This window comes from Crassostrea angulata, chromosome 9 (assembly GCF_025612915.1).
Source record: "Crassostrea angulata isolate pt1a10 chromosome 9, ASM2561291v2, whole genome shotgun sequence".
Classification (NCBI taxonomy): Eukaryota; Metazoa; Mollusca; class Bivalvia; order Ostreida; family Ostreidae; genus Magallana; species Magallana angulata.
In genome coordinates this window covers 11,391,968-11,510,999 of record NC_069119.1, presented here as the reverse complement: position 1 = coordinate 11,510,999, position 119,032 = coordinate 11,391,968, and the positions used below count along the sequence as shown (strand labels likewise).

At 34.4% G+C, this 119,032-nt stretch overlaps 3 protein-coding genes across 17 annotated transcripts; 1 reads left to right on the top strand and 2 right to left on the bottom strand.

Moving 5' to 3' along the window:
• Window positions 1-1,434: 1,434 nt before the first annotated feature.
• LOC128162419 (dynein heavy chain domain-containing protein 1-like) lies at window positions 1,435-67,889 on the top strand. Of its 11 annotated transcripts, none has more exons than XM_052825617.1 (91): window positions 1,435-1,523; window positions 1,686-1,759; window positions 2,241-2,342; window positions 2,678-2,827; window positions 3,155-3,324; window positions 3,740-3,850; window positions 4,126-4,173; window positions 4,381-4,464; window positions 4,673-4,762; window positions 5,212-5,292; window positions 5,453-5,613; window positions 5,951-6,137; window positions 6,624-6,835; window positions 7,332-7,482; window positions 7,785-7,959; window positions 8,063-8,281; window positions 8,706-8,828; window positions 9,059-9,193; window positions 10,819-10,884; window positions 11,743-11,844; window positions 12,408-12,605; window positions 12,949-13,119; window positions 13,419-13,662; window positions 14,521-14,559; window positions 15,985-16,145; window positions 16,616-16,750; window positions 16,982-17,077; window positions 17,332-17,463; window positions 17,696-17,924; window positions 18,281-18,454; window positions 18,850-19,066; window positions 19,411-19,565; window positions 22,182-22,391; window positions 22,783-23,039; window positions 23,155-23,287; window positions 24,754-24,866; window positions 27,402-27,521; window positions 27,815-27,953; window positions 29,256-29,455; window positions 30,010-30,147; window positions 30,263-30,374; window positions 30,582-30,871; window positions 31,592-31,792; window positions 32,865-32,900; window positions 34,711-34,908; window positions 35,181-35,451; window positions 35,875-36,040; window positions 36,567-36,802; window positions 37,750-37,924; window positions 38,313-38,502; window positions 38,848-38,946; window positions 39,305-39,527; window positions 39,787-39,918; window positions 40,211-40,389; window positions 40,660-40,846; window positions 41,165-41,353; window positions 41,653-41,768; window positions 41,856-42,141; window positions 42,474-42,614; window positions 42,810-42,875; window positions 43,902-43,934; window positions 44,414-44,542; window positions 47,169-47,320; window positions 48,536-48,629; window positions 48,950-49,092; window positions 49,619-49,714; window positions 49,966-50,004; window positions 50,580-50,751; window positions 51,016-51,183; window positions 51,319-51,476; window positions 51,714-51,923; window positions 52,528-52,698; window positions 52,970-53,065; window positions 53,459-53,533; window positions 54,441-54,586; window positions 54,897-55,290; window positions 55,826-56,769; window positions 57,162-57,355; window positions 57,694-57,879; window positions 58,173-58,357; window positions 58,687-58,999; window positions 60,034-60,281; window positions 60,528-60,728; window positions 61,083-61,251; window positions 61,481-61,695; window positions 63,633-63,816; window positions 64,135-64,259; window positions 64,719-65,012; window positions 65,388-65,557; window positions 65,915-66,467; window positions 66,779-67,889. In XM_052825617.1, exons 1-91 carry the CDS (start codon window positions 1,448-1,450, stop codon window positions 67,124-67,126), a joined length of 15,876 nt encoding a protein of 5,291 aa, XP_052681577.1. In that variant the 5' UTR covers window positions 1,435-1,447; the 3' UTR covers window positions 67,127-67,889. The 11 variants fall into 11 exon arrangements, with proteins under 11 accessions (XP_052681577.1, XP_052681578.1, XP_052681579.1 ...); XM_052825618.1 differs by having other exon boundaries at window positions 6,621-6,835; window positions 40,660-40,831; XM_052825619.1 differs by having other exon boundaries at window positions 6,621-6,835; window positions 44,435-44,542.
• Window positions 67,890-69,372: 1,483 nt separating this feature from the next.
• On the bottom strand, window positions 69,373-105,689 carry LOC128162971 (protein boule-like). Of its 5 annotated transcripts, none has more exons than XM_052826418.1 (13): window positions 105,549-105,689; window positions 104,898-105,020; window positions 104,621-104,712; window positions 99,492-99,549; window positions 86,349-86,423; window positions 86,030-86,051; window positions 83,257-83,286; window positions 81,297-81,421; window positions 81,122-81,193; window positions 76,321-76,383; window positions 75,471-75,524; window positions 74,759-74,914; window positions 69,373-72,099 (listed from the first exon to the last, which is right to left on the bottom strand). In XM_052826418.1, exons 1-13 carry the CDS (start codon window positions 105,549-105,551, stop codon window positions 71,521-71,523), a joined length of 1,452 nt encoding a protein of 483 aa, XP_052682378.1. In that variant the 5' UTR covers window positions 105,552-105,689; the 3' UTR covers window positions 69,373-71,520. The 5 variants fall into 5 exon arrangements, with proteins under 5 accessions (XP_052682378.1, XP_052682379.1, XP_052682381.1 ...); XM_052826419.1 differs by having other exon boundaries at window positions 81,297-81,403; XM_052826421.1 differs by lacking the exon at window positions 76,321-76,383.
• A 4,960-nt stretch (window positions 105,690-110,649) lies between these two features.
• Window positions 110,650-116,802, bottom strand: LOC128163184 (peptidoglycan recognition protein-like). Its single transcript, XM_052826712.1, has 6 exons — window positions 116,729-116,802; window positions 114,559-114,754; window positions 113,173-113,218; window positions 111,708-111,971; window positions 111,214-111,327; window positions 110,650-110,971 (listed from the first exon to the last, which is right to left on the bottom strand). Exons 2-6 carry the CDS (start codon window positions 114,751-114,753, stop codon window positions 110,763-110,765), a joined length of 828 nt encoding a protein of 275 aa, XP_052682672.1. The 5' UTR covers window position 114,754; window positions 116,729-116,802; the 3' UTR covers window positions 110,650-110,762.
• Window positions 116,803-119,032: the final 2,230 nt, after the last annotated feature.

The following is a 119,032-nucleotide window of genomic DNA, read 5'->3' as shown; positions in this document are numbered from 1 at the left end:
TACTATGTAATATGTGCTACATGTGCTTATGATATTACCAAAGCTCAAGTATTAAACTGCCATAACACCGTTCTATGATGTCTGCATCAAAATGTGAGTGGACAATAATGTTGGTGATTCAAGATGTTGTATGATAATTTTTAATATTTACATCATAAGGTAACATATGTTATGTGGAATGTTCATGCTGCCTATCAGTAATGATTTTTCTCTTGTTTATTTAGCCGTCCAGGATGGGTGTACCTCCATGAAGTCCTCAGTTTGGTGGAACATTACAAATCCCTGCTCAATCAACTAGATATTAAGTTAGAGGTATTATGAACTGTGTGCTCTATATCCAGTCCGTATATATTTGATAATCAATGTCATTAGGATTTAATCTTCAAGGCATGGGAAGCTTTATTCCTAATTGGTACGTGAATATAAAGTATAAAACTACAGAAGATAAGCTGGAAGTTTATAAACCTTTGTTTCTAAACTTATGATCTATGTATTGTGGTATTTTTGTATATATAATAATCATCTTAATATGTTGCAATCATTCTTTTTTTCTACAGATGAATCATTACTTAGAAAGAACTCTTCACACTGTTGAACTCCAAAAGGAAAAGTTGTTTGACCTTCAGTTAATAGAGTCACTTGGAAAAGTCTTCCCTGATGTAAGTTTTTAATTTAAAGGAATATATTGCTTGTGTTTGCATTTCTGACCCTCCGTATACAGTCTTAAATATATTACCATTAACTTTATAAGAATATAATAACCATGAGGTCAAGGACAAAAGTAAATTACTTCTATAAAGTTCAAGGTCATTCACCAAGTTCAAGGTCATTTGATAGTCTAAGATTGGTTTTTATACAGTGTTGCTAAATTTAGGTTAACACGTAAGATTTGCTTAATATATACATGTCTTCATTTAACTCAGCTACTTGATGCAGTCTTTATAATAATTAAAACATGCTGACAAAATCTTTGACCATTTTACAGGAAGTTCAGAGGTTAAGGATGTCAGGGGCATTTCCAGCCAGAAACTATTGTGTGACCCCTGCAGGACACTCCATAAAATCGGTCACTTTCTGCCCTCCCTCCCCAAAGAAATCCCTCCAGTCTCCCCGCAAAAATACTCTTCCCGACGGAACCAATCCATACAAGACACATGTACCGGTGAGATTTCATTTTGCAATTGTAAAATTCGTCAAATCTGATTTGATCTGTTTCTATTATTTACATGATCTGAACAATTAAGACTGAGATGAAGTGCTATAAGATTAGTTGAAATTTAATTTTATATATATTTTTTTTAAATGTACATTTAGCTGAAAATTGGAAATCTACAAAACAAGCAAATTGAACTCTTACGTTGTGATCAATTATTGAATGAAAATTCGTTGTGGATTAAGGGAGAGATTTATTGTTGTTGTTGTTTTAACACAGCACGATGACAGACATATGTCTCTACATAAACCGCTGACCCTCGGTGACCTTCAGAAATCAATAGCTAACGTGGCATCGGAACTTGCAGCAAGTATGTACTTCTCTTCTCCTATGAAAATTTTCAGTTTGCATTACATAATAATATTATGATTTCATAAAAATTGGAACATATTTATGTGGTTGTTTGATGAAATAAACCCACATTAATTTTATTCTGTGACTTTGAAAAATTGGTCAATGTTTGTGTGTGTAGGTGAATCAATATGGACCCAGAAATCAGACGGAGGGAAAGTGGCCCTGGCTCTGCACACCGATCTTCCACAAGAGGTATCTACATCCTTCAGTCATAAGTATATTGCTCTATTTAACTGTAAATAAATTCTGCAGTTTTATTTCAGTTGCTGAAATGAACTGTGAAATAAAGTATTGATATTTTCATTTTTTTCTATTGAATTTTTTAGCAGCAAATACCGTATATCTGGTTTTTTTCGCGTGTCACAAAATTTGCGAAAAATGGGAAAAATATGTAGCATTTTTTTTATTTCCGTTAGTCATTTTTTGTGATTTTAAAAGTGTCCTACAGAAAATGATACAGAATATAATTTCTGCGTATTCAATATTTTGCGATTTAAAAGAGTTTGACGTGAAAAAAGCAAAAAATTAGATCATTGCGAAAATTACCAGATATACGGTATGGCAACATACCGAATAAAATTGCATACTGCTGAAAAATCCATAATTGATATGATACAATATGGGGGGTGATGAAGGCTATATGGCTGTTATTGGTGTTGATTCTACATTCCAGCTAAAACACACACCCTCACCCCCAGCCTCTCAACAAGTGACCCCTCGGTCATCAATCAGCTCACTACCTCCAAAGAAAGAGAGGAAGACCCCCAGGATACAGGTTAGTGTCCGATTTAATCAAGCACAGTTAAAAATAATTGTGTACAGTTACATACGTAAGATTTTGATTCATTTTGAATCTGCCCAGACATTTTTGTGTTTTATAAACACTTGATTCGAAGTATAGCCTTGTTGTAAATTGAGCTATATTGACAATGAGGGCCAATGTTTGGCAAAATAAAACAAGTACAAGCTAGGGTATACAGTTCCTTATTTTTATTTAGAGTCAGGGGTAGAAAGTAAAGTAGCTAAACTGTTCAAACCAGTTTATTGCAAATTAACCACATGTTGCATTGTATTTTCAAAATTAATAAAATCTGTTGAAATGGTTTCCAGGAAGAGCCAGTGCTGAAGTTGACAGGTCGTGAGGCTGTGGAATATTTTGCCAAATGCCACCACATTGGTAAAATCCAGTCCATCTACTTCAACATCGCTGAGACAAGACATTTCCGACCTTATGACCTCATATCTGTGCACAAAAATAAAGTAAGATATTTGATAGCAAAGTGATACGAATATGTCAAGTATTTATTGTGTTGAAAGTTGGGATTTATTTTATTTAGATTAATGGTGAGTTTAGAATATAGAAAAGTTATTTGCCCGTCGACTTTGGAAATTTAAAAAAAAAAAAATTTAACCCTCTTATTCTTCAACTAAAGTTCAATAAATGTGTATTTGATATTCACTATTGACAAATGTTTTGTTAATGACTTCCCTTAGTCATGCAATACCTTATACTAGTTAGTATGGCATTCATGTCATAATGACACAACTGGTTTTCTGTTTCCAATTTTTTATGATATTTAATTCCAGGCTAATCCGGAGCATTATGTGTTTTCTACATTCGGAGTACTCCATGTGTTTCCGGATCGTCCAGCAGAGAGCCAGAGTTTATCCGAGTGGCAGAGAGAGGCCGTTCTTTGGAAGGCTGTGTCCTCAATCCCATTCTTCAAAAATTTCCTTGTCAGGAAACTGTTTTACAGGTCAGTAGCTAAAAGTCCTCATTTTGGCAATTGTTTTAACTCCAGCTACTGGTATTATTATTTACCAATGAAGTTGTAACTCTGCCTTTACAAAATATAAGGTATTGTTAAACATATCAAAACAAACATGTTTTAGGAGGAAGTAGAATTACCAAAAACTGTCCAATTTAATCATTGTCCAGATGATTGTAATTGAAGATTACATTCAGAATGGACAGTGAAAATGACATGTTTCCAAGTCTTAGACAGGTTTTGCTAAAAACTTGTTTAATATAAGTTATAGTCAGTAAATATTCAGTGAAAAGTTTCTGTCCTAGTAATATAAAATCCATTTGTACACATGAATTTCCTGATGGCAAATAATCCAAATGTCTGTCCTAGTTAAGTAATGACCCATTGTATACATTAATTCCAGATGGCGATACAACAAGCTTCATCTGGATTTCTCCAGAAGACATGAGGAACTCGGATGCAACTTACTCCAGGCTGTTCCTATCTTTGGTGCAGCTCTTCTGCAAGTTTCCAGGTAAGAACAAAGAGCATTTAGAAGTCTTGGCTAGTATGGGGTTCAGTTTTAATGAACCAAATGAATTCACCAACATATCCATTTAGTACTGAATTGGAGATATTGATATGATATCATTCGATCGTTTTGAAACTATTATTGTCACAGTTATGATAATTACGGTTTGATTATTGTGTTTGTTGAAGTTTTCTTTGCTGTTATTTTGTTACAGCTCTATAGTAAATAATGATATATACTTTATGATACATTATATACATTAACACTGTATGTTGCAGACTCCTAAAAGAACTGATCACCGTCAAGTTCCTGCCATTTGAAACAGAGTAAGTTTGCATAAATTGAATAAAAATTTCTTTTTGTCTTTATTTAACAGACATGTATATATTTTAATATAATAGCATAAAAAACTCCTCAGAAAACATCATCTAGTATTCTGATATGAATGTTGAAGTATCATGTCTCTATGTAAACATGTGTATTGTTGAAGTTTTGTAATTATTTGTCTAAATGTATAATTTTTTTGCCTTCAGTAAAACATACCAGTTATTGGATTTTGAAAACAGTGCAAACTATAAAAACATTCAAGCAGAAAAAATTCTGGATCGTTTCTTTGGGTAAGGACATGCAAGGCTTCCTACAATTTTTCAGTTTTGTTGGAAAAAATTAAAAGCATTTTACCATCCAAATATTGCTTTGTTTAATTATTGTTACATTTTATATGCAAATTGTGTATCATTAGAAATTTTTAGGTGAGAATAAGCTTTTAGTATGTGCTGTATTTGTGAAGCCATTAATAACTGATTAAGACTTGACTTTCGGTAGGTTCTGTAAGATGGTGGTGGAGGTGACTGCTGAGGAATCCTTCAAGAAACTCCGCCATTGTGAAGAGCAGGTCAAGAAGAAGACAGTGTTGTAAGTCAAAGAAAGTTCCACTGGTGACTACATTTAATACAGTTGTATAGAAATTAGTTTCATTTTTCATTTTCTAAGATACTGTGGAGTCATTACATGTAAAATTCGTGGTGGCTCAATTTTCAAGGTATTTGCATGTGGGTAAGCCCTCCCCCACAAATTTACATCTCAGACAAAAACAAATTTGGAAAGTGTTTGTTTTTTTTACTGAAACTGAAAACCAACCCATCAATGAGATTTACGTCCCAATGACTGAGTAGAAGAAAACCCACAATCCATGAAAATATTGACACCCCCCCCCCCCAATTTAAATGATTCCACAGTATGCACAAGCAGCAAATAGACTGCATGGCTTACCAAGGGAAGAAATATGGATTACTGGAAAGTATCAAATTTTATTTTTGTACAATAAGAATTAACTAAGAGCCATTTTCCCTATATCATTACAGTTCTAAAGACTCTTTGCACCTCCAAAAGCTGAAGAAGGAAACCAGGGAATATAATTTGAGGAAAGCCAAGAGCGAAACAGGGTAACTAAACTAATGATTTTTTAAGAGAAAACAGGAGAGGAATGTGTTGCCCAAAAATTTATTAAATCTTGATATTTTCAATAAAGTTTACAATAAATCATATATGGCATTAATGCGTTTTCAGGAAATTATTTCATGTAACTTTCTTTGAAATTTTCAGTCGCCTTGGTAACTTTGTGAAGCTAGTCGATCAGCTGATTGTGGAACACATGTTTCATGTGTCTAAGACACAGGTCATCACCTTTGTTGAGAGTGTGCTTAGCAACCAGAAAGACTCCAGAGAGGGCCTGTTCCGAGCAAATCTTGTCTTTACCAAACAAGGTACTGGTTAGATTAACTGTAAATGAATCAATATTTTTTTTTAGTAGAGTCAATGTATGTTTATTTTATTTCAACAGACAGAGTGTATTTGTCTCAATGTTTGATTATCCATCATTCTTTACATTACATACGGTAGTCAATGTAAGACCTTCTTTTTAAGTTAAATTGCCATTCCTTCTAACTCTACCCCTATCCATTATACTGTAGATTGTAAATTGTTTCCTTTACAATGTTCATCTGTAATTCAATACATACTTTATGGGTATTTTCTCAAAATTTAGCAGTGAACAAAGAGAGCATGAACAATTCAGAGAATGGGGATTTTTTCTATTTTTAGAAGTCCTGGGTATTTTCCCAAGCAAAGAGAGGTTTACCAATGTTTTGATGAGCACACTGAAAGGAATTCCCACAGTGCTTTGCTCCAAGGCTATTCCAATGGACGGGTCTGGGTCTGACCATGATAGTGAGGATACAGAGACCTCACCCCCCAAATCTGAGGCCGCAAAATCCACTGCTGAACTCAGGTAAGTTTTGCTGAGTTGCTAAAAAGATTTAATGTTCATAGCAACATATTGAGCTGAAACGCCCAGCACTCAAGGAGCTGAAAGAGAGGAATTGATTAAAATCCAGTTATTCTTTGAACCAATTTATATATTTTGATGTAGTACAATAAATGACGATGACAAACATTTAAGTGATTTCTGTAGAATGCCAGCTGCAATTTCTCTTTTATCAATTTTTTATTCACAAGATTATAACGTAACAGTCAAACTTTGATATCTCGAACTAGTTGGGACTGTTTTAAAACTTCGAGATATCCGAGCATTTGATATATTAATGGCAAAATACTAAAAAGTAAGTGGATTGGACTTACAAATCACTTTCATTATCAAATGTGATCAAGCCATCAATGTTTGAGATATCCAAGTTCAACTGTACTTTAATAAAATTTTTACTCTAAGTGCAGGATTTATCTTGAAGTTCCTTTTCCTTTTCTTTGTTTCTAGTAGCAATCTCACTGGGCGCAGGAAGAGTACAGCGGCCACCAACCCGAGCTCATCCAAACAGGATCAGCTGACCCCCCTGGGGGAGGTGGACAAGCCCTTCAGTTCAGTGGAGGTCACTGAGACAGAGCAGGGAGAGGAGGAGTCACAGGCTGGGGGTGTGAGCCGATCGCTGGCCGGGGAGGAGATGATCCCAGTACCTGATATATTCAGACAAGGTCAGAAAACTAATAGAAAATATGGTTAGTAGATAGATCGAGCAAAAAATTTTTCCGATCAACAAATACTTTAGATTTTTCATTGTTAGGATGGGAATTAATATTTTGGTAAATTTTGGTAAACTCCTGGTGGAAATTAATAAGCTTTTATTCCAGTGCCAGACATACTTAGACAAAGATAGCACCGTAATACAATTTAGTTGGGTTGTTACTGTATATAGTTACATGTAAAGGATCTTTAAATCTTTTGTAGCTCAGCTGAATTTTTGTTGCTGATTTCATATTTAAATTCCATCTTGGAGCACTCAAAGATTTTTTTCATAATATCTAATATAAGAATAGAAAAATGTACTGTAGATTCCTTATTTTATGCGAGTATTGTAATTAATTCCGGGATATTAATTCCTTGCTTTTAATTAGGAATCTACATTATATACGTGTATGCAAAGTAATGGTAAGATCAGATGACAAGTTATTTTTGTTCTTTCTTTTGTAGCCACAGCTACAAAGGATGAGGATGAGCTGGGAATTGCGACCCCTGACCTCGTGATCCAGGGTGACGACCCCCTGGTGGTTTATGGGGAGGGATTCATGGGACAGTACAGTCCCCTCTCTCGGGCCAACCTGGAGGAGAAACTTAAAATGGAGTATGTATCAAAACATTTCTCATAAGGTCCAAACTTCTCTATCATGCATTTACTTTTCTTGAATTGGACTAACTGTTGAATTGTTACTTTTTACATCATTTATTAATGTAGCTGTACCAAGTTTAAATTTTTAGAAGGAAACTTAGATTGTTGCAATATCTATTTGTTTTTCTCAAACATTGCACACAAGGGTTATGCATTATTCATTTGTAATGAACAAATTTTTGGCTCGCCATGAAAAATAAAATTTAAAGGTCAGCGATAAATTTCATTTCTGACATTTTTTGGAATTTTCTTTATAGCTCTGTGTACAAAAATGCCCTGAATGAGGTAGAAAAGATCTTGAATACTGCCCTGGATGAGATTGACACTTACTGTGATATGAACAATTGGCTGGTAGATATATTTAAATTCTGTTTGAAATGGACCAGTGACTCCCCAAAGGAATACAGAGGAGCACCAGCTTTTACCATTGAGGTGTGTTGGTTTTATCAAATAGCAACTTGTATTCTCTCACTCTCTCTCTCACAATCTCTCAATTATATTTATAATTCTCTTTATAATATTTTATATTTAATAGCAAAGATTGATTGAAGTTAGACAGTGGCAAGAGAAAGTGCGAAACTTTGACAAGAACTTCATCACAGATAACGGTATTTTCTTTGTGGATTGTTCCAACATCCACGACTATCTCATTCCACGCCTGTCTCAAATCATTCACGAAGTTCTCAAGTTTGTCTCCGATGAGGCTCGCAAGCTTGCCACCGAGTTCTGTGATGAAATGAAGGAAGTCCTTGAGGTATGATTGTCATGTGATTAAATGGCATAATTATATAAAATATCATTGGTCAGTGTATGATATAACATCCTAAGAGTCAAATACAGTGCCAGCTAGAAAGCAAACAAAAAGTTTATATAATATTTTTTATTTTGTTCAAATTCTCAACAGGTGAAATATTTATCATAAATTCAATAGATCCAATTTCAAAACCATTGTTATATAGATCAATGTGCCATGCATTTATTTTCTGGAAATCAAGCATGTACTGCTCTTTGTGATGGTAAAAATTTATGCTACACAGTTTATCAATCTAGGCCTTTTCTTGGCATTTTGTTCCACCATCTTGAACAAGGATTGATATCAAAATGTACATGTCTTAAAAGACTTGTGAAGAAATATCTTTTTCTTGCTCTTCATTAAATTTCTATTGAATGTGTTGCAGAATCTGAGAAAGAAGGACTCCAGTATGGCCGGCTTCGCTATTTTTGCCAAGAACTACACAACATATAAGAAGAATGGTCCCCAGTATCAACAGAGGGTGTCCTACATCAAGTCTCTGTATGAGGTACACAATTTGACCTGTTTAATATTCTCCCATTCAGAAATGGAACACTTCACAGTCATGTACTCTTGTAGGCTTAGAAATGGAACACTCTATCTGTTCGACATGATTTTACTCTTGTAGGCAGATATATGTGCATATAAATTTGATTCATAGGGTTATTGATAATGTAAGGGTGATTTTTATGTTGTATCAGTGACTTTGCAATGTATTCTTTATTTTTTTTTGTACAGACGTCCGAGGAGGAGAAATTTGACGAGGACGTGCAGGCGGCCTGGGAAGCATATCTCCTGCAGTTACAGGACGCATCGGAGTTTGTTAACACCCAGACCCCGCTAATGACTCAGAAACTGGAGGACAAATATCAGGTACATAGCAGATATCAGGGTTACTTCAGATATCAAATATCAAGATATCTAGTAAATGTGATAGGCTCAAAATATATTCAGAATTTGTCCATACCAGACCTATTAAACCCTCTCTACAAAGTATCATCATAGTAAGACAATACTCAAACCCTTCTTATGATAAAAAAAAACTGGAAAACAAGTGTTAAGTATATTTACCACAGAAATTAATTATCTGATATCCTGAAGATATCTGTTGGATAATTTTATGAATGTGAGGCTTAAATTAAGCTATAAAATTAAGCTTTAAAAAGTACATGACTCATTAATCAATGTAATATACCATTACAAATTTAAAAGATCCCATATGTATCCTCTATAAATGATACGGTTCTAAAAATGTATTACATTTTGATACTCTTTCAGCAGCATCCTTTAATATAAATTTTTTTCATGATGGATATTAACTTGAAATTTGATTCTTACAAATGCATTATCTACATGTATTTTGTCCTTATACTCCCATCTCCTTCCTTTATCCTTTTCATGATTAATATTCTCTCTGCTGCAAATTATGAAACTCGGCCATGTAATCCTCTGCTTTATTTTCATATGATATTTATATTCTAGTATATATAACCTTGCACAACTCTAAAGCCCACCATGTGTTGTTATGTTTTTTATCATCAGGGAGAAAAATGCTGACTATTTATACTGTAATTCTGATTTTGTCATCTTAAAAGAATGGTAATATAATCACTTAATTGTTGTAAACTTATAAGGATAAATTTTGAATAATTATGTAACTGAATATGGGCATGATATTCATTGTCACATGACACAAAGAAAACTGCTTTCACCAGTTGATTTTTAACGACACTTTATACTGTATAATTACCTTGTGAATTTAAGCATGTCACATACTCTAGTGTAAAAAAAACAAAACATTATTTTAAAAACCTGTGTTTTCCAACTATGATGTCACTCAGTTACATTAAAGTTAAGAGTTACTTCCTTTATAATATTAAGTTGACTATAATTTTAACTTTATCTTTCAACCTTTATTTTTAACTTAAGACATGCAAAATTGGTGTTTTGGTAAATATTTTACATGTTTTTAGTAAAAAAAAAAAAAAAAATCTGAAAATATTTTTCCTTCCAACTTTTGAAGTGTTTTTACAGTAGACATTCTCTGGATAGAAAATCCTATCTTCTGGTTAAGGTTTAGCATTAAATGTTTGGTAATCTTTCCATTCCTTTGTTTCTGGACCTTTGATTAGTTTACCCTATGTAGTATTGAAAACATTCATTTCATATGATCCCTTACAAATTAAGATTAATAAGTGATTTCACTGAAGTATTTTCTAAATCTCCTTATAGCTTAGTGCACTGGTGCTTTATCGATATATATCATTCTGACTCTTTTTAAATATATTGAATGCAAATGTTCAATGTTGAAACTATTGCAATTCTTTAGTGTTTATGCAAAAATTTATAGCTACAAAATGTGTAGCCTTATTTGTATACATGTATTTAAGTTACATTGTATTACATTATATATAATTGTCACTAATTAATTTTGAGAATTTTTGTTATTTTTTGGTACACATGCACTTACTATCTTAGCCTCTCTTTCACTCTCACAGCGTATGGCGAAAGCCAAAACCTTCAAGCAGAAATTAGATGCACTTAAAAACCCCAGCCTCTATATGGTACACCCTGTGTGCTGTGTGCTCTGTGTGGGTGCTGTGTGCAATATGTGTGCTGGTGTGGCACGGTGCTGTGTGCATGCAAATGTGTTGGCATCTTTTTTGTTGGTGATAGTGTGTATTTGGTGGTCAAAAGAATGATTAATTCATACATCTGGTGTTGTTTTTTAATTAAAGTTAGTTATTATAAAAATAATTATTAATATACATGTATATAGGATCATATAAATATAGTTAAATTTTGTGGGAAATTGTCATATGTATTCAGGACAATGAATTTTGAGACTAATATTTCTTAAAGTAGATATTAAATGTATGGCAGTTTTATCGTCATACTAATTTATACTATACATGTTTTAAAATTAGCATCCTAAAAATTTAAAGCATCAAATTATTTATCTTTTAAAATCAACTGATTAGTTTAATCATAAAACAGTGAATTTGGACTTTTCCTTATATGTGGATTAAATTTTGTTGAAATTGTATAATATATAATGAACAATAAGATTATCATAGTAAAATATGATATTACTAATAAATTAAGTTATATGTTTACAGTATTCAATATATGATATAATATATATTCCAAGTTTACCCAATAAATGTATGATTTTCTGTTTGAATGTGTACTTATATGTAGCTACACAACAAGTACCCAATAACATAATTATGTTGATTTTCAAATTACTAACAAGTGCTTTTTTTCTTGCTAACATGTCATAACATCCTATAATAGTTTATTTTTATTTTCTATTTTCACTTCTGTTTACAAGCAAGTAAAAGTAAGACATGTATATCATAGATAATTAATAACTCTTTGATTAATAATAATCAGTAACTCAATGACCTAACTTTGAACAGAAACTTGAGAAGGAGGCGCTGGAATTGGCTGAGATGGCCACCACCAAACAGTTTCTGGACCCCACCCAGAACCCCACCAAGATACTCATCGAGATGCGCAGGGTGAGATATTTTACTGTAAAAGTTGTCATTTACGCCTGTAGTTAAGTACGCGTTCTCTATAGTCAAATAATATGCATGGGTATTAAATATGCAGAAACGTGAGTTACTTCTCTGCATGATAATAGGATTTTTTTTACCATACGCGTGGGGGTATTTTGTGCGGTTTTCAGTTTACAGCATAACTAGTGTAAATTTCCCCAACACATAAATTACCACTTTAATACCAGTAAAACAGTCCTTATCAATGCAATCTATCTAATTTCTCTGCTAATCTTTTTTTTCTGTAAGCAAAAAATCTTGCCATTTATATTTTTTGTGTGTGGCCACACCTAGAGCTGAAAAAAAAAATGCATTAAGCCTTGTCAAATTGTTTTTTTTTTCCATTTTAAATATAGAAGCTTGAAATAAATTTTATAAATATTTATTATAAATATAAGTATAAAATTGACCTCCCACTGAACATTTTACACATGCTGTCTCAGATTTTAAGTTGAACTCTCGCACTGTTTTAAAACTCCAGTTAAACTTTGAAAATAAATTTGTTTTTCTTACGATGGTTTTAGATCAGAGACCGATTTTACGAGGTGGAGCATGGACTTCAAGATGCCAGCAAGTGGAGAGATGCGATATGTGGAGAGCCCTATGATCTCGAGTTTCTGAGCGAGATAAGCACAAAAATGGACGTCAGACAAGAACTGTGGAAATACGTAGAGGTCTCCATGCATGCCATCAAGGATTGTAAAGGGATGCTGTTTAAAAAGGTATGAGCTCACATTTCAGCAAGAGCCAGGCACAAACTGTTCCAAATATAGGTTTGGAACACTGTGGCCAGCTTTGAGAATTATTCTATACATTGATGATCATATTTCTTAAAATCATATCCAGAGAGCTAGACAATTTCATTTATTTATACATAAAAAAGATTCATTCTATTGGTAAATGTGTTTCAAAAATAACACTGACAATCTTTATATTTTGCAACTGAATTTTACATACAAACTTCAGTAAAGGGGCAATTTTCACTTGCTTTGGAGTGCATCAAACAAAGTTATATTTCTTGTCAACCTGAATGTGTGATTGACTTATATTTTTGTTTTGTATTAGATGAATATTCGTAAGGTTCTAGAGAAAGTGATTGAGTGGCAAGCAGCGGCCGGTCAGCTTAAGCCATACCTACCCCCCGGAGACCAGGTCCTCAGCTACTGGTTCACATGTCTTGGTGAATTCAAGAAAGACCTGCCCATTCTCCACAAACTAGCCAATGATGCTCTCAAGGTAAGGAAAAACCATAAGCTTTAATGATCTACACGATTGTATAATATATTTTGTGTAATGGTACAAGTTGGATTTGTGCCAGTGGGAACAGTAATTTCATATTAAGGATACAGCAACACTTGAACAAAAATCTATTAATTACTCAGAGATAGATGTTTTTTTCACAAATGATATCATTCTGTGTTAAAGATGCTAGATATTTTTTTTAACAAGAAATTCATCACAAAACATATTTTTGAAACATTAGTTTGGACTTTGTGCCATTACCTAATTTCAACATAACATTGACCCACTTACAGGAACGTCACTGGAAAGCCATCTTCGTTGGAATGAATGAACCCTTTGACCCCAACCGAGAGTTCACAGTGTCTGACCTTTTGGCCTATGACCTTGAACAGCACAGCGAGCTGATCCATCAAGTCTATCTCGGCGCCATTGCCGAGTACGATCTCGAACTCCGCATCAATCAGATCAGCAAGTTCTGGGAGGAGCAGGAGTTTAAGCTGGCCAAGCATATACCAGACAGTGTCATCACCAGTAAAGGTGAGATTGATGCAAGTTTCCTCCCCTATTCCCCACTTCCTCCCCCCTTTGCAAAGCAGGATTACTGTAATTATCCCCCCTTTCCCTCCCTTTGCAAGGGAAGATAATGCAACTCCAAAACAATGCAGATTTTTTTTTCTAAAAGCATGTATCTTGTAGTATGAAATTACAATGTGTATTTATGTAGATTCTTCAACAGTAAATTACTGTAGATATTCATTAACAGAAATAGTATATATATATTTGGAATACTAGAGGACTTTTATATTCTAGTGTAGACATACAGAAATATGCTTGCATTGATTGAGTCTGCAAATGTATATTTAATATGTAAATATTCTATTACAGTACTGTTGTTTCATCATTATTCATTGAACACCAGTTTTTTATGAACTGTTATGTATGATTAGCTGATCAATCTTTAAAAGGGCAGTTTGTATTATCAAAGCAATTTTCTACAAGCTTACATATCCTCGAAACTGTTTAATTTGCCAAATCCATGAAAAATTGATATCCTTGAATATTGATGAAACCATATTATCAATTAGAAGGAATTTTATCCTGTTCTAATACATGGAAACTTGAACTAATATGTACTAGCTCAAAGCTTTAAAGATGAACTTATTTAGTTGCATATTCAGATCATCTTAGCTACCTAGCAATTTTTATACCTTTAATAGAATTCCTTTTAGAGTAAGCCTTTATAACCATGCATGTATTTTTTACCTGGACTAGAGATTTAACAGTCTATACTTTAAATCAGCAGATAATAATGTTACAGTAATGTTTCTCTGTAATGCTATATATAACATCCTTTGTGAGTTTTTCTCTCTCCTTTAATCCTGTTGTTTCATGCAGAACAAGTCGAGAAGCATGTGCTTCAGGAAGCTGAGAATGGTAATCACTCATGTGTGACAGTGTCATTCAAGTGTGTCCACCCCTTCCTAACCTGTATTCAAGTTGTTTTCAACCAATTTTTCTACCCTACTTGCTTGAATTCACAGAGTGTGCTCTTAATAACAAAACAAACAATTCTAATGTTATTCCCCTCTTTGAAAAAACAAATGCTTGATTTAAAGATGAACAGAATGTCACTGTTGTGGGCCTGATTGTCTTTGATGTAGTAATTTTAATTAATGTGATATGTTGCATCTGCTTTCCTATCGACGTCAGCATTGTTGATTAAGGGATCTGTATTGTCTTGTCCATTTTTTAATCTTTATTAATCTCCTGAATACAAAGAGCTATCTATTGATACATCAAAAACATTAGAAACTAAAGTTTGGAGAAAAAATAGAATATGGACTCAACAGTTTTCAGAGCTGTTAGATTTTATTTTTCTTACACCATAATTGCATAAATTGAAGCATTCAGAGTAATTAAAGTTTCTTACCTACAAATGGAGATAACTGTCAAAAATTCTTTTGATAATTTCTATTGAATTAAAAAACTATGAACGACTGTATGCTGATGCGTTGTTAATTTCCTTAAGTATTAAGTAGAATGCTGTCAAAGAAATTTAACTGCCATCACTGTTCTCTAGTCTATAACCTCTTTCTGTCAATATTTTATTAATTATAAACTCTCTTGAACAGAAGTCGATGAAAATTTAATTTGAATTTCAGACATGCTTTTTGATGAGGAAACATATGAGCTTTCAGAGGAAGATCTGTTCTTTGATAACAATAGTTTTTGTAAGCTAACATAATGTTGAGTGAAGATTATTTTTTTCAATTCATCTTTGTTTTCTGTGGTTAATTCTTTTTTTTCCATTCAATCCTTATATTTTCAATTTTAGTTTTTTCTATTTACTCTTTGTAATATTCTCTCTTGCCATATACGGTGTAGTACATGTAGTATTTTTTCTGTATATTTCTTTTATGAGTGCTTCTGAAATTGAATTCATCTTTAAATTGTAGTATCTTTATTTTGTTGTTATTTACTAAATTTGAAAATGATTCACTGTTTAGTTGCCTACTAGTTTGATACAATATTACTAATCCATTGTTTCAAACATTAAGATGATGCCCATAACTTAAATCACACTAAAGCAAAAGTATTTATGAGTAATGTTTAGTTTTGCTGCATCTTATCAAATTCTGCCACAAATATAAAAAAAAGGGGGAAATCTGAAACCATTAAGGAAAATTGGAGTTTTCCTGTTTTCAAAAATAGCAGTAAAGGAAAAAAAGAAACTTGCCTCATGGAATATGTTTTGTTATGGCCAAAGAAACTAAATATTGAATTCTTTATGTAAAAGTTGATAAATTTTTACTTGGCTGTTTATAAGATGAATAATTTTCAATGATCGAATATTTTTAGATCCCCCAAGGAAGCCGACAAGTCCGCGTCGCCGCACGAAGCTAGAGAAGTACCGCCAGGAGCGGGCAGCTGCACAGACCGGGTCACTTCAGGGATTGGACGTCACCCAAGACGACTTCTTTATACTGATAGAAGTCGACGAGCTTAAGTACCAACTAGAGGTAACTAAGTACAGGTTCTTTTTATCATTATTCTTTGCACTCATAGAATAGTACGTGTAAGAAGCCGAATACCATCTAAAGGTAATTAAATGCAGGCCCTGTTGCTATTGTTTTCTTCATCTTCATAGAAGTTGATGAACTGAAGTATCAAGTAGAGGGATACTTGATCAGTCTCTATTGCTTTGAGTTTTTTTTTTTTTAATTTTTGGAAAGGGGGGGGGGGGGTCAGTCTTGAATATGCTTCTGACTAGGGGAAAACATATTAAACTGTTGACTTAATAATGAGTAAATATTTATTATTCTTATTTACCTATGAGAAAAATTATAAAAATCTTTTGAAGTCTGTGTAAGTATATTGTATGCTATGCATATAGTAGGCTATTTTTAATTTCTTTATATTTATTCACTTTAGTGTCCTGAAAAAGAGTTTTCTTGACATATTTGATGTTTTTTATTTAATTTTTATACAGGATGCTCGAATTGGAATCAGATCAATGTTGCAGTCTCCATATCTTGGTGATATGAGACAGGAAGTGGAATTCTGGGATAGTGCTCTTCAGCAAGTGGAGGAAATAACAGAGCTGTGGTTTCAGTGTCAGAAAAAGGTACATATTTATTAAGTCTACAATCGTTTGTAATTAAAATGGAAAAGGGTGAAAGAGGGGTTGATATCTGAAAGCATGTTAAAAAAGGAATATTGAAGGTTAATTGAAATATGAAATTTTTAAATAAAGTGCATATGATAAGATGATGAGCATAATCTCTAGCTGCTACTCTACTCTAACTGCTGCAGTAATGACATTGAAAATCATAACATTTTGTATTCATGATTGCAGTGGCTGTACTTGCTGAAAATCTTTGAAAGACCAGAACTGTATAAAAAATTTAATGGACCCGCTTTTAAATTTGAAAATGTGCACACAAAATTTAAGGTAAGTCAACAGTATAATAATCTTCTTCATGTTAATGTATTGCTATAAATCTGATAATCAGGGATATAATTTTTCCAAGAAAATGTAGATTTTCATGGATTTGAAAGTCAAAATGGTCGGTGAGATCAGTGTAAAATTCTAGTTCCTCCTTTTTTGAACTCTATGAATTAGTTCCTACACTATTTTGCTTTAAGGACATTCAGTACTTTGATTTTTGTTGACATTTGTGACCTTCAGTACTTTGATTATTGCAGGACTGGATGAGAGTGGTGTCCAATAACTCCAAAGTCATGACTGTAGTGGGCAGAAAGAGGGGAGAGAAAGGATTCCGTCTGCTGCAGGGGGACTACCTCATCAATATGTTTCTTGAACTGAATCAAAAACAGGTCTCCAACTCATACAAATTGATTTCTCTCTCTCTCTCTCTCTCTCTCTCTCTCTCTCTCTCTCTCTCTCTCTCTCTCACCTCTCTCTCTCTCTCTTTTAAGAGATCATTATTGAATTATTGAATTTTAACGCCATTTTTTAAATATCAATATACAATGTACTTTTGAGATAACTTTTATTTGTATTGTACACATTCTTTTTTTATGTAATTTTTATGTATATATCTTACAGGAGGAGATTCTTAAATACCTACGAGTCCTTTTGGAGAATTCACGCATGGAATTCCCTCGCCTTTATTTCCTCAGTGATGAAGATCTTGTTGAACTTTTGGGAATTTCCCGCAATCCCAAGGCTCTTCTTCCATTCGCTAAGATGTGTTTCCCTGGAATTGAAACCTTGAACTTTGCCCTCCCCGATGGGATTTCCAGCATGAACACTGCCCTAGATTTTGCCTTGAATGGTATGGGTGCTAGTTGTATTTGCAATTCATTTACCAGTAATACTCTGTAAGATTTCCAAATTGATGGTCAGGGGATACATTGTGTTTGTTTTGTCTGTTTGTCTGAACTCAAGGGGTGCTAAGTCCAGAAAAGTGGTTATTGGAAGAACAATTTTAATAGATGTTTTCTTAAAATTTAGAGGCAAATGTTTGTGAACCCTCCTTCAGTCCATCTGATAGAACTCTCTATAGAAAAAAACAATGCGAAATACTTATACCTTATAATTTCAGTTTTTGTTTTGTCAAGTGAATGTTTTATATCTTGTATTGTTTGAAAAAAAACCCACTTTTCCTATAAATCACATCCTTTATATCAGCTGACAAGCTTCAGGTGACCGCCCTGAAAGGCGTCCTGGGGGAGGAGATAGACCTGGTGGTCAGGGTCCAGGCGTTCCCTAAAGCCTCCAAATGGCTGAGGACTCTGGAGAACGTGATGAAGAACACACTGGCTATGATACTACAGGCCTGTGTACAGACCCGCGTGGAGGAAGGTAAATGCACAAAACTAGTAAAAATAAGTCAAACCAGATGTGTACAGTACATGTAATGCTCACAAATGTTATATAGTCACAGTACAGAGTTTTATTAAGGGCATCAAATCTGCTTGTTAACTTAAACTCACAATATGTTATGAGAAATTGTCAGAGTAAATGTGTTCTAAAAATATCAGTATATCATTTATTTAAAATTCTGTATGCCCCTTTTTCAATCAGTTAATCTTGCTATAGGAAGATAAGGGATCAGTTTATTCAAATTTTTTGTAAAGCCTTTAAGAATAAAGATTTTTTCAGATTCAGCTTATTTCTAGTTAAAAAACATACACATAAATGTATACTTTGCCCTATATATCCTAAAGCAAAATTTAATGTGACACCGATTTTTTAAGGATCTCGTCAACCAATCCACATCCTGGAGGAACTCTCCAAGCTGGATCAGGACCAGAGCTCCCAGCCGGAACTTACCAAGAAGATCCAGCACTCGTTCCGACACTGGCTGCTCCGGTTCCCGGTGCAGTGTGTGATTGTCACAGAGGCAATACTGTGGGAGCGCAGTGTTAACAAAGCACTGGAGCGTGGAACTCTGGACGACATCAAAGCTATCAGGTCAGCTAAGTCAAAGGTCATAACCTTATTATAGCAACACAGCCATCAGGTTACATACATGTAGGTCAGAGGTTATGATCTTGTGACGAATTTAAAGCTACCAGGTTAGCTTGGTGAAAGAACATGACCTTGTGACAATATCAAGGCTATCATGCCAGCTAGGTCAAAGGTCATGACCTTGTTAGGTTGAGATATTGAAGCGGACTACTTTTAGGCTTAAATGTAGATGACTGTTAATTTAATACACTATCGTGATAAGAAAAGCATTCTAATGGGTGTTTAATAACATTCTTTTCCATGTTATCATGAACAGATATTTGACTTTTGATTTTTTTGATTTATAGATGTAATTTGGAGTCTAGACTTGGTCAGTATACAGATGTACTGAGAAAAAGTTACAGCTTCAATGGGAAAATCCCACCCAGCACAAAGAAACGGCTCCACACATTGCTGTGTGGCCTGATCAACCAGTGCTGTCACCAAAGAGATGTACTTGGAGGTAAGGTCATAGGGTCAAGGTAATCTGCTGGAATTTGGAACACAAGTGTGGATTTATTAAACTTTTTTGTACATATGTAATTTTGCTGAATGCCATAGAAACAGTGAATACATTTTAATACAAAATTTTCAAAAATTAAAAATGTATATCGAAAATAATAGGAATTAAATCATTCTTCTTTCCCATTGTTGAATCAAAGCAATAATTTTGGGAATTTGAATGTCATAATTTAAATCTGGAATTTTTTCTAAGTCCACTGAAAAATGAATACCTAATAGTACAAATTCAGTGTCCCCCCAATCTAGTTTCCATCTAGAATGATGGAAAACTTCAGAAGAGAATTTTTTTGATCCAAACCATACAATTTTAGTTTTTGAGCTATTAACTTGCAGACCAGAAATTTTTGAGAATAATTCTAAAGTTTCAAGAGCATTAAACAAGGATGAAGCTGAACCATCAAGGATAAGTGACGTATCATCAGCATATTGGGAAATTTTGTGTTCCCTATCATAGACAAAAATACCTCTTATATCCTTATTTTGTTTTATAAGTATAGCTAAGATTTCTGCACAGAGAATAAAAAGATATGGGGCTACGGGATCACCCTGACGACAACCTCTCTGTATTTCAAACTGCTGCGATAGAAAGCCGCTTTGAAGAATTGAAGCTTTAAAATTTGTATTTAAAATTTTTACCCATTTTATAATATTGTTTCCAAATCCAAAAAAGTGCAGCACCTTATAAAGAAAAGACCATGATACCGAGTCAAAAGCCTTTTCAAAATCAATAAGCATAAGTAAACCAGGCAAATTATTAATTTCTGTGTAAGACATTAGATCATATATAAATCTAGTGTTTTCTCCAATATATCTGCCCTGTATGAAACCTGTTTGTGTATTTGAAATAAGTAGGTCTAAGGTGGATTTTATTCTATAACTGATGCATCCAGATATTAGCTTGTATAAAACATTAAGTAAAGTAATAGGTCTCCAGTTTTTTAAAAATTGCCTGGGTTTATCCCCTTTTGGCAGACATGATATGATTCCTAGTCTCTGGAAGAATTACAGTACTTAAGAGTCTTATTGTACCTAAATTAAACCATTTACTCATTTCCCTACCGAATCCTAAGAAAGATACAATTACATTTTTGAATAATGAGTTTTTTAGATTTGTTTGGAAATCCAAGTGTGACAAAGTCAAACGTTCAATTGTGACCCAAAACTTTTGCACTGGAGGTTTGAAAATGTTAAATTTTAAAATTTTTATAATTTCGCTTAAATGTTCTTGGATCAAAAGAGTGGTGCAAGGGGGACAATCATGGATGAGCATTTTTAAAGCTATCTTTGGTGACATAGGGGTTGGTTTTTTAGAGTTTGGTGATAATTTTATTAAAAAACTTATAGAACAATGCAATAATATATTTTGGAGAGATGTCTTTGATGCTTGGCTTAATGTTATGAACGTACACTCTAACCAAATTTCTGATTCTAACAATAATATAATATTTTCTCCAATATGGCATAACTCAAACATCAAAGTAGAGAAGAAGTCTATGTTTTATAAAGAATGGTACAAAAAAGGTGTAAAAATTGTTAAAGACTTTTTACATGATGATGGGTCATTTTTATCAAAATCTGAAATTGAAAAAAGATTTCATTTGAACAAAGTATGTTTTATGCAATATAACAGCATAATTAGTGCTGTTCGAAAGTTTGTTAAAGACTCAAATTTTTCAAAGGAGAACTATGTCAATTTTGTTGGTCCTTTTCTACCCTTTTACTGTGTTGAATTACTTTTGTACAAGAAATGCACTAAACCTATTTATAATTTAATCAATACAAATGTCCAATGTATTATTCCAAACTCAATCATTCGATGGAATTCAAAAATTGTCATGAGAGGCTACTCCGAACTAATTTTACAGGATATTTTCAAAGTATGTTTCAAAGTTACAACAGATACTACTGTACAGTGGCTACAATATAGAACTCTACATAGAATTCTTCCTGTAAAATCGTATCTAAAAAAGATAAAAATAGTTGATAATGATATATGTTCTTTTTGTAATAATGAAGTTGAAACTATTGAACATGTATTCACATCTTGTTCCTTTGCTTTAGATTTATGGAGTAGTTTAAGTATGCACATATATCATGCTGTTTCAAAAAGAGTTGGCTTTAATGAGTATAACATATTATTTGGAGAGACTCCTCCTTCTAATTCTAACTTAGTCATCAACTTTTTGATCCTGTATACTAAACAATATATTTTTCAATGTCTGTACAACAAAAAAGTTCCAATATTTGCAGGTCTACTATGTCACTTAAACTTTAGATATGAAATAGAAAAATGTGTTGCTATAAGAAACTCTTCTTATGATAAACATAATGATAGATGGTTTGAATGGAAAAATCTTTTTCTTAATATTTAACTTCAAGAGCTTTATTCATTTCAGTTTATGCAAAATTGTATCAACTTGAATAGTTTTCAAAAATTATGAGATCATGACTTGTATGTATGTGTGTATGAATGTGTTATATGTACAGTGTATTATAAAATGAAAAACTGCAAATAAAAAAAAAAAAAAAAAAAAAAAGGAATTAAATCATTTTTCAGCCATGCTGGAGAACTCTGCGGTGTCTGATGGGGGGTTTGAATGGCTCAGGGTGCTGCGTTATCACATGGACATACAGAATGTACTGAGAGCCAAGACAGAAGCAGTCGAGGTCAAAGGTCAGTCTCAGTCTGTCCAATCCGTCAGGTCAAGGACACAGCAGAAGAGACTGTCCTTAATTGGAAACAAGCTTCGCATAGAACCCACAATAGGTAAGGCATAAGGGTTCAACATTAAATGCAAAGTTACTCAAGGAACTACTTTTCTTTGGAGTTATTTTTTTTTTTACAAATATATGACTGTTGATAAAAAAAATCTGGAAAATTGGCTTTAATTTGTATGATAAATTAATATCAAAATTAACTTGCACATGAATGCAAACAGACATAAATGGTTTATCATGTTATCAAGTCAATTAATGATGGAGATATCTCACAAATATTTCTTTATGATCCAATTTCACATCAGTGCTTGATTTGCAAAACAATGAAGTAGTATACTAATGTATTTTTCAGATATGCGAATATCATGTCAGTATATCTAGGAAATTTGCTAAATGTTGAGAACATAAAAATTTTATTGATTTTCTTTCTTCGTTTACAGAGGAGCCACCAAGACTAACAAGAACTAAAACGACTGTGTCGACGGACTACCAGTTTAGTGCCTGTTACTTGACGCAGCTGGGGACTAGTTTTAGCTACGACTATGAGTATAACGGCCCGCATTGTCGACTTGTCCTGACCCCCCTCACAGAGAGGGCCTTCTTGTCCCTGACCCAGGCCATCAAAAACTTCCACTGCGGGACATTAGTGGGACCCGCAGGGGTCGGCAAATCGGAAACCATCAAGGAACTGGCAAAGGTAATGGTTATATTGACAGTGTATGAAATATATCCAGCTCATATAAATGCAAACTTACTAGTGTATGAATATCAGCATCATTTTCAATTGGTGTTAACCCTTGACCTATTTTCAGATGTTTGGGAGGAACCTGTTCACAGTTAACTGTAACGAGGATGTGACGGTCGGGGTGATGATGCAGTACATGATGGGGATGGTCCAATCAGGGAGCTGGACACTGTTTGACAACACCAACAGACTGACCAAAGGTACGCAGCACCGTTCTTTTTATTTACTGATTACCAAAAAATACTTGACCCTGTTTTATTCTTGCCCACCATCATGACCATTGTCACTGAGCGAATTTTAAACTTGACAAACTTTAATTTACTTTAATTAGGGTCTTCCGTTTCCAACGGAAGACCCTCTTGTTTTTCTTCGGTTTCTTTTTATTATTATTTTATTTTTTATTTTTTTTCTGACTCCTTCTTGGCTTTATATCTCAAAAAGTTTTTATCCGATTTCCATGAAATTTTCAGAGCTTTTGTAAAGTTACCGTGCCTAAAGGATGTTAAAGTTTCAGCATTTACGTCACTTCCGTTCAAATTTGGCGGCCATTTTTAAATTTAAAAAAAGTGATTTTGTCCGGAAAAAAACTCCGTAAACTTTAAAGATATCGCTTTGAAATTTTTACTGATGATAGATGTATCAATTCTATAATGTACTGGGGGGTTTAAAATTTTGTTCATCAATTTTGCTCAAAACCGGAAGCAGTTCCAATTTTTGGAAATTTTCAATTTTTTGAACAAAATAAGACAATACAACATTCTTATAGAACTTGCCATGGTGAATTCAAATCTGAAATCCGTTTGAAAATCGGACAATGCATTACAGAGATATCGGGGTCTAAAAATTGATTTTTCCGGAAATTTTGTTTCCGCGTCCTTGGTTTAAAAAATAGTGTAATGTTCAAAGTAAAATTAACTCGTACCAAAAAAAATCGTTAAGTCGTACTTGAACACAGTCGGATTTTTTTTGTTAAGTCGTTCTTGAAATCGGAAAGGTGTTTGTTAAGTCGTACTTAAAATCATTCGGATTTTGTTCAGGAATAATTTGATTTTTTCATCTTTTTGTTTGAGTTACTCTTGTTATTGGTTTAAGAGCTCAGCTTCTTACAGGAACTTCCATCTTTACTTCCGACAATAACGGAAGACCCACTCGTTGCTTTGCAACGAGCTTTGCTCTAGTTTATGTATTATTATTTTTTCTGTTGGAAGAGGAGATCTGGATAAGAACACTCGTTCTCTCAGCATTTGCATGCCAGAGGAAAATTAAGAACATAAATCATATTTTAAATAATTAATTTTGCAGCTTCCATTTTAAGTTCTTTCTTTGTTCTATACACTTGTCAATGAATGTATAATATTTTGACGGTTTTTCTAAATCTAAATTATGATTAAAAGACATACAATAAAAGCAAATGAACTGTGTATGGCAAAACAACAGAATAGACTTTCTATATTAACTTTAAATGAACAAATGATAGTCATCCATACCAGAAGGAATTATTTCTCCTATGAGAGGGTCATTGAGAACCTTCTGTAATAAATGAAGGCATTAGCTGCATGAAAGTTTTCATTTACAATACCAGCACTGTTTATTTTTACCAATACCAAAATTGTTTTTGATTATGAATGTGAATATGATATACTGAATTCCATGTTTTTATTTTTAGGTCTAATGTCAGTTACCGCCCAGCATCTTGATTATCTGAAAACAGCTCTAAAGACACTGGAAGTTTCCAGTGAGAACCAGTACAAAATCAGGGGTCAGCCTCGTTTTGATAAGGTCAGTTGAGAGGTCAAAAGGTCATACTGTTTGATTGTTCAATGTTATCAGCAGTTGCGTGCTTTGAATATTAACTAAGTTTACATTTTTAATGACTTGTTTATTTCCCAATTGACTAAATTAATATTAACACTAGTCTAGCTTTTTTTAACTTGAAGCTTTTAGCTCAAATCAAATTACTATATTATTTATTTTGGATTTTAACTGTTCTTGAGTTTAATAATTTCCATCCTTATTTATAATTGTTTCATATATTCAACATTTTCACCCATGGGTAAATTATTAATGAAAATTATTTTTTTTTCACCAATACATGTATCATCAATCACTAATACACTTTTAAAAACTTGATGTTTAATTGCATAAATAATTAACTGTAATAAAATTATTATTTAAGGAAAACACCTTAAATAAAGTGTTACATATACATCAAAATTTTTTTTTATGAATTTAAATCTTAGTATTTAACAAAATAATTGTTTCCAAATAACTTTTATTCTTAATATTCAAATAGAAAAACTTTTTCAGTGCATACAATAGAATTCAAAAAAGAAAGAGGAAGAAAATATACTTTTTGTGAAAAAATATCTTTTCCCTTTTTTTTCCAAAAATTTCCTGAAAATAGTTTTTCCAAAGTTTTCAAAATATTTTATCCAAAAAAATTGATTATAAATTAACAGTGTTGTTTTGAATATTAACCTTGCTGTTGAACATCATTTTCAGATATTTTCTATGGTAGGTTTTACCAATAACTGCTAGAGTAGCTTCTGTAGTTACAATTCCATATGTTTGGGAAGACACCCTTTATATCTCAGTTGATTCAGACAGCTACATGTACTATATAGGTTGATGGGCTTAAACGTTTTCACCATGAATTGATTGAAGTAGTGAAAAGAGAGATCATTATGTTTATCAACTTGAAAAAGAAATAATTGGAGGTCATTTTACAGTCATTAGATCATATTTTATAACTTCTTTGGCTCAACATTTAAAAAAGTATTAAGAAAAATATTTGTGATTGTTTGAGTTTTGTTTGGGATGCACCTTTCAGTGATGCAATCAAAATTTTTACAAACTGTCATTATGATTAAAGATATCTTGCAAAACTGAACAACAATTAAACATGACATTTTTTTTTTCTGAAACAGATGTGACCTCTGAGGTCAAAATCCATGTGGATACTATAATTTTTACTAAAACTGTAAGATGTACGTCTGATAAATAGACACATCATTAGCTATGGCACTTTGCTATTGGAGAATTTAGAGAACTGAAATTAATTAAAGTAAAATGAGAATGAATTGCTGTATTCTGTACGTAGTAAACACTTAAAACAGATGAGCATATTGCACAACATTGACCATTGCACTTGTATATGAGAGAGAGAGAGAGAGAGAAACTGCCACGGACATGTTATCGGCAAGAAAAATTATTTGTTCAAAGAAGATGTGGACAGAGAGAGAAAGAAAGATTGTTTACATTTCTTGCTATCACGAAGCTGTTTGGCATTTGCTCTTGCTTGCGGTTTTTGCTGATTTAGCTCTGTCGGCGTACAAAGACATCTGTGTGCTGTGGCTGTTACACATCACTATCCAACACAATGCTTCTTTAATCTAAAAACTGGACAATATCATTATGAACAATATTTTAAACTGTATTTGTATCACTATATATACCATGTTTTGTGTTGACAATTTAAATGCTAGCTTTTATAATTTCAGTTTATGTATTGGTTCATTCCAAAAGTTAGACAATATAAATTTCTTAAGTTAGTTAATTAAACCTTCTGTATATTTCAAATTGTTTTAGTATATATCAGGTAATTGCAATGGTTATAAACAATATCATTCTTTGTTTACAGCATGTATGTCAATATACTGTACAGTAAAATTTAGGAAACTCTTAACAGTGATCTCAAATTAGTTTCAGGGAGCTTAAGATTCTAATTCTAGAGATAAATTTGGCAAATAAAGTAATTAAATGTTTTATCAATCAAGTATGTCATGTATATAGGAATTTCAATTTGATGCTAGTTTACTTCTCTGCATGCATTTATGTCTGAACAAAATATGCAACATTTCTGCTAAATTATCTGTAGAGTAAGTTAAATTCATGTAAAAATAACCTCAGTTAAAACATCTTCTTTTCCACATTGGAAATATACTGAAATTAGATCAAGAAAAACCATTAAATTTCCATTCACAATATTCATTTTTTGTTTAAATTTCAGCGTATTAATCTTATTTGAAACAAAAACTTTAAAATTCAATATTTGACAAAAGTAGACACATTTCTTTTACTTTAGTTATTATTTTATTAATTAAAGTATCAATATTAATTGTTGTCAAACCCAGCAAAAAAAAAGATCTCTCAAAAATTCTGTTTTTCATATCTAAAACCATGCAATCATAATTCCCTTCAATGTATTCCTGCAAAGGAGCCGTAAATTAAGAATTTGACCCTGACAGAGACATAAGCATAATGGCTGATTGTTTTGTAATTATATGATAGATCTTATCTTTTTGAAATTCACAGAAGATGGGTCTGGGTGACAAGGTCATTCGGCGGAACTCTCTGACCACCCTCCACCCGATGCCCACCCAGGACCCACAGCCCGGGCTTGAGAGACAGAAGACTGTCCCGCACGGCTTCAATGTATGTCACAACTCTTTCCCAGTTATTTTCTATAGAGATATGCTCTTTGGACTTATTGTGTAGAAGAAAATTCATATTTGTTGCCCCTTCTGTGAAAGCTAGAGATTGATTGATGATTATTATTTCTCTACCAAGTAAATTTTTCCCCAATTTAAAATTTGTATATGTTATTGACTATACTTATGATCATAATTCGTCATCTGAAATTCAAGGAGACACTTTTTGGGAAAAGGATCGAAGGAAGTATAATTGAGCACAATTTTTACCTGATTTTTCATTGGTGAATTTTACAGGAGAAGGGCCTGGTGACCTATTTTGAGGACACCTGGGTGTCGGAAAAGGACAGACGTCGACGTCACTCCATTGAGAAAGAAATTGAGATCAAGGAATCCGAGTTCTACAAAAACAACAAACCACCGCCATTGTTCTATGGTAAGCATCATATAATACTTAGAAATCAATTATTTAATTGTTACAGTAGTTCCTGTAAGTCTTGTGAAAAAAAGTATTTAAATATAAGAGGTGAGATATAGATTTTAAAGATTCATTTTTTCAATGAGATATAATGATGTACAAATTTCGCGTTTAATTAAGCGATGGTATTGATATTGCAAAGTGAGATATAGGTAATTGATTTTCATATTTGATTCTATGAATATCATTACCATAATAATCAAGATTTGATATGAATGTAATGATTTACATGTTCGAATCAGTAGTCTTTTAATTATTTTAATAACAAGGATTGTTAAAAATATAATCTAGCTTTTGTTTGCCCTCCATTGACTTAATTGTACTAAAAACAGATGATACTTTGGGTAAGTAAACCAAGGGTTGTGTGAATTAATATTTGGTATGAGATACAATTAAGTATGTTCAATTGTTAATTGTTAATTAATGGCACCTCAATTGTCTTTGACCCACTTGAATCATTAAATTTTTTCCCTGACCTCACTGAACTTTTTTAATTCAAATGTGGAATGAAGATCCTTGACATTGGAAGTCTTTGACCTTGACCTCTCAAAATAAATGTCCTTAACCTCACTTTATGTTATTTAACCCCTCCCATCAACCCCATTGATTTCTGAATTATTTACTATTCAGCCCACTTTAATTGACATTGGTTTCGTGTTTTTAAATTTTACTAAATTACACCATTTAGAGATGGAATCCGATTCTATGATGAAATTAAGATTAATATTTTATTTATCATATGGCTTGCTAAATATCTTTGAGAGGGATTTTTTTTAACCAGTGGTATTTTGGTATACACTTATATAATTGGTATATATGAATTGGTCAGTGTAATGTATTAGAGTGGAATATTTTTTTGGCACTTGTTTGAAATCATGGGTACAAGGGTTTGTAACATACATGGATTTGTTCACATTTTCACAATTCATCTGCATATTATTATATACTTCATGGTGTGAATTTGGGCATTTATTTTTGTTTGCAATGGACAAAATATATAATACTTGGTATCAATATAATATTGAACAATATGCCACCTATATTGAAAAGTAACTTTTTATATGAGTATCGTTATCGCAAACTACTGCAAGTAAACATCACTGCAAATATGTTTGAATTTGCAAGCTGTTTTGACATTGATGAGTTGTGAAGTGTAGCTGCTTTGCAGTATCGCCCCAAATCCCTACTAGTGTTAATCTACAATGGTCATTCAGTATTTGCAAGGTTTTTAGAAATTCATCAGTCCCACTAATTTTACAGAACATGTAAAACTGAAAGGCGGGAGGAAATCTGCCACGCCTGATTACAGCAAGCTGCTGAACGACACGATCTATGTGCACAGAATTCTGGGAAATATCATGTTTAACGGCAAGCTGATCCAGGCCAGCACAAACTTTGGCTGTTTCATGACACTCGGTACAGGCAGTGGATCTAGTTCCCACATACCAGAATCATTCAAGGTATCAAACTGTCAAAATCTGATTACAGCAAAATGGATACAAAATTTGAAACACTTTTAAAATAAGGTATAATTTTAGAATATGATATCATGAGATTATGGCAAAATGGATTCTAAAAATTTGATATGAAACACTTTTAAAGTAAAGTCGTTTAGAATATGAGGTAATGTGATTTGTAAACAATTGTATGGTTTCTTATAATAAACTTACGAGGCATGCACAGCAGAGAGGATGCTAGCGAGTTCTTGTCAAAATCTCTATGCCTACAACACAAATTTTGGTGTTCTTTCATGAGCACCTGCTGAACACGTCTCATGATTCATGTACATAACAATCTCATAAACAGATTTTTAAAATAAAATGCTATTGTTATCTTGATATCTATGTGTACAAGTTTTAAAATCAAAATACTTTCAAATTGATGGAATCCCATCATATCTGTAACATATGTATTGAAATGTGAAATACAAATGAATGTTTTTAAAAATTGTTCTCTGCTAAAATGTTTATGATTACTTTAATTGTTTTAATCATTTAATTTACAACTTTCATAGTTACTGATGAGACCCTGTGCCATGATTGTCCCTGATTATAAATTCATCCTGGAGATGTTTTTATGTTACCATGGATACAAAGACGCTGGCCTCTGGGCAAGAAAATTGACTTTCCTGTTTGAGCAGCTTAGACTACAGGTATAGTATTAAAAGATAGCCAGCTTCTCTCTCCTTTCTCTCTCTCTCCCTCTCTCTCTCTCTCTCTCTCTCTCTCTCTCCAACATAAGTTTCATCTTAATTAATGCCTTTACAGCTCCCTAGAAGAGACACATACCAGTTGGGTCTGAAGGACATTAAGTTGATGATAGACATAGCGGCTGCTAAGCTCAGAGATCAGAGGTTTGCCCTTGACATCATTGCAGAAAGTAAGTCTCTCTAAGTGCATACCAGCTTGGGTTTCATTTTTTTAAATTTGGTTTATTATTGTATTTGCATGGCTTGCTCTCTTTTAAATAATTTGATTGAATTTACATGTTTTTTTCATTACCTCAAACCAAAAATTTAATTATGTGTAAAATGCAAATATTTTATAATTATTTACATTGCATTCAAATGAACTGTGATTACTTTAGATAACAAAGGAGAAGGGCGAGTCCAGTCACCCAGATCTCCCAAGGAAGTCCCCTCCCTGGACCCCCGAGTGTGGGAGGAGCATACCCTGGTATTCGCCCTGAGGGGCGTGGTCAGACAGGGGATGGAGAACGTGGAGGACATCAGCGTGTTTGACAACACCCTCAGGGACGTATTCCCCAGCACTGCCAGAAAGACCATCGAGCATGGCTACGACACACAGTTGAAGGAAGCCGTTCAGGATCAGCTGAGGGAAGACAACATGAAGGACACGCCTGAGATTGTTGAAAAGGTCAGAGTTCATGTGTGTTCATCATGAATATGGTCAATTCAAGTCAAAGTTTATGAACTTCAAGGGTTTTTTTTTCTAACTTCTAAATAATATGTAGGGTGATTTGTTTCATTCCAACTACAGTACCGATCAGACCCAACCTAACACCAGAGTAAACCCTAACTAAACCCTGGGTTTACTTTTTGGGTTTAATTGGGGTTTACTCGGGGTTTACTTTTTGAAAATTTGGGTCCACTCGAGGATTACTCTGGGTTTACTCGCGGGTTTACTTTGAAATTGCTTTTGATGTCAACTGTATGCACTGAAGTGTGAAGCAGACTAGTATTTTATCTTACCATCCTACTGCCTGTAATTCCTACCCTTTGTATATTCCGAATACACAGTTAGTGTCTGCTTTCAGGGGTATACTTCTGACTGGGTTTACTCTCTGTGTCCACTCTGGGTTTACTTTGGGTCTACTCTGGGTCCACTCTAGTAAACCCAAAGTAAACCCAGAGTAAACCCAGAAAGTAAACCCAGGGTTTAGTTGGGGTTTACTTTCTGTTAGGTTGGGTCTGATCGGTACTGTAAATGTTCAGTATTGTTTTAAGATGGTATTCTATGATTTAATTGAAAAGCTACCAATCTATTAGGAGGATAATCTGGTTTGCAGAACGAATTTTAGAATTTTTTTGATAAATAAATGCACAGCAATTGATATTGAAAAAACATGTAATGTAGGTGATGCAACTGAATGCAGCTCTGCAGTTGAAGAAAGCGGTGATTCTGATTGGTCCAGCAGGGTGTGGGAAGACCACCTGTAGTCGGACGCTGGCCAGAGCGACCAATCGGCTCAACTTCCTGCTGTTTGCTCCTGACCACTCCAAGGACGAGCTCACAACCAACCGAGATCTCATTTATTACGCCAAAAACAAGCTGAAGGTAAATCCATAAGAAAAATCAAGAGTTATTGGGGGGAGTATATTAAACCGTTTTTTAATTTTATGTTGTTAATTGACTTATAGTACTGTTTTTTCTTCTTGTTAAATTTTCATCAGGAATATATGCCATAGATCTGATACATGTAAAACTCTTTTTTTTTCAAAAACTTATAATGTTTAAAAATTTAAATTCTTCATGATAATATATTTCTCTGTGTAGTTCTTGCTCCGGGATCATGAAACTGTCTTAAATTTAAGTTAGAATTTTGTCTTAAATCTAAGATTTAGACTTAGTTAAGATTGCTTACTTAAGTGGATCACAAAACGATCTAAGAAAAAACTTAGCTAAGATTTGTCTTAGCTAAACTCCATAGTAACTCGCGCGATTTTTCGACAGAATTTGTTAAAAGTGGAACTCTTCTTCTTTTGAAGATTCCTATCGGCTGCATCGTAAACATTATCATATATCACAAAGTTTAAAAAATTATATTTAAAAGATGCTTCACACAAATATTAGCATAGTTTCTTACTGGATAACATATCAGTCATTATACAGACGTGTTTACACACTTTCACTTTAACAAAGGGAAATAACTTCAATAGCAAGTGCACAAAGGGGAAAAACCTAGACTATAAATAGAAAACCCGAGGACGAGGGAGCAACCTTCTTTGCTGATCATTTCTTCTTAAAAATCCAACGAGTGTCGCCATTTTGAACTTACATAGTAAGAATCTATAAACTTAAGTCTGCCTAATAGCAGTCTTAAGATTTAAGACAATATTTCATACTTAACCCTAAGTCATTTTTTTGTGATCCACTTTAAGAACAATCTTAAAATTTAAGTGCAAATTCATTGACTTAAGTCTGACTTAAAATTTAAGACAGTTTCATGATCCCGGAGCCTTGTTTGTTTAGTTGCATATATAGCTTTAGTCAGTTGATAACACTTTTTGCACAAGAAGAAAAGTTCTTCTAATGTTAGCTAGATAATGTCACATATATTTTCTTCTTCTCAACTATAATGTTATTAATGTACCAAATTTGATCATCATTGAACTCTTAATTTCACTAGGATATGGAAAATGAACCAGAATTGGCAGATGATGTAGTAAGTGTTTTGATTGGTCAATCCCATATCATGTGACCTAGTGTACAAAAGGGATTGGTTGGATTTGATAGCTGTGCTTTATGACCTAATTTTGTGTGCATTTGTCTCTAGATTTTATGTTGTATTGTGCTAATCCTTATCACACGCTGAGTGCTCTACTTTTCTAACATAATTTTCCATATGTTCAAAACATATCGATTTTAATATCCAGGCTGTTCTGATATGAAATCAACCCAGTAAGCATGTCTGCACTCTCATCTCTTTTATAATAAGAAAAATCCTTTACCTAAAATAATCCTGTGGATTGCATGTTGATGGCAATTAATAAGTTTTACCCCCATCTTTTCACCCTCTCACCCTTCGTTTCAGTTGTGTGTTGACGAACAGCCCCCACTTATTTCTTCTTCTGAGTCTAAGACTCTAAGTTATTTTGATGTACCATAGAACTTCTAAACAACATCTTGATGGCGTGATTCGTAGAATAATTAACAACTATTCATCCTTGTGATAAGTAAGGATACTTGGAGATCATTCAAGTAATTATAATTATTCTGTAATGAAAACACATGTACCTGATAATGCAATACCTATCATACATGAAATGAACACACAAAATAAGGGCTTTAATTATCAATTTATACATGCAGACGTAAAATGTAAACTGTATTTTATGTATCATTATAGTAATACATGTATATAGCTTAATTCTTGGTTCAGTTCAGACTATTTTGCCGAGTTATATGATATTATAATCATGATGGTATACCAGCTGCAATTTTATATTTTGCTGCAACTACCTTGCTAAACTGTATTTGATTAAAATGCTGCTTCCATTCAAGTTTAATTGTAGAATATTTGTACTGTCCATTATTTATAATACATTATTTATAAGATCAGCGGACTTGAAAATGAAAAAAAAAGTTTATAATGTGTTTTGGGTCAAAGTGATTGTTGCTCCAACTGAAATTTGAAACATCACATGTAACAATTGCTTAATATGGTCTGCTAGATTGATATATTGCTAAGGGAAACCTCTTTAGGTTATGGGGTGAAGGTGGCCTACCATTATTTATGAGTTAATTATCAAGGCTGGATTACGAAAAGCATAATTAGCTTTGTCTGGCACTTATATGTTATGGTTAAGGGAAGCATATTTTTTTGTGCAATGTAGACTTTGATTTTATAAAGCCTTTAGGTTTCTTTTTGTTTTATACTTGCATTTTATGTGTTTGTTTAGCAGCTGGCTTGAAAATGATTTCTTCATACATGGAATTATTACAAGATGTAAAAAAAATTATTTAGTTAATGTTACAATAAAAATGGACTGGTTTATCTTTTACCCTGAAACAGTATGTACGGTACACATATGAAGTTTATAATAATAATTTGATCAGAGCTGGTGTATTTTAATTGCATTTTGAATAGCTGAATTTTTTGCTTGCTCAGCTGTAAAGAATGCTAATAATGGTTCAGTAGTTTATAAATTTGATGGACTATATGTTTAGAATGTGTGAGCTGACAAGTAGAAAACATTTTTTATTTCACATAGAATCTTGAGTTGTTAAAGCAAACCTTTTTTTCCATATTTGAAGTAGAGTTCTATAAATACATTTTGTATGATTGTGTACTTTGACATAGTTGCAGGTTCTAAATGCAGAGATGTTTGTGTACAAAATAGAAACTTAAGAAGAAATAAATTCACATGCTTACCTCACTGTTGCAGCAATGATTGAAAAAGGGAATAAGTACTGAATATAAACGATACAAAAATATTGAAATGAATACACGGTGCTCTTTATTTTTTGTGTAGTTTTTGGCGGCCATTGACCCCTCAGCTAAAACAGAGATGTCTCAGGCGGGAAAAAAGATGAAGCGCATCACAACAATTCTGGGGAAAGTCTCAGAAGCCCTTAACGAGATGCAGCACACGCCAAAGCCACAGGAGTACGCAGAACACCCTAAAATCAATGTGGTGACCCTCAATCCCACCGCACTGACACCACAAGAGGTTGGTGGTACCAATTTTCTTTTTTCTCGTACTATGGAGGGGTCTGACATGGCAATATTTAGGTTATTTTTCAAAGCATAGAGTGGTTTGGGGTATTTGATGTTTACATAATATCAATTTTGATGAACAAAAATTGAAATAATTTAGTTACCAGTAATCTAAAGTTTTTTTTCCAAAGATAGGTTGGTGGTGCTTATAATTTTTTTCTAGGAAATGTGGATTCTAAATGACAATAAAATTTGAATAAACAAAGTGCTTTACATTAATTTTAGTTTCTGGGTTCCTATGACAATGGATTATGGAAAGGAGGCTTGTTTCCCAAGATCCTCCAGGACTCAGGTTTCCTGTCTGAGGCTGTCTGTAATTACATTGCCGGTCAGAAAGACCGCAAGGCTCGCGGGGGACAGGAGCTTCCCTCAGTACTACTGCGATGGATTGTGTTGGACGGGGTCATGCATCCTGTGTGGACAGAGAGTCTGAACACACTGTTTGATGAGGAACTGAAGCTGTCACTGGCCAACAGTCAACACATCAGTCTTAGTGGTGAGCTCTTTTTTGCACTTTCATTTACACACAATTACTAAAGATTATGTTTATTTAAAGAACTAATAACAAATACCCATCTGAAGTACATGTAATGGAAAAAAAAATATCTGTCAATATATTAGTATAAAATCATTAACAACTGTGTTTGCTCATAAATTTTTGTGGTTAGCATTGGGTACCCATCTCCTTAGTATTTACATCCTTAACAAATTATGAAATGCAAATCATGTGTAATATTGATATGATTGAATACAGAAAATACCAACCACACAAATCTGTTAAAAATAAAAAGAAAGTTTGAATACACAAATTTTAAGTAAATGATTTTTAAAGGGGCATAACTCTTATCATTTTCAACAATTTTTCCTTGTTATGTGAAGTTTTATTTTGAATTCACGCTTTTTTAACTTTTACATGTAGATACCACTGCTATGATGTTTGAGACCAGTTACATAGGAAACCTCTCCCCAGCCACAATCTCCCGCTGCAGTATCCTGAACTTTGCCCCTGACACTGTGCCCTGGATGAACCTGTATGAGTGCTGGGCCAAGGACGCTAAAACTCGCTGGATCATCAACTCAGCAGTGTATGTCTGTTAATTGATATCATAAATAAAAAGAATATTATTTGATGCAGTGAAGAAGAAATAACAATACTTTAAATTCCGCATTTTATGCAAGCTTAATTTCACGATCCTGCTGTTTTGTATCATAACGTGAGAATAAAAATTTGCAAATGCGGAAGTTTCATCCTAATCTCTTATAATTTTCAACTGTCAGAAAATAAAAACGAAATTTTAAAATATGAGAGGGGGGTGCTTCTCGCAATTTTACGCTGATATTAATTCCTCACGTTCAATTATAATAAGAATCTACAGTAGAGCATTGAAAACCAATTCCTAAAGTAAAGAAAAGAGCATGGGTTATATGTTTTCACTGAAGGAAAATTTCAAGCAACATGCATATCAATAAAATCATGACAATACATTGAATGACATATTTATCACAGAAGTAAGATCTTTGATAAACTAGTGGCATACCTGTTTTTCATTGACATGCGCTTTATATGGTACTTTTATTTTGTTTACCCGGTATTAATAATGTCTATCACAGAATGAAGATCTTTGATGAGCTGGTGGCTGATGTGTTTCCCCCAACCCTCAAGTTCCTGAAGTCTGACTGCTGCCCGGCCCTCCTGACAGATGTAGGTCATAACACAGCGTCAGCCAATGAGGTGGCCCCAGGGATACAGGAAGTAGGGACCTTCCTAAAGATTCTGACCGTGCTGCTGGACCGACTGTATCTGAGGGAGGAGTTTGAGAGGAGACAGAAGACAATGGACCTAGAAGGTAGGTCTGAGAATCCAGAGACCTAGACGGTAGGTCTATGGAATTTACAGAGTATTTAGAGTCATTAATATTTGTGTTGGCCTAAATTTGATTTATTTAGGGGTACTGCTTATCTAGGAATTACCATCCTCAATTAATACTGTATACAGGGTTATTTTCACCCAAATGTTTTTTTTTGCTCTTCTTCACTTGCAAATGGTTTTGCCTGTCTTGAATTCGCCCAAACACAGGTGTGTTTAAAGAGAAATGATTTAAGACATTGGAATTCTTCGCCCAGTCTTAAATTTGCCCACTGACAAGGCAAAGGAGTGAAAATAAAATGGGGGCAAATATTTCCCAGTAGTAATGAAATTTGATCTACTGTATAGATTCTACCTTCGACATACCGTGTGGATTCATGAAATTGGGTAACAACAAAACTGTAAAAGTAAGGCGGTCTACTAAAATTTACCCCCATGAATATTTAGTGTTTTCACAATAATGAAATGAATTCAACTTCAAGGATATTTAAGTGTTAAAGCTGTGATAAGTCTAAGGAAAGACTATGGATCAGCCAAGTGGATGAGAGAATCTGGTTAATTAGATTTTTGTGTCATTGATCACTTGTTATTTGACTGCAGGACTACCCTTATATATGCAGTAATTTTTGCGATAATCTATTTTTGCTTTTTCGTGATAATTTGATCTTTTTTGAATCACAAATTATTGAATATGCAGAAATTATATTCTGCATCATTCTCTATAAAAAGCTTTTAAATTGCAAAAAATGACTAATGCAAATTAAAAATGCTTCACATTTTCCCTATTTTTGCAAATTTTGTGACATGCCAAAAAAAACCTGGATATACGGTATATCATTTTATCATTTAGGTTTTCAAAACATGTAAACTATCTTGATTTGTCATGATACTTGAAAATTTTTTGTTAAATCCTATTTTCCCTTACAGATACAGGGATGGAGTCCCCACGTAAGACCCCCAGCAGTGGCCCCTCCCGACAGAGTGTCAGTAGAATGACCAGTAGCTCCCACCTAGAGCTGGTCTTCCCCAACTACACCGAGAACATGAAGGGCATGTTTGCCTATGCCTTTGTGTGGAGCTTTGGAGCCCACTTACATGAGAGGTTTGTTATTGTCACAAGTTGTCCCCCTTTAACTCTGCTCATTTAAATCTGTTGATATCCACATTAATGTTTTGCCAGTAATGTCAAGCTGTAGAAAAAAAAGAGGATATATGGTATATTGAATTTATATTAAAAAGAGGTTCAGTTAATTGTATGCCTTTATTATAATCATCAATATTTTGAAATTCAAATGCATTGTATTCCGTAAGTTTTGATTATAAAGGTAAACAAGTTTTTTGAAAAAAATATTTTTTACTGTTCCTTGTACAGGTGTTTGTAAATATATATCTCTTTAATATAGTTTATACAATTTCTCATTACAGCTGTGAAAATTTGTGGAGAAATTCTTTTTGAAATATTTATTCATAAACATTTCCAAATTTTGTAGATACAAAGATAAGTTCAGCAAGTTTGCCAATGATGTCCTCTACCGAGCCAGACATCCAATCAAGATACCTCTCGGAGCCTCCGTGTTTGACTATGTCCTTGATGAGAGCTCCGGGACCTTCATCCGCTGGTCCGACAAATCACAGGAGCGGATGAAGATCTTGGCAGGTGGATTCACTATTACTCCAGAGGTAAGGGATATGATTCCAATTGTACTGAGGGATATTGTGAACATGACTTTTTTTGTTGAAAAACTATTTTGAGAATAATTAGTGCAACAGACATTATATCTTCTCACTGATAGCTAGACTTTTATCTTTTATGAAAATCAAGGACATATTCCTGTTTTTGTGCAATGAATTTGATACATCATTAGACCTAGAGTACACAATTTCTCAGACATGTCAGATTTATTGATGAAAAAATGTATGTGACTTTGCTGGAAAAATAGATCTTATTGCTAAATGAATTTCCTGTGCCTCAATATTTCATGTCCTTTGTTCATATTTTTAGCACATATTTATCTGTTTTGCAAGGTGGAGAAGTACACACACATGATAGAGTTGATGCTGGCAGCCCACCAACCTGTGTTAATTACAGGCATGCCTGGGGTCGGGAAAACCTCCCTTCTACAGGTAAAACGATGGGAAAAAGAGAGAAAAGTTGAATTGATTCATAAAAAATAACAGTGCTAATTTGTTGGGTTTTTCTTTTATTGCCATCCTCACAATTATGTAACTGCTATGAATATCTATCAACAACACATTTTGTGTAATAGCCCTTTTATGGATTCTTGGATTACAACTTCCTAGTTGTTTGATTTTTAATTGTGGGTTTCTTAGTTACCATGATGAACATTTGATTCTTTGATCAGTCGTAAAATAAAATCCACGAAAATTGAAAATAGCTCAATGAATAAAAATGAGGCTACAATTAGCCACATTTTGGTCCTTTTCTATACTCAGCTGACTCTTTTTATACTTTTCCCCACAGACCATGGTCCTCCCCAAGCAGACCCATACAAAGGTGGTGATGTCCCCAGCGATGACCAGTCAACTGTTCCTGAACTCCATGCTGGGTCAGATCATGGAGCTGAAGCACCGGGCCACCAACACCCTCACCGGCCCTGGGCAGGTGCCCCCTGCCACAAAGAGCAAGCAGACTCACCTCTTCTTCATTGATGACCTTAACATGGCATCCAGCAACCCTGAAGGAGGTTAGTGGCTGTTTAGAAAATTACATTACACACTTTTAAAGTATTATTTTGTAAAAAGAGTAGCAGTAGTTAATATTCATGCAGATTTTTTTCAATTGTCTATCAGAAATAATCAATTGTGCATAAGGAAAATACCAGTCCATCTGTCATAAATGTTGTATATTTCTTTCAGTTTTACTAGATTTATTTTTATTATAAACTATCTTGAAGGAAAATAAAAGAGTAGTTTTTAAGGCTTGCTGATCTTTGAACTTTCTAGGATACCAGCCTCCTCTAGAGTTGCTGCGACAGATTCTGACCCAGCGAGGGACCTACGACCAGGAGCGGCTCGAGTTCCAGTCCATGGAGGAAGCCATGTTTTTGGCCTCCACCACCCTCCCCAGTGTACCAGGTTAGATCCACCACTCTGTATTATTTGTTGTACTGTCTAATGTACAATGTTCATATTTTGTTTGAACATTGAAAAATTAAATGCCAATTTTTCATAAAAATTCTTGATAAAAGGTTTAATCTTGGTATTAAGATGAAACACAAGAAAAAAACACCACAATGAAGCACTGCATACTCAGTGTTTCTATTTGCCTTAATCAAGATGACTTGATTGTCATTATACTATCTTATCCTTTAATGAGACAGATTGATTCTTTAAGATTTTCATGCAGTTTTACCTTTCTCTTTACAAGGCACTGGACTGGGAACAGCCTGTCATGTGATGTCCTCACGTGTGACCCGCCTCTTTATCAACTTCACCGTGTTCACCCCCACGACTGAGGTCCTGATGGGCATGTACGGCCGCAACATCCAACACTGGCTGGAGGAGTTCCCCACTTACTCAGTGGACCACCATTTTGAACTCTCAAGGGTAAGGGGCATAGCACAGAGGTTAAAGGTCAAGGCCACATAAACATTATCAGAAATCATCATAAAATTCTTCCATGCTGAACATACATAAAAAAAAAAAAATGAATGAGAGATCCCATATTGTATAAGATAGTTTTTTTTACCTAAGAAAAGATCTGAAAGATTTTGATAATCAAATTGGCTTTTGACTTTTAGGTTTCAAAACATTGTTTATTTCTCCTTCTCGCTTGTATGTAAGCTTTTGTGTTAACAATCACCTTTCATTTTACAGGCAATGACCCTCGGCCTGTTAGAAATGTACCACAAGATCAAGGAGAAGCTAAGGCCCACCCCCACTCAGGCCCACTATGTGTTTAACCTTCACGATGTGGCCAGGGTCGTCCACGGGATCCTTCTGATGTCCCCAAGGTCAAGGACACGGAAAATGATGAGGAGAAAGAAGGGTGACAATGAATCCAGTAATTTCCATTGAAAGAAAAAAAAATATTGACAATTCTTTATGTTTTGCTATTGACATGGATTTTGTGGAATTACTAGCATGATTTATGAATTGATGCTGTATTTCCTAGTAATTCCTACTCTGTTGAGGATGAGATTTAAATGTCGTGTGTAGTGGGGAGGGGGAGGGATATAAAATCCATGAAAACTGAAAACATAGCACACAGAAATTATCATAAATCCACAGTATATAAAACACTGTAGCGGTACATATTTATAGTAAATGTACAAGTAAGTGCCTTATTTCTTTATTAATTCCTGGTCTTTATTACCTGTAGGAGCCAGTAGAAGCAGCCTACAGATGTCCCGCCAGGCATCCTTTGACTCCAAGTCTCGGACGGTCAGTGTGTCCAGCATGGGACCCTCAGCAGAGATTGGGCAGTCCGCCCCCATGATGAAGGTCATAGGTCAACTATGGTGTCACGAGGTCACAAGGACATTTGCAGATCGGCTGATTTCTGATGATGGTAAGGTTCAGTAATATCAAGATGAGTTAACAACTGCAGAGATTGATGTTTACCTGGATTATTTAAAAGGTAGATCATTTCTTAGATAAGAATTATGCAAAGAAATGTGCCTTAAGTATGATATATGTTTGATGAAAATTTAGTGTCTTTTCTAGACTTTAGTCAGGTAATGATCAACTTCATTGAAATCATTTTTGTAAGTAGATAGTAGGAAATTGCATTTAATTATTTATTTTTTAAAATACATTATTAATATTTTATGATATATACTTAATAATCATTTTTTTTTCTATTTCTAGATCTCTCATGGTTTGGTAGATTACTTGAGGAAGTTGTGATGAAATATTTCTGTTTGCCGAGAGACGATCCAAAAACAGAAATGGCTGCCATCTCTGAGGAAACCCATTCTCAAACTGTAAGGACTGTAATATACATCTTTTGTTTATCATTTTTAGGTCATTTCCCTAACATATATATTACATGTAGAACCATTTTATTCTAGGGACGCATGACCCCTACATTGACCTCCCCTCATCCATTCACCCCGGAAATGGAGTCAGATGAAGAACTGGCCAAAGAGGAGGATCCTAAGGAAGCGGAAATGGACATTACAGATTCCACACAATCTGAGCAGAAATCCGACAGTGAGGAGTTAGGACGGAAATCCAGGGTCAGTGTGGAAACGCCCCAGGGGGCCAAGTCCTCCAGCACGGAAACCTCGCAGGGCCAGAAATCACAGTATGGGGAAACCCCCCTGCCTGTTAGTGATTCTGCTGACTTGGATAAAGGTTTGTGTACAGACTACAGAGTTTCTTGTCTTTCAGCATTTATCCTGGTAATGAAATTTGGGAAACGACAATTTTCAATCCTATGCTTGTTAAAGCCAATTTTTTTCGAAAAACATTTTATACAATGATAAATTGTTTTAAAGAACTTGTAATTTAAATGATTTCTATCTTCATTCTGACCTATAAAATGGCTCATTGTTTTAAAGAGCATGTTATAATATACTTTTTACTTAAGTTAGCACAATTATGTTAGTTCTTCATTACATTCGATATTTTTAAAGGCATGAAAATTTCATTCATAAATTGTACTCAATATTGATTTTTAACATTAGGGACAGTTGCATCCGAGTTAACTCGTCAGACTGAGACTGAGATAATCTCGAGTGAGTATGAGAGTGAGGTCACAGAGGAATCCTCGTCAGAGAGTGAGGAGGAAACCACGACCACTGAAACAGAATACGAAACTCCCAGAGGTCAGTAGATCTGACTTTGTATGCCCCCACTTTTTCTCCCCTCCTTTAAAAAAAATTTTAAAAATATTTTTTTATTATTGAATTATTAAATAGGTTGATAACTTGAGAGAGAGAGAAAGAGAGAGAGAGAGAGAGATGAGAGAGAGAGAGATGTCAATGATTTTTTCTATCTTTTTACTTGATTTGTTTTTATAGAGTTACCCAGTGTTCAGTCTAAGACAGATGCTCAAGCCCAACCCAGTGACTCTTCTACACTAACAGGTAAATAGAGGTTAACACCTATATAGATATGCACCTGCGTATTGTATTTCCATTGAAGTAAATCTTGAATACTCGAATATACTTATTAAAATGTTAATAGTAAATTAACATTTAATAAATATGTGCAGATTTATATCAATATGTACATACCTGTCAGATATCGGCTTAGTGTAATGTTATTACATTTACAATGTAACATTGTTAACTGTTGATTTTATGATGAATTGCATAATTTTTTTAAAGCAATTATTCAGTTTTGCATTTTTTGCTTCATCTTTGTCAAAATAAAATGATAGTGAGTACTGAGCAAACAAAATTTCACAAAACAGTTCATATTCTGATCTTATTGCATGATCGAAAATCTTTGAGTGATGCAGTTTTTGTAAAAATCACATATTCGACATTACAGAATTTTTTTTCCTCACTTTTAGTTTAGTATGATTCAGCATCATTTAATTAGTACATACAAGAATTTTTTTGATTCATATTTATAGTACAATATATCAATTCATATTTCATATCTAATTAATATATAATATTGTTAATCACTATTCACATTTCACTCACTCATATTTTAATCCTTTTGATTTTTTTTTTTAAATTTAGATATAGAAAATTTATTCAATGACATTCATGTATTTACTAGTCTTTTTACAAAATCTTAAATTTATTACAATCATTATTTAAGTCAAAATAAAAAATTTAGATTAAAATTTCTGTGAAGGAAAATGGCTCTTTCAAACATTTAGTGACAGACTGAAAAAAAACTTTTTATTAACTAAAAATATGAAAATATATACATGTATTTATTAATAACTTTTCATGAAGTGTGAGAATATATATTTATCAAAATGTCAAAAAAAATGTTTATAAAGTATCTTTTAGGGTGATAATAAAAATATTCTAACTGTGGCCATTATTCTTTCGCATCAATTAGTTATCTTTTTTTTAACTTTTTTTTTTATATTTGTGATTCCATTCTTTTGATTTTATTGATTAACCCTCACTTATAACTTCACACTATAGCTTCAGTCAAAGTCTCCAGTGGCAAAAGTAAAGGTAGGTATTAGATAGATCAAACTTTGCTACAAAGCTCATAGAGATATATATCTTGATCTAGAGTCCCCCAGAATAAATCACTAGAGAGCTCTGCATGCTAGATCTATAGTCTTTGTTCTTGCTAATTGAATTTCTATCTGCATGTCTGATCAATATTTTCATAGTTTAGACACAGAGATTCTACTATTATCACTTAAGCTTGAAGCACATAATTTATATTCCATATTTTACTTTTCATCACAGGAAAATTTACTCTCCTTTCAAAGTTAACAGTTGTAAAATTCTTAAAACTAACTGGTTTTCCAATATCAAGCTTACAATTTAAAAAAAAGAAACTTTATCGATATAATCTACTGCAGTAATTATGACTAACAATGTACAGCAAACCCTAATAGCATGCACTTTTGAAATGAAAATCTGTAACACCCTTTTGCTCTGTAATAATTCCTTTGGATCCACCTCTGTTTTGATCTAACCAGAGAGTTGTCCCCCTTGCACAGACTCGAGTTCTAAGAGTGGCACGGACACCGCCTGTGAAATGGAAGTCTCTACACTAACAAGAGCTCGCCTGGCCCAGCATCAGGAATACCTACGGTCAGATAGCGAAGGTAAAACAGGATCCGCCCCTGCTCCCTAAAAGCCCCCAAAAGCAACACACAAGCCAACCCCCCAATTTACAAACACACACACTCATTCTTATCACAATTCAAGGTTGCCTGACTGAGTCAGATATTTCTACTGATAACCAAAATACAAATTCAATGTATACACTCAAAGTTTGAATGACACATACAAACTTTAAGGCACAATTTAAACACAATTTAATACAAGTATATTTCTGGCTTAGCATCATTCAGGAATTTTTAATGCCTTTTAGTAAGGAAGGTAAAACAGGCTCTACCCTCAATTACACACCAACATACCAACACACACACAATCTTAATGCATATGCTCAGCATATATTACATCCAGCTTTGACAAGTGCCCAACGCAACAAACACATTGTGAACTCTTGTATTGTCAAACAAGCTCTTAATTCATTTGGTAATCTTCAACAATACTCTTAACCCCCAACAAAATGCAAAAAAAAATAATCTAAACATGATAAAACAGGGAGGATAGCCTTGCACTTTGGTAATATCTGGATTGTAAAGGAAGGTAAAGTTTGGTCTTCACCTAACTACATGTACGTTTCAAGACTTTGTCAGAAGTCATAAAGTAATTGCACTTAATTAATTACAAGCTACAGCAGGTTTCCCTGACCATCATATCTGAGTTCAGTGTGTTCCATTGAGGTCTTACAGTCAAAATAAGTATGATGAGACTTTAAAGAAAAAAAAATTGCATGCATGCATGCAAGATTGAGATTAACTGCATGAATATGTATGTTGAAGAAGACCCTTTATGACTAATCAACATAATTGTCCCTTGAGTTAACTTTAAAAAATTTGATGAAAATCAGTGCTGCATGCATTATATATGTCCCATAGTGCATGATATTAAAATTCAATCAATAAACATCTATACTACTATATTAAAATAATAGACTCAAATTTTTTGTCTTTAATACCGAGAAATCGGAAGAATACTGTCTTTTGTTTTATATATTTTAAACATAATTGGTACTTGAAGATTACCAATTTGTTTTTATTTTTTCTCAGTTAAGCTTCGCTAATTAATAATCAACGAAAATTCCTCAAAAATTCCCGGAAATCACTTGGATTTTTTGGATTTAACAATCTTGCGCTTGCCAATACATTCACGCTAACGGGATCTTTAGTTTACGTTTCCACAATATCACATCTGCATGAATAAACTCAGAAATGATAATACATATACGGATAAATTTTCATTGGACTTTTGCTATATATTCTGTTCATATATATTAATGATTTCTTATGAGAGAAAGTATAAAATAACAAATATACATTTCAAGTACATGTAAGTACTTTATTACTTTTGTCTTCATGATGACAAAAAATATTTGATAACATGCGAAAAAGTTACACTATATTTATTAGAGTGAAGATAGAATATGTTTTATCGTAAAAATGAATAATGTCCTACGGACCCAGTTATACAAAGAAAATACGTGTACGTTGGTGAAAAGGTGTTGAATTCTTCCATTCTGTGGATTAAATTTTTTAGATAAAAGGTATTTGCAGTCTGAAAAAGGTTTGTTGTGATGAATTTGACTGTTATTTTCAAGGCAACTTCATTAACTTTCTCCATAATCGTTCCAGAGCGATTCTGCAATTTTCTGCTACATTACGGGTATAACAGAGGCATTCTAACTGTGGGGAGTGCCTTTCCCGAGACACAGTTAGATTTACCAAACTAGGGAAAGTGTAGTGAAATTAATACCATTATTGTAGGCTTATAGCTTTGTTATGCAAATTTCAATAATAAACTGTGTCGATGTACCTATTCGTAAGTGTCCGATATGCAATGTCAACCCGTGCACGCACGGGTCAAAGTCTAGTACATACTAAATATACTAACTAATTCCTCCTATTATATTCATCCCAACAAATCAACATCAAAATGAACTATATGATCTGTTTGATGTGTTTTCCTGCCTTGCAATCTGAATCTTCGCATTTCTCTCGTTCCTTCAATCTCTCTTTAGCTCAGAATTAAATATGTTGAAGGCAAAGACCTCTCTGTATTTCTGCTAGCTATAGTTTATGACATCGCGGCTTATAGGTATATTCCATGTACATGTATTGATTGATGTACTTGGTAGCTGTAGAGATAATTAGATGCTAGAATTTTGAACAGGGTTATGATGGTCAAGGTTGCATTGCCTGATACCACTTGGCTGGAAGTCGGTGACATTTTTGTAGATGAAGATAAAATCAAGAATTTTGAAAACTTAGTGAATTCAAAAAATTGATTGGTAGTTTGATTTTCAGGATGTAAAAAAAAATGTGTTTTGTTTATAATCAAAAGATCTTCAATTTGAAGCATTAGGCTTTCAAGATGACACCTAATTTGTAAAATGCCACTTGAGAAGATAAGAGAGATGTATTTTAAACAAAAGGCTGTGTATAAGTACTGAATGACAGATAAGCATTCAAGGTTTTGATGGTATAACATAAAAAATAAATGTGGCAGATATTTAAAATAACAAAACCAACAACATACAGAACAGTTGATCCAAACCATAACAGATCCTATATTCATGGATTGTGACCCATTTTGATTTTGTGAATCATCTTGTGTTATATATAGCTAGTCTCCTGGGTAAGTCTTCCTCCACCCCCAACCTGAAGAACCGAACCAGCCACGGCAGTCTCAAGATGAAGACAGTCACATTCAAGGCGGGGCTGCTTGCCGACTGGGAGCACGAGGCGTACTTCGGCCCACTGATGAACATAGAGGAGGTGAGTTAAGGGTGACCCATCTGGCCCTTTAAATTCACATTAAATATCAGACCCATTCCCGAAGACAATAGGTGATAGATTTTTCCTAATTCATGATGAAAATTACCCTTGGCAAATGCAGTTTCTATAAAATGTAGAGTACAGCTAAAAAAATGATTGCTTAAAAAGTGATTTTCACCAAATACCATACTTGCCAACCTCCAACATGTGAAAATCTGGTCATGACCAGATTTGGAAAGTAAAAAATCTGGTCATAGCGCGTAACGACATTCACGACATATTTACCATGCATTTCATAGGTATATACAATAGAAATATGTGTTAAAAACTTATGTGTAATGCTTTATTGCAAAGAAGGGGTGCGTCTTTTAACCCCAAGGAACCCCAAGGAAACCCCAAGGAAACCCCAAGGAACCCCAAGGAACCCCAATGATTGAAATTAATAACTATTAATACCCAAGGGGTCTCATTGGAGTTCACGGGTCACCTCTTAGTACCCCAAGGACACCCCAAGGAAACCCTAGGATACCCCTATGAACCCCAATGATAGAAATTATTAACCACTGAAAATCCAGGGGTCTCATTCAAATCCAAGGCTAACCCCAAGGTACCCCCAATGATAGAAATTAATAACTATTAATACCGAAGGGATCTCACTGGAATCCAAGGGTCACCTCCAAGTATCCCAAGGATACCCCTAGGAACCCGAAGGATACTCATAAGAACCCCAATAATAGAAATTAGTAACAAGTGATACCCCAGGAGTCTCATTGATATCAAGGGTCACCTCAAGGAACCCCAAGGATACCACAATGATAAAAATTGATAACTATTGATACCCAAGGATACTTATTGGAGTCTACGGGTCAACTATTGGTACCCCAAGGATACCTGTAGGAAGTTAGGAACCCCAAGGTACCCAAATGATACAATCTAATAACCACCCCAATGGTTTTACTGTAAAACATATTTCTAATTAATACTGAATGACTCAATGGCAAATACTAGGGTACATGTAATCATTTATCTTGAACAATCATGAGAGCCTGATATATTATAGAACAGATTAACAATGAGGAAATATTTCTGAACCTGATAATGTTTTCTTGCAAATAATTAAAAGTTGGTTTACAATATGATCTGATTGAAATTAAAATGAAGTTACTCGGAAAGTTCAATTTTGAGTTAATGCCCGATGTTGGTTTCTAATTATAGATCAAAGGTTCCCATGATTCTCTGATGGACATCATATTCTCCAAGTTCTTCATGACAACATACACAGAGACCCAGGGTCTCCCAGTGGAAAAAGGTACCTTCCATAAGACCATAACTGAATCAAATCACAGTCAAACCTTGATATCTTGAACTTGACAAATTAAAAAAAATATTGAAGGATTTGAGATTTAGAGGGGAAAATATTTATTTTTGCTTTAATCTGTTTTCAAAAGTTTCAAATGATGGAAAAAATCATTTCAGTGGAAATCTTTGGCTCTTACGTTTGCATAAAATATTAAAACTGGAAGTTCAACACTTAAAGTACTCTCTCTCTCTCTCTCTCTCTCTCTCTCTCTCTCTCTCTGACTGACTTAACCAGCCTGCTAGAAGATAAGATTACTGTCTTTTTACCAGGTTATGTGGAGGGGACAGAGGACAATCTGAGTGAGGCCTTGTCCACCTGTCTGTCTGTGTACAACGAGGGGACATCCCAAAAGATCGACCTGGTCTTCTTCTCCGACGCTGTCAGACATGCTGCCCGCCTCAGCAGAGTTCTGGTGAGTCAGTGACCGTGAATACTGTAGGGGATTGGGAGAGGATGGGGAATTATTTGTATTGTGTTTTTTTAATTCAGCTTGTAATTAGTAACAAGATCTTCCTGATAAAGAAGATTACATCAAATAGATGTGATGTTTTAAAGATCTGCTAATTTAAAAAAAAAAAAAAAGATTTAACACTTTTAAAGTTTTTCAAAATCTTTATGAATAACACTGTGATATCATCATTGTTGTTGGGGGACCAATGTTCGTGGCTTTCGTTGGTATCTCTTGCCTGCGAATTTACATCCCCACGAACCTATACACAATCATTTGTTTAATATTCATTAAAATTATCCTGATTACACTACCATGTACCAACAAAATTACATTCCCACGAACCAGAAAATTATGGCTACCCACCAACATTGACCCCCTCGCTTAAAAACGATTCCATAGTATCTTTTTTCATGTAACTTAAATAAGTTTGTTTTTGTGAACTGTATCACACATACTTTACTTACTAATAACTTTCAATGTTGAATAGGCAATTCAAGGTGGCCATGCCATTCTGTTGGGGATGAGTTACTCCACCGGGCGAGCTACACTGGCCCGTCTGGCTGCTTATATTGCTCACTGCAAGGTAAGTTACTACATCTGTATATAGTTATTCCAATAAGTTATATTGTTTTAATTGTTATCTTTGAGATTAGAAACATGTGGTTTGTAGTTATCTTTAAATTCTTTACCTTCCATCTAATTTTTCTTACAGAATATATAGACATACTTTTGGACCAATATGATAATTGAGACTCTCTCTCTCTCTCTCTCTCTCTCTCTCTCTCTCTCTCATCAATAAAATCATAAATTCTAATATGAATCATGTGGTTATAGAAAACTCCAGGACATTGTTCTGGCAAAAAGTACAAAGGGGTAAGATTGGTGATGGTGAAGGGTCAAGGTTCAAGGGTCAGTGGCATAGGGTTCGCAATGTGTTTGTTGTATTGGGCACTTGTCAATGCTGGATATCGATGTTGTTACATTTAAAAAAAAAACCACTAAGTTGTACAATTTTAAAAAAAATGTTTGGTCCATGAAGAAAAGGTCTAGATCTTGAATTTGACAGTTGCATGAATGCTGCAACTACAGTTTGTGCAGGTACAATGTCAAGCTCTGTGGAAGAAGAACTTGAATGTCAGTTTTCTTTGATTTATTGACAAACTTTTTTGACAAATGATTTCGAGCTGGTGTCATCATTATATGTTGATTTGTGGTTGCACATGAACAAATTTGTAATTATCAAAGGTTATTTTTAGTATATGGTGAGTTTCTTGGTAAACCAAATGTTCAAGGACAGTTGAGAATGTTATTGTCACTGTTCTTTGTTTAAACAGCAATATACTTGTTAAATGTCTTACAAAAGTGTTGTTATACATTTAAAAAAATAATTATGCAGATGATAAATTCAAAATCATTTTTAAGTATCTAAATTTTTATTCCATTTGCAGTTATTTGAGCCAAAACCACAGACAGACCCAAGTAAAAACTTTTTGATTGTGAGAGAGCACATCAAGCGAGCGTGCTACCACACTGGAATTCTGGGTAAACCTACGGTCCTGCTGATTCACGAGGACCTGGGAGAAGACTGTCTACAGGACGTAGCCTGTCTGATGAATGAAGGTGAGAATGATGAAGAAATAAATCCAAAAATATGGGATTTGTCCTCTCTCTCTCTCTCTCTCTCTCTCTCTCTCTCTCTCTCTCTCTCTCTCTTCTCTCCAGCATTGGTTTTAATTATTATTTATGTTGAAAGGAGAATTCTGGTCGGATATCTGATACCGATACATCTTTAATTTGTATGGTCTTACTCTTCAAAGCAACATTGAAATGATGTAATAGAAGATTAAAAAATGATGTTGAATTTCCATTTTTTTTTTTAAATAGGGACAAGTCCAGGATTGTACACGGATGAGGAGATACAGAACATTGTGTCAGCTGTGATGCCAGGTGGTGTCACAACAAAACGCGTGGACAAAATAGAAATAGCTCTGGAGCGGTTCCTAAAGAAGATCAGGCAAAACTTACATGTGGTGGTGTGCATGAACTACAGGGGTATGAACATTTTTTTTTCAAATTTTGTTATCTTAGTAGCTAGTACATTTTAAAGCAGTCAATTTTGTTTCAATGAAATTAGTCACGATATATGACAAATCAGAATAAATGGGCTACTATTTGGATGTGCTGTAGGAAATAGTTACAGCAATGACTCTCAGGTGTTCCACACGCGGCTGATGAAGTACCCTGGTCTCCTGAAGAACGCCTGTACTATAGACACGTACAGACCCTGGAACTACCAGGCCTATGTCAGGATAGCCAATGTGTGGCTCCGAGACCAGAAATGGGGGGTAAGGAACACCAAGAATGTAACACTGGAGTGCAAAAGATAACTGAAGAAACTTGCTATTTTTGCACTCACAAAACCAATTTAATTTCTAGCAGTCCTATTTATATGAACTGCATTTCAACTGATAATATTTTTTTTGCTAAAACCATTAAGACAGTAAGCCAATGTTAATTTGCATTTGCATACTTAAGAAAGGAAATCCTCTTGGCTTTGTGACTTACATTTTTGGTTTCTGTAGATCACGATTCCGTGGCACCCGACCCGTATGTTGGACCAGATCCTGCTGACCAGTCGTGCGATGGCTTACATCCACATGTCGGCGCGGGCCGTGATCGAGCGTCAGTACTGTAACCAGAGAGAGCCGCTACGATTCTTCTCCCCCCTCACCTTTATGGAATTCGTCCACATCTTCAGGGTTCTCAGTGCTTACATTGTCAAGAGAGAATATGTAAGTAGATACAATAATCAATACAACAGGTTTTTTTTTTACAGGGCGGAGAAAATGTTTGCATTTTGATGTCATGATAGGAACATTTATATTTTGCAATTTTGAAATTGATGATTATACAGACTTCAATATTGGTGTTGAAATTTTGTGATGACATGAAACTGCAAAATTTTGCATAGAAAAGCACCCCCAAAAATTTAAGTTAAACAATACGAGGAAATGCATTGAGTTGTGTAGCTGGTTTATAAGTTTCATAATTGAAGAACTGTAAATCTATTCTATTTAATGTTTTGGCAAAAAGTGGCACCTCTGCTAAATGAAGTACATAGCTAAATGTCATGTATATATTTATAAAGAATAGGAACATTTAAAAATATGTTAATTCAAATCCATGCTAATTTGTTGAAAAATCATTTTCTCTCAAATATTGTGCACACTAAATATGAAATAACACATTTACAGTATAGAACATTTCAAAACTTTTACAATGCTCATCACAACTTAATTAATTCACTCTAGAATTATTATATTACCTCGGTAAATGTCAAAATACATGTACATTTGTTTATTGCATTCTTTTGTCAATCTTGCCTGTCAATTCCAGGAGAACATCAGTAAGCATGAACAGACCTTGGGCAAGGTGAACGAGGCGTTTGGAAGTATATCAGAGTTCAAGAGAGAGGTGTCAGACCTGATGCCCAAACACAAGGCGGCCATGGCTGAGATCAAAGAGCTTGTACAACAGGTGGAGGAGCAGAAACAGCAGTATATAGAGGTAAATTATGCACAAATATACAGGTAAAAAAAAATACCTATAAAACAGCAGTATATATAAAAGAAACAAAAAACATCTCTATAGAGGTAATACACTACTTTACCCAGGTAAAACATGCCTATAAAGAGCAATATATAGAGGAAAAATTATACCCATAATCATCAGTATTCAGAGGTAAAAATACACAATTTTACAGGTAAAAAAAAACAAAACATAAATGTTAAATATTCACACCAAAAATTGGATTATTTGACTAATTTTCCCGTTGTAGGCTTTGGACAGGTGCAAGTCCCAGGAACAGAAGATAGAACATCTCCAGGGACCGCTGGAGGAACTCCGACGGGAAGCTCAGACCGAGTTTGATAAGGTCAGTTCATTCTCCTAGGGTTCTAAGTTCAAAAAGCTTAGTACTCTGTACTGGTCAATTTAATTATGCCTGCATGAACAGATTTTTTTTTCAGTTATCTGGACCTGATTTTGAGTCCTTAGTACTAGTGTGCTGACAGTGGTAATTGAAAATTCTGTCTTCAAATCTTTGTGACTTCAGTTTCAGTGGATTCAGATACATTGTTAGATACATAGTAACAAACATGTATATGAATGATTAAAACAATAATCATATTATGGACTCTACAAACTTTAAATTAAAAAAACAAATTCTGACATAGATTGTGATTGGGGGATTTTGACCACAGATGTAAACGATCTATTGCATATTAGTTCATATTGATTTATTTTCGATTGTTATTCCATTATCTAGCCTATAACACAAAAGAAATCCATTGTTAAGCGGCGTCGGGGGGAGATTGAGTATTACACTCTCACCCAGTACAAGGTATAAGACTGCGGTGACGCAGTGTATGTCAATGACGTGACAGTGATTGACGCCTGACGCATTATGTGGTGGCAGTGTTGCTGTGAAATATGAATTCTATCGATATATTACTAATGGGATAATGTTTTAAAAAAAGGAGGAAATTTGTGTTTTTGATGTATTGTGCAACTGTACAAGAATGTAATTGGGTTTAGGTATATGTACATGTATGCGTTTTCATGGTTTGATTTTTAATGGTGAAGGTGAAATGTGCAGATTTTGCTAATGTCATTTGTTTTCAGAAATATTCTTTCACAAGGTTCCGAAATTTATTCCTTTAATTAAATGTATGAGATTATACTTACCAATGAATGGGAATATAATGTATTGTCTTTAATTCTTACACAGGAAGGTTTGCTTGATGTTTGTTGATGGAATATGTGATTTGCATTTTGTTTTGTTGTCAAAGCTGAGAATTCAAAGTTACTCAATATGATCTTTATTGAAATGATGGTTCATGCTAATGGCAAAAAAAATTGCTCTAATTTATGAAGATCAATAGTTATTTCTATGACCAGCAAATTAATAAAAAAAAGTTAGGTCCTTCCATAGAAACCAAAACTGGGAACCCTTGATTTACAATCCTGTTAAGTTTATTGATTAAAATTTGACAAGTTTTAGTTTTTAACATGAGTTTTGTGAACTCTCTAAATACATAAAATAAAAATCAAGCTTGCTAGATATCAAAGCAATGGAAGAAAACCATTTCCATTTGTAGCCTTTCAAGAAATTGTCAAGTTTTCTCAAGCAAAAAATGACGTTAATCTTTGATTTTTTATCTCAATTCTTCTTACACTCCAAAAAGTTGACAATGTAAACATAAATCACATCTCATTTTAAATTTTTCGATCTTATTTTCATATTTTAGGTGAACCCGAACTACCATGCTGCAATGACAGCCCTGAAGTACCTGTGTAAGGGGGATATTGATGAAGTCAAGTCATACAGAGTTCCCCACAAAATGATAGAGTTTGTGATGAGCTCTCTCTGCCTGCTTTTTGATGTTCCCCAAGAGTAAGTATCCCATATTTTACGGTATACTTACTTTACTCAATGTTATTTGCACCCAATCACACTTTCAAAAGATTTGCCCATTATTAAACACAGTTTTATAAATTTTTGAGGCGATATAGAAAAAAGAGGATGGACAGCTAGAATTGGGATGGTTTATTATGAAAAATATTTGTGCAACAGGGTTACCACTATCTCTTTCAACAAACTGATTGCCATAAAACTTGCAAATTAGTCATAAAAATTTCTGTAATGATTTTATTAATATTCACTATTAACAAGAAGAATAAAACATGTTTCTCTCTTTTTTCAGCTGGGAGAATGCCAAGCTACTGATGATAAAGGACAACTTTGTGGAGTCGATGATGTTCTACGACAAGGACAATATCCCCGACGACATTTACCTCAAACTGCGCGAGTTCATCGAACACGAGGATTTCCAGGTGGAGCGAGTGATGGAGGTCAGTAGAGCTACTGCAGGGATCTGTATGTGGGTTCATGCGGTGTACCAGTACGCACACATCCATCGCAACATGCAACCACGACTCAGGAACCTGTTAGAACATGAGGATAAGTTTACGCTGGCACAGGCTAAATTGGGTCAGTTGAGGGTGGAGGCCAATCGCATCAAGTCGGCGTTGGAGAGCAAGATTACCATTCACCGGGCTGCTGTGAAAAGAGCTAAAACTATAGAAAAACATATGCAGGTATGTAAAGCCACTTGGCCTACATCACAATGGGTTGAACAGAAAGAGTGAAATCAATGGAATTTTTACATGCTATTGGCGAGTTGATAAACTTTTCATGTTGCAAGGAAATGCATTGTTTATAAGAGTATTCATGTTTAAACTAAAGCATATATGAAATTACTACATCAATTATAGTGTTGTACTGCTAATTGATTTTAAAAAAATAAATTAAGCACTATTACTTTGTGTTCGTATGCAATATTACAAATACTGTACAAGCACATATATTTGTTGGGTTTAAAATTTCTTGTTTTTAAACCAAATACAATTTCGTTGGGATTAAATTTCATAATATCTTAATCCCTAAAATGTTTACGTGTAAACTCTGTATTTATGAATACTTGGGTTAAAAATTTGTTATGGATTTAATTTCGTTGATACATACTGACAACGAAAATAACGAAATTAAACCTTTAACGAATACTTCTGCTTCTACAGTATTAGAAAGGATTGAAACAATTAATGTTTGACCATGTTCTTCATGTTTTTACAGAGTATTGAGAAGAAAATAGCACGGTCCGTGAATCTGATGGAGCACATGTCAATGCAGCACTACCTATGGAAATCAGAGCTCCGTAAGGCCAAACACAACGTACTGACCGCTCCAGGCGACGCCCTCATCACTGCAGCCTGCGTACTTTATCACGGACCTTTATCTGACAGGAACAGGTCAGAACTCTTACACGATTGGCTGGACAGGTGTCGTCAAGGAAACTTCAACTATGCCCCAATAAGAGGCCTAGATGCTAATCCTCTGAGCACTAACTTGGAGGGTTTGTATGATGGGTTACGAGAGAAGGAATCAACAAGTGCCGGCTCGAGTGGAAGATCTACGGAGAGTGCTACATCAGGGGTTCCCAGCATGCCCGAGATACGAACATTTACATATCTTCCATGTATTTATGACACCAGCAAGTATTACAAGTCTGAGCTTAAGAAGCAGGGCAGTATGGAGTATGAGGCTGTTCCAGAAGCAGATGATTCGGATGATGAAGATGAGGCCAGTCCTCTCATTACACGTAATGGTTACATCTTACAGGAAATTCTTAGTGACTTTGATGAATTATCTGGATGGAGACTTAACAATCTTCCAACTGACCTTCATTCTGTACAGAATGCTCTGTTGATGAGAGTAAGCTGCCACAATCGTAAATACTGCTGGCCGCTTCTTATCGACCCTGACAATCAAGCAGAGATCTGGGTCACGACGTTACAGACCAGTAGAAACGTCTTCTCGGAGCGTGATGTCAGGGACTGTCTACCAGAGTACGAAGATATACCACTAGAGGCGACGCAGTCCAAGTATTCTAACTTGGAACCCCCACCCAGTCGAGGTACAGCTCTGACCTACTCCTCAGAGTTCACACTGAATGACGACTCCAGGACGGAGACCAATGGATTCCTGACTGCGACCTCCACCTACACCACCACCAAAAGGTATTCAGTCTACTGATTTAAGCAACTGTATGAATTTTTCTATTTGTTAATGAATTTATAATTAAAGCTTTCATGTATTGTAATGGCAAAATAAGTAAATACATAAAGTTTTGCAAAGATATTTTTTCAGTCCTTTCAATTCATAACAACTTGGTGCTAATTTCAACCCTTCTAAATATTCAAGTCATGGCTGTTTTCATATTTGGTTAGTTTGTAGTTTAACCTGAAAATGAATGCATTAAGTATACATTGTGCATGACTGTTCTTATTAGTTCTTTGGAAATCATCTTTCTTTCTGTGTTTCTATATGTCAGTGTATAGAAAATTTTTGCATTCAGATTAGATTATTATATATAGATTGATATATATGTAATTTATAATTTGTATTCAAGTGCAACTGGTCGACAATCTCACAACACCTTTAACAGCGATGAACTTAGACCTTTGACCTCGGTCACTGCCAGCTGGGAGACACTCAGTCACCTCCATGTAGACCAGGCCATAGAACATCCGGAAAACAACCTGTGGATAATCGAGGCGGATGATCCAAACCTCGATAGCCAGATTGTCAATGCCATTGTACATGGTATGTATGCCACAGTAGATAACATCTGAAAAAATTCATGTGACTCAAGAGGAAAAATACACCCAGTTTGATGTGTCAAAAACCTTGCTACTAGTATTATGGATGAATTCAAGACAAGTTAATGAAAAATGAAAAGAATTTTGTTAAGTCACATGCATAGGGATGTTAGCATTAAACTGAGAGCAAAGAGGCAATAGAGGCAAATTTAACTGTTAAGTTAATTTCTACTTTGATTTCTAGTATATACATTCAAAATGAAGATGCATAATATTGCCTCTTGAAACTGCATGCATATGTAATGCAGAATTATATTTCCTATATGCTGTTTGATGTTTCAGGAGTAACAGTGCTGGTGACCCACCTAGAGAGGAAGCCCCTGGACCCAGTGTACCGGGGCCTCCTCCTGAAACAGTTCTACGTGGACAAGGATGGACAGAGAGTGGTCAAGATTGGCCACAGGGAGTTCAAATACCACCCCCAGTTTGCCCTCTATCTCAGTACATCAGTACCACTGTTCCTGAAAGGTAAGAAAATAAAGGAGATAAGGAGATGACATGTACACTAATATAAAGAGATCAAAAGAGAGAGTCCTAGAAACAAAAATGCCACGACTAAAAAACAGTAACTGTTGGAGTGAAAAACTTGTTTGCTCCATTTCAGAGCACTTTCTAAACAAAAACTCAGAAATCAGCAAAGTAATTTTCAAAAATCATTTTGTTGATATAAAGATTCGTTACGTCAATTTTTCTAGCTTCAGCATGTTTTCTTAAATAGATATGTATAATGCTTTTAATGGCAAGTTTGCTTACTTTTACAGGAGATGGCATTCACAGCATCCCCCTACACAGGATGTGTATTATCAACATGGGCCTGAGTGACGAGTCTATCATTAACCACCTGCTGATAGAAACCATGAAGGTCGAGCGGAAGGAGTTCGAAGGTCAAAAGCGCTCCAACGAGAACGACATCATACTTCACAGGCAGAGACTGGCCAAGGAACATGTAAGCTAAGGATTATAGAAATTACAAAATACTTTGTATATGTGTTCTTTTGACAATGCATATATATATGTTGCATAGTAACACAGGATAATAGTCAAACTTTGTTATCTGAAACTAGATGGAACTGTTTAAAAACCTAGAGATATCCAAGTATTTCAGATATCGAGGGTAAAGTACTAAAAAAAATAAGTGGTTGGGACTTAAAAATCACTTTGACGTATCCATTGTATTCGAGATATCAGTGTTCGAGATATCAAAGTTCAACTGTATATTGCTGTATGTATGTTCTTTTTTCCTTCCTTTGGTGATTATCCTCTATTTGTTTTTAGGACATGATCCGTGAGAAAACACTTAACCTGGAAGGCCCTCTATTAGAGGACCAGACCATGCTGAAGTCTCTACTGGAGTGCCAGGCGGAGGTCGAGAAGAACCGCCAGATTCTGGAGGAGACCCGCTTCATGGGCGACCACTTGGAGGAGAAGTTTGCCCACTACATGCCCATGATCATGCAGTCCGCGGTCCTGTACAACATGATCAGGCAGATGTGCTCGCTCAATCCCAACTATTACCTCCCCTTCCACAAGTTTATCCAGATGTACACGGGGATCGTGAAGGCCAGGGACAGGGGGAAAGGAAGCAGTGGTAAGAAGGAAGGATTTTTTCCTGGTTGCACTTCATGTTCTTAGAATATTACAGGGATGTTTATTTTATTTAGTGTGCATTAGTTGGAGAAATTATTTCTTAATGTTCTTTAGATTGGTCTACATACATGTGTGAGTATATACACATTATCAAAGTTGATTCTGTTCTGTACATGCATATCTAAACCCAATGCAACAAAGTTGCGAAAAGAATAATGTTTTTGACTTGTCTGTTAGTCCTGTATTTTTGAAAGCCCAACTCCTCTTACACTGCTGTATGGAATTTTGCAAAACTTTGTAGGTATTTTGGCCACAATATTACCAGAAAATTCCAATTCCATAATTTTCTGGGAATTTTTAACTTAAAATTTTGGCCATATAATTATTGAATATAGTTTTGAACAGTTTGTATGTGTAACTCCTCGTAAACCACCACACGGAATTTCCATGAAACTGTAGGTATTAAGGACCCAATTTTTAGATGTGCATACTACAAGAAATTCTGATTCCATGATTTTCTTGGGAATTTCATGTTTTTTTATTTTAGAATTTTGTTGTTGTTAATGACAAAATAAAAAATTTGCATTTTTTCGGAAAGTTTTGATTTGATAATATATTGGGAGTTATGCCCTTTGTCAGAATGTTTTGTGTATTACAAATGCATACCCTGCCATTCATTATGTAGCATTGTCAAGTATTAGATGCACGAGCATGGGATATGTGAGCTTACTCACTTTTTTCTTTCATTTAAACTAAGGTGCTTGAATTCACAGTTACTTTAATGCATAAAAAAATTATCATAGGGTTATAATTTAACTCAAAAAAGATACTATCACTGATTTATCTTAATGAAACAAGCCATACATTCAAATCATGTAACTCAAAGATCATTTATTAAATACATTAAAATTGATTAATATGCATTGATTAAATGAGAGAGAAAGAAAGGATGTGTGAAATTGGCTGCAAGGAATTAGCAGAATGCAAAACAAGGCAAAAGATTTGTAAAGCTCACATCCTCTTGATCCATTACAGTGGGTGCCCCACAAGCCCGAGCCCAGGAGTTGATGGATGCGACCTCCACTGCTATATTTAGATACATTTCCATGATGATGTTTGAACAGCACTTTACACTGTTACAACTCCTTGTGTCTGTTGAGAGGATGAGAATGAATCGTAAAGCCTCCACAAAGGAACTCAGTCTCTTCATCAATGGCTTCGACAAGCAGGGTCTGGATGAAGTGGCTCTTTTAGAATCAAAGCCCAACGGAATGACCAATCAGGTTAATTTTTGCATACAATTTTGGGGTGTCCTCTGTGATATATCAGGTTTATTTCTTGATTTTAATCCAAAATTTCAGGACATAAAAAAGAAGTGTTATTGAATTTAAACGTAATACAAGCTTGAAATGACCTTTAAACCTCAAACGTAATACAATATTCAAAGGGTAACATTTTTTGTTTGGTTAAATAAATCAAAATGTAATTACCATAATATCATTAGTCATGTTCATGTTAATCTCTTGCAGGCCTGGATTGACTGCCTAGTGGTAGAACAGCTGCATCATCCATTCAACGGACTCCGGCGGTCACTGATCCAGAACTGGAAACAGTGGGAGGAATACTTCAGTCACCCAATCATCCTGATGAACCCCGTCCCCGGAAACTCCCTCCAGGAACTCTCCATATTCCAGAAGTGTATCCTGTGGAAAATCTGCAGGCCAGACAGAGTAAGTTGTTAAGCCTTCATACAGATTCTTACTTAATATTAGTACAATTTATATGATTTCATGCAACAAAGCTAACCTGTTTTCATATCTTCAGGGCTTAGTTTATGAAAACTGTTTATTTTGAAAATGAGCAAATGCGTCGAAAAATGCAGAAGTCATTCATTGAAGCTCTTTTCTATTTATGGCTTATCAGTTGAAATTATTGTTAAAAAAAATAACTGTCAGCGTATGGATGCATACTTATGGCGAATAAATAGAAGTATGCTTATAAACAGATAATTACTATTCCTAATATTATTGATGGTTACAATGATAAAACTTGACATATATTACATTGTGACTTATTGTTTGAAGTTGTATGAGCTGGCTAGTATGATGACACTCTATGAACTGGGAAATGTACGGATGGTAGCGGATCACTATAACATACGAGAGGTCTATAACTTCACCGACAAAACAACGCCAGTTGTATTCATCTCTCCCTTCCCTACAAATGACATGGAAACAGCTGGTGGCACTAATGGTAAGCATATGCAGTGTCAACAACCTATTCGAAGTTTTGCACTTAAAAGAAAGGTTTTTTCCAACTGCAATAAATAACTACATGTGTAGTTTTAATTTTTGGCACTTATAGAATCAATTTTTGGGGGGTCTACAGTAATGTTGCACCGTATTTGGGTTAGAAAAATTTTTTAGACCTATGTACTGGTACCAAGAAAAGTGGGTTAAAGATTGCAAACACTGTCTTATAGGATATTCATACATCAGTCCATCACATGAAGTGAAGAGACTAGCCAAAGAGGTTGGAATGGAAGGAAGGGTAAAGGTCATGAACTTTGGGGTCAAAGGTCAGATGGGAGAGGTGACCCAGGCCATAGAGGACTGCATACAGAATGGTTACTGGCTTCTGCTACAGAACTACCATCTGTCAGAGGAACCAAACCCTCAGTTCTTCAAACTGCTGAAGGTAAGTTTGTTTATATGCCAAAAAATGAAAATGTTGAGGTTATAAAGTTTATGATACTGTAACAATTGTCCTGCAAATTGTAAATCCAAAACTACTTGAATAAAATTATGGTTATTTTTCAGTGTTGCTCTTTTTTAGCTCACCGAGCTGAAAGCTCAAGTGAGCTATTCTGATCACATTTTGTCTGTCGTCCGTCTGTCTGTCTGTCTGTCCGTCCGTCCGTCTGTCCGTCTGTCTGTAAACTTTTCACATTTTCAACATCTTCTCAAGAACCACTGGGCCAATTTCAACCAAACTTGGCACAAAGCATCCTTAGCCTAAGGGGATTTAAATTTGTGAAAATTAAGGATCACGCCCTTTTGCAAAGGGAGATAATTAGGAATTTATGAAAATTTTCGAGAAATTTTCAAAAATCTTCTTCTCATGAACCATAAGACCAGGAAAGCTGAAACTTGTGTGGAAGCATCCTCAGGTAGTGTAAATTCTAATTTGTGAAAATCATGACCCCCGGGGGTAGGGTGGGGCCACAATTGGGGGTCGAAATTTAACATAGGAATATATAGAGTAAATCTTTAAAAATCTTCTTCTCATGAACCATAAGACCAGGAAAGCTGAAACTTGTGTGGAAGCATCCTCCGGTAGTGTAAATTCACAGTTGTGAAAATCATGACCCCCGGGGGTAGGGTTGGGACACAATGGGGTGTCGAAGTTTAACATAGGAATATAAAAAGTAAATCTTTAAAAATCTTCCTTTCAGAAACTAATCAGCCAGGAAAGCTGAAACTTGTGTGGAAGCATCCTCAGGTAGTGTAAATTCATAGTTGTGAAATTCATGATCCCCAGGGGTAGGGTGGGGCCACAATGAGGTGTCGAAGTTTTATTTCATAGGAATATATAGAGTAAATTTTTAAAAATCTTCTTCTCAGAAACTAATCAGCCAGGAAAGCTGACACTTGTGTGGAAGCATCCTCAGGTAGTGTAGATTCAAAGTTGTGAAAATCATGACCCCCGGGGGTAGGGTGGGGCCACAATGGGGGATCGAAGTTTTACATAGGAATATATAGAGTAAATCTTTAAAAATCTTCTTCTCAAAAACTAATCAGCCAGTAAAGCTGACACTTGTGTGGAAGCATCATCAGGTAGTGTAGATTCATAGTTGTGAAAATCATGACCCCCGGGAGTAGGGTGGGGCCACAATGGGGGATCGAAGTTTTACATAGGAATATATATGGTAAATCTTTAAAAATCTTCTTCTCAGAAACTAATCAGCTAGGAAAGCTTAAACTTGTGTGGAAGCGTCCTCAGGTAGTGTAAATTCAAAGTTGTGAAAATCATGATCCCCAGGGGTAGGGTGGGGCCACAATGGGGGTTCAAAGTTTAACAAAGGAATATATATGGTAAATCTTTAAAAATCTTCTTCTCAGAAACTAATCAGCCAGATGATTCTTTATAATTGTTAAGACTTTGGCCCCAGGACAATTCTTTGGCCTCACAAGAAGGTTCAGAGTTTATGTACGTTTATATCCCATATATAAACAATTGTTAAGGATCTTTTTGAGAACTGCAATACTCAACATATGATATGACTATAAAATCGTCCTGTTAGAAAAGGGACTAATGATTATAAACATAAGAATATCCAGGGGAAAATGGATTTTATTTATACAGGATCAACATGTATTATTGTACATTGTCCAGATAGTTTGTATTATGACTCCATTAAGCTGATTTTATCATACCTATTGTTCCTCAGGTGAGCGATGTGGCCCATGGGCCTCTTGTTTATATTACTTGTTTTCAAACACCATAAATCTTTCCTATACTTTTGATATTGATGTAAACCTTTTAAATATGCTCGGAAAGACAGCTCTTCATGTGATCTAAATCTTTCATTAAACCATGAACTAATTATACAAACCTTGATTGATTATTTACAGGACATTGTGTATAGTAAGTGGATAGAGCACGAGAGACTGAGGCAGCACACTGACATTGCTGATGAGGGAGCCAGTCTGGTCACCCACTCCAAGCCGCCCAAAGACCCCACCCTCAACCTCCGTATCCACAACACATTCCGACTCTGGATCACAACTCAGGCGGACCCCACAAGACTTATTCCTGGTGGGTCTAATCGATTCCATTTGTGTGGGTCCAACCCCAACAAGCATAGAATACTTTATGTGACATATATCATACATTGTGCATATTGATTTTGATCCATCTCCCTGCTTTTTAAGCTAAAACTTCACCTAAATTGTCTTAGAATTGGACTTTATTCTTAATGACTTTTAAAACGTCTATGTTCATTCATCATGCTTCAAGGTCAAATTATTCCTACCATTTGCATTAGATTTCATTAGTCACTCAAGGCCATAGAGTTTAATGACAACACCATGCTTATCGATGTAATGGTTAGCATTACCTTTGTTTTTGTGACAGGTGTACTGGTCCAGCATGGAATCAAGGTCACTTGTGAGAAGACAGGGAACTTCAAGTCCACTCTACAGAAATCCTACCGCTCTGTCGCCTTCCTTCTCAACAACTGTAAACTTCCCAATGATGAGGTATTGTAGTCAAGTACAGTACTATCTAAAATACATGGTTTGTAATGGAGCATATCTATTTTAAAAAAATAAGACAGAACAAGAATATTGTGTTTTATAAAGTTCATTAAACATGTACTGTATACAGGGTTATTTTCGCCATGCATTATTTTTGCCTTTCCATGCTTGCAAATCATTTTGCCCTGTCTTATATCTGCCCAAACACACTTGTGTATTAAAGAGATATAATTTGGGAAATTGGAATTCACCCAGTCTTAAATTTGCCCGCTGACAATGAGGGTGAATGGAACAAAAATAAACCAGGGGCGAATATTTCCCTGTATACAGTATTGTTGTAAACCTTTGAATTTTTCAAAATTGTTTTCCATAGTACAAGGACACAAATCAAATTTGCCATGCATCAGGCATGTATAGAAATTAACCACATCAAAAATGTATTTCTATTTCAACTTTTTTCAGAATGTGAGTAAAGCTTCTCGCATCATGCCGTTGGCCCTACTCCACTCACTACTCCAGCAGCAGAGCTTCTATGGCAGGAACGCCTTTGTCCACGACTATGACTGGACACTGACAGACCTAGCACTTGCTGTAGAAGCCTTTAAGAAGGTGATGACCAAATGTCCCTGCGGTTCTGGGGTGTCTAACCTGGTGTCCCAGATCTACTCCAACCACTGCACCGATCTTGTGGACGCTCGTGTGGTTGAAGCTCTTGCCAAGCTGTTGTCTGAATATGCTGCAGATCCAACCAAACATGTAAGTTTATGAGAAAAGATAAATTGTTTTAACTTGGGAAATGGATGAAATAAATGTATGTTTGTTAAGGGCTTTGAAAGAAAGGCAAGCAAGAGAGTAATTTTCAAGGATCTGAATTAGCTGGTTCAAATTTCATGTTTGGCATCATTCATTAACTATGGGAATTCATTTTTAAAATAAGCCTCTTCATATGACTTATTTACCTTTTCCCTTGAAAATATTGAAAGTCGAAGTATTTCACATGTATTTAACATTCATCAGAATGTAGAGAGCATCTGCTTAGATTTGCACTGTTTTAGACCATAACTCTTCTGCTGCAACAATAAAGCATAAGATTATCACAATATTAAACAAAGATTCATAATAATTTTCAAGAAAATACCAGCATCAGATTGCCCCATCAATACCTTGCTATCAGACCTCCTGAAATTTGCTGACGAGAATTTCAATCTGAAGAAAGCAGTAGAAGCGATGGGGGATGTAACAGCCAAGACCTATGGATTGTCAGATGCTGCTGATGCTAATATTATAGCTAGATATAGCAGGTATTTTAAATCAATTTTTAAATTTTAAAGGATTGATTGATATATGACCAAAGCTTTTAATTAATAATAAACAAGTTTCAAGAATTTCTCTGTCTCCTGAAAAGCCATGTCATAGTTGTAATTTTGATTATGCTTTACACATCACGAATATGTAATTTATTTTTTGTCGCTTCTTTTTTACCTACCGTAACAGAACTTGATACTTTGTTTATAAAAAAAAGTTCAAACATATATCATGTTATATGATGTATTAAAGTGTAATGAATGATGAATTATATAATTCAATTGTTGTTGAAATAGACGTTTGAGATTTTTTGCCCTTGGACAAGTTAACTAAAAAATTTTCTTTCTTAATAGGGCTATGTCAAAAGATATTGTACAAGTGATAGGTGCTCCAGAACTGTTCACACGAGTGACCGTGGCCGACGAATCTCTAACTTTGACCCCAGACTCGGTGTTCCCAATGGTGTGGGCTGCAGTGCAGAAATTACCCAAACTCCCCGACACCCACAAAAACCACGTCAGCCCGGTGGACGCATTTATTCACTTTGAGGTTGAAGGCTACAAGAGACTGTTGGAGAAACTGCATTCTGACCTGAATGTTGTACAGAGAGCCAGTAAAGGGGAGACTGTGGCTCCTCAGACACTTCAGGGGGTTATTCTGGGTCTAAACTTGGACCAGGTTCCCAAGGCTTGGTTATCGCTGACCTTCCCATCATGCATCTGTTTGAGTCAGTGGATAAAGGAACTTCCCACTCGTCTTAATACTATTTCTACCTATGTCTCAGAGAGGCCTGGTGTGTACAATGTCGCCAGTTTCCTCCGGCCTGATCGCTTCTTTGAGGCTGTGAAACATCAGTATGCTCGTAAACATTTCAAGGAGGTCAACTCCATTCAACTTGAGGTTCAGGTAAGAAATAATTTTTAATTGACACTTTAAATCATATATTAGCAACAAATTTAGGGTAAAAGTTTCATTTTTCTAGTAGTATGTACATTTAGTTCTACAAATAGTACACATTTCTTCCCAGATTAATGAAAAATTTTCCATTACAACTAGAATTTTCCTTATGCCTGTATGGAAAAATACCAATCCCTGTATTTCAAGTATTAATGTAAAAGTTTACAATAACAGGCCACCAAATTTTACCTTAATTTCTATTTTACAATGTAAAAGGTCATTATGACAGGTAATTTCACCTTGATTTCCATTTTCATCAGGTGATGCCAGCAGGACTCCATCCCTCTGTTCCACCCAAAGATGGAATCTTCATCACCGGCCTACGACTGTACAATGCCCTCTGGGATACAGCTCGAGGAATGTTGATGTCTGGAGCTTCCGACAAACAGAGTTTCCAGGACATGCCCGTCATTTGGCTCAAGCCGTACAATATCAGTTCTCCGTCCAGGGTTCCTGTCAAGCATCAACAGTATTTGTCTCCCTTGTATTGCTCCGCGGACCACCGGTGCCACAGTCATGCTGCCATGGTAACAGAGCTACCACTTCCCACTCTCATTGACCCAACCGTCTGGCACCAGAACAGGGTATTCCTAGCCACTACTGTTTGAACCCAACCCAACTAAGTGAATTTTGTTGTTGTTATAGAACATTCCGTTATACCCATCTTAACTGCACGAGAGATGGTTTTATAATTCCTATTAATGTGATATGTAGGCTTGTTGACAATATACATGACAGTTGTATAATATAATTTATTGATATACTGTAAATTTTCCCCAATTGTGATATGTGTGCTTATTATTTATGGATACCATTGAACAACATTTTTATTGCCTCTGTATCTTATTTCTGTTCAGCATTATGGCGCACCAACCCATTCTCTACCAATTTACAAAACAATAAGTTGCACACATCAGTATTGATTATCAGTGTCTTATGATATGCGATTGCGAAGATGACTGCACCAGAGAATGGTGCATTTTTTAAAATTATTTTTTGTGATGTTTTAAGCATCTGTTAGACTGTGATATAGAATTTTTTGTGATTTTAGTGTATACCTTTTCTCTTGATTGTTGTGCTACATCAAATTGTATTGGTAATTTTTTTGCATTTCACGACCAAAATGAATATGCAAATTAAGTTAATCAAGACCCTTGCTGTAAAGTGCCAAGAAAATCCTGCTGAGAAAGTACAGTTTTAAAATTTCTAATGTGTGGCATATTGGCAGTATTGCATATGGTATATAATTTTCTCGGATTGAATGTGCCTTTTTTGCATGGATGAATATATATTGAACTGCTGAGTGTACAACACTTTATTTATTTGTTCACGTGCTATGAATTTGTTACAAATAAAAAAATATTAAATGATGATCTTTTCCTCAGTTTTAAAAAAACGTGAACAATAACTAGATTTGATACTCTGTTGCCTGTACTGCGGTAGTAAATGATCAATAGCATACCATGACAAAAGAAAAATGCCATCTAATGCTATCTATAGTCTGTCCCAAGATATTTATTATGCAGCACATTTGGACGATTTTTAATATAAATACAGTGTCACATACCTGTGAAAGAAGTGCAATCGAAATAAAGGAAAAGAAAATTTCCAAGATAATTTTACACATTATCTTTTTAACTCGGGAAAAATTCACAGGAACGAAAACCAAATTCTTATGGAGATTTATAATGGGGATTGTTGTCAGTAAGCCCAGCCTGCTGCCAGACCTTGTCCACCCATGTAAGGAGTTACTATGTAACCCAAGATCTTTTCTCCATTCGGAAGTCACTCCGAGTACCTTGCACAAACAAATCGTATTCAAACTTGCATGGATAATGCATCTGGACCTACTGAATCTGGGCCATGGATTATAGATGCAGTAGGAGGATAAGGTTTTTGAGCAGGTTAAAGTTTTTGGTGCAGTTGCCCTTCGACAGCGATTTTTTAAAGTTACTACTTGTCCTTACTTCACAAAACTTGCAAGGATGGTGCGTCTTACGATACTGATGCACCAGACAGGCTTGAATGCTGAATGCGAGCCATTGGTTTCGGATGCTGAATGAGGTCAAGGTTTTTGAAGCTGGTTAAAGTTTTTGGACAGGTGCACTCTGATGATCATGTCTTGGTTATTACTTGTCTTAACTTCACCAAACTCGCATGGACAGTGCGTCTTATGATACTGATGCACTTGACAGGCTTGAATGCTAAATTTGAGCCACAAGTTTTGGATGCTGGATTAGGTTAAGGTTTATAGAGCTGGTAAAAGTGTTCAAGCAGGTGTCCTTTAAAAGACAAATCTTAGTCATTATTGGTAAAAAATTTGAATGGATGATGCATCTTGTGATTCTGATGCACTCCACAGCCAAGGATGCTGAATCAGAGCCATAGGGTTCAGATGCTGGAGGAGATTTAGTTTTTTGGAACAGGTCACGTTTAAAAGATTATAGTACTATTTCAAACTTGCATAGTAGAAACCTATGGCTCAGATTCAGCATTCGAGCCTGTCAGGCGCATAAGTATTACAAGATGCACCATCCATGCAAGTTTGGTGAAGTTAGGACAAGTAATAACTTAGAAATGCCTGTCTAAGGGCACATGCACCAAAAACTTTAACCTTCTCCAAAACCCTTATTCTCCTACAGCATCTAAAATTCATGGCCTAGATTCAACATCCAAGTCTTTCAAGTCCATAAGCCGGTCCAGATGCGTTTGCACTTACACATCCCTAATTCTATAAAGTTGAGTAATGGAAATCTAAACCACACACTTGTATTACAATTTGCAACTGTTTTATTTGGTATTCAAACGACATATTACAATTTGTGGATCCTTTCCATAGTTAAAACATGAGAGATAGAGGATCAGCAATTTAATCAAAACACTGTAGAACACTTCGAAATTTACATGTTTCTTATAAATCCAATTTTTGAAGAAAAAATACCAAAAGTGTACATTTTATCCCAAGAAAACTTGATATGAAAATTCACCACGCACAAAAAAAAAAAAAAGATTACATGCAAGTTACATATTAAACAATAGATCTAAGGAACACTTCCTTCATATATGAAAAAATAAACCTTGTATATCCTTCGTTCATGGCATCAAGTATGTTTGCTGCATTTTCATCTGCTTGGATTTACATATTTCTTTAATAGGCAGAAATAAAAGTTGCATGAACTACACAAATGAAATGATGCATGTACAAAATGGTCAAGGTGAAGTAGTCTGATTTTTTTTTTTATATGAATGTCATGGTTTGATTGTGTGTCACGATAACAGAGACATCATGACACATTAAACATACAAAGAGAACTAGTTGTAAACCAAACCTTAATCGCCACGACTTTATGTAACCATTTCCTAAGATAAATTGGTGCGTGTTAACTAACTTTATGAACAAGTCTTATCTACACATGTGTTTCAATAACAACCACACAATAAGGACTTACTGACAGTGACAATGAGGCTCTCGAAAAACCTTGCGGAAATTTTTCGCCCACGAATAAAAGTTAGTTTACAGCATCTTCTAAACAAACACATGTAATCGAGGGAGCTACATATTCAATTATGTCTCACTTTATGTACAATATAGCAACATTTTACAATGAGAAACTAGCAGAATGCCATCTACAGTAAAACATATCATATACATCAATCTTTCTACAAGGGGATAGAAAACCAACAACTCGAAAAGCACTAAATTTTGCTACGACAAATTTCAATTCCCCTACGGACATCAAAAGAATGCCAATGCAGCTTTCAAATATACAAGAGCAGTTGGGAAACAAAGAGTCTTATCTATATGAATATCTTTTTAAAATAAAGGGAGAAAAAAAAACACAGAATATTCATAAACGGCAAAACAAAAAGCATGGAATGATTTAGAAACCACAGTGCAACTAGATAAAGGTCTTAAATATAACACGATTACAGTGAGGCAACAGGGATATATAAATACAATATCAAAACATACTGTTTTCTTCTTATTACTATATTTTTACAGTAGAAAAAAAGGCAACAAAATAGGCAGGAAATAGTTTTCAACAAAGTAAATACATGTAGTATACTGAAAAATATTAATATACACCATAAACAGTGATTACACAATCTAAAACATCTAAATATTTAAAACAGATCTTGGAAATTCTACAATCAACTGTGGCTATATCATCTAACAACAAAGGTTTTTTTTCTTAATCTACTCTCATTATCATGCTTGTTAAAATCTGTTTTTTTGAATGGGAAAAAAAATACAAGTTTAATCTATCATCTGTTTTTAACTCAGCAAAAGAATTCTTCTTTTTCTGATGATTTAAAAATTCCAATACTTGGACAAATAACCTTGACAAAATATTTTACATGCAAAAGACTACAGATTGTGGGATAAAAAATATAAACTATTGTATTGATGCATTCTTTTACATCTAAACTACATTCCAAAAAAGCTGAATTTTCTTAAGCATGCAATACTAGTAAAGGATATTATGCTAAGGTATAAATGGCATTTAGTATAATTGCAAATCCTGATACTACGCTAAATATTTTCATGTCCAGATAATCAACTTATACCTATGGCACACACTACTGCTCCATCTTTTTCAAACACGTGCAATGTAAATATATGAACTTATCCCCAATCTGAACATACAATCCATAAAATGAGACAATACCAAGTATAGACACTAAGTACTAAAAGCATTAACGACATACTTTGCAAACCTTGCTGACAAAACACACATCACCCGTTGTTACTTTCCGACTTTCACTTTTACTTCCCGACATTCACTTTTACCTGAATACTAGGATACAGTTATTTACAAGCATAAAACAAAATCATCACCCACAATTAAAAAAAAAATCTTTCCCAACAACGAATAAACTGCCATGTTTCCATTTACAACCAAACAATTTTTTTGATAAAGAAATTAAAAACAAATAACAAGAACAAAACATTCAAACTTGGCAACAAAACTGTCTAGTGCTAAAAAGAAACTTGTGTTCTTTACACATCTGGTGTAGGGGGAGGGGTTAATATCGAGTGTTTTGTCTCAGAGGACATGTCGCCTACTGCGCTACAATCACTGTGTAAATAGGTAAGGTGACCATTAGCTGTAATGGCTTTAGTTGGCATCATGACTTGTTGCATTTTGTGGCCGTGTTTAACTAAAAAAGCAGGGTTTGAATTGTAACGGCGACGGAGCACTGAAGTGGGGCCACCCTTTTTGTGGTAAGGGGCAACGGAGGCCGACACCGAGGGAAAAGTGACTGCCCCCTGGGAGGCTACAGAAGGGGAAGCATACGGCATTAAACTTTGATATGCACCCCCTACATACTGCGAAGATGGACTGTTCATATACAAAGGCCTAGTAAAAATAGACGATGGTTTGCCTGGCTCAGAGACCAAGCTCGCTACTGAGCTAATAGGCAGCGTCAGTGGTTGAAGCCCCGTTTGGGCCCCTATACCAGTCTGAGAAGAGCTGGGAGGCAGGAGTTCTTTGGACTCGGTGGTGGCCACAGTGTCTGTGAGGTAAGGATGGGCAGTCAGAATGGACGACTCAATTGGTTTGGGTAGATAACTTGCCTGAAATAAGTGGGTTTTCAACAATAACATGCACTAACCAAGCTAAACACTTCAAAACAATCCAGGATTTTATCACTTTTAAAAATTTTAATAAATCATTGCAGACTGTTTCCAAACTACAAGCAGTTTTATCTTTCTTGAGCAAATGTCCATGAATTTTACAAAACCTGCATTGTTTGGTTATACATGTACTCTACTAGCATGCATTGTTAAACCATATTGTTTCTTAACAAATAAGATAATAAAAACATGCCAATGTAGCAAATATTTGCCTCTGCTCAAAAATCCCATCTCCCTCTTCCTTTAGCCCTTGTGTTTTGGCAATTTTTAAAGATGTTTCACCATTTAATAGATCTCATTTATCAAAGATGTTTGGTTTAAAGGAAGTTACACATTAATATGAAATAACATTGTAAATATGAACAAGGAAAAACAAAAAATGAAATATCAATATAAGCAATTGAAAGGAGCAATGATGGAAAATGTGTATTTGGGTTTTTGTAAAATCAAAGATAAAATTGAAACTTCAGCAAAACATAACTCACTCAACAAGTGTGATGAAGAAGGAAAACAAGTCTTGTGCCAACAATAAAAGAGAAAGACATACAATAAGAAAAGTTAACTTCAAAGTCAAGTTAACTTCAAAGACGAATGAATTATTTTATACAATTTGAATATACTGCGAAAAAGACACAAATTGAAAATTGCTACTGACAGTTGATTCTTTACAATTACTTTTCTGGAAAAAAAAATTTTCTCTACCCCCTCTTCCCACTTTTTTGCACACCATGAACAGAAAGTACTGATGTTATCATAGAAAGTACTGATGTTATTATGATCATACAACTATGAACATAGAATTTTCAAACACAACAGTAAGATGTTTCACTTTGTCAGCAAGGTTTGCACAAACACAACAACCACCACTGGATTCTACACACAGTCAAAATCATTTTACACCAAACAGCCCAATAAAAATTGATCTTTCTTCTACATGCATTAAAATCATGATTTTTTCTTTGATTTTTATTTTTAATAATAAAAACAAGATGTAATTAGAAAGCATATATATAGTGATAAACTATCCAAGCCAGCTGGTCCTCACCCTAAAATTCCTAAAATTTCAGTTCTTCCATTAAAAATTCAATAATCATAACATAATATTAAAGACCACTTTAACAATTGGAATTACTAGGCAAAAAATTCTTGTTCCAAATTTATGTCCTTCTGTTTAGTTTTCACTACACTTTAAGCTCTCTCAAAAAAAACTTTTCACTTCACTTTTACCTCTCAGATAAGAAGTATAGTGCCTTATCATTATAATACATACATACAAACACCCTCATCACAATCTCCAAAACATGCTTGTTATTTTGTTTTTTGGTATTTCCATGGGGTTTTTTTTTTGTTTTTTTTAATTTTTTTTTTAATTGTTATTTTTGGTTTTTATAGTATAGTTAAGCATGCTTTGAAATTTGATTCATTGAGGTCATTCTTCCAAAAGAAAACCAACATGCAGACATGGAGGACAATAAAGTCCCTTTGAGCTGGAGTTGGGTGGGTGAAGGGCGGGGACTACTTCTTGAGGACAGCAGTGGAGGGGCTAACTATGCGGTAGGTGAGAGCCGATGCGGGCAGTGAAGCTGAGGGGTAAGCCAGCAGGTAGTTGGGTGTGGCCGTTTCCTCCATCTACAAAACAAGCTCAAACTCCAAGTCTTCTTCATTATGCTATTGGTTTCAAAGAAATCTTTGAACTCTGCATGCACTTCTACATAGTTATTTTGTATTTGTCACAATTAGACCTGCACGCAACTCTCAATGCTGCATCAAGGATGTACCTGCTTAAGAGCTGGGGACAATGTAATGCTTCATTTGTTACTTTTTATGTTAATTAAGAAGAAAAAAATCTACTTCAAATGCACGAATCTTCTACTACTATCAGTGCATTTTAGTTTTATTACAGCAATCATTTAATGCAGAACTTTGAATACATGCACTCTTTAGTCTAATTTCTACAGCAGAGATGCAGCATTTCATACAGTGACTACAGCATGCTGACAGCTACATGATTATGAATATATGCTGAAACAACACAACATCACACTTGTCAAGGTTATTATGTCAGCTGAATAATTTAACTAAACAGTTTGAATTACAGTTCTTCTGTGGCTTTATAGCAAGAGCAAAAATGATGAAATCTCTGGAATGGGAAGCCTTATGAACTTTCATAATGGCCAAAGATGAGGTGCAAATACTTTATACACTTAAGTTAGGCTAAAGTTCACATCACGCAGTCATGTAAAAAAAAAAATTCTTAGAAAAACAAAACAATTCACAACAAGTAAGAATGGAATGATCAGTGCTTTGTATAAAAGACAGCTCTTTTTCTACAACAATATAATATCAATAAAATATATATATATGAAGGCCCAAGGATTCATACGGCCCCATATCGCTAAAAGGAGCCAGCAATCACTTTACATGTCTGTCTTAAATTTGGCTTTGTAGAAAATCCACCCCATCAACTTTCATTTTAAAGCCCAAAAACAAACTGTGTACAAAGCATATCCCCATCATCAATAATGGCAAATGGCCGTTGATGACCGATTGTCAAGTAAATCTAACCACAGACTTAGGCCTACATGTAGGGGGCAATTACCTCGACTGCTTGCTGGCCATCAGACATCAAGCCCGGTTCCCCGTGCTCTGTGGGGTAGCCGTGAGGTGGGGCCTGGGCATACATCAGCTCAGGAGGGCTATGCATGGTGGTGGCATAGATGTAGCCTGGGGATCCTGTCACCGCCTGCTGAGGGCTCTGTCACATCAGAATTAATACCAGCTCTGAATATGTTTTTTATCATTAACATAAATGATACTTTTAAATTTTATCCATATTCATTTCCAAGGACCTCATTTTTTCCCAATATTTTTGTTTGTTTTATTACACTGGTAATTCATTGTTGAACATTCTATTCATCATCTTTTTCATTAACACAAGTTTTCCAGATACCTCTGCATTTTTTTTTATAAATATAATTCATGATCTTTTAGGAAGATTTCATTCTAATAAGCAACTTAATTATCATACTGCGGTATACAGAAAACATTCGCTTTTGTTTTTTCGCCCTCATTTACAGGGGGCAAATTTAAGACTGACCAAATATTCATGCCTCATATTTTCTCTCTTTAAATAATACTTTGTTTGGGCGATTCAAGAAAGGGCAATCATCATTGGGTTAATTTAAGACTGACTGAATATCCATGTCTCAAATATTTCTTTTTAAACATGTTAAAAATCTTTCTTTGGGTGAATTCAAGACAGGGCGAAACCATTTGCAAGTGAAGGGCGAAAATAATCCATAACACAGTACCTGCGGTGTGGTCCATCTCCACTGTCCACTGGGGGAGGTCCATTGTGGGGTAGTCTACAATACAAAACATACTCTACAGTAAAATGCATGTAAAATGTAATTTTCTGGAAAAACATTACAAGCTTTATTATAGCATAGCTTAAGGTTTCAAAATCATGTTGATAATTTGTGGAAATAGCACCATAAGACATCTTTAAGCAAGAATGGACAAAAAATCTGAATTGTCTTCACAGGAAATGGTTGTATTTGCATGCATAAATAAAACACTTGCGCAGCTTTCAAAGAGTGTGCCATATATATACTGTAAATGCTGACACTTTATCTTTAATCGATATTTATCGATATCAATATTAAGAGTTTATTTTATCATGTGCTGCAATTTCACTACAGTTAATAGCTTGTGCAACAACACACAGAAAAGTTCTGATATATTAAGGTTTTTTGAAATATTTTTTGGTTTTTAATTCCATAATCCCTAGAATGCAACAACATACTGTCATATTTTCTTCAGAATGACTGTTTCTAATGTAATATGAGAGAATAAATAAATGAATGCGACAATGCATACATAGAGCTCTCACCCTTATACGCAGGTGTGTAGCAATCAGCTTTACAATAAAGAACTATAGGCAGTATTCCAAGATACATCAAGTTTTAACATGGCGGTAGTTTAAGATGAAAATGGATATTGTGTATCTATGAATTTATGACAGCTTTTTGTTTAATCAATTTCTCCACGTGAACAGTGGATTATAGAGAAAAAATCTAGTCAATTTGGTTGTAGGAAATGACAAATATCCATACTGAAATTTCCTAAATTGTTTTTTAAATTGTCTGAAAAAAAAGTTACCATATAATATTGCCTGGATGTTGTGGTATCTTGATGTTTGGCTTCTGAATTATCGAAGCCCAACTGTATAAAGAATTGACGAGGAAGAAGAAATAACTTGTAAGAATAAACAATATCATATTGTAATTCTTATCTTGCCAAACAAATGTTACATGTAGATTTCATATTTTTTTTTGTAACTAGAGACCCAATCGTTTTTTGCCATTTAAATTCATTTATATAAATCACCTTTCCCTTTTCTATTAGTAACATCTCCTTCGATATTTTTTAAAAATAATGCAATAACAATCACAGATTACAAAGCTCACCGAGACGAGACATCACTCTTATGAGACTTCACCTTTATGAGACCACCTTTATCATATTAACCCTTAGGCTGCTGCATTAATTTTCGCCAAGATGGCCGCCACTGCTGAATTAATTAATCACAATTAATGGTAATTGACCACCGAGTTTTAAAATCATATATCTCAGCAACTATTTATGCTACAGTTACCAAACTTATATTTAAATGCAAGAGAAAATGTTGAAGATTTCAATGCAATGCTCATTTTCTTCATTTAACTTGTATTTATCAATCTAGGTACGTTCAAATGTGAAAATCAATGCCTTTTATTGTTCCATTCTTCAATTGTCATATTTTAGATCCCAAATGACTGTAAAAGTTCCTTAGTATATGAATAAGTCATACATTGTTAGATTCATTTTTATTCATATCATTTTTGAACATCGGGTAAACAATAAATAGGTCAAAATAACTGAAAAAGAAAGAAATACATCAAACACTTTATCAATGTTTTTTAATGTTGGTCTGATTCACATTCTCGGACTGCACACGTCTCTCGGTAAAGATGTTGATCAATTAGACAAGAATTACCATAATCATATCATTAAAAAATAATTAAGAAACGATAAAGGTTCGTAATCCTTCATTTTAGCGTTTAATTTTTCCTCTCTGGTGAATGGGATATTCCATGGCGGTGAATCAACACGCGACCAGTCTGCCTCGAGATCGGCTTCAAATTCTTGGTCATTTCTTAGCACAAAGTCCATCAAAGACACATAAATCAATAATTCAACATCTTCTAAGTTATGTACTGCAGGATTAAATCCATCAAAAGTATTTACGTCTTTGCTATCACTGTGAAAAAAGTTCAAAACTTTCGTCTCGTCGCTTCTTTCTATGTTCGCCATTTTGGCTACAAATTCAAAACATTTCTCGGAAGTTTAACGCTCTACAGCCTTTATTTTAAACTCTTGAAAACTCTAGAAACCTTCCGAAAACATCAATTGACCAATCAAATTTCATTCCTAACAATAGCCATCGTGTTTTTGTTCAAAACGAGGCTTGGGGAAACCTTAGATAACTCGCTCTCGGAAAAACGACAATAGTCGCGCGTAGCAGTGGTGGACCTCAAACTTCGGCGCGACAATAGTCGCGCGTAGCAGCCTAAGGGTTAAATGAAAATCATACTTTATGATCTTGAATATTCATGGATTCTGTTTTGACACAATATCGTGTATCATCTGTTAAAAAATTGTATGATAATCATATGTTCATATGTTAATCAATACAATAATTTAAAATTAAATATTGCATCCTATCATATTTACAAATATATCATATAATACAATAAAATACCATAATAAACAATGATGAGATATGATATTGTTAACGTATGATATGACATTGTATTGTGTTATACGTTATTGGTATTTGATCAAATAATACAATATGTATAATATAATAAACAATATAGTATTATATTACAATATCATATTACATAATACATCATAACATCGAAACATATGATATTATATTGTATAATATAGTATGCTATTGTATGATACTGTATCATTTTTGTTACATAATGATATTGTATCATATTATACAATGTTATTTGATACAACATTGTATCATATCAAATGATACAATATTATGTGATAAAGTAAAATATTATATAATACAATATTATATTATACATATTGTATCATATGATACAATAATATATTTTACAATATCATACAATACAATTTCATGTGAATCAGATTTGATAATAAATCATATTATAAACCAATATCATATTATACAATATCGTATGATACCATATTATATAATATAACAGTATCATATTATACAATTTCATGTGATATAATTCTATATTACAGAAACTAATATCATATTATACAAAATCGTATGATACAATATTATAGAAAAAACAATATAGTATCATAGGATACAATATTATATTTTGCAATATCTTATGTAATAGTATCATGTGATTAAATAATAAATTAATAATACAATATAATATTATACAATATTGTATCATAATATACAATACTATACATCACTATATCATGATACAATATCATAACATAAAATATCAAAAAAAATTATACAATATCATATCGTATCATAAAACTTTTTATAATATTACATATGATATTATATTGTATCATATTTAACAATATTGTTTCATACCATACAATACTGTATCATAGGAATCATGTTATATCATTTATCAACAAACACATCTGTCTATCGGGCAGGTTTGAGTGAGGTAGGAGATTTCTTAAGCATCCTTGATAATGGAGATCAGGCTCTGCATCTGAAGCAACCTCTGCGTTTCATTTATAATATAGTTAAATCAACTATGCAAGCTATAATCTATAAAACATGTGACATGTTCCAAAAAAACTAAACCTCATCCAGCATCCAAAACCTAAGGCTCAGATTCAGCATTCAAGCCTGTCAGGTGCATCAGTATACATAAGACGCATCTCCATGCAAGTTTGGTGAAGTTCAGACCAGTAATAACTAAGATATCATCATCAGAGGGCACTAGCAATTAAAACCTTAACCTGCTCCAGCATCCGCAACCTATGGCTTAGATTCAACATTAATGCCTGTCAGGTGCATCTGTATCATAAGACACACCATCCATTCAAGTTTGGTGAAGTTAGGACCTGTAATAACTAAGATATATTTTATAGCATCCTTGATGATGGAGATCAAGCTCTGCATCTGAACCTTCCTCTGTGATTCATTCATACTACAGTTAAATCAACTATGCAAGTTTGAAAAAGTACTTTTATCTATTAAACATGTGACCTGTTCCAAAAACTTAACCATATCCAGCATCTGAAACCTATGGCTCAGACTCAGCATTCAAACCTGTCAGGTGCATCAGTATCATAAGACACACCATCCATGGAAGTCTGGTGAAGTTAGGACAAGTAATAACTAAGATGTAATCATCAGAGGGCACCTGTTTAAAAAACTTTAACCAGCTCTAAAAACCTTAACCTTCAGCATCCGAAACCTATGGCTCAGATTCAGCATTTAAGCCTGTCTGGTGCATCAGTATCATAAGACGCACCATCCATGCAAGTCTGGTGAAGTTAGGACAAGTAGTAACTAAGATATAATCATCAGAGGGCACCTGCAACAAAAACTTTAACCAGCTCTAAAAACCTTAACCTCGTCCAGCATCCGAAACCTATAGCCTAGATTCAGCATTCAAGCCTGCCTGGAGCATCAGTATCATAAGACACACCATTCATGCAAGTTTGGTGAAGTACAGACCAGCAGTAACTTAGATATTGCTATCAAAGGGCACCTGCAACAAAAACTTTAACCAGCTCTAAAAACCTTAACCTCCTCCAGCATCCGAAACCTATAGCTCAGATTCAGCACTCAAGCCTGTCTGGTGCATCAGTATCATAAGACACACCATCCATGCAAGTTTGGTGAAGTACAGACCTGCAGTAACTAAGATAATGCTATCAAAGGGCACCTGCAACAAAAACTTTAACCTGGTCCAACAATCTTAACCTCCTCCAGCATCTGAAATTTAGGACTCTGATTCAGCATCCAAGTCTTTCAAGTCCGTAAGTAGGTCCAGATGCATCATCCATGTAAGTTTGGTGAAGATAGGACAAGTAATAGCTTAGATACAGGACCTGCAACAAAAACTTTAACCAGGTCCGGACGCCGACGCCGAGGGTATAGCATAAGCTCCCCCTGACTTCGTCTCGGTGAGCTAAAAAGTATGACCATGATATAGTTTGTTAGATTGATATAGTTTGTTAGATATGTTTGCACCACAGTGCTTGTAAAAATATTGCAGAACAGAAAATTTTTGCGTCAAGCACACCCGTTTCGTGATGTCGTGTGAAAACTGGGACTGATCATTCAATGGTTACATCAGATATTATTGCGAGTTAATGTTAATTGGCTTTGATGAATTATTTCATGAGCCTTAAAGATACTTCTTTACTGATTAAACCTTCCACTTTTCATTGAGACTTAACAAAACCCTCTTTTTCACAAAAAAAAAAAGTTAAGCAATTAAGGTGCCTCAATACACCCTGAAATAGTTTCTCAAATCAGCAGAAAATTACTTGATTATGATAGATAGCATGATGATAAGCAGTATATGTGTCAAATAGGCGAAAAAATGTGCAATTTTAGATAAAAAATGATATTTTCAAAAATTTCATTCCGTAAACATGAAATAAAGCCCCACGCGGATTTGAACTCATAACCTGCAAATCACAGGCCTGATACTTTAACTACTGAGCTATTACGATATACATCTGAATCGATTGATATAAACAGTTTAACAAAACATTTAAATCGTTAACTTGTGACTTAGTGTCTTAAAAAGTATAAGTCTTGGTGTAGTGAAGTACCTCACACAACAATGTTTGAAAATCAAAGCCAATAAAGTTATTAACAAGAAAAGATGGAGGATTTTTTAACAGGAAGAATATTGATAAGCAATTTGACACTTACTGGAGGGTATGTATATTGAGGAGCTAGATACATTGTTGGCGTCTGAGGGACCATCATAGCCGACAGTGATGCCTGAAAAGATCGATCACTGATTAACATTATGTCTTCTTCCTCCTCAAGCCTGTAGATAAGTGCAGAACTTGTATCGAATGCATCATCTGTGTTATTCACTTACTGAACTTATCTGTGGCTGGGCGATTGGATAGCCTCCCTCAGGGGCGTGGAATATAGCCATTCCATTTTGATATGTGTAAGGCACTCCATTGGCCAACAGTACAGTTCCTGCAGGAATAGAGGCATCTACAAAACAGGGGATGTTGAAGTCATGCTGGAGTTTTACATCAAAAAGATATTCTTTCTTACCAGTGTTCAACATAAAACCAACTAAAAGATTTTCAAAGATATCCCTTTCAGACAATGAAGGAATTATCTTTCTTATAAAGAGAATTTCAATACTCCTTTTTTTTTTTTAAATGATGAATATTAGGGTTCATTTTTCAATCTAAAATACTTTGCATTTCTTGTAAAAATATATCTGGTGCAGTTTTGATAAATTTGACCATGCTGTTGTAATTGCTTGTGTTTTAATGCAAGGTGCACCACATCAATCTGTGAAGTGACATTACAAGTTAGTGACAATGCCTGTGAAGTGGCATTACAAGTGAGTGCCAATGTGAATATTAATTAATCATCACACAACCATTGTTATAACTGATTATATCTACCATATCACAAGAACATAAAACCAATGCACAAATTAGCATTCATCACACCATGCACAATTCTCTTTTTTTTTTTGCTTCGTTACTTGTGTGCCTTCTAGAAAGAATGGACAGATGAGTATTGAAAAAGATTCACTAAAACACTTTCTTCAAAAACCAACTATTATTCCTTCAATCTAAAATCTCATTGTTCTCTATAAACCTTTATGTTTTTTAAAAGAAAAAGTTGTAAAAAACATGATGAAAATGTAAAAATGGAATGAACATGATGAACTAACATTGTGGACAGAAAATCATCTAGAATGTTGAAAACTCAAACGATTTACCATAAAATCATGAAAATTATCACTGTGAAAGCTTGTCAAGTAACAGACACAACCAAACAAAACAATTATTTTAGCTCTTATGTTTGATAACTTTACCGTCAATGAAGTAGAGAAATGTGACATGAGTTAAGAGTATAAAAATATGAAATGAGAGTATCAAAATATGAAATGGATGGCCATGCTAATGCTAATGAAAATGCAAAATTACAATTTTTCTTAAAAAATAAAGCCAGCTTTGCTGTGTGCTGCTGTTTTTCTTGGAATTCTCATGTCCACATACAACAAGATGAGGGGCTTATGATAAATAAATTTGCACAATCACTCAAAACCATACAATTATATATCAAATGGAGAGTGTCTGGAATGGATATGTCTACACATATCCTCCTATAACTAGGTCAACACATTTTATTTCACAGAAAAGTCACATTGGTCATAAAGGACACTGGGTAAAAATGAACTCAACTTCAGCACTTGAGTCAAATATTTCAAATGCATCAGGAATGAGTGTTTGAAGTTCAAGAAAGAGTTTTTTATCAAAAATATATTTTATGATTTTAAAACATTGAACTTAAACAGCCAGGCATACATGGCATAGATGATTTGTATAAGACTATTTCATTGGTGACCAAATGTTGTGGTTAAACCTAGAGGAAACAACAGAATTCAAGCAGAAGCTACAAAATATTTTTAACAACTCTTGTTCAGGTTTACAAGTATATGAGTCGGCACCATCTCTGACCGTTTCAATAATTTAGACAAAAACCACCCGGATCTGTACCCAAAATATTTCTTAAATTTGTAATGATCACAAACGTCAAAGGTATATTACTCAAAATGGTACAGGACTAAGACTCTAACCACTTGGGTATTTGACCATTGCCGTGTACATACTCAAACCAGTGAAAGGCAAGTCTCTTCTGATTTGTTTTCAAACATGCATTCTAATCCCAAAACCTGTTCCTTTCCATGATGGGTTACAAGCCATTTCAAGACATGGGATTGTGCAGCTCCTTAGTTTTTGTTTTTTTGGTTTAGATGCATAGCTGAGCATGCATTTAGTTGAACGTATCTTAAATTTTTGTACCTAAGGTATCCGTGGCCAGTGATTCCACGCCTGAAACAAACATTCTCATTGTCATATTAGTCATGTGACTTCTCAGTTTATACAGTCTTTTTCAAAAGAAATGAATCCGAATTTTTATGAACACAAATTTTTGAGTAACAACCAAAATGAGACAATGCCCATCAAACAAAGTTAAGTCGCACAATGAATTCTGAACAACATCAGTTTTTAATTCTTAAAGATCAGGGGGATAAAAAAAGAACTGAAAAATTAATTGTATTTTGAGAAAGACTGCAACATGCTCTGTATTATTTAAACAACTGTACAGTTAAAATTCTGAAACAAGGTCAGGAATAATCAATGCCATGTAGTTCAACTGAAAAATGCACAGAATAATTTGAGATTACAAAATGTAAATCATCGTTATCAACAACTACAAAGAATTTCCCCCACAGAAATCATTCATAAAGTTATTCATGTTTCTAAAAAAAATATGATTCAGAAAAAAACCCACAATTGGTCTGATTACACTATAGTGGTTCAATTTCTGATATTTCGTAAAGGCATCGCCGCAAAAACAAGTGGACTGGAGGTCAATTTTGGAAAACTCTGGGGGGAAAACCCGCTATTAAACACTAAAACTCTATTTTTAAAGAACTTGGTCCTGCTTTGTGCACCCATCATGCTGAAATAACAATAGTGCCAAAATACTAAACAGTAAACAGTAAACATGATGACAGGCCGAACAACAAGGCTGTTATCTACCTCAGTCTGGCTCATCTGAAAAAAGTCAACAACACCCTGAAGATGCCACGCAACAAGTTCTGTCACTCCTTTAAGGTGGTATGGGACATCTGTCGATATTAATGTGGATTAAAGTACATTATAATTTAAATACTTTCACTTGTTTAGAATTTTTATATTTTACAATAAAAACACTAATATTTTACCAAAAATAGCTTTTAAAAATATTTGGAGAGGTAAAAAAACTTAAACCCCCACAGGGATTCGAACTCATGATTTACAGATTTCTGTACTACCTCTAACCCACTGCACCACGCTGTTATGGGGCAATATTGGGAAAGAAACTACTCATAAAATTACACTTCATTTTATTTTTTATTTCTATAAACAATACATCACAACATGGAAGTGTCCCATACCACCTTAAGAGGACAGGCTCTTTATCAAGTGCCATAACTGGATGGACTCCAAGTCCATGTCTAATCTCCTATGAAGTTTTAATCAAGACAGTCTTCATTAGACTTTGCTTATTCTTAAATAAAGCCCTGGCCATCAAATTTATCAAGATGGCCTAGCCATCCCTTTTATTTCAGAATTTGGCTCTCTGCAAGAAAGAGTGTGGTCAGCATACCAGTATCTAGAGACAAAAAAATTCACAACAGTTTGTGACACAGACTTTTCCTGCTTAGTTTTCTATCACAATGCTTAATTCAGAAATCGCTCATTTTCTGCTATAAAGGAAGCATTCAGTGAAGTTATCTATTAGATCTTACCTGCCCATTCTTAGTTAAATCTTCCACACATGTGTGTCTGGCAATTTTTTCAAAATGCTGAACAAAACTATTCTGATACTTATCACACCAACACTGCCAGATTTGTAGGGATAAGATTTTTAACTGTCTTCCTCACAAACGTCATATATCGACCTCAAGATTCCAGTCAACCAAATTCACAGTTCAGGTCATTACTGGTACAAATACTTTGAAGACTTTGTATCAAAAATTCAAATACATTTCATTTAATATTGATTCTCCATCAGATATGTAAAGATGAAAAAGCAACATGTGCACGTACATTTAACTTTCAATTTGATGCTCTATGAACAGTTGATTCAGATTCAGGGGAAAAAAATTCAAGTTTTGTATCACTGTAGTCTCTAAGCAAGAAAACTAATGTATATATGTGTTTTCTTTGAACTTAACAGTGTGCAGTAAAGCTAACTATGAATCAAGTGATATTTTTTTTAATTCACATGAATTAAAAGAAATTGAAATCTTCAGAAATTGTTTCATAAATACAAATTTTAATTATACTTATCAAAGTCTAAAAAACTAATTTACAAGGCATTAATTCAAAATCAGTTCCTGACCTTTGACCTCAAAAAAGGCCAATCGTTTTACCGATATTGCAAATCCAGACAAAGGACATTTCAGTCCAGTTCCTTTAACTTACAAGAAACTAGCCCAATGAAAATTATATAAACCTTAATAACATCATTTACTTAATGGAATGCAGAAGAAAGTTCAGTAGAATTTTCTGCGTTGGGAGATTTAATTTTAACTTTCAGTAATCCACACAACTAAAAATAAGAAACCAACATTGGCTTTTATTTACACAAAGACAACTTGGAAATTAGTTCATATTTCTAAGGTAATACTATGCAGAGAAAAACTCAATTCAATTCACTGGAATAAGTATGTGCAAATTTTGTTGTACTTTACTGGATGGCTTGAACTACATCTAATAGCATGTCAGGTTGCCATAGATCTATCACAATAGAGATTGCCTTTGATCTTATCATTATCTAATGATTCTAGTCCTTATTTCATTGGGAAAAAGTAATATTCTTAAAAATATGGATACTTCACATCAACTTTATGTAGCAAGGATCATGTTGGTTTTCTTTTCCTTTTTGGCAAACAAAAAGACCCCGGAAATTCAAGCATCATATGTAACCACTTGATGGAGAGGCAAAAAATACAGGCATATTATGCATGTCTCGATACCTTACGGCATATGTACTGAATACATCCAAATTTTTAGAACTTACCAAAGGCTCTTGGCAACACTTGCTGAAAAATAAAATATGATGAGGTCAGTAAAATATTCAGTTGAAAGCATATATAGTAACTGAATGGCACAGTGTATTATCATACACAATAATTATATTAAAATAGAAGTTTATCATCCATTTTACCAAAGTTGTTTACTGTATTACAATTTATTTCTCACAGTGTTCCAATATTGTTCAATCACAAACCGTTTTAACATTTCCAGGCCCTTCTATACAGAAAATCACATTTGAGCTTTCAGATCAGGTGATCAAAATTCAAGGCAAAGAATAATATGGTACAGTGTGCTGTACTTACATCAGACTGGGTAACCTGTTTACGGACCGCTGGGCCAATGTTCAGCTTCCTCTCCTTGAACACGAGGTTATCCGACTACAACAAGAGATAACCACAAGTTAATCCTCAATACCTATATTTGAGATACCACAAGTTAATCCTCAATACCTATATCTGAGATACCACAAGTTAATCCTCAATACCTACTGTATACATGGGTTATTTTTGCCCCGTTTTATTTTAGCCCTTCTACATTTGTAAACAGTTTCACTCCGTTTTAAATTTGCCAAGACACAGTCATGTTAAAAAAATGTTATAAAAAATATAACTCTGTTTCGTTACAATTCACCCAGTTTTACATTTGCCCACTGACATCGAGGGTGAAAATACAATGGGGTTTAAAAATGATAACTCTGTCTCATGACAATTCACCCTGTATTAAATTCGCCTGCTGACATCAAGGGCAAAAGGGGTTGAAAATAAAACGGGGGTGAATATTTCCCTTATACAGTACAGTCAAACTTGTATTAAGCAGTCACCTGCGGGAGGCACCCAAAGTGACCTCTTGTGAATTTGCCAACATCAAATATCTTATTAAAATAACTATCACATTAAAACAATATGTATCAAAATGATAGATATAGTAACTTATTAAATGTTTTGAAGTATCTATTATATTTACAAATAAGTACAAATACATAACAATGTATTGTACATGCAATTTTTGTGTTTTTTAAAATTATTGAAAAAAGTCATAACGTGGTAAAACCTTTTCACAATTATAACACTAACTATTTTCATGAGTACCGTATACAGTGGAGCCTCAGTTATCCGGACGCTTTCGTTCCCAAGTTCAATCGTCCGGATAGGTGAAGCGTCCGGATATCTGAAATGTGTCTATTGTTGTCATGAATAATAATGTATTTGTATACAATGGCTCCCAGTGTTGATACTAGTTTTTATGCCTTTCATACCATATAGCAACACATGCGAGAGTTGTCTGTTGATATAAACGTTTTTAAATATAAAGAAATCTGCTTTATTTTATCATTTGGCATTCAATATTAACCGGACAATAATGATAACCGAATCTAGCTAAATTCTTTGTGTCCAAGTGTGATATGTGTGTGATACACCGTTGTTTGCAATTTTTCAATTTTTGAAAGTGATTTGGGAAGTCAGTGTGTTTATCCAGGCTACACATTAGGGCCTAGCACGTAAAAAATGTGTGAAACTTAATTGACAGGGGTAATCTTTTGTACTGAGTAGGGTATCATCAAATTTTACCGTCCGGTTAAATGAAGCAAGATTAGTAGTAATTCCGGGTTTTGTGGTAAAAACAGACCGTCCAGATCCGGAACACGGAATTCCGGATAAATGAGACAAAATAACGTATAAATAATCTGTTCCTAAATAAAATCGTCCGTTAACTGAAGCGTCCGGTTATCTGGCGTCCGGATATCTGAGGCCCCACTGTATATAGAAAACAAACATTTTTAATACAAATCAACAATTAAGTTTTAAACTGACCGTATCTGAACTTAAATCATATTATGAAATCAAGCAATTTTCTCTTGCCTCGCCGCGGATATTTTTGACACCTATTTCAAACAGGGTATTATTTGAACTCGGAATAATTATTTAACTCGGAATTCTATTAAATTGTGATTTTAGCTGTAGTTGCTGTAGTTAGATATCAATTATGCAGTAATGATGATTTGTGCTGTAGAAGTTGGTACAATATATGTGTTAGAGGGTTATTTTTAATGATATAGTTCATCATATGCTAATTCAAATTATCATTTGTAGTATACAAAATTATTTCTTTTCTATTTAGTATATTATGTGTTCTTCATATTTATTTCATTGAAATATTTCATTATATATTATAATTCAATTCATCCATTATATGATAATATGTTTTCTTCTTTGTTTGTTTATTCATTATTGTTTGTTTGTGTCTTTATTGTTTGTTTGTTGTGTCAGTAGAGTTTAATGAAAAAGGGGGGGGGGGGTTTAGTTACTCGAGTGCTAGTGTTAGTTGAGACATGCGCATGCGTTAAATTCGGCATAATCTGTAAAAAAAAAGTTAGACCAACAAAATTACGATGTTTGTGAAGTATTACGCAAATTCAAAAGAATACACAAATTCCACTGCGTTGTCAGACTTCCACCGATATCGCAAGCTGCAAAATGTACACACGTAATCACCTATAAACTTCCATACGATAATATAATACAGCCTCGAACATCGTCACCAGAACTTTATGTTACCAGAAATTAACATCGGTGTTGACCGCGATCATAATATCCACAGCAGTGAACAGATATACAGCCAGTATCTCGCTAAAACGCCACGATGTGTACACACAGCCATTTCCATTTACTTCAAGATGCAGACTACAGAAAATCATCGTCACTTTTTAATTTCTGACGTCACGCACTCGATATTTCCCGAACTTTTTTCTGTACAGGCACTGCACAAATATCAAAGCCTACCAATATCGAAGAAGTGCGTTTATAATTATTGCACTGAATTAAACTTGTAAGCAAAAATCATAATTCAGTATTGATGTAGTTATTGATTCTAAAGAGAAAACGAAAGTTAATACAAGGCTTTAGAACATAAGTGCTGTTAAAGCGTAATATGCTTTTGTTCTGTTAATGTTCATCTTATAACGATCATATTTATTTATTTTTTATAACAGGGGATACTCAACATCATAGCCGACATTACCGTATATACTCGCCTATAAGTCGGATTTTTGGGAGTAGAAAATTGAGTGAAAAGTGGGGGTCCGACTTATAGGTGAGACATAGTAAAACAATTTTCACAAGAGAGAAGTAAGTTATATTTCTTTTTAAATGATAAACAGATAAATGCATTGAACCTGTGTTCAGCAGTCAGTTTTTCACACCTAAGGTGATAATAGATATAGGGGTAATGTCACCTAAAACAACACAAGCCAACACCCCAGTTTAAGGGGCTAATTACCAACCTAATCAGTCAGTAAGGAAATAAATCACTATCATCAAATTTTCAAAAGGACTCTATTTGAATACTTGGTAGTTTTGAAGCTATTACCAACTTGTAATTAGTGTTATAAAAAATAATGGCATTTAAAATCAAAAGTTATTAACATCATAGACCCATGATAGAAATAGTCTAGAAGCAATTATGGGGTGAAACAAGGACAATTTTTTTTAGAACTCAAAACATGTATGATAAAATGTGGTATTAAATTGAGAGTATCTGTACAATAATTGTCCTGAAAAAGTGACCCGACTTATAAGGGAGTCAACAGCAAAATCTTCAAATTAAAGCTGGAAAAAGGCAACCGACTTATAGGCGAACCATACTTATAGGCGAGTATATACGGTAGTAAGGTCACGGTTCTAGAAAAACCACGAACCACTATGCAATAACCTTCATTTAAAACTTGAAAAATCAGGATCCGCCCATGCATTTGTCTGTCAATAAAACCACCGTTTTTAGTGTGCAACTCAGGCAAAATCAACTTCAATATGACGTAGTTCGACTGTTACGTCATGTAGCTGGGATCTGAGATCCGATCAGTGATGAAAACTAACAGCGATGCATGTGGGAGAGAGAGAGAGAGAGAGAGAGAGAGAGAGAGAGAGTATTATTACAAGCAGCTACCCGAGAAAGAAACATCAATCCACCATTCTTGTATTTTTTCTTGGTGGTCGCCCGCGCTCAGATATGTGGGTTTTCTCCAGGCACTCCCGCTTCCCCCCACACCAATGACCCCCTCTCTCTTAAATCCGTGGCAATGAAAGATATTAATTTAAGTTGTATAGCTTATAAATTATCAACCGTTGTGAAATAAATAAAGTTCAGTTTCAGTTTTTATCTTCCGAGCTCCTGGAAAAAAAAGATAAGAAATGAAACTTGTCAACACTAAAATGACTTTATTCCCCCTCCGTTTTATTTTGACAGAAGACTTTAAAATCATTCCCACAAGATCTTGGACTTGCGGTAGGACGCAACTATATTTTTCTTGCGTAAAAAAAATGAAAATGACGCTGGTTTCAAGCGAAATATACACCGATTGAGTAGTCTTATCTCAAATGCGAGACAAATCTTGTTGATTTCATGTACATACATGTATAACGATAATATACATGTATGTACAATGTACATGCATATACTATATATATATACACACGTATAACTATAATATTTACTTAGTCTATTATTCATTTTACAAAATCCAGTAACAAACTTGTATTACTAGTATTTGCTTTGCATGCAAACAACTTCTAACAATTTTTAATTTAAAAGGAGGTTTGAATTCTTATACATGTAGGCGAAGCGTATGGGAAAGCGCGAAGCGCCCATTGTATTATACATACTAGTATACCATAAGAACGTGTATCCCACTGCATCCCCCTGTGGCGCCCCCTCCAAATCACGATACATACAGAGTGTAAACTGTACTCCCTTGTACAATTTGTACAGTGCTGTTTGCAGTTATTGGTTAGCTTGTAGGCCTATCGAACAAAGCTGCATGGACTGATCATGGCATCAAAAGTTTACATCGGAAAGTGATTGCATTGAAAAAGGAATGGTTTAATGTATCTTATTAATGCCTGACAATTAATTATTTTATAAAATTATTAACAAATCGTGTGTGCATTTACATGTACTTTGATAAAAGGAAAATATGGATCCATCTGCACTCCATCGTTGGATGATAATTCAACAACTTGACCACCCTTGAATTGCCGGCGATGTCTGCCCCTTTCACTGAGATGATCATCAATGTGGACATTCAGGAGGATTACATTCAATCTTTTTGTCAGACTGTTTTGTGCCAGTTTAGCTACTTATTTGAAATGCATGTACCAGAAAATGACCCGCAATATTTTAATGCGGTGATGTCATGAGTTCGAATTCCGCTGGGGCTTTTATAATTTTTCCCTTTCAACAGTTTTTAAAACGTATTTTTTGGTCAAATATTGTGAAATTTAAAAGTTCTAAAACGGTGAAACTATTTTGATTGTTGTGTGATCTTATCCACATTTATAATGACAGGTGCTTCATACCACCTTAAAAAACCTTATTTTTCTTTCTTTTTTTTTTACTATTAATCAACTTGGCATAGAAATAGTAGTCAAAGTTTAAAATTTAACAAGTATCACATGAATAAAATATGTTTTTGTCAATTCAGAATTGCTGGTCCATGATTCATGAGTTTATTCTGCATTTTTAAAACAAGAACATTAATGTTGGATTTTTTTAAACCAAAGTGAACTAATGATAAGATATTTGGGTTTCAAAGTATGCTTTTGAAATATTGTTTGCCTAATTTGTCTCTCTTATAACGATCATTAAACAATAAGAAATGTAATACAATTAAGTTTCTCGGAGCAGATGGTGTCTAAACAAAATGTTGTAAGTGGCGTGATAAATATAAAATCATAACTTTTTCGACAAGATCTCGGAAGACTCTTGATGCAGATTCACCGATTTTACATGTTCATCACAATTATGTATTTTAGAAAGAAAAAAAGATTTGAAATCAACGCTAAATATGAAATTTTGCAATATTATTCTTATTGAGAAAGTATAACTGTTCATCAACCATTTAATTAGATATCTTTGAATAGAGTAAGTGAAAAAAAAGATCACGGAATACAATTATACAATGTACATGTAATACATGCAATATACAGTTATAATTCTACGCAATAATTAAAATATATCCATACGATCACATATTGCAATTACAACTTGGTTTAAACATAAAATTAATAAAGTGTTTACTTAAAAAAGAATATTTGAACCACCAATCCACCGTAATAGTCTAATTTTTGCGTGTCTGGTAGTTTAAAGGAGGGATATTATTTCTGTTTTTCTCTCATAAATAAATAAATATTTTTATTCTTAAATCCGCCATTTAACAGCTACATGTAAATACCGCGTGTTACATCGTGTTGCATCGCGATGCGCCGTGTAGCACCGTGTTTATTTTTTCCCGTTCCGAGGCCTTTGCAAAGAACAAAACATCAAAGGCACCGACACTTCCACGCTCAGCGGAACATGCATTTTATCCATCGGACACCTCCATTATTTCAACGTAAATCCCGCCGGCGCTTTGATAAACTTTACCTTTCAAAAAAGTTCCAAGCATATTTTTCATTGTAAAATTTGAATATTAATAACTGGTGAAAGGATTTTGATTCTAATGTTTTTTATCCACAATTATTGAACCAAAATGATCGGAACAAAATTTAACGGAACTTTCGATCTCTCGAAGTTTACACCAAGCGAGCGTTGGTGAAACGGTCGCCTGGTCCCATGAGTTCGAGTTATCGAGATTCGCTATTTTTAAATAACGATGATGCCAGCCTCAATTCCCATTTATGAAGACTTGACTAGTTCGAGAGACATAGATAACATTTGTTATTTATGTCTCTGCTAGTTCTTTTATATATTGCACTGATGTACATGTATATTAACAATAATTTGCATGCATGTATACATCTACTTTTACCTACTATTAAAATATAACTCAATGATTTATAACAAGATGGATGTAATTTTAAACAATAAAATGCTACCATTGATGATGCATATAGAATAGGTATTGCGATCATTGCAAACAAAAATAAGATGTTGCAGTTTCTGTGCAATGTTTTCCTAAAGGTGCTGCAGATAAAATGGAATCAAAGTACTGAAGACAGAAGTACTGACGGGAGTTGATTTTATTGATCATTGTTTATTTTTTTTTTAAATCAACCACATGTTATTTCGCATGGCAAGTATATGTAGTTTCATAGTTTTATTTGAATAATTTCGCACATCTTTTCCGAGCTATAGGTCAAAACACTGTTTCACTTCCGGTTTGCCAGAGTAACTGCATATTATAGGAGAGTTGATAAAAATCAACTCTCCAAAAATTAAAGTTAAAGAATTTGATGTTAATCTTTTTTACATGCAACCTTATACATAAAACTGTGTTGAATTTTATCGGAAAAGTTTGTACTAACTAGATATGTAATTTTGGAAATGTCAGATTAGTGTAAACTGAACGCTTGTCAATGTAATATACTGGCATTTTGCATGCATGCTTCATTTTTTTCAACTTAACTTATATACGGTGTGAATTCTGCGTTATAAAAAATATGGGTGAATAAGACGTGTAAACTGTCTATATCACGCATCCTAATATGTTCGGAATGTTTTCTTTATGGTTGCTAAGTATATGAGAAATCCAGAGTTGCTCGAATGAAAGTTCACGAGACTTCCCTGAGATTTCTTCAGTTCCTGTGAAATTTTGAGCGGAAGTATAAGTGTTCAGATAATAATCTCAAAATACGTAAGTACTTGTCGTTTTTTTATATCACATCCTACTTTGATTTATGTCAAAACATGAAAATCTATTAAAATATATGTCATATTTTATCATCAAGCGGTTATTTAAACTAAACGATGATATCCAGAAAAAAGTTAAACTATCCTACACGTGGTTAAAAATGTAAACATTGGGTTGCTTGATAAAATCATAGCCACGTTTTATACTTTTGGTGCACAATACCATGCTTTAAAAAAAGAATGGGTGTCTGTTTTGTATAAAAACTGAGTATATCGTAACATTCTGCTTAAAATAGCAAGCGCAACTTCTCGGGCCTTTCCGGCAGGCTCGGAAAAACACCTCGAATGTATTAACATCACCGGATGTTAGAATTTTATACAAAATGGAGTCGCTTCCCATTAAAATAAGTATCGGCTAGAAAGTCTTGTATGTCGCTTCTGTGTTATATTTTAGTGCATATCGTTTACCTTAATGAAGTAAAGCTCACATCTCAACAGATCATGAAATGTGTTGTATTTATATCAAGTTCTATAAAAAGTGGGTTGTCATTTACGCCTAGGTAATACATTCGAGGTGTTTTTCCGAGCCTGCCGGAAAGGCCCGAGAAGTTGCGATTGCTTAAAATAGTATAGTCTTTCACTATCGAGTATTACTAGGTCAGGCGCGGATCGAAAATTAATCCTAAATTGGGATCGCTACTTAGCATGTCAGTTGTTGCAGCAGCAGAATTTCTAGAAGTCATTTTATTCACTTATTAATGAAGATAATGTTTAAAATCAATAAACGTCTAGTTTTTATATTTGATTACATGTACTTAGATTCTAGGAAAAGGACTATTAACACAAGGCACGATTTTTTTCTGCGAAACTGAAAGGGTCAAATAAAACCACGTGGTCTAAATTGAATGACAATAACATTTGCAGGGGTGTTTTTTGAGGATATATAGATAGGATACTATACAATAGAATATCAATAAATCTCATAATTAAATTTCATTCTAAATTTTTGAAAACAATGCCTATTTACCATAACATCGATTTATAACCCTTAAATATGTTAAATAATTGGAATTAAGTTGATTTAAAGTGGCGTATGCGTGTCAAAACCTCCTAATAGTGTCATTTTTAGAATCAACCCTTCTCTTTAATAAAGTGGGTCTGATCTCCATATTTTTGTCATAGTCTATATAAGGTGTAAAGGAAATCAAACCGATTTCAATCAACAAAAACGTGGAGAGATGACCCACTATACTTTATATGTATATAAAAATGTCATTTTGTATCGTAACAATTGAACGTTTTAGAAAAATATTAATACAAGTCCGTAAATTCGTGGTTAAAGTCGCATATATAGCATGTAACAATAGAGTTTGTTGTGACTGAAATGGCTCAGTGGTTAGTAGAGCACAGACATTCGGTAACATTATAGAGCTAGGGTTTTTAGGTTGTAGGTTCGATACCACCAAAACCTTATAATTTATATTTTTTTTCCTTATCGTTTGTTAAAATATTCAAAACTGAATATAGTTAGAAATTGTACTTTTGTAAACTTGTATTATAAACATTATCAAGTATATTTAGTTGGAAAAAAATAAACTTGAAATTGTATTTTACGACTAAACCAAATGGGCATTTGCGCTATCTTGTTCCTCAATCTTCTTGGAATTAAAACATTTTCCTCTGAACAAGGGATTTCAAAACAATATATTTACATTAAACGAATATGATTCCCTCTATTTCTTACGGAAACTTTAAGTTATTTTATAGCTCTATAGAAATATCACGGACTGCACGAAATAATCTTGATGATGTCAGACTTAATTAAATTCCCACAGGAAACAATATGACTGTTTCTATTAGCAAACGTACCGATGTACATTAACAATTATTGGGTGAATTTTACCTACTTTTTAAAATCAATTTATTTAGGAAAGATGTAAATGTAAACAATGAAAAGCTTTCTTTGGTGATTCAATCAGGGTTATGAAGGTAGCGATCATTGTAGAAAAATTACATAACCCGTTAACGTTGATGATTCTATTTCTTACGGAAATTGAATGTACATTCATAGCTCTGTAGAAACTGACAGGACTGAAATTACACGCCCCGTTTATCGATTGTGTGTAACCTTCATCAACCTTTGAAAAAATCATGCATCATGACGATGTCAGACTCCAATTCCCATTAACAAAAACAAATTTCTTACGGAAATTTATAATGGGAAACTTTTACACTCATTAATTGTTACAGTTGTTAAAAACCTTTTTCACGTTAGGGAATAATTTTAACCGCGTTTTTTGTAAAACATTTTTTACATTATCCAACAACCTTTGGACCGAATCTGCACGATATATAATATACATGTTTCATGAATATACACGATCTATGTATTGAGGCATATTCATAGTTTCATTTAAAATGCACACAATCACACAATGCACAGAAAATTTAAGCAGAGTTCCTGTTAAAATTCTCCAACGATGTCTGCTCCCTTCACCGAGATAATTATCAACGTGGAAATTCAGGAGGATTGCATTCAAACAAATTTCATTAAATTAGGAAAATCGGGGGGTTGCATATATAAAATATCATTATGAGCTATATCACATGCAATGTGCGGACAATAGAATGAACATGGTTTTCAAACGTAAGATGCGTGATACTGTAATTTTCAACGTTCCAAGACAGGACCTAAGATGTACAGGATTGTCCACAAATGACTGTTATTCTGATCAGTTTTTCGTGTTCATTTATTAATTGTATTGTATACATGTACATGTATGACTGCAGGTTTTATTCAATGCAATCATGTTGAAGTCTTGAATTTTGGCTTGAAGATTTCTCCCGACAATACACTGAATATTAGAAGCTCTATGTGCCGTTATAACTATTTTCCTTTCATACAAGATAACGCTCGGCAATAGAATTGTTTGCAAGTTCTCGTAATATATCGTAATTTCAAGTTGATATCGTTTAGCCTCTGAAAAATGAATCATTAGGCTAATATCGTCAAAATTTACACATAAGAGAATATGTTGCGTTTGTAATCGAACATATCATCTGAAAAAAGAGCAGATACATATACAGCTAATTTGGACTATAAAATGCATGTATAAGTCGTTTCACTTCAATGTTGATAAATACTTGTCAATACGCTTATAATACGCTTGTCAATGCTTATAATACATGTAGGTATGTGTATGTAATAGCACTATTTTCTACAGTCGCTGCACGTGTAGTGATGGTACTATATAATCGATAATCTGATTTTTACCAAATTGATTTGTATTCATATATCAACGTGTATAGCATGGTTGATGAGTTTGCAAATGCTTTAATTGCAATAGTATACGTAATTGTTACAGTATAATTTGTGACGATTATAGACACATGCATTCCCGTATCATTATATACGTGTCGTGCATTCATCTTTTACAGTACACACGTATCTAAAGTATATTCATGAAAACTTCATTGTAGTATTTTAAATTATTTTATATATTTACCCCCCTCTCTCTCTCTCTCTCTCTCTCTCTCTCTCTCTCTCTCTCTCTCTCTCTCTCTCAATAGCTGTATGCACTGATCAGTCTGAAAAATTTACTTGACTTCTAGGTAAATGACGTAACAGTCATTACTACGTCATATTTATGTGGATCTTGCCAAACTTGCACACTAAAATCGGTGCTTTTATCGGCAGTGAAAAACAGGGTTGGATCCTGAAATTTCAAAATTTTAATTGATTTTTTCATGCACAACGGTTTGTTTCTTTTCTTAATCCTAAACACATGTCATTACTATCAGAAAGGAAAATTGTAAGATAGTTAAAATGAAACCAATGATACAATAAATAAATATTTAGAGATTAAAAATCTAAATATAACGTACATAACACTGTGTACCATGCCTATAAGAAAGAACATAATTTCGGGAATTTTCCCATATGAATAAAATTAAATTTGGTCAGCCTCGATCTTGCTATTTACAGCACGGATGATTGATACATGCATTGGTAACCTAATTTCTTTTTTTTATTTTAAAGTATAACCTAACATTACATAGCAAGTTTTGGGGTGAAAAGTTCGGGAAATATCGAGTGCGTGACGTCAGAAATTGAAAAGTGACGATGATTTTCTGTAGTCTGCATCTGGAAGTAAATGGAAATGGCTGTGTGTACACATCGTGGCGTTTTGGCGAGATACTGGCTGTGTATCTGTTCACTGCTGTGGATATTAAGATTGCGGTCAACACCGATGTGAATTTCTGGTAACATAAAGTTCTGGTGACGATGTTCGCGGCTGTATTATATTATCGTATGGAAGTTTATAGGTGATTACGTGTGTACATTTTGCAGCTTGCGATATCGGTGGAAGTCTGACAACACAGTGGAATTTGTGTACTCTTTTGAATTTGCGTAATACTTCACAAACATCGTAATTTTGTTAGTCTAACTTTTTTTTTTTACAGATTAGGCCAAATTAGCTAAACTCGAATTTAACGCATGCGCAAAAGGGTTAGTCCATGCCAGGCATGGACTAACCCTTCTGCGCATGTCTCAACTAACACTAGCACTCGAGTAAGTAACCCCCCCCCCCCCTTTTTCATTAAACTCTACTGACACAATAAACAAACAATAAAGACACAAACAAACAATAATGAATAAACAAACAAAGAAGAAAACATATTATCATATAATGGATGAATTGAATTATAATATATGATGAAATCTTCAATGAAATAAATATGAGGAACACATAATATACTAAATAGAAATTAAATAATTTTGTATACTACAAATGATAATTTGAATTAGCATATATGATGAATTATATCGATAAAAATAATCCTCCAACACATATATTCATTATTGTACCAACTTCTACAGCACAAATCATCATTACTGCATAATTGATGTCTAACTACAGCAACTACAGCTAAAATCACAATTCAATAGAATTCCGAGTTAAATAATTATTCCGAGTTCAAATAATACCCTGTTTTCATTCATGTTTATAAAACAGCTATTGTTAATACATGTTTAAACAATTCACTTGATTCCCATTCGTATCTGATCTGCCAATTATGTGTTATAAATACATCAATTTATTATGGTTTCTCTCGCCTCAAGCGTAGAATTATTGTTTACATTTATCACCCGACATTCGGAAGCCATGTTTAAAATCCCCGGTTGTAAATCATGTGACCGGCCAAAATGGCCGCCTAATGCAAGTTGACTGTACAATTTCAGATCAAAATACGATGACCGCTGACCGTGTTAGACTGGTGACCGCTCTTTAGAGGGCAATTATATAGGATTTTTCATCGGGAGGAATTAAAATGACCGCATACGAAAGGTGACTGCTTAATAGGGGTGGCCGCTTCGGCAGTTTTGACTGTATATCAGTAATACTACTGCACATCACATAAAGACATCTTTTCTATTTCAATACATTCAGGTACAGTTTTAAACCAACTTGCTGTAAAACATACTTACATGTACAAAATATATTTAACCCTCAACATGACGTGTTTACAACCGAAAGGTTATTTTCTCATGACAATGCAAATAAAAAATTGCATGTTGAAGTAATATTTAAATAAGATCTGTACAAATGAAATAGAAAGACCTCGGATGAATTTAACTTTAAGTGTCTATCCATTCTGCTTTCAATTCTACCACCACAGATTCTATAATTATTTCTAACTCCTAAAACACTGTCAACTTTTATTTTATCCATGGTTGAGTGCCAGTTAAATATTAAAAAAAAATTCAAATGAATTTTCATGAAAACTTACACATTTATATTACCTAATGTTAAACAAACCTCTTTCTTAATGATTCTGTCTGCATCCTCTTGGTTTTCAAAAGTTATGAAACCATACCTACAACAGATTTTAAAATATGATTTTGAAAAAAAAATAATCCAAAAACAATCCATTGTGCCCACAAAATTTTGCCCTTTAACAAAAGATGACAAAGCAAGTTAAAGTTTAAAGTCATTGCAATTTTAGTAAAAAGTTACCAAATACAGTACAGGCAACGCGGATCCCGTATTGGCCTGCGTTACCGTCACGGTATTTTTATCGTTCCCGCGATACACCATCATGGTTTTTGATCGCTGTATGGATTGCAACCGTGATGACACCACGACAGTGTGAGTTTCCGTTATTCCTGCTGCTGCTTGTTGTTGTTACTTTACCTGTACTGTACATTACAGGCAATGCAAGTCGCGTAAATCCACGTCAAACATGCAACTTCAGATTTAAGCATAACAGCTGCATTGTAAATAAATTGTGGTCCATATTACTATAAAATTAATAAATTCTATTTATGAAATAGAATTTCATGAAATCGGAAACTACATTTGAATTTCAACATAATATGCTAATTACGCTGTTAAATTTTGTGATGTGTAAATAAGAACACATATCTTTGTATTTGATGTGCTTATTTCAGTTATTATTTCTATTAGTTGTTAATCCTGTTTTTATAACAATCTTAAAATTAAATATTTTCATTAGATGAACAATTTCATCTTCTCATTTTATAAGTTGACGAACATAGCGCCGTAAACTGTCAATACATGTGTATGTTTTAAATTGAGAAATGCACAAATGTCGGGAATCAACTAACAAATCTATTTTTCCATTCAATAATAAAATTATCATTCATATACATATAAAGTTGGTGCTGCGTTAAAACACATGGAATCATAACGTGTTATGTCAGTATGCGTTTCCTGTGTATACATATAAAGTTTAAGTCACAATCATTTTCTGTGTATACATGTAGTGATTATAAAACTCAGGGTAGAAAACGACATGCCCTTGAGGGTTTTCACACCTATTCACGACAAAAGAAAAAGTCTATATCGCGTACGGCTTCATCTAATCGCACAACACCTTACAGGAGAGAGAGAGAGAGAGAGAGAGAGAGAAAGAGAGAGAGAGAGAGAGGCGTTCAGGCGTAATATCCAATATCCTAATATCCAATACTAAATATTCATAAAATTAGTATTCATAAAAGAATATGGTACACTGTGATTGAATCCATCATGCAATTTCAGATTTGTGTCCACGTGCTGCCCCTGTCAATCAAATCAGCCCGCTAGCTCTACCACGTGTTCCCTCCATGATAGAGTTTCGTTCGATTACTTTTAATTTTAATAAAGAAAATAAGAAGTATGTCCAACAGTGAAGTTTTTTTTACAATGTTCGTGATGCATGATATACTGTGTTTGGAAAGTTTAATTCCTTGTGTTTTTCTCTATCTTTATATTCAATAAGATTACATGTACATGCACACATAAATTGATATCAATACATTTACTGAAATGTTTATATGTTTTTTTATCAGCATGAAATATCAACAGCAAAACTTTCAAAACATGTTCTTAATTTCTTTGAAATGTGTACGAAACTAAGAACGGTTTAACAACATTTCCTTCTCAAAAAAAATTATCGTTATTCTGTTAAAAGAGAGAGAGAGAGAGAGAGAGAGAGAGAGAGAGGCTCGGTTGCAAGCGAACGCTAACCTCCGTCACGGCTGGTAGCTGGTACACCATCACGACAACATGACAAGGGATACCCACAATATCTTTCGATTACATAATTTTATGCAAATCTGGGTATCTCTAAGGCTCCTTACTCTCTATTTGTTATAATTCAGTTCAGAGAGATACATGTTAATTTGATTTTCCGCATTATGATGGGGCGTATTCAAAGGTGGCAAAGAATTTGATGAGGAAGGAGAGGCTGGAAGACACTCGCCTGGTATCTTCCATCTCTCGCAGCTTGGCCCTCAAGTCCTGCTCACATCCAGCATGCAAGACCATAGCTCGATCGCATTCCTCAGGCCGGCCCTGCTGAATGTCACTGAATATTCAAGTCAGACTGAGTCTTGAAGAACACACGGCTTCGCACTTGAAGATTGTCGTCGCAAATGTAACGCATTAGAAAGTGGGAATCCTCGTGCAATGACAAACGACGAGCCATACTTAAACGCAACACAAATTCACAAAAAAAGTTCTTTACACGTACAAGACCTTGTAAGAAATGAACGGATGGTGCTAAAAATACCGAGTTGGTAATTTTATAAGAAGCCCTAAATTTTAATCACTTGCTCATCATTAGTTGACACTCATGGACTTCAACAACAAACAATACAAATGTAGGCGGACCAATTAATTGTTAAACAAGTGAAAAGCTGTCAATGTGACAGCAAACCGGGTTTTCTTTTATGTGAACTGTATCCATAATCCATGTCAACCCATATCCAGTGAAATGGAGTACCCTTATATGCAACATTTTGCCAAAAAATGACTAAGTTCAAAAGCTAGTATTTTTTTTCATAAATAATCATTAATCAAAATCCTAGCAATATGCACACCTCTGATATATGTACAATTGATCTGCAAAAGAACAACTTCTTATCTTGAGAACTGTAGGAGGAGTTATCCGTACAATGAGGGTACCCTATATGCAATATTTTGCCAAAAAATGACTAAGTTCAAAAACTGGTATTTTTTCGATAAATTATCAGAAATCAAAATCCTAGCAATATGCACACCTCTGATATATGTACAATTGATCTGCAAAAGAACAACTTCCTATCTTGAGAACTGTAGGAGGAGTTATCCGTACAATGAGGGTACCCTTTTGGCAGCCGCCCGCCCGCCATTTTCACCATTTTAATAACCGGATTTTCCCGTTGGAAAACCCGGTTAAAAACACAATCACACTGCGTACACATTTATAATTTTATTGGCAATTAAAATCATTTCATGATAATTTTTAATTTAACGACCTTCTTAAAATATGATAATGGATTCGAAAATATTCTATTTGCAATTGCTGCACAAGTATAAAATTAAATACTATAATAATTTATTTAATAACTATGAAATTAAAAAAAATAGTAAAAAAGACTCCAAGTATTTCGATTATAATCTCTGTCAAAATCTGGTTAAATATCAGTCTTCGAAATAACCTGGGAGTCCGATGCCCGGGGCCTGGTAAATTTTGGGCGGGCATGTAAAAATTGCCAAATTACATGCCCGGAGTGCATGTTTAAATTTTCTGTCAACGTAGAATATGTTTACTTGCCATTTCTTTCATCGTACCCAAATTATTTGCGTAACTTGCTTTGTGCAGTATACATTCTCGGTACGACTTGTCAAATAAGCATCAATCGTAATCATAGAAGTGTTTAGTTAAACCTATTGTTTATATGTTTGCTAAATTACGAGACGTACATCGATGCCACGTGTAGTCATGATTGGGCTGTCATGATACCATTTTTGAAATAAGCTAAACCGGTCAAACGACCAGCAAGTGAATGTGAAGTGAATCATGAACAAAAACGTGCCAGAAAGTTTCAGCACCAATGGCAAAAAGACAGGCCATGGCTGGTGTATGACTCGGAAAACAATCTGATGTCTTGTGCATGGTGTAAAAAATTTGAAACATTGTCTCCAATACACTAAAATTGATATAAAACCTTTATTTATTTATTCATTTTGGTTGCACCATACATGTACCGGTAAATATAAGAATTTTGAGTTGGGCATGTAAAAATTGGAATGGGCTGGGTTAAAATGATGGGTCAACATGCCCGAAGGGCATGTGCTGAAAAAAATTTGTAGTGAAGACTGAAATATCGTCATTAAATATAAAGAAACATGCAATTTATTTGTCATTCGGGGAGATAACTCTCGCTTGTATACGATACTTTCTCATCGATAATTTTACCGTGGCGGGGACAGGTAGATGATAAGTTTACCGTGATGGTAACGCGGTATACCTGTCTCACCTGGCAGATCACCTCGATGTGGTTATACCGTGACGTGCGCGGGAAACACGGAATCCGCGTTGCCTGTACTGTATGTTACAAGTTTATTTAAGAATTATAAGGTTCAATCCATGGCTTAGTGCTGAAACGAATGTTCGAATATTTGTGAATGAATAGTAAATTTCTAATATTCGAATGTATATGTAGCATTCGAACATACGGTCATGTTTAACATCCATATTAAGCTGGGTTTGGGTACATTTTACTCTGAACGAAACAAAAGACATAGCCATTTGCAAACTCTGATTTACGACTGCCATACTTGTTTACATTGAAAGTAAAATCTGGGTTTACGCCATACGGAGACAAACATTCTGGATTAAAGAAATAATTTGCTAAAATCTTTGAACGAGTGTGAATTACAGAGTGTTAATATCAAAAGGAACATCGAAACTTTTTTTTTAAAGATACTTCGATATAATTTCTTCTTTAATTTAAAATATACAGGATATTTCCAGAATTAAGGTCTCATTATTGGTTTTTCTAATACTATAATCAAACATGGCGGAAATATTTGGACTGACTTACGAAGTTACGTATCGGTCTTATACAGGAGTCAGGACTGCAGTATATCATTAAAGAAGAACATGTAATAAATCTTTTGAAAGTAATATAAATTATCAAACATGCTTAATACCTTGTAGGATGACATCTACGAATATTCGAATACGATTCAAATAGCACTCATGAATATTCAAATATTGATTTACACTATGGTATCTGTTTCAGCACTACCATGGCTTTTAACTTATCCTAATTTTGGCATTCACCCACTTAATAGCTCCAAGCATTGCAAAAAATTAGCAAAAGATCATTCAATATTTTTGTGGAGATTTTTTCTTTTTTTCTTTTTTCACAGCTTATTTCAATAAGCTCATAAAAAATTAATTCCTTGATTCTCATGCCCGCATGCATCTGGTTTTACAATGCACATTACCACTTTTAATTTATTAATAAATTTAAAAAAATTCACCATATGCACTTGCATGTACGAGTTACAGATAATCTTTGGGGGGGGGGGGGGGGGGGGGGGGGGTATGGTGGTGTTGGTGTTGGGGGTGTTTTATTCCTTAACATCACAAGTTATATTAACTAATCACTCACCCTTTAGAGACCCCGGCTCGGTCTGCAATAATCTTGGAGTCTTTAACAGCTCCATAAGCAGCAAAAAACTGCTTTAGTTCTTGTTCAGATGTCTAAAATTCAACCATAAGAGATTCATTTGTGCATTAGTATTCATACAGAAAAGATAATTTGCTCAGTAATATAAAAAAAATTGCCAGTGAAAATACATATTAAGACAACATACAAAGAAAAAAAACCTACTATAGTACAATTTTTTGAGTTGGCAGGCAGCGTTTTGTAAACATGCAAGACTTACGTTAGCTGCAATTCCTCCAACAAATATGCGATTAGGGATGACTGTGCCATATTTCGGTGCATGAGTACTGCTTAGGGGTGTGGAGGAAGGGGTCGCAGATGGTGAGACATCGGCTGATGAAGACTTCAACAAAAAGCATGAAAACTCATTAAAGCTGTGATGCTCTATTAACAATTGCCATACTTTTTTCTAATCATAAAGTGACGGTTGAGTTTCGAAATAAAAGATGTCACTTCATGCTTTAAAGATCCCCCCATCCCCACTAACCAGTGTACGATCGTCAACTTCGCAGTTAACATGTACACGTTTTTTGGGAGACAATCGCTATTCGGAAAAACAGAATTTTTCCCCTAGGACCTTGACGATCAGCTCGGCAACCTTGATCGAGATGCCGGTCATCTCTCTATCTCTCTGAATCTTCAGGGTTCCTATAATTTCAGACATGCTGCCAGTCAACAAGACATTCTTTTACTGTCAAAAAAATGGTACCTAACTGAAACCCGATGCGTTGTAACGATAAGCTAATTTTAGACATGCCTTGCTATCTGTTCGAGGTTTCAGCGATTCTTAGATCTTCATCTACAGCAGCAACTTTACTCTTAATTTGATAGAAAAAACTTTCCTTGGTAATATAGATTTCTAATTACTCACCATGCTGTGTAGAGAATCGTCCTATATGATAAATAATATAAAATATATAAATACAACAGAGATCCTCCGAAGGATGATCTTTTGGCAACAGCCGAAACTTTTTGATGAGCCGGGGAACTGTCGGGTTAGTCTATAAGAAAGGGGTAACAACATGATTAATTTCGGGTGCTTAACAACCAGAAGAGTTTACCATAGCATATCATTATATGTATAAAAAGGGGTAATTGAAAGTCAAAATATTTTCATTGAGAAGTAATTCTAATGAGGAAAAATTAAACTAAAGCAACTTTTAAACATTTTTCTCCAGTCCGAGTAACCCCCTAAGGATGGATTCGCCCAAGAACTCTATTCCCGCCTGATGAGTGTTCATCACTGTGACGTTTCGTGTCTCTCCTGCGACAAATGGCTCCGTGCACGTGCCCTTCTTCGACTCTCTCTCTCTCTTTTTCTCTCTCTCTTTTTCTCTCTCTCTCTCTCATCATAATTATTGAACCACAGTAATAAATAGTAAACACTTACATAGTAGGTTGTAAGAAATATTAATTTTGATCGCTCTATCATTCATGGCACTCGGAACTTAGCTTGCTAACTTACAATATTCTACTACATACTCGTAGTTATAGAATATAGTACCGATCGAAATAGAAGCGCGCATCTTTAAAATCCCATGTTCGATAGATTACGTCAAGAAATCGCCACACACACAACCGTGATATATATTATATGTTCACAATTGCTCCTCTCGTGGACATCGCAGATTAATTTAATGCAGAAATTCTTTGCATGCTAGGCCCTATCACTTACAATACATGCATTGCTTCACGCCGATTGTGCATGTAACTTAAAATATCTACAAATCCAATAGAGTATGTTTAGATTTTATGACAAATAAAAACTGGCCACAAATCGACAAATTAAACTTTTATGCGCGGATCCAGAAAATTTTTCGGGGGGGGGGGGGGGGGGTCCGAGGGATAATTATGTTGAGAGGGGGAGGGGAGGCCTATTTTCATTTTATTCACTATGTGAATTAAATAAATTTGAATTTTCCAGGGAAGGGGGGTCCGGACCCCCCCCCCCCCCCCTCACCCGACCCCACTTTAGATCGGTGCATGCCTTTAATAGCGGACAACATGAGATTCTAAAGAGAAGAAATTTTCTTTACAATCTTGAATAATTAAACATGATCATCCCTATACATTTATTGTTTCATATGTCAGCCCCATGGGTTTGGAACTGCATGACGATTTCTAGGCTAAATAAATTCCTTTAAAAAAAATCGCACATCGGCCCTATAACACTAAATCAGATAATACAATGCTTTTTTTTATAAGACAGTGTGAAACCCTGTCTCTATTTAGGCACAACACAACACTATTGTTATCATTATGCCGACTGTTGTATTTTTTTTTATAAGACAGTGTGATTGATTCAAAGAAGAATGTAGCAGGCACGTAGCATCAGGAGGCCAGGGGGCTTTCCCCCTTTTTTTACGCAGCAAAGATTTTTCTTAAATTTACACACAAAAAATTGAATTAACATGGAGTTGCCCCCTACTTTTATGGGACCATGTAAAAAATTGAATCGAAAATAAGGAAATATAATCAGTGAAAATAAAGTTACAGGTATACACCCCCCCCCCCCCCCCAACCCGCATTTTTCAAAGTAACTTTCCTCTTTTTATTTTGCTCGTCAAGATTTTTGGATGAGTTTGCTACTTTCAAAAACAATGCTACGTGCCTGTGTAGTCACGTCAATTCTGCATGTGTATCCCTTATTGTACATGTAGTTAATAAAAACTTATTACAGGGCGTCATAACAGTTTTAATGTTTTTAAAATGAATCTACTTTTATGTTATAACGGTCTCAGAGTGCTTTTGTTTTAGGAACAAGGAATTATTCTTTTAGAATTATGAGGTGATCATAATGGCCGAGTCATGCATGATCAAATCCAAAAAAAACCTAAGGGGTGCGTGCATGGTATCTTATACTGTTGTACTCTTATGATTTTAACACTTTTCAAAAAAGTGAAGGGGGGGGGGGCAGTTCGTACAAAAAAGAAATTTCTACATATATAATTATTTTTTTATTTGTTTTTTTTGTTTTTTTTGAAAATTTGAAAAAGGGGAGGACAGACACCCTCCTCCGTGTCCCTGAAGTTGTAACATCCCTTTTGGGGGTGGGGGTGGGGGGTTAGGATGGAGGACTAGTCTTCTCCAATTCTTCTTTTTTTTAGGAAATCGAAATTTAAAATATTAACATACTGGAAAATAAATGATGAGCGAATACCTTAATTTTTAATATTTATTTTCATTTATTTATTTATTTATTTATTTTGGTGACATGGTTATAAATTATAGATAAGGAAGGGACCCCCCCCCCCCCCAACTTTCAAAGCATGCTAATATTTGTACATGACACCGATTTACAGAAACTTTAAGTTGTTCAAAGAACATTGTGGACATTGGTTAAAACAATAAAAATTTTCTTACCTATCTCACCGTGTAGAATCGTACGTGATTTTGTACAAATGTACAATGTGTGATTCTATTAGTATTGGGGATGAATTTCATTATATTTTAGAATGTATACACTTTGTAAACGATAGAAAAAAAAATTTGCCCAAGAGATATTATGAAAACCCAAATATTATAAAATTTAACGAGCTCATGAATACTTTTAATGTAGAAAAACTAAAAAACTTGTCAATATTTATTAAGAAAATTTTCAAAGTCTGTTCTTCCAGAAACCAACTTTAACAACCTATTGTATTGTGATTTTAACCTTTTTTCGTCATTATTACTCCTACTGTACATGTGATCCTTGACTGTGTTCGTGTACATTTGTATATACTGATTTTGAACCTCAAATACCATGCAGTACAGTTAAGGCGGTCAATAAAAATATGGGCAAATTTTTGTGATGAAAAAACGTATACTTTAGTTAAACTGGCATGTCCTTTTTAAAATCAATAACAGTCACTCAAATGCAATATATTTCTAAAATATATGTATAACAGTACAATATTTTATGTTCATAGTGGTCACATGATATGGCACTCGCATGGTACAAGCAGATGTATTTGTGGTTTTGAGGTCATTTAAAAAATTCAATATTGCAAGGGCATAATCATGTCAAAATTCACAACTGAATTATGAGATAACTTGATGTTATATCGTAGATTTTGAAAAACAGTGCGAACTTTTTAAGATAAGAATATTTGTTAGTAGAAACCGTAATTTATAATGCATATGTTGAATAATTTTGAAGGTCACAGGGTTAATTTCATTAAAAAATAATTAATTTGTAAGATTTTACAAGGATTGTAGAAGTTTTTAAGTTACATAGCATATTTCAAATTCACATGTAAAAGTTTGTCGGGATCAGGTAAGTGTATGCCCTTGCAATTAAGTGATTTATTTAGGTTCTCAGATTTTAGATATACGATATTTTATACGAAACCGAGGTGGCTTCTTTATACGATGCATACTTTTAACAAAATGAAAATAAGACTATATAGGTATCATTCTACTAATAATAATTTTAAACAAAATATTCATTTATACTTTTCCGTTAATGTATGACATTTATTTTACTTCGCTATAAAACTGCGCGATAGCCTTCAATGATTTAATTAATGCGTCATTTTGAAGCATATGACGTCATATTTTGTAGTACAGCGAGAACGACATCTCGCTTATTTTTCAGTGTGTACGATATAACGGACATCAAAATTGTAAGTAATAGCATTTGTTGTTTTCAATTAAAAGATTAGTATAAGTTAATTTTACTAATAAATAGATTAATAAGTACTTTCGAGGTTTGTAATATACTATGATGTCATAATGCATATTTCCCGTACTTTTTGTCTGAACGGAGTTTATTGACAGCCTTAACTGTGCTGCGCTAGCTAGGTCTTGAGTGAATAAAGAATTGACCAAAAGTATTGCACGGAAGTCAGTGATTATCGAGACAGGTGAGCTTGTTTTCTCTTATAGATACAGATTTTCTATTCACACAGAATGATTTTGGACGAAAAAACTTGGAAGTTCTGCAGTAGATTTTTATTGAAATACCCTGAAAATACCTGGCGCCTACCCCATCTGCATATTGCAGAAGTGTTTGAGATATTTCAAAGATATATCTCAACTCCCATGTTACTAGAGGTAGTTTCTTGATAACCACTGCCTTCCTGCTACACCGATCACGGCCCCCTTATGTGCGATTCTACACGGTGTATCTTAAGGTGGAATAACACACCTGGGAAAAGTAACTTAACAGTAAATAATTTGATTATGAAAGATATATAACGATGAATTAACTGTTCATACATGTATGTCAATTAAGCGAAAATTTGCAGATTGGGGATAAAAAATGAATATCTAAAAAATTCAATTCAGTAAGTACATGTAACAACAAAAGCCTCTGCGGAATTCGAACTCGGGATGTACGGATCACAAGCCTGACACTTTCTCCACTCGGCTATGCAGTATGTTACAGTTTTCGTCGATAAAATCCTTTTAGATCTAATAAAACGAAATGTCGGTTTGATCAGAGGTCAGCCATTTTGTGACGATGTGTAATTCCACCTTAACATTTGATTTTGTGGATCATTCTGCTATATACATGTACATAGGCTCAACAGAACTTGATGAATGAACGAGTTAATCAAAGGGACAATCATTTCATAGGATTTGACGCTCACAGTGGCATATTCACATGCACTGTAAAGTGAAATATCTTATTGGGTCACGAGCGATACCATCAACATATAACGCTATATACGCTACATATTGTTTATTTTAGGAATAAGGAATCATTTTTCGAGTATTAAGAGGTGATCAAATACGGAGTAATCAAAATCCAATAAAGCCCGAATTGAGGGTTTTATGATACATGTCAGTAGTTTGATCAATATCGACCGGATTTGATCAACTCATAATATTCAAATAATGATCCCTTATTTATACTTATATTGATATTTCATATAATTTGCAGCAATTATACGTACGATTAAAAATTAAAATAGTCATTGATGAACTGTGTATTGGTCAATACATTACAAAAGCGATTCATAGTGTTATCTCAGACAAAGACACTGGAAAATGTAAATATTTAAAAGTAATGAGAAATTTTATTTTATACAATTAATCTAATATCGTCAAGTCTTGATCTTCTTCAGCATCGTCACGCGTGCGCAATACACCTATCCGGTCAGTTTCTGTTGTAATGGGGCCAGGTTTGAATGTAATCGTACAGTGTTTGCCCCGGACACTCCGTGTTTCCTACGTCCCGGTGCCCCTTTAGTATGTAGTTCCCGATTATCTTTCCGTTGTCCACCCCGCATTTGATGAGCGCTTGGGCAGCATGGATGGCGTTAGGATTCGGAAGTCTGTCCCGAAAGTCCCCGATGAAAGAGATACCTGGGAGAAAAAAATCCAACTAATCTACTATCGCAACTTCTCGGGTTGTTTGAATTAAGTTGCGATTGAAATAAGTGTATTTTGTAACATCGTTAAACTTCACGTCTGGTATATATATATATACATGACATGTATAATTATATGATATATCAATGGTTTTTTTAAACCATGTTAAATAAAGTTGAATTTGCGTTGTGTCATATTTCTACATCCTACCCCGGCGAGTTACATGGGATATTTACCCAGCCCCACACTGTTGTATCCGTACGTGTGAGCGCCCACCTGGTCCCAGCCACGCCCCTCGTACACGTTACCGTCCTCGCCCACCATGAAGCTGTAGCCGACGTCCCACCACCCTACAACACAATGTTAATTATATATACGCACATGTATGAGGCAACGCTTTACTAAATTGAAATACATTCCTATACATGGGTAATTAAATCACGGTTTGAAATAGACCTTGGATCTCAAAGATTTTTATACATGTATGTAATTAAAGCATGACATGAACTTGACAAAGATTATGTGGATTTTTTTTTAACGAATTAATGCTAGTATAGTTAATGGGCCAAAATATATGATATTTAAAAGTTAAAGGCAGGTCGATCAAATTCGTAAGTCATAAACAGACAGACACCATATTTTATGCATTTGATCTCATGTGTCAGTGAAAACACAACCTAAATGTAGTAAACATTGTCAAAATTAAGAATAAAACATGTTTTAATTATACCTCGACCGGCAGGGGGCGCTGACATGTGGAATGTTTGGTAAGAGCGTACACGCGTTGAACATTCCTGCTGCGTAGAGCATGGGCTCGTGGCTCCGTGATGAATGAACACGTATTTTGGCGTCTCTGTTAAGAGCGTCATGGCGTGAGATGGCGGCATGGCGCCCCACTCATCACGCGTGATGATTGTAGGACATCCGGGTAACTTGGGAGATGGCCTGACGGCTGTTGGGTCAAGGGAACCGGGAGTGGTCGTTGGAACTGTACCTGTGTTACCAAGGGAACAAACAAATGAAATTTTATCAATATCCATCAATTATGATTCTCAAAACAATCCCTTTGACCCCCCCCCCCCCCCCGCCAAATTTAACTAACCCAGGCCCGTCACTGTGACCCTATCATAGAATTGCACTCACATCTGGGCCAAAGCCGATTAGCAATCACGCATCAAAATTCTAAATAAATATACATAATTTACTCTTTTCTTACAAACGACACGCACAATCATACTACAACGCTGAACATTATCACAGCATCATACATTTGCACTTTGTAATGCAGGTCGCCCATTATAGTTGACAAATCACACAATTTAACCTCGCACAGATATTGAATTGTAAGTAAAGTTAGAAAAAAAGTTGATACAGGGTGTACATTTACACACTCAGGTAGATGGAAATTAACGACTTGGCTCGTGAGTAAGGGGAGAGCTTGTTTTGGGGTGTTTTTTTTTTGGGGGGGGGGTGTAGTTCATAGTTGGGCTCACTGTCCAGCACCCGATGGAAATGAGAACAAATGAGAACCAGTTTTAATCTGATTCAATCGCAAATTCTCGTGTTTGCCGGAAGAGCTCACATCCGGTAAATGATTGATTGATGCCCATAGGGAGGTGCTTAATTAACGTTTAAAAATGATGATACGATCATTATTTAGTAAAAAAGTTTCCATAGCAAAATATAAGAAGTAAACTAAAACCAAGGCATATAGAAGAAAATAAGACATAAGGCTCACCGTCTAATTTGGTTTTAACATTCATTACCCTTTGTAACCAAAAAACAAATCATACACTGAAACCGGCGACAGGCATCCGTATTTTCTACTTTCGTTTTGAATACACTCATCCTGTTTCCCTACATTTGCGGGGCATGAGTAAGCACAGACCCCTTACGAAAAAAATATATAACGTCAGGTGCCTGTGTATTATTAGGTGTAGGGTCTACGGTATATTTTTATTATGAGAAAAATATATACTGGGTAATGTCAGGTGCCTGTGTAAGTAGGGCAGGGAAACAGAGGTATTAAAAACAAAAGTAGAAAATACGGATGCCCGTAATTCCAACACTGTCGAGATTTTTAACTGGGTACAGTAGGCCACAAATACTCGTGTTTATAGTATAGGGGTGGTCAACAACAAAAAAATTAATAACAACAACAAATGACAAACGATGATTAAAATAACAAGCCTTACTGTCACAATCCCTTGTTTCAACTGATGAATGCGCAATCCAGGCGCTCTGAAAATGATGAAACATATTATAATGTTTATTATATTGTTGATAATTAGAAAATTCGATTATTAAACGCGGGCCTTGATGGTGGTGCTAATTTTTGAGTTGACGAGAACGATTATCCCCCCCCCCCCCACACACACACTCTCCCAAATCAAATTTTGTATTATTACATTAATAGATAAATTAGTCGAGATCCCTATAGACTGATTAAACTTATCACACCATTTCATTAACATAAACACAGTAATCTTCTTCATATGCAGTTGATAAATGTCTTGCATGCGCAGGTCAAAAAAAAAAAACCCGGGGGGGGGGGGGGTTCGAGGCATTTTGTTGGTAATATTACAATGTAAATTTAAGAATTTAATTTTCCAGTGGGGTCCAGACCACCCACCGGTTCCCCTCTAAATCCCCGCATGTCTGATAATAAAATATTTCACTACTCCCTCGATTGCAAGAATGAAGTAACAAGACCTTTGACTTTGTGTAATTAGCCTCAATTAGCAGGAATATGTTACTTTCATTGACGGTCATTAAGATTTTGGCAAATAGAAATCAAAAACATTTGGTCGACCAAATTACATATAACTTTTGAAACCACGTGTATTTTAAATTCACATCATCAATTTGCATTTTTGACTCTAGTCTTTTCCTAGTTAACGGTCATGACTGATTATTGTGATCGGCTTCGGCCGATCACAGTTGTGTCCATATAAGGCATCCGACAAATTAAACTATTTGCGCACGCATTGCGCCTTGCACTATTTTATTTACTATGCAATGACAACCTTATTTAAATTTATAAATATACATAGATTACTATGAACGTTACTCTTATCATTTTACCCCGAAAATAAAACATTTATAGGGTTACATTCATAAAGATTCAAATCACGTTTTTTTTCACATATGCCTAAGAATATTAGTCGGAAGTATGATTCGCCTACTAAGTGTAAAGTTCATTCATGCCTTGCCATTTCGGAAATCATTAAAACGGTGTTATATATATTTTACTGCATGTAGCGTATGTTATATATATTAACAGAGTTAACCAATGGTATTTCATGCCGATTATTCCTTTAAAAGGATTACTTGTTTATACATATATACATGTATTGAGGATCGTAATGAGACGTCAATTTGTAACGCCCTTGTAATGGTGTTACGGGGTTCATACGCTTGGACTTCAGGACCTCATTTGGGCATCGCGAAAATCTTCATAATATGCTATTACTCTTGAACCTCTTCGGACTTTGAACAATGTTGATTTGTTTTACTTTAATAAATGTTCTGACCAAGAGGATTCCGAATCTTAAAATCGCCAAAGAGCATTCGCAGTAAACCTGATCATGGTACTGGATGTGTTGCCAGGTAACGTTCGAGTGACCTAGAATCGGGAAACATTCTCCCTGCAAGGCTGTTCCTACGAATCCTGCGTCATTGTTTAAAATTTGATCTCTGGAAAGCACGCATGCGCAATCTTTGGCGTTTATTTTTTGACAAATAGTTAAAATAGCTGCAAATATTGTCCACTTCATTCTGAAATGTAAAAAAGAGTCATGCATCCTATTAGTATGTATTTTTGCACCCATTGAAATATTGCAAGTTAAAAACTATTTAAGGAAACATGGGACACCCCATATCGTGATGAATTTTCTATCGCAATAAACAACAAAATCAAGTACAAATGTAATATTTTTAAAAATTAGTTCTTTCCCCAAAATTGTTATCTAACAACGTTAGAGCGTTGACAACGAATCTCTAAGTCATATGTTGACATTTAAAACCCGTATTTAAACCTTTCCAAAAAATTTAAAACATATTTTTTGGGCAAATATTATAAAATTTGAAAATTCTTTACCAGTAAAAGTATTTTGTTTATCCACATTATTATCGACAGGAGTCTCATTCCAAAAAAACCAAAACAAACCAAAACAAAACAAAACAAAAACAAAAAAACCCCCAAAAACCCCAAAAATCAAAAAACAAAAACAAACTAGTACATCATTTTTAAAATGTCTATTTTATTTTACTGCACCTTTGATAGAAAGGAAGCATATAATTGTCATGCACCAGTCGGTCGGTCAGACCTTTACCACTCATTATCTGAACACTTTGCCAGACAAACAATTGATGCCCTCTTTATAAAGAAAATTGACCCTATCATGACCCCAATTGATCTTCAGTCTATGAGGTCAAAGTTCATGGTCAGACGATCCTTGGCATAGAAAGATTGTATAGTATAGTGTAGTGTAGCGTAGTGTAGTGTAGTTTAGTGTAGTGTAGTGTAACGTAGTGTAGTGTAGTGTATTGTAGTGTAGTGTAGCGAAGCATTATCCGTTTATTATCTGTTAATAAATTTAATAAAATAATTACATACTGTATACAGGGTTATTTTCGCCCCGTGTTATTTTCGCCCGACTTCACTTGAAAACGGCTTCACCCGCTCAGACATAGGTTTGGTCAAAGAGAGATAATTTAAGACCTGGTAATTTGCCGAGTCTTAAATTCGCCCGCTGACAACGAGGGCGAAAGGGGCGAAAATAAAACGAGGGCGAATATTTCCCTGTATACAGTATACTGTTAAAGATTATGATCAATTTATCTTGCACGATTGAAAATTCCTCTCGGTTGTATAAGATAAGTTTTTATCAGTCTACATGTTCAATGACCGAATTAACGCTTGTACAGGGCACTTTGTGTGGCAAAGACTGTCTGACATCTATGCTATAATAGATGACCCATTTACGTCTTCATACATGTACATGAAAGTCGTAAACATAGAACGTAGCTTTTCTACGTATAAACATGTATATATGTACACTCCTGAGGTTGATTAAATAATTGGAAAACAGGAATTTAAATGAAAAATCTATTTAATACTTATATTATTATTATATAGGTATAAATATTTAGATGGAAAATCTAAAGACCTTAAGAAGGCTGGACGGTCAACAAAATCACCATTAGATCTGCCTAAAACTTAGAGATATGATTTGTTTAGCTATCAACTGTTACTGTGGAATCTTTAAATTTCGTGGTGGCTCAATTTTCGTGGAATTCGTGGGTACCTCAAATACACAAATTAACATCATCCACGAATTAATAAATCAGAGTAATAAAAACATATTTCCTGTTGAAGGTATAAGTGAATGAAAAAAATTACGTCCCCACGAACCTGTAAAATTTAAGAAAATTGGCTCCCACGAAATTAAATGATTCCCAAGTATTTAATCAAGAACAAGTTCATATATTTTACCGTTTGAATTAGGGTATTTTCATATATTTTGAAATAGAACTCTACCATGGGCGGCGGAAAGAGGAAAAAAGGACGTTAATCCAAAACGAACAACTTAGTTTTAAAAAACATGCTTATATACGAAACAGACCTGCTTAAAACAAAACCAACAAACACTGATGCAAAACAAACGATCACCGATGCAAAGTAAAAACAACAGTAATGCACTGAAATAACGCTATATGACATGCAAGAAAGAAAGAGAAAATACTTACTTTTTTTATTTATAACGTGTCCTATATATTTATGTTCTTATCAGTAAGTTCCCACTTCTAACAAGTGGATATATACTAAGTACATTTTATATGGGGGCAAGTTCCAGCAAATAGTATCATCATAATCTTTCCCAAGAAACTATCAAATTAAAAAAGTACTGTACTCTGAACTGATTTGGTTGGTGGGTGTATTTAATTGCATGGGTGAGTGGGAGGTCGTTACTTACATTTAACAGTACTGCAAGGTAAGGTCCTTTGCTGTTAAATGACATCGATTGTCTTTCTGTCTTAGAACTATAAATATGCAATCTTTTCCCGATCTACAAGCAACGAAACATGAGAGTTTCATTAAATATATATGATGAACTTTTGGTCAAAATCATCAACAAATTATTATATCAGTGGGACAGTTCAAGGTCATCTATGATGGGAATTTCATTCAATTTTTAAAACTATGGTGAATTTCTGGTCAAAATCATTAAAGGTACATTTCAAGGTCATTTTTAAAGTTCAAGGTCATATTGAACGAGGTGGTTAACTTGTTCCCAGTTTACCGCAATACATAAACAAATTCTTGGAATGTGGGTGTCAAAACTTCTGTGAATATCGGAGAGAGGTTCTTAATATTCAATGTAATATATATTCGAAGAATAAACTATTAACATCATGGTCAAAGCAAATATTGTAGATATCCAATAGTTTTTATCAAGAAGCCTCAACTGTGTTTAAAGCAATATGAGCTGCATTTTTCATGTTGAATTTTTTTTTTTTTTTACTAAATTGTTCTTTTCTACTAAAATGACAAAACTATCATGGTTTTTAATTTTCTGTTAGCCATATTTTTGTAGAAAAGGCCTTTTAGAAGCCTTATTTTGAGCAAAATTGAATTATTGTCGTCCTGTACAACAATTGATTTGCTATATATTCCTTAGAAGAGAAATATTTCCTTTGACAAAAATTAATGATGTTTTCAAATCTTATTTATTATAAAAGTTTAAGTTATATGCAGACTTATCATACTAGCAGGTTTTAGCAGCAAAATAAAATTTTAAAAAATACAGCTCATATATTCCTTTCACTTTTCTTATTTGCTTGAAAAATGATTTATCATTTTCTATATTCAATAATAACAAAAGACAAAATGAAAATGATAATCAACTTTATTTCAAAAACCGAAACCTTGCATGCATCATAACCGCAACAAAGAACTGTTATAAATCGATTCATTATGGCAATGTTCTCTTCCATATTATGGAACCACTGTGTCTTATCATGAGAACCCGGCCGACCTTTTCGATTTTAGTGATTATAAAGGTGAGTATAACATTATAGTGTGTTTTCTAGGTCAAAGGCTTTTGTATACTTAACTTAGGAATCTATACAAAAAGGTGTCCTCTATCCTATAAACAATATCTCCTCGTGCGTGGATCCAAAAAATTTTTCCAGGGGGAAGTCCGAGTAATGATTTTGTTTGCCAAAGGGTGTGGTTGGGGCAATTTTTGGTGCCTCTACGATGCAGATCAAATAAGGTAGTAATTTTCCAGAGGAGAGGGATTCCGAATACCTAGACTCCCTCTCCATCTTCTAGCTTGCGCATGACGTTTTCCTCAAATTGGGAAAAAATCCATTGATGACAATGAAAAATTATCTACTTTATGTTATAGGGCTTTGATTGTAGTGTTTATTTCACTAGTAATAATACCAGAAAAAAAACTAGGCCAACGACCTACTTTTTGAGTAAATGAACTTTGGATATATTTTGAATAATATAAAAAATGTCCTCAAAATTTTACACAATGATGTTTAAAATTGTAAAAATAATACAAAAAATTAACCCTGTTTATGAAGGACAGTGTAGATAAATAGATACAAATAATTAACGTTTTACAACAATTAAAAAAAATTCACTCGGAATTTCCTCTACCAATTCTCTAAACTCTACCTACAGTTACTTTTGATTCAATTTAACAAAACATGCACTGAATGATGATAACACCAAAATAGAAGTGTATTATAAGCATCATGTATTCTATTGGAGAAACTTGTGTAGGAGCAGTTTGAAAACTATTTATATAATCGAGTAAATTAATTATATCATGATTTTGATCTTATTAACATTCTATCAAATTAATCAAAAGCTGTAAATTTAACGCGAGTTATGTAAATACATGTAGATATGATTGTAAACGAAATACTGTATATACATGGTTATTTTCGCCTCGTGTAATTTTCGCCCTTATAGGCCGGCAAAAATTCGCCCCGTCCTGAATTCGCACAAACGCAGTTTTGTTTAAAGAGAGATAA

Bases quoted from the DNA above. Each gene is read 5' to 3' on its own strand.
- LOC128162419 (XM_052825617.1), top strand. From the start codon at position 1,448: ATGTCTCTACATAAACCGCTGACCCTCGGTGACCTTCAGAAATCAATA. The intron at 8,282-8,705 runs GTATGATTGTCA...AATGTGTTGCAG, and splicing joins AAATGAAGGAAGTCCTTGAG to AATCTGAGAAAGAAGGACTC. The intron at 11,845-12,407 runs GTGAGATATTTT...CGATGGTTTTAG, and splicing joins TACTCATCGAGATGCGCAGG to ATCAGAGACCGATTTTACGA.
- LOC128162971 (XM_052826418.1), bottom strand. The intron at 81,422-83,256 runs GTACAAAAATTT...CCTGTTTTGTAG, and splicing joins ACTGGCCACGGATACCTTAG to ATGCCTCTATTCCTGCAGGA. The intron at 74,915-75,470 runs GTACTGTGTTAT...CTGATGTGACAG, and splicing joins GGAGATGGACCACACCGCAG to AGCCCTCAGCAGGCGGTGAC.
- LOC128163184 (XM_052826712.1), bottom strand. From the start codon at position 114,753: ATGAAGTGGACAATATTTGCAGCTATTTTAACTATTTGTCAAAAAATA. The intron at 113,219-114,558 runs GTTTACTGCGAA...CATCATTTTCAG, and splicing joins ACATCCAGTACCATGATCAG to AGCGCCTGGATTGCGCATTC. The intron at 110,972-111,213 runs GTAAATATCCCA...TTTTTCTCCCAG, and splicing joins ATACAACAGTGTGGGGCTGG to GTATCTCTTTCATCGGGGAC.